This window comes from Tinamus guttatus, unplaced genomic scaffold (genome assembly GCF_059628265.1).
Source record: "Tinamus guttatus ecotype Peru unplaced genomic scaffold, ASM5962826v1 Tinamus_guttatus_pri_ptg000232l, whole genome shotgun sequence".
Taxonomy (NCBI): Eukaryota; Metazoa; Chordata; class Aves; order Tinamiformes; family Tinamidae; genus Tinamus; species Tinamus guttatus.
This window is the reverse complement of record NW_028288766.1, coordinates 537774-681952: the sequence shown is the minus strand read 5'-3', so window position 1 is coordinate 681952 and position 144179 is coordinate 537774. Positions and strand designations below refer to the sequence as shown.

The following is a 144179-nucleotide window of genomic DNA, read 5'->3' as shown; positions in this document are numbered from 1 at the left end:
CTTGACTTCAAGTAGCTGAAGTTCACAATGTTTTTGTTGAAGGCATTCATAGTGCTCATGGCTGGGGAGATGCATTTGAAAAAGTAATCAAGTATAAGTAAAATTTACTTAAGGGAAGGCACAAATAGCTTATCATTTTCCAATATTCTGCTTCTCACTTGCTCAAAAAGGATGACAGGACAGAAAAGGTCTATTATTTGTTCATAAAACTATTGATATAAAATACATTTATTATGGATTTCAATATCTGAACTGAGTGTAAGCCAAGTTCTATTCAGTTTTGGTTTTGTAATCCTTCAAAAATTCCTGGGGGAGTCAAAGAGTGAGGCCTTAAATTTATCCAAAATATGAATACTACTGGAAACCTAAACAAGAAAGTCACCAGATTGAAACTTTGGAATCATTTATAACAAAGTCTGTTGGCTATCTAGATCTTGGCCCTGGTTCTATTTTTACCAGCATTGGTGATATGTAATTGAACTGCCAGCAGTGTAAAATGAGTAAGTGAGACCACAGTCATGCTTTCTGAGTCCAGTATTAACCTCTTCACGATCTTGATTAAAAAAGAAAAGCCTTTTCCCTTGATGTTTATTACAATTTCCTTCCTAGAAAGAAAAAACACTCTCCTCTCTTTCTTTCTTTCTTTCTCTTTTCTCTGTTATACTCTTTTTCCTCAAGGCAAGTAGAAATTGCACAGCACTTGAAGCTGCCAAGGACAGTTCAACTATAACTGTTGCAACAGGCCTCACATTTCACATGTTTCTTAGCCAGCTTTGATGTAATGCAGGAAAGATCAGATGATTTTTGGCATGTGTGAATGGAGGGGAGAAGAATCTACCACATCTGAGCTACAGCAGAAGAAAGCTGGTGTGAATGCAAGCACTTCTACTTCCATGGAACATTCGAGTCTTGCGACTCATGAGAACAGCCTCAAAGTTTAGAAAACCAAGTAGGAAGCTGACTATTTACATCTCTTTCTTATTTCTTCTGAATCTGTGCGCATTTACCACCAAGCTTGTACTGACTGACTTACCAGGTGTCACGCTGTCTCCCCATCTCTCCCTCTCCTTTCTCGTGAAGGTACTGTGGACTGAAACATGAAACACAGGGACTCTAGAAATTGGTGGGCCTATGAAAAACACAAGCCTATTAAAGGCCAGACTGCTGGGGATTTGGGCAGAGACAGCAGAGAACCATAGTTTGTAACAAAAGGAAAACAGGGAAATGTCTCTGAGCTGCTCCAGCCTCCTTAATGCTATGTTACTAGCAGACAGTAGCTGAGGATCTGATGGAGTCATGCACACAGACCCTAGCACACTGCCCTGAAGGACCAACTGGTTTGAAACAAAACCTCCCACTGGTGTAAAAACTGAGCAACTCCATAGCAGGCTCAGGAAAGATTTACAGAATCCAACTCAGTGGCTCTTTAGGAAGTCTATTGTAGGAAGAAGATATGTTAGAAAGGATTTCATGTGTGATTATGACACCTCAGTTGAAAGAAAGAAATTATCTGAAATATAGTCTTTGAAACTCATCTTCCGGTAGTGTTCAGATTAAAAAATGCCCATAAACTCTCATAAAAAGGACAATTCTAAGTTTTGTCTTCAGAAAAATACATGTAGCATCAAGGCACACACTGATGAAACTGCAAAACAGCTGAGCCCAGTCTTATGACCACGGCAGGGGCTGGTCCAGATCCCTTACTCCATCACTTCTTTGTGCCAGTCATAAGGCTTATGCCCTGGGCAAGTACTTCTAGTGAACAAGTAGCAAACCAGTCCTACAGAACAGTGCATAGTTTTTGGTGAGATGAGCAGCAGTAGAAAGAGAAAAGAGATGGGCAATTACTCTTCTGGGCAGCAGCTAGTGTAGCTCCATCATCGACCCTGCAGTAAAAGTGGCCAAGTTCCACTTAATAAAAATAGTGCCAGTTCACATGGGTGAGATTTCGTTGCTTTAGGAGGTGGTAATTGCTACTACTGTGAGAATAAAGTCAGCAACTTTGCAGAAAACTTGGAGTGGGTGATAAAGAATGAGAGCGAGAAGATAAAATAAGAAAAGGCATTTGTAAACTTTGCTCACAAAGCCACCTGAAGACAGCAAAAAACCACGGTACGAGACCTCTACCCATGCAGCTATCTTGTTTCCACACCTCAGCTACTATCTGCTCCGCGTAGAGCACAGTAGCTCAGGAAAATAGTTTGAGATTGCTTCGTTGTTATCTGTGATATGGGCATCATTCGGAAACAAACACATGTGGACTCCAAGAAGGCATTTGTAGCATCACAGTCATGGTAAGCTGGCAAAAGCAATTGTTTCTTGGAAAATTTATGAGAATTCAGAGTAAAGTAGTAATGCCCCTACGTTGATCTCTATGCTTCACAAGTTCTACAGCTTTCTTATCATCACCTTCTGGTACAGCTCTTGATCATTCGCCTATCCAAGCTAGATCTCAGGCTCCCATACAGGCTTTTATGCTCTTCTCAACTCTTAAAATTTTAAAAACTTTTTCAAGGAAAAAAAGTTTTTCTCAGGGGCCTGCTACATGGAACAAGTTTTCAAAATACTACAAGTCCTGCACATCTTATTTAAATAAAAAGTTGAGTTGCTCACAATGAGTTAAGAGGCAACCAGTTTCTGTTGTTACTTACTCCTTAGCACAGCACTTGGAACAGACTGAGGCAGGAAGGACAAACTATTACCACGTCAGCTAAAGCAGAAGAGCAGGTCTGGGGCATGTGCAAGGCAGAGAGGGAAATGAGGAATGGGGAACACAGTACAAGACAAGAAGAGGTCAGTAATCTCATCGTCCTTAGCAGAGAAACACAGATACAGAAGGAAAACCATATGTCAATGTATTCAAGCATCCTGGTACGGCATTCCTTCCAACTCCAAGATTATTCTGCTCACAACTATTTTGTATCTATTTATTCTTAGCACAAGACCGGGAAAATTTACAGTTCTTTGTATCACATAAAAGGCACTGCTTGCTGGCTGATAATAAGGGCAAATACTACAGGATGTTTGTTTGTTCTTCTTTAAATAATCCTTTTATCTAATTAAATCCAATTATTGTATTTCTCTTCTTCTCCTGCCCTCTTCCACAATAACCTAAACACAAAGTAGTCAAGACCTTTTTTTCACCTTTACTTTTTTAAAAGAGTTGTTAAAAAAAAATCTAGATTTTTGTTTTCAAATGTCATAAAGCTAAAAATAGGAAGATACCAGGAAAGCCTTTTATAGTGCAGTCGTAGCAGTACAACATCCTTGTTGAGCACTACAATTAAAATGATACACTATGACAGTGATGTGATACATCTCTGCACTTGGTCTTTCAGGATACAGCAGAAAATTAGAACAATTTTTATTCTGGCTGTCGACCGGTATTTTTTTCCAAAACGGGGTACTCAGATACTACAAGATGGGGAAGTATTCCTTTATGAGCTGTGATACAGGTATTTTTCAAGCAAGTTTTTCAGGTATTAAGGTTACATTCTTGTATAGCCTCCGATCCTGCTAAGACAAAAAAAGGAAGACTAAACAAAACCGTGGAAAATGTTTTTTTGCTAGATCCAAAAGCCACCGTTTGGAAGACTGAGGCCTGGATAGTTATGTTGTCTTTTGCAAATTAGGTAAGAGCTGAAGGTCTGAAATTACTTTTGATATATAGATAATTAAATTAATTTAGGAGGCAAATTCTTGCTGACATTTGGGAGTGCAGATGCTGATACAGTTCAGATGGAAACTGAAATATGAAAAGCTTTTAAAGTTGAAGCCATTTGCAGATATATTGGTGACATGCAAATGCTACATTTTCTTTATGGTAAAGGACAGTCACAAAGAATGTTTTCTTCAGAAACCAATTCTGTTTTATAATGTATTTTAAATGTCAACAATGATTATAAGTGTCTATGGAATAATAAAAATATAAGTCAATCTTAATTTATAAGCAACCTTATTAAGATATCTGTGAATATTTTGTTCCTTTATACTATCTGTATTAAGATCAATTTTTAAGATCACTATTACAGTGAAATGAATATTTAGATACATTTATTGAAGTCGATAAAAGGCAAAAAATCTGCCATTGCACAAATTCAGAATACTCAGTGAATTATCATACTGATTACAAACCTAACTTGGAGCACTCCTATATATTTTCTGTTAACAATCAGTGATACTCCTGTAACCAGTCCTCTTCGGACCCATGCATTTAGACATGTTCCCCTCCAAGCTGATGTGGCATGGAATTACCTGTTTGTGATACAAATGCTATGTATTCTAGGATATTCTGTTGATAATTCCTTGGAGAGAGGACTTACCAAAACTTCAGGTGTTCTTAAGGAGCATTTCAGAGAAGAAAGGAAGAATAAAGCACTTTTTTTCTACTTGTTGTGCAGAGTATTTTAAGACACCATTGGATTTGCCATACTGATGTTACTTTCAGCAACAATAGGTAAAAATCCAACATTAACTACTCTTGGGGTGGAACCAGCTCTGACTTTTAAGAGCTGCTGAAAACAAGGCAGACTGTCAACAGCACAAAAAATAAATATACCAGTGGGTGAGAAAAAAGAGGTCACATCTGACCTAGCAAGGTTTTCTCAGACCCATGAAATAGCAACAGATTACTGTAAAAATAGATCTCTGATTAGGCATCCAGAAGGGGAAAGGTAGCAACATGGAAAACAAATTCAGACTGGTTTACCAGACAGTGAAAGCTAGAGGCTCTCCAATACAGCACATGAAACAAAAATTTAACCACTGACCATATTTCATCTATCTTTGATCTTTTCTCATTAACTAAACCTCCCTCAGATTTTTATATAAGTTTTGGATTTTTTTAAAAAAATCAGTTAGAATTCTGCACACTGGAGGGATCTTCAGAGCTGTCTAGTTCAACTCCCTGCTCACAATAGGATCAAACACTAACCTCAGACTGGGTTGTTCAGAGCCTTGTTCAGCTCTTGCAAACCCCCAGGAGGAGTGCTCTACAACCTCATTGGGCAACCTGTTCCACTACACAATCATCGTTCTGTTTTTTTTTTTTTCCCCTTTTATATATTCTGAACTTCCACTGCTTCACTTAGACCACTGTCTCTTACGCACTTCAATAAAAACCCAGCTCTGTCTTCTTGATAACCTCCTTGTAGGTATTGTTAGCTTGCTACTAGGTCTGCCCAAAGTCATCTGTTCTCCAGGCTGAACAAGCATCCAGCCATCCTGGAAGACTTGCTGGACTTGCTCCAGTTCATCCACATCCTTTTTGTTAGAGGAGCCCAAAACTGTACACAATTTTCAAGATGTGGTCTAGCAAGTACTGAGTAAGGAAACCATTTCCCTTTCTCAGCCCTGGATGCAGTTAGCCTTCATCTATGCCATGGTACACTGCTTGCTCACATTTAGCCTACTGTGCAACAGGATCATCAAGTTATTTTCAGCCAGTCCCCAGTCTGTACCATTGCAGAGGGTGTTGTCCATCTCAAGTGCAGGACTTCACCTTTGTTTTTGCTGAACTTCCTGATGTTGCTGCTGGTCCATTCCTCTGCCCTCTCAGTTCTCTAACTGGCAGTCATGTTCTTGAATGCACCAACAGCATGTCCAAATTAGATATCATATGAAGTCATGATGAGGATGTACTCCATCTCTTTCTCCAGGTCACTGACAGAAGTGTTAAACAGAATAGGTCCAAGGACGGACACCAAGGAACTCCAGTTATAACAGTCTTCATAGAGAGTATGAACCACTCACCACGACCCTTTAAATCCAATATTACAGACAGTGTTTCATCCATCCAGACTGTAACTTAGACAGAAGGATACTGTGGCAAACAACAACTCCCTTCTTATCCACATATCCAACCACTTAATCATAGATCAAACTGGACAAACATATTATCCTTGGCAAAACCATGATAGCTGTTCTCAGTGACCTTCTCCTTTATGTGCTGAAAAACGGCTTCAAAGAAGCCTCGCTCCACAAGTTTCCTAGAGACAGAACTGAGGTTGAACCATGAAATCGTATGGGTTGAGATTTCTCAAGGGATCCTTGATTTGATACTATTCCACCACAGGTTGTTGCTCTCCTATTTGAAGCTGTCTTTAGGCATAAAGTCCTGTGAGAACATGCTGCTAAAGACACAGGCAAAAAGCATCAAGTGCCTCAGCCTTATTTGTATCCATTGTCCTTAATTCAGTCAGCCCTTTCAGCACTGGGCCTACATTTTCATCATTGTTCTTTTACTGCTAAGGTGATAGTAGACGCTCCTCTTGCTATGCTTGAGGTTTATTGCCAATTTCAACATTAGTTGAGCTTTTACTTTCCTAATATCACCCCTTCATGTCTGGGCAACTTTTGTATTCCTTCTCTGTAGCCTGTCCCTTCTTCTGCCTCTTATATATGTTCTTTTACTGCCGACAGTTCAGTTATGAGCTCCAGTTAAGCCAAGCCAGTCTCCTGTACATGTACTCATTTCCTCGGTACTGGCATGGACTGCTCCTCAAAGCTGCCCTTCATAGATTCTGGGTCACCCGTTCCCTGAATAATCCAGAGTCTCCTCTCCTGCAGTCTAGGGTCTGTTCTGTGCCTTCCTCACTCCCCTTAGGATCTCGAGCTCCACTTTCTCATGGCCACTAAAGATAAGACTGCCATTGGTGCCATCAACACACCACACCACCTCAGAAGACACTTTTCTTTCTAAGGGCTGATATACTCCGTCCCACAACTCCCAAAGCAGAGATCACTGCTATGAATTTGAAGTCCAAGGGTTCAAACACTTAGTAACAGAAGGCTTGATGCCCCAGGAGAAAATAGGTTTATTTTCCATCTTAAAAAAAAATAAGAATTAGCAAAGGCTGTGCTACATGTAAATATCTATTTTATTATCTAGAAGAATTTACATTGGGTTTTAAAAGATACATTTATCAATCCCGATATGTCAAATGAATATAATTCTTCATAGAGTAGGGCTGAGGGGGATTTTGAAACAGTGATATCTCTTTTAAATGCTTAGCAATGAGAACTGTACCAGTCTCCTATGAGTTCGGAGGCAGCTGTTTATTTCTTTATGCTTCACTGTTTTTCTCCACCCGCTTGTCTCTTAAATTGTAAGCTCTCTGTGGCAGAAAAGTCTTTTGTTCATTGTTTCTTTTGGACAGCACACAGCACAATGGGGGAATTAAGTTCCTAAGCTTTACCATAACACTAAGCAACATATGTTCATCCATTTTTTATTCTTATGCCAATATAGATGACATTTTAGATTCCTTTCACCCAACAGAGCCAAACTCTAGGAACTGTCCCCTATCCATTTTCCCAAAGATAGTGGGTGCTGTTACTGTGAGCAGAATTTAGGTCCAAAATACTTTTGTTTGTGTGTTATCATAACAGGAAGCCAGAATTGCCTCCCCACTTTCCCTCCCATCTTCAAAATATGTATAATATAAACATTGTCCAATATGTAATCTACAGATTGGATCAGCTTTCTCAGCTTTCTGGGGAGAGACAGAGGAACAAAAAGGTGATTGAGATATGAACTGCTATTGTGAGAAGGAGCAAAACTATTTTCAGTTAAGTATTTTTGTCCAAAAATATTAGAAAGTCAATCTGGGAAGAATATGCTATTATTCTTGATGAGGGAGGCATGCGGTGGCACTTGGGTGGAACATGTTTTTATTAGAGCAGTGCCTCTCTATTCTGAGCAAGATTCGAATAAATTAGTCTCTCCTTTCAGCCATGTGAATCAATTTCCTAGCAATTTTAAGTTACTGCAAAGCAAAAAAAAAAATTTAAACCTTTCTTGCAGCCTGACTTATATGTACTATGCCATGTTTTGCACGTGTAGTTCTTCTTAAGAGGATCTTTCATGACTTCCACGCTGTGCAACCTGGGGTTGTGCCACATGGATTTGTTAAAATTTCAGTTATTCAGTATTAAACCCAAATATATTTTGTAACAAACCCTGAAGCAAAGTCATCACATTCATTTTAAATTATGCAGTACTATCAAAGACTGAAGAACTAAGGAACCATCATTAGGTTTGATGCGTAACTGTAAAGCTCTTCCAGCCTGCCCATGCAACACATTTAAGGTCTGCCTTTCAGAGCTTTTACCATTTAAGGTAAAAGGAAGCTTTTACCATTTAATAATTTGATCCACAGTCTGCTAGTTTTTCTGTGACACTTATCATAACTACTTTACCTTTAGACATGAGCTCCTTTTACTTACTGCATCTGAAAAGCTTGGGTTTGTGTGGGTTAACAGGCTTACACAGCAGCCTTTCCACAAAGCAGCTTTTCCAAGATGGTCACTGAAATAAACACCGAGTGCTGCAATCTCTGCATTGCTCCTGCACCTACTGCAGGATGACAGTGCTGAATATTGGCAAATAATTTATGCTGTCCCCAGTAATTCTGAATACATTTTTGAAGGATAAGTGCCCAACATATGGGAGTAAGTAGGGAAGATATGCCCTTCTAAATGAAAATACATAACAAAATTCACACAACTTCAGAAGATCCAAGTGTCCACCCAGTATCAACCATATTGTAAACCCACAATTTTTGTTGCCAAAATACTTGAACTAGACTGAAATACAACAGTCACTGTTGTGTCACTGGAAATGCTGCAACCTGTTCTCAGTGAAAAAGTGTTTGGATACTATTGTGTCAAGAGAATAAAGCAGCAATAATTCCAAACAGGAAGAAACTCCTGGAAGTGATAAACAAAATTCCAAGTAAAATAACACTACAGAGAGGGAATGTATCTTCTGTCAGAAGAGAAACAAATGCTTGCAGGGACAGAGGACTTGTGAAGGTTAATAACGCTGCTTATACTGCCCATTTGAAGCCAGCACCCCAGCCTATCAGCAGCTCTTGTGATGACATTTACTAAGGAAAGTTTAATATAATCTTTCAGAGATACTCATTTTCACAAATCATATATTCATTGAAGCATTCTTTGCTTACCAATGAGATGGCAGTAATGAAAACTTCATAACATTTTGGATGTTTTTCCTCAGTATAATGCCTGCCCTATCTATATGAGAAGGGGCATCTCATAAAGGGACCTTGATGCTACAACAGTTATTACTGACCCCTTGGTCAGGAATCACGGCACAGAGAGCCACACAAGCTCAACTATCCACAATACTCGTTTGCCTATTATGCATGTGCAACGCATTTGTCAATCAGCTGCATATTAAAATTGAAGATTTTTGTTTAGGTTATATTTAAAAACTCTTCTGATACTACTTCTATAAACCAGACAGCAAATAAGACCGCTCAGACTTGAGGGGGGTAAAAGCAGAAAGCTTTACTCAAGGGCTAGGTACTGCAGAACCATGAGCACCAATGTACTTGTATACAGACATTTGATAAACATGATGCAGGTGAATTGTTCACCTGAACTCATGCAGATGACTGGGGCCTGGGAGTCAAAGAGATCAAGCAGATGTTGAGTTCCTGCTCAAAAATTCTCAAGAAGAACTGGACACATCCAGCCAGCAGTGATCAGGCAAATGTCAATCTATGAAAATAGTCTTGCTATCTGCTGCCGAGGAGCAAAGAGAAGACAACTTCCAGAAAAACTGCGTTGGAAAAAGAAATGGCCTAGTCATATACCAACCAGGACTTCACGTGTTTTTGGATCTCATCTGAAAGAAAAGTATGTAGAGCTCTCAGGAAATGCCATCTAAAATAACACATAGGTGTTTATCCAGATCCATGTTTTAACTTCTCTAATGCCCAGTTCTCTGCCCCGAGTCCCCCGCACCACTCCACAGTAGGTTCAATTTCTATAGATCAAAAGAAAGAAAGGAAAAAGAAAGGGGAAAAAAAAGGCACAACAACAAAATAACTTAAGGACAAGAAGCAGCATAGAACACAAATCCCACTAAAATGAACCCCAGCCAGGGCAGTATTTTTGCTAGTGTATGTGTGAGCCAAAGAGTGAGCAATGCTAGTAGTGATTTGCTGTATTTGTGGAAACTGCCTGGTTCTTCACAATGCAAAAAAAAAGGTGCAAAACACTGGACTTGATGCTGTGATCCATACACAGAGGAGCACAGCAATAAAATATGCTGGTACATAATGGAGGTACAACAGAGACTTATAAAGATGTTTCAAGAACATAGCTGCAGGTCACAATATATGAGAGGAATACTTTATAGCATAGTTTCATCAATAAATTGCATTTTTTCAAATGGTTGGCCAAAGAACAGGAGAAAGGATATTACAAGTTATAAATAAGACAAAATTATCTCTAGTAGATGTCAAGTCCTCCATTACAAGCTAGCCAAAGAGCACTGTGAGGAAACCTAACTCCTCAAGTTATCTGTGGAGAGAGCTATTCCTGATATCTTCTCTCAATAGGCACAAACAAATCAGTAATTTCTGAAGCGACAGATATCCCTGTACCCCACCTAGAGTTCAGCAACAAAATCTCACACACAATACCAAAGGGGAGAGGTGAGGAAGACACCAAGCCAAAGGGTTACTTTGCTGCCTTGTGAGTGATGTATGCAAAGCAGCGACTGGCCTGTGCAGGATGCCCCTTACGACGGGCATCCAACGCATAAATGAAAACACTCAGACACCACAGCTTTTCCAAAGGCGTGAGTTGATCAATAGACCTCCTCGGGGTTTGAGTAAGCCTGGAGCTATCCCAGCTCTGTTTCAGAATCTGCAGGAATTCGTGTGCCATCTATATGTCTAAAAGTGCAGCAACCAACATTAGTGAAAGCCATTAGCAATTCTTCTGCTCCAGAAAGCTTCTGTTTTATTTCAGACAGCTCTTGCTGTGAAAAAAGGCTACCTACTGCAGCTTACACTCTATGCAAAAACGAAGGATTTTAGAGAAGATTTCTGCAGCGTTGACCTACTGCTATCAGTCTCAAACAACCCACCGGCTGGCTTGCTCCATATGACCCAGAGAATAGAGTTGGGTAACCTACAGACTCATGGTGTTCAAAAGAACAGTGAACTAAAGGGAGCTAAAGATCATTTTGATGAAAACTGGTGGGAGGAGAGCAAGTAGGCTGTCTCAAGTTTACATTTAGCTCCTTGTAATTAACTTACAGTACATCTAGCAGCTTTTCTTCAAGCAGACAGATACTGTGATTTCTGAAACAATGAGTACATGGTGTTTATCTTAGACTGCACATGAATCTCTTTTTAATCACTAAATAAGTAAGGCTTGAGCATTGCGATCCGTGTTTACCAGCAGGCTGGAGGGTAACGTCAGTAAGAATCGATGCTGCTATGTCAGAGCTTACCAAAGGTTAGCAAACCCTGAACACAGGCAGACGCTTTCTGAAAGCATCATTAGCAGTTATGCTTCAGATGCTACCAATTGATCTTATCTCACTTACTCGTTGAGGCTGAACTCAGCCCTGGTTTTTATACAAAAAAAATCTTTCTATTCTTTGCAGCTTGATATCTGGAAGCTGCCCTACTAGATGAAGAAAGACACATGAAACATTCATACTTCTCTACACTCAGCTGCTTTACGAATTTGATTGGTGATTCATCATTTGATTAACATTTCTATATTGCATTTGGTTAGCTGTGTTGCTCCAGTAAAGAGGATAGTGCTAAGTTTACAATGGTTTACCACCAGGAGGAGCTATCAGGTGCCTTCGAACAAGACAGAAAACTCAGATAATTTCTCTTCGAGTAAATACCTAAGAAGTATTTTTTTCTAGGTTCAGTCTCTACTGGAAATGAGTATTTTAGCCAACTGCTTACATCAACATTTATAATCAGGTATTTAACATCACTGTGTGTTTGTGCAGAGGTCCCTTCTGTGTGAGAGCTTTTTCTCCAACATGCAAGTTTAGCACAAGTGGCATCTATACTAAACTGGTTGAGTTGTCTCTAAAGGGGGATGGAAAATGGATTAGCATATATTACATTCTAATGTCTTCTAAAAGCTTAGGGTATGCATTACTTTAAAATCCTAGAGGAGAAATTAGTCGGGAATTCTGTCTGAAGCCTGTGGAATTTTATGTCATTTTCTGTTCTCTTTTACAGCAGCTTCACTACTTAGTTACAGAGATGTCACGTACCAATAGCATACTGTGAACACACTATTCAAAGCAAAAGTCATAACAAATATTTTATAAGCCAACCATACTTTGAAATATTCTAACCTTTTTTCCTAACTCACATGAATGACACATTTCTTGATGAATCAGGAAAGGATGAGAAACTTACCACAAATCTTTCAACAAGGAACAGGAAATACATATTTAAATGAATTAATATCACTGCATATTTTATTTTTCATGCTATGTTCTGTCTTTAAGGATCTAGCCTTCTCTATCCCGTATCATCTATATCACTCTTCTGTTGAAGTTTCCTCCTCCTTCTCTATCTCTTTCCCTGAGTGTAAAGGCAGTAGAAATTAGGTGTCCAAATCGTAACAGTTGCTAGCAGTAGTTGTCATACCTGTTGATGATGGCAGTAAAGTAACAAAAGGGTGAATATATATGAAGAATGACCTATTTGCTAGGAATTAGAAGAAAGCTTCATCTTGTTTCATCATTTGTCTCTATAGGACTGCATTTTACTTTGCAATATAAATCCATATTTCTAAACTTGACATGTTGTTCACATGCATTATCCTAGGTCATTCAGTCAATAATGAAGTTTGCTCTTAATTGCAGGAACTTTACAATTTTGCTTTCAGTGATAAATGGGATAATTGGAGCACTGAGATGTTTTACTAATAGCTTCCATCACTCATACTTAGAGTCTCTAGGCCCTCATATGAATTGGAGCTCTACATAAAAATGTTGCTGTCATGAACATAATTGCATATACCATATACTCCTTCAGTAAGCTAACATCCCATTGTCCATGTGTATTGCCAAAACCAAATTCTAGCTCCACAAGAAGATGTGTTTAGGCTCTCCAAAGATAAACCAACTTAAATCTTCTGAGAAAAATATTACACCTCTGCCCTTACAAACAAATAATGGTACACATTATTACGCATTATTAATGGTACGCAAGCAAATAGCTAAAATAATTTCTCCACGCATGCTCAAAAGGCGGGCGATGACAGGATATCCACTGTACACTGGAGAGGGCACGTTGTTGTATTTCCCTCAATAAAGCACTGCCACAATGACAAAGAGAGCACAATCCCATCGACCTAACAGAGCAGCACTAAATTCTTTTTCAGGCTTAGCTTGCCCCTCCAGGAGGGAGGCAACGCTTACAGTTCACAGCATTTACAGCCCTGTTGGGATGCACAGATTGAGTGCATATGTGCATGAAGAACGCGTTGTGTTTTCCAGACTTAACTCAGTGTATGAGAAAGACATACTTATTGGAACAAAACTAGTGGCATTAGGACTTGACTGGGTCTTAAGATGCAATTTAATCCAACATTTTGCATTTTTAAAGCTGCTCTCCCAGTCATTTGCCAACCGCCTTCTCTTGCCCACAGTGTAGCCCATACAGCACTGACAGAGTGGCTGATGTGTTCCACTCGCCGCTGTGTCATATCCATTTCGTGCAGCTTGGGTTTCTCCCCAAGCAGAAACGGTCTTGCCTTTCATTTCACCTGCGACTCTGCCATTTAGAAGAGATGCCTGTGTTCGTTCAGCGAGAAGGACTTCCAGTGCCCCAGGATTGCCCCAGTCCAGCCTGTAACCAACCGAGAGCCTGAGCTTTCACTTCATAGCTCTGCCATCCTTCTTAATTTCAATAGGGATGCATCTGGGCAGTGGAAAAGAAGGCAGCAACATGAAGGGTTAAATTATTGCCACATGCACATATAGAGGTATCAGCTTCTGTTTCCGCTACAACTACTTCACAACTTAAAGGTTTTCTACACAATCTTGGCTGGCAAAGATCTGCATTAAGTACAAATGTTTCTAAAACATAATTGGAGAAAGGCCTTTACATAAACACCGCCCCTAAGAAAGGCATCCCCAACATGTGGGACTTTTTAAAATGAAGACTAGGGGAACTAGTTTTTAAATATCCCAATTTGAATTTTTTGGCATAGCATGTTATGTTCTAACATATATTGATTTTTAAGTAAAATGACTCTGTCTGTGACAGGATGGGTGGCTTTGCCTAAGAAAGTGCTGCTATTATTTTTATGATTAATGGATCCCTTTATACAAGCTGTTTATCAGCCTAATTAAAAGCATTCATTAAAACATTATATCATTGAGATTAAATACAAGAACAGTGCACCAGTTCAATAATATATCCCCATTATCAAACTATTTAGGTAAAAACTATATTTCAGCTTAACCTCATAAGATGTATAAGATCTAGAGATATTTTTGTGTGCTTCACACATATATGGAACAAATATGCATAGAACCAGCTGTTTAAAAGTTGTCTAGGGACCTGAAGATGAATATCAGCATTGAGTCCTATATTCAAAATTAGTTGCATTTTATTTTGCAACTAAATACTTTTAAAATTCAGACTTAAACTTTGGCCAAGTTTGCAAAATCTGACCTCAGTATCTCCAAGCCCCAGACAGTGCTCTGGAATATAGTATTTTATGTTCCAATTGCTATTGAGCATAGACCTGCTGTTTCTATGAAACTCTTCATTATAACTTAGACTTTGGCTCCAAGAGGTAATAACCACTTTAGCACCTATATTCAAAATAAATACCCCACGTATGTCTCTTACCAATACCTGCACTGAATTAACCTGTCTTTTTGTCATCCAGTCACACAGTATCATGAAGTTCTTCTACCCAGCTTTGCTGCTGCCCCCCTCACACATCAGCAGCAGGTTCCTGTTGGCCTGCAGCCTGCCAGGTCAGCCAAGCCCAGTGCTATGAGAAGCAGTTAACAAGCAGGGGCCATCTCCAAACCACACAGGATCCTAGCTGAATGTTGTGCCCTACAGCATGCTGGTGATACCACTGTCATGTTCTCTCTGGGAATTACTGCTGAAATTCCTCCTTCCCCTAGCTTGCTTGTCTTCTAGCTCTTAGCTATGAGAAAGTTTCAACACATGGCTGAGGTCATAGGATGCCAAACCTTCCTGTACTGGAAGGTGATTCTGATACTGTTGGATATATATATATATGTATAGATATATATATATATATAAAGTAGATCCTAATACAGTGAGAGAACAGCAATTGCAAAACAGCACTAGATAAACCTACACCAAGGCTGCCAACACACATGTATTTTATTTTGTTCAGCCGAGCTGCCCCAATGAGATTAGCAAAAATAAAAAGCATATTACAGTTCCATACCTTGAATAATTGATGGCTTAGGAAAATTAACCAGTTGGAGATTATGAGCTATACAGCACAAATATAACCAAAAAGAAAAAATGATGCTTCCCAATAATAAAGGCTTAACTAAGATTTGTATCCTTTATTTATATTTTTATTTTTTTAATGAGTGCAGAAATCCTTACCGGGAAGGAAGGCAAGACAGAGCTGTCCTCTTCTGAGCATGCATGACGGCCCAGCCCGAACCAGCTCTTGCTGCCCGATGACCTGTTGTCACGGCCCCCAGCCAGCCCCGGCTGCGGCTGCTCCGATCTGTCCCCCGTGCAGCAGGACGAGCCGGCAGGAGCCACGGCTGTTGCCTCGGGCACCCTGCAGAAAGCAGCCCCTTACTGCAGGCAGGGAGCTCCAGAAAGTCAAGGCTGGAAGACGGCTCAAAACACATTGACAGATCCCAAAAGACATGAAGTCGCCCCGCTTTATTTTCCATCTTGCCGATGCTCACTTTATTGCCATTAAAATCAATACAGGAGGGCAGCCTATGCATGACTGAACTGCTGAGGAAGCTGCAGAAGTATATTAAAACAAGATTTATATAAATTCAAGGCAAGTTGTAGCAGTTATAGGCTTGAACCTAAGTCTCTCAGGGCCATCTGCATGCTTTCACCTTTAGGCAATATGTAAAAGAGTTGTTCTCCATCTCTTCCTCTTATCTTCTCCATTCCTGCGTTAAAATAAGAATTGGCTCTTTAAAGCTCTCTAAACAAATGAAGTTAGATACATATCCTTGGAAGAACCTTATGGACATCGTTCCCAACTGGAGGTTGCTCCTGTCTGGAGCCCAGTGTAAGCTCTGAAGAGGAATGGAACCAAGAGCATTCCCCTACACTCAGGATTTGATATGGGTGAGCTTAAGTTGCCTGACCAAACAGTGGATATTTTTTATGCCATCTTCTTGAAGTCCTTTTCTCAAGTACCAGTGCCTGGAATATCAGTAGTTGGGCAAAAGTAGGAAGCATCAATCATTCTTTAGGTCTGCATCTCTGACATAAAAGTAAGCAAGTTATATCCACTTCTGGAATGCTGAATCTAAGCAGGTATAAAGACTCCTATGCCAATGCGACTGTGGTTACAGATGCTTCTCCCTGAGAATGCTTTACAGGATTAGGCACTGGATTTTTTTTTCCCCACCTGGTTAAAAATCTGTGAGTTCATGCATATTTACTACCACCTCCTCAGAACCATTGTTTTACCAATCTTTCCTAGTAACTCCACTAGGATATCTCAGAATCAATCCACCTCTCAATGTTAAATAAATGGAAGACGCAAAACACAAGCATTTAATATAAGCATAAGAGACAATACAAGCATTTTAACACTCTTTTGTGTGGTGACACTTAAAAAATCTGACAAATATGAAGCACCTGATGTGCTGAGACCACTGCCTCCTATGTCGAGCAGGGTGGTCACTGCTGTGTTTCACCTCACACATATCTGTCTGTGGTCTCGTGATTTACAGTTTTACAGTACACTGCAAACGTTAAACAATGAAGAAACGAAACTTGGATTTAACAAGACTCTGCAGAACAGGTAGCCTCTGCGTGGTCCCCTGGAGAAATTCAGAACAGTTCTGTGTAAAATGCAGACTAAACCATGTTAACTGTACAGGGCTATCATTGAATAGTGCCCCGTATCAATTCCAATGTAAATAACAGAAGAAAAACAGGGGAATGAAACTCAGTGCGCTACCAGAAAAGAAATACCAATAAATCATAGAATTCTATACTAAATCTAAGAAGAGCCATATTGGCTGTAGCATAGATATACAAATACCATAATGTAATTTAAGCTTGTGACTGCTGGCATGGAAATTTGCCTTTGAATCAAGTAAGACTTATCTAACAGTCATGATGATTTTATAATATAAATTAAACTGATACAAAGCACTAAATAATTCAGTAATGTTTGATGTAACTAATTGTATTAAAGTTGTATGTCTCTCTTCTAATTATTACTTGGTCCAAGATAATTGGATTACAGCAGGACACAGGATTTTGCAGGAACTAACATGAAGACTGGAAAAGTTATGGAACTAGCGAATGAAGTCATAATATAATAACAATAAATCAAGGAGTAATTTTAAATCCTCTAAATCCAAAGGAATGAAAAAATTACGAGCACAACCATCTGAAAATGCCAGCTGGAATGCCAGCCCTCATTAAAAAAGTATTACTTCTTTAGCCAGAAATTCACTACTATTCAAGACCACTGCTAAGTAATAGCCTGGATAGCCAAATCGCCTGGATTCTTATAAGTTGCACTGCTGTGGGTGAACAGAAAAATTATTTCTGAAAAAAATTTAAAAAGTTTTTCACAGACATTGTCTGTGCTTTGGTTGCCTAATTTAACCAAAAACATTTCGTCAAAAAAAAAAAAAGCAGGGGAGATGCCATAAAAGGAAGAATAATGATAGATGATATCTGTCTAGATGATGTCTAGACAAAAGCAGAGAGACCTCTATGAGTCGTGGAGATGCAATCTAGCAATCAACAAATAAATCACAGGAAAACAACTGGAAACCTGTTTACTGAAGTGACATTATTTTAGAGGTTTTTTTTTTTAATTTTTATTTTTCAACGATAGACTCCCTGTCTGAATGTATTATCTTGGTCTTATGGCAGAAAAAAGTTAGAAACTGGTCTGGATGTGCCAAAATTCCTCAAGTTCTGGGGGCAAGTAGAGGATAGTGACAGAGATTTTGCTAGACTGCAAATGTACAGTTTGAAAGAACACCAAGAGTTAAACATTTTTAGGAAACTGATGTAATTATGTATGATTTACTAAAAAACAGAAGTTAATGCAGAGAGAGATTGAGAGATACCTTCCCCAAATGAAGGGCAGAAAGAGAGATTGTTATCTTAAAGTGATTTCCAAGTGGGAAATTCCAAGGTGAATTTTGCCTTTACTGGAACAGAACTGCCCCAGATAAAGAAGATAACTAACAAATCACACATCCTTCCTTAGCGAGAGATTATATTAAGTACATGCTGAAATATTTTGGGAACATGCAAACAAAAAGCACACTGATTTACTAGCCATATAATTGAGACCATCCTGAAAATCTTCTGCTCTTGATGAGTAAACCAGACCTGCACAACGGGCAGCCTGCAAAGCAAATTATGCACTGAAGCTGCCAAGAGGCAGCACATCCCATAGTGTGGGTGCTCAGCTGGCCAAACAAACTGGAACTGCTGAAATGCTGGAGTTGCACCAGGTACAGTCCAGCACCGGTAAATCCAAGTCTGGAATGGTTTAAATCCGTCTCTGAGCTCATGCTGTCCTAAATTCAGCAGCTTGCGAGGAGCCATTTCGTAACAGCTAACTTTGTCACAAATATTCATGTTAATAATCAGATCTCAAGTCGAGATCAAGTCCAGCTAGGCTGTGATCGCGATTATGGCAAGTGAGATATACTAACCTTGGAAGTTTTACTAGACATAGGGAGACAGCTCAAAGAGAAATGTTCCCACATCAGTGTCATCTTAAACAGTCACTGTCTTCCAAGCTATACGAGCTCCACTATTTTTGCAATCCCAGTGAATCAGTTTGGGAAATTGGTCTAGCTGATGGATTTTCTTGGGGAGGTTATTTTTTAACCGGATCAGTTCTGTGACCTGGTTCACTTCATGCCCACACAACGCTAGTGTCAGCACAGCAGCAGCGGCTGTGCCATGATGGACACAAATAAGCAGAGGCAGGAACTGCTGTCACTGAGATATATCAGGGCCAAGAGAATCCCACACACAAGGGAAATGTTCACTGGGATAATTGCTTGATGAGGACGAAACTCATGCTACAGTCTTACTTTCTTACAGAGAGAGTCAATAATTTCACTTCTTTCTGTCAGGCTAAAAAAATTGTAGGAACTTAGTATCTTTCCACCCCCAACCTCTCTGTCACCCTCAGCTGTAACTCCTTAAGAGATGCATATATAACGATGAGTTTAAAACTATCTTCCTAAAGGAGAAAGCTAACACTTATGCCCTTGCCTACTTTGAGGTACTTTCTGTGATACGAGAGTAAAACGTTTTATTAATTCAAACAGTCCAAGACAAAAAATAAAATAAAATAAAATAAAATAAAACAAAACAAAACAAAACAAAACAAAATAAAATCCCTCGGAGACTCTGCTTTGGTACTTCAGTTTCATGCTAGCATAGCTCAGCACTGCTGCTGAAAGAAGCAATCCCACTCCTTTTGGACTCCGGTGTGTCTCCCTCCCTTGCACCAACACAAGCGTGCACTCTGCTGTGTGATGAAACAACTCAAGGATTTGATCTGGGTTACAACTAACCTTTATAAAAGAGACAGGAAGCTACCAGAGCGAGCCCAGCAAAGGGTGACCATGGTGATCAAAGGGGTGAAGTGTCTCTCCTATGCAGAAGGGCTGAAAAAGCTGGGCCTCCTCAGCCTAGAGTAGAGAGGCCCGTGAGGAGATCTTATCCATGTGCAAGGACCTGAAGCGAGGACATAAAGAGTCTGGCCCCTCTTCTCAGCCGTGCCCAGTGGCAGGACAAGAGGCAACGGCACAGACTGAAACACAGGAAGCTCAGTCTGAACTTGAGGAAAAGCTTCTTAACTGCGAGTGTGACTGAGCCCCGGCACAGCCTGCCTAGAGAAGTGGTGGGGTCTCCTTCCTCGGAGATACTCAGAATCCGTGTGGACACACGCCTGGCCAATGTGCTGTAGATGACCATCCCTGTGCAGGGGGGGTTAGACTCGATGATCTCCAGAAGTCCCTTCCAAACTCAACTGTTTTGTGATTTATTTATTTACTTACTTGTTTTTGCCTGGTTAATTTTAACTCAGATCAATTCCATGAACGAGTTCACTGCTCGGCCATCAACATACCTGCAGAAGAGAAGGCATGAGAGGGAACAAGCGGGAACTGAAGAAAATACACAGATTGCTTCCCTCAGCAGCCATGTTTGCTTATATTGGCTTAAACTTTAAACTGAAATGGAGAAATGGAGGCCCAAATTACTTCTTTTTTAAAAAATAGAGGAAGAACAAAAAGCAGAAGCAGCCACTCTTTGACAACACCTGCATCGTTTAATGATTCAGGAAACTATAAAGAACTCCAGCTTAAGAAGATGTAAATTCCTTTAATGAACAACAATTCTGTTGTTAGCTGATTCATATGTAAAATAAGGCTCCTGTAACTGCATCTCCTGATTGAACTTCTGCCAACAATCTTTCTTTCCCAGGTGTTCATAGTGTGAAACACTGATACAGCATACTGTAACATTCTAGATGCATTCAAAAAGACTTTGCCATTTGCTGCATTTCACAGATTTTCTTTTTAAGGGAGTATCTTAACTGTCTTGGAAAAGAGGATATGGCAGCTACCTTTTACATATAACTGTAGTACTTCAAAAAAGCAAGCTGAGTACATACCAATTCCATAGATAATTAATAGAAGCTGCAGTTCCATAAATCATTTAAACACATACAAATCTTTTAAAAACTAAATGTATAGATTTACTGGTTATCAGCTGAACCTCTATAAAATCTCTCTGTGATTGTTTTGTATTGTATTTTCTCCCCAAAAAAACCCGAATTATTTGTAATTGCACTTTTGTTTTTACTCGGATTAAATATCTGAAGAAAAATAATATTTCTGTACAGTTTAATAGTTCATTTAATACTTTGAACTGCCTGTTGAGGGAGGTGTAGCAATTTTTCAACAGCAACTCACTAGCTACATAGAGAAGCCTCAAAAGAGGATTATGAAATAGTTTATTTAAAGATGTAGCAGTGACTTTTAAGAGCAGCTAAACGCTGGTGATAAGAAGCAGAAAAGTTATTATGACTAGAAAGCATAACTTTCTGCTGTGTTTGAATGCTAAAAGTTGGGGGGGAAGTAAATGGGAACCTGTCCATGTTCCAGTTAAGATAAATTTTGCTGATCTTATACCACATAAACCTCTTGTAGCTGTATTCTGAAGGGATTAGAAAGATATTTGGGGCTATCAGTGGATGCAAGAAAGCTTCCAGCTGAATTATTAAACTGTACATGGAAAATATCAAGAGAGACTACAGCACAGACAGGAGGAGTAAGTAATACAAATACAGTGTGCCAGAGCACACTTGTGGCAAATCCTTCAACAGGAGTGAAGTGACTAAATAACTACAGTATTTTCCAAAGATAAGACTTAACCTCTCAGATCCTTATTTGTGAGAATATTTTGGGTATTGAGGTAGGTCTAAACTTGTAGCCCGGCTTACATGATTTTCATAAAAATGATAGTATGTTGTCCAACATTATTGAATGCTGAGATTTTTTGAAAGATTCACAGTCCAAGATAGAACAGATGATATTTTTGCCAGGTGAGGCTAAGTAACCTCTTTTACAAGTATGCAAACAACTATATGGCTTAGATGGGGTAAATCAACCTATATTAATGGCAAAAGAACAGCAATGAGCTAGAGTAATATGGGTGCTGTTTTGTGGAACATTACTAAAGAGTGTGAGAAGGCAAAGACAGCTCGAGACATGTACCAGTTGGTCAGTGGAGGTTATTAATGAGAGAGATTAATGAGAGAGAAGAGATCAAGGAGAATTGTGAACTATGAACTTGGCATTTTAGTGTCCTCCATTCACTGAGGAGAATGCTGCAAAGAGAAAATTCCTCCAAAAACAGTCATTGGCTGAGAATAAACCAGAAATCCAGACAAGAAAAGTAGTAGACTACAGCACTGTAGGATTTACAGAATTACAGAATCACAGAATGACTGAGGCTGGAAGGGACCTCTAGAGATCATCTAGTCCAACCCCCCCTGCTTCAGCAGGGCCACCTAGAGCACGAGGCACAGGGTGGCATCCAGGCGGGTTTGGAAAATCTCCAGAGAAGGAGACTCCATGACCTCTCTGGGCAGCCTGTTCAGGGCTCTGTCACCCTCACAGGAAAGAAGTTCTTCCTCATATGCAGATGGAACTTCCTGTGTTTCAACATGTACCCATTACCCTTTGTCCTGTCACTGGCCACCACCGAGAAGAGTTTGGCCCCATCCTCTTCACATTCTCCCCTCTGGTACTTGTACATATTGATCAGATCCCATCTCAGTCTTCTCCAACTAGACTTGGTCCCATTTATCACAACCCTCTGAGCTCTGCCATCCAGCCAGTTCTCAGTCCAACAATTTAATTATCTGGTGATTCAGATCTTGTATTTATAATTCTCTGTCAATAAAAATCTCTGCTTAAATAAGTGGGTTGAAGCCCAATTTCTCCTTGGGAGCTGTAGAAGGAACATACCTTTCATTTTGAGGTAAGGAAAAGGATCGCATCTTGCAAAATTAGCCTTGAAATGACGGCAGTGATGTATGCCCTTTGCAAATACACTGCAGTTTCCTATACTATAGCAGTGAAACTGTGAAAATCCCCCTCCCTCATTTCTAAATTGGCTCATCATCATCAATGCAAAAAGCAGGATATTTTCGCCACACAACTAAATCATGCAGGATTTCTTAGATTGGTTTTCAAGGAGAAGATGAACAAATCAACAGGATAACATTCTGTTAAATATGTATCAAAATCCCCTGTAGTGATAATGCAAATCCATTTGCCACAGAAATCAAATTCTGAATAACAAAGTGCCCAGTGCATCTGCTTCCTGGATAAACAATTTCAGTCCAAGAGAAAACAGCTGCCTTGTCATGGTAAAAGATGATGAGTATTCAACTCCTTAATCTGAGTTCAGTTCAGAGACGTTACAGAAAGTGCATTTCAGAAAATCTATGGCAAGCACCCAATATAGAGACTGCAGAACTGACAGCAAAGATGCAGGACTTACCATTTTGGCAAGCATGATGCTTGTGCTAGGCAGAATGCAGGGTCTATTCTTCAATCCTGATGACACCAGCGATTCAGCTGATGATACAGCGATCACCTCTGTGTATGAGAAGCAGCTCACATGATGCCAGGAATCATGAAGTTACATGAAACACTTTTTGTTTAGGCTTGTATCAGCACGCCAAGAATCTGCAATTATTCTGAAACACAGAGTACACTGGTAGAGATTAGAGTAGAGATTAGAGCACCACTCCTGCAACCATAACATCAAGATCTAGGGGTCTGAAAATTTACTGAGTGATTTTGCCTTGTATCCAAGGATGTGTATCATGATAAGGGCAGGGTAGTTTCCCTAGCATACATATAGCTCATATATGCATTATGACACAGTGTATGTGACAAATTTCATTCATGAAGAAGGGCCAGCATGAAAGTGTGTAATATTAAGTGACATTTAAATCAATTCTGTAAAGTATGTGGCTTTTCTCTTCCCAAATCCCATTTCTACAGGAATAAGAATATACTGCAAACATGAAGCAGTTAAAAGCATGCTAAGAAAATAAATATTATCATGTTTTTAAGGAATATGTAGCAATACTAACAGAATACAAAGCTATCTATACAACACACTACTTGCAAGTCTTTTTTTTTTTTTTTACCTCCTCTGAGCAGATAGATGGAATTAAGCAGCTAAGTAGTTGCAGAAAGGAAGGCAAGAGAAGGAAAAAAGGTTGGGGGGAAGAGGAATGAGGATAACTAGAGATGCAGATCTCTAGAGAAAGACACAAACAGGAAGTCATAGTTTTTTAGACAAAACATATGGACTGTGGTATGTATTTTATACTGCTGAGAACGGCTGATAAGGAGAAGTCACTGGAGTTACTGTCTCTCCGTGCCCATCTCTGATGAGCACTGCGTAGTGCTGATGCCTTTATTTTCCACAGCACACCATCCATCTCAGACTGAACCTGAAGATGCCTTTTCCTTTCTTCAGGCTAAACTGGAAAATGTTTTCTTCATTCTTGTAAATTCCAGTGTGACTGTATTTGAAAAACAAGCCTACTTAGACTTGTATATGTTCAACAGAATGCAATTGAAAAAAATAAAATGCAAGATATTTAAACTCTCGTATTTAACAGCGAAAGCTTTCTTTAAGAACTGGGCGAGAAAGAACCTTCCAAAGAAAGCACAGCTGTTTTGTCTGTTGTGCTTTGTATAAAGCTGCATAAAGTTACTAGAAAACATATTGCAAGAGACAGTTTTGTCTTGGAATTGAAATGGGTGAGTCGATCTACTAAGGTCTCTTTCATCACTGATAGTTATCTCTGACTAAGCAAATGCATGAAGAGCTCCTATTTTAAAAGGGGTAGAAGCATTTAGAAGCAAAGAGAACTCAGGAAAATGCAAATTTCTATTTTTTTTTCTTGTGTAGCTTCCAGATAGTAGAACAATATGTTCTGATGTACCATTTCAAATTAAATGAAAGAATATCTTATGTAGGCATAAAAATGGAGCTAACAAAACACTTTAGTCTCCCCATGGACAACAAAATGCTGGAGAGGACACTGTCGTGAAGAACCTGATTGTCAAACAAGAAATCTGAAGCAAGTTATCAGATGAGTTCTCTAGGGAGTCCTCTCTAGATTTATTACATTAGGAATGTAGTGTGAAGGTAAACCTAACGGTACTATTACAGTAAACTTTGAATTGGTGTTATTTTATATTTCTATAATGATTCTTCTGTGCCTTTCAAGCTGTGCAAAACCAAAATCATCGTGTACACAAGTGTTTAATCAAAAAACAAGAAAAAAAGGCATTACTATTTGACGAGACAAATGCCGGTATTTTAGATCCAAATTTTCCTGTTTTTCATTCACTGAAATCCTCCTTCCCACATTTCAGGAAAAAAAAATAGCTTATAGTTTGGTTTTATGCTTTCAAAGTTCTATTTCAGTCTAGCAAGGTACATACCCAAAGCCATGAGTTTCGTGAGAAAAAGGGCTAAGTAGGGATACATACATATGTTACCATTTACTGCAATACTTTCTAGAGGATGCTCTTGAAGTATTTTATAAATGTGAATTAATTTCACCGCACACTCCTTTGTAGCAGACAGGAAACTGCTACTGAGAAGCTAAAACCCAAATACCTCTGTATTCCAGGTGCGTGAGCTTGAACTGCAGAGCAGCAGATATTGTGCCAGAATTAAGAACTGACAGGCCTCGTGGATCTGTAATCATAAGCAAAGTTCAAGGTGCTCCAAGTTCAGAAAAAACCCACACATATCTGAAATCTTTCGCTACTTTAGAAAAAGCTATGTGTGATTTGGCCAGCAACATACAAGGGGAAAAAATGTAATTAAACATTTAAGAGAAGAAAAAAACCATGATTCTCTAATGGCTTTGAAACATTTCTCCTTGAGGAGGATCTTCCCAGTCCTCTCATGAACTTTTTTTTGGGAAATAAAAAAAAAAAAAAGGAAGAAGAAGAAGACTAGCAGCTGATTTTATTGGATGTGTTTTGAAAGTAGATTGCCAAGAGTGGAATCTCCATTTTGTGAAGGTTTTGTAGAGCCTGACAAAACCCAGGGAAATCTTCCACAGAGCAGGGGACGTTAAACACGCCGCCGGGGGCTGAAGCTGATAGAAACTTAGCGTGAAGCCCCAACGTCCCTCGGCTCCTGGGAGCCGCACGGGCCGCCCCGGGCCCTGGCGGCGGCTCGGGGCTCCCGGCCCGGCCCGCGGGACGAGCCCCGCTCCCGCTCCCGCCCCGCGCGCGGGCGAGCGGGGGGCGGCGCCGCTCGCCCCGCCCCGCCCCGCGGTGGCCGCGCAGTTGTCATGGCGGCCGCGGCCCTGTCCTTCGTGCGCAGCCTGGGCGCCCGGCGGCTCCGCGGCGTCAGGTGAGCGCCCGGCCCCGCGCCGCGCGGGTCCCGCAGGGCTTTGGGCGCCGCGGGGAGAGGGAGGGAGGAGGAGGAGGAGGAGGAGGCGGCCGGGGCGTCTGCGGCCCCGTGCGGCGGCGCGGCGGGCTCCTGAGAGCGGCCTCGAGCAGCCGGGCCGGCAGGAACCGTCCTTGTGTCCCGCTCGTGGCTGCCAGAGACTGCGTGCTCCGTGCCCCGCTCCGTGCCCCGCTCCGTGCCCCGCTCCGGGCCCGCAGGGCGGCCAGGCCTCGAGCGGCCGGGCTGGAAGTAGAGCCCCTCTGCCAGCCTCGAAGGCATCCAGGAGCCTGAACGGTGTTGCCTTCCGAAACGCTTTGCGTCTCCTGTCCCCTCTTGAGGGTTTGCACCACTCTAATCGTTTTTATGGGCCTGACAGTTGATCGAGGAGTCCTGGGATGCTTCCTCCTTGTCATGTGAACGGCTCCCTTAAACGTTTATGTAAAAATCCAGCTGTGGTAGCTGTAGATACTCACTTTTTAAAAGAAAACACTGTTTAGTGCCAAGTTACAGCACTGTTGCCTTTGTGGGAGCCTGTAGCCTGGCAGCTTGTCGAGGATGCAAGGTTTGCTGTTTGTCACCTTTCACCCAGTCCGTGACAGTTGCAACACATCTTTGCTGGCTGGATACTAATGATGATGTTTTATTTTTAATTGGTAGCTTATACAAAGCTTGACAAACTAGACTAATAATTCTTCATTCTTCATTTTTTAAAAATAAATTCTCTGTTTGTTTTATCCTCAGATCTGTCATAAAGCCCTCTGAGATGAGGCAGTGTATCTTTTGAATTTCTTGGGATAGGAGGTATGGGAACGGGAACTTCGAGGGAACAAGTTCCTTGTTTCAGTGATTCTTTTCTTTTGCTTATTTCTTATATATACATATATATATCTATAAGCTGCTTTCTTTTCATAACTATCTGTGTGCATATCAAAATACTAAATAATCAAAAAAAAAAGATAACTTTTGCTGGGTTTTGCTGCCCCCCAGACAAATAGCTGGATATTTTTGATCCAGATTTGTATTGTACAAATGCTAGACTCGAGCACAAAAGCAACAACACATGTACTTGATTCATTGGAAAATAATTGAATCAACTTAGGATTCTTCATCAAAGCGTGCATCACGTTTGACTGTATGTCCAGTGTTCTGCTGGAGCAGTGATCTCTTTCTCTTCTGCTTTGTCCTTTCAGAAGTTACTTCTTGACAAGCTTGGTGCTGTCTTTTAAGTTATGTTAGTTATAAAATAAATAAATAAAGTGCCAAGTATTGAGCAGACTGCAAGTTTGGGCAGGCTTGTGCTTTCAGAGCAGAAGGGAGCGGAGACCCTGAGAACCTGCCAAGTCCCTGGTGCAGGCAGTGTCACTGAGCAGTGCCTTCCTAAGCCAACCGCAGTATTTGCATTAGTGGGGCTGAGAAAAACAGTCATGATGTTACTACAACCTAAGAAGAATTCTATTATTCTTTTAGTTATTAATGATCAAGGTGCAAATACCTTCAAACCGAAACAAAGCTTTATAGAAATAACCGTATAAAATACTTTGGACTGCTTCCTGGCAGATATAACATGGCAGTGCCAGAGAGGTTCTGGAACCCCCAGGCTCAGGAATGCCTAGAGCTGGACAAGACCCTGAGCAATCTCATCTAGTGTCAGAGCTGCCCCTGCTTTGAGCAGGAGGGATGGAGTAAGTAACCTCCCGAGGTCCTTTCCCACCTGCATTAACCTGTGGTTTTGTGCCAGTCTGGGCGCTGAGAGGCTGAGCTGCATCTTCACAAGAGCTGATCATTTTTATGAGAAGCAGCCAATATCATTTTAATGATGGCTTTGGTGCAAGTGTAAGTGCTTTATGTAGCCAAGTTGTAGAAGCAAGAAGAGGTCAAATAAAACCTCAGCTTAATGTGTGCGTGCTGAAGTCTTTTTCCGATTTAGTTGCCTACAAGTATGTGAGTATCTCAATCAGGAATCAATGCGTCCTGACTGGAAAACTTTAACGCAGCTACGCAATTTGGCCTCTAAATTGTAGTATTTTTCTCCTGCAGTTTTGGGAGAAAATTATCCAAGTAGGTACACAAACATTTTAAGAAGTGAGGAAAAACGAAGAGTGCAAACCATGAGATCAGTGTGACTTCTGCTTTTGTTATGAAAGAGAATGTTCTAGGCAACCTTTCTACAGATTAGCAACATTAACTTACTGTCATTAAATTGTTGAGAGGGAGGGTAGGTGACTAAATCGGAAAGCACATGAATGACTGTACTCCTGGGTAACATTAGGCTAGTGGAGTTAGATCTTGCAGTTTCAAACATACATTTCTGAAATAAAGTCATATCATTAAACATTAATAATGGACTAATATTTTAGTATGTAATTAGATATTCTACATCATTTATTTGTGTTATATCTGGTCTGAATTACCAGGCAAGTATCAGCAATAAATATTGTGCCTTTTCCGCTCAATAGAGCACATCCCAAACCTCGCTCAATGTGTATGTTCCCAGGTGTCATAAGTCATAAAGATGATTTTCTTTGCACCATATATTCTATGTTTATGCTTGTAGCAGTGTCTTATAACCTAAAACGCGCAGTATGGGCTTGAAAGCTGATCTTGGCAGATTCCAATAAGCGTCTGTAGGAGGTGCAGGAGGTGCTGAAACTCCTTTCTGGGGGCTGCTGCAGCCCCACTGCACACCCCCCACAGGGGTGTTGTTCCCACTTGATGCTATTACCAGTGACTCCAAAATTATGGGCTTCCTGGGGAGCGTGCTGCAAAGCTGGATTCCACCCAGAAGTTAGTCCTGGAGCTACAGAGCTTGGAAAGGTGGCGAGGCTAAGGCCTTACCTCCACTAGCCTGACTTATTTAGGGCTTCAGCTCTATCTTGAAACTGTCCATAGTACGAGGAAACTCTCCCTGAGGATGGAGGAAGACCTAATCTTGCTCTTCCTGCAAAGAAAGAGTCTCCTCTTGGGTTCTTCATCAAATGGGAATGCCCTGGAACCTGTCATTGGAAAGAGGCCTGGTAGGCCTCTTTGTAGGCACTTCTCTGTTACTGCTTATGTTTTACTGATTGCCTTACACTTTTTTTGTTTTTATTACCTGGGGAGAATGGAAACAGTCCTCCACTACTGCAGGCTGTGTAATTAAGTTTCCTACATTTTGGAGCTATTTGCAATCTCAGAGCATACCCAGAGTGCAGGTGAGCGCCACTTTGAGGAAAACCTCTCTGAAACTTTTATCTTCTTGGACAACACTGTGCATTTGGTTGCATCCCTTGTTCTGCTCTCTGTTTTGGCCACAGAGAGCTAATGGACCTCAGAGGGAGTCTGCCTTTATCACTGTAGTGAGAATGGGCAATTTCTGGTCCTTTCTGTCAATCCCATACAGATAGCTGTGCCTGGGGACATGCACCCAAAGTTTAACAGCTTTATTCTCATATTCTTATGTAGACGGAGCAAAAAGGATGCTATTGCCTATTCACTTCTCTCCCACTTCCCTGCTGCCAAGCCCTGCTTAAGTGCTGCAGCTGCTCCTTTTAAGTCTCTTTTCATCTCTGTCATCCCGTGATCCAACCTTCTTCTCCTTTACAAGGAGGAAGACTGGATTTTGGCAGCGTTGCTCTCAAGTAATACATCTGAAAGAATATATTCTCAAAAACCCTGTTTGCTAGCACCCCTGGCCCTTCTTTGAATTTATTCCAAAAATCTCTGCTGCTGGCAGTAAAAAGTTGCTTACATGCCTGAAACTTTTGGCCTGAGATGAGGCCTTGTCAGCGTTTGATGTGGTTTCCCTCTAGACTCTAACTCTTCTGAAAGGAGCATGGACAGCGGGTGTCCTGCACTCCCCTGGATGTCTGTCACTAACTTTCACACGTACCAGCAATTGGATGGGAATTTGCTGTGAGATATTGATATGGGAAATATGTGCGTGTGCAAGGTAGGCATTCATTCTGTGGAAAATAATGTGTTTGATCTTGATCCTAGAAACTCGCTGTGGAGTTGGCTTTCTGTGGCGTGTCCCCAATGGCTGTCTTACATGGGCTCTGTATTGTGGCTTCTCTCTAAAGCCATGGCTTTCAGTGCAGTGCTTTCGTAGCTTGCTCAGGTTCCTTCTATTTCCTGTCAGGCAGCCAACAACTTTTCTGTGACAAATTTCTGGTTTTTAGCGCTCCTGAGCCTATGCTGGATCCCAAAGGTCTCAAATGCCCTGCTGTGCTCCTCTTGTTCTAGACAGCTGTGTTCATCTTTTCACGCTGCCTTCAGGGAGATGAGGCTTCTGGTTTTTCTGCTTCATGCCAGTGAGCCAAGTGTCTTGCCCAGCCTTTGGCTGCCTCTTGACCACTGATCCTTGCCTGGTTATCTGAAGAGCAAGCAGATCAATTTTGTTTAACATCACATGTGACATTCGGGGGGCTCTATCCCTAGAGCTCGCTGTAAGGGAACCTGCAGAGTATTTCCGAAAGGGTCCTCGTGCTACTGATGGGTCAGGAACTTCTGTGTTTCTTGGAGGACCTGGATTCGGAAGCACGACTCTCAAGGAAGGGGCTTTTGAATGCTGAGCCTAGCGATCAGTGCACAAGCCCATCTCCCAGTGGGAAGCCTGATGTGCAAATACTAAGGGTAATTTTAAGAATTGCTACGTCCTGTTTGCATTTTCCTAAGCACTGTTTTCATGTGCTATGTACAGAAGTATGCCTAGCAGTTAAATCAACAGCACAAAAGCCAGAAGAGCAAGCTCACAGTGTGTAATTGAGCCAGATTTTGTAGTTCACAGCTAATACAGGTCATGGTGTCTCTTCCAGAAGGGGGCCTGGACTGGAACATAACTTTCTGTGGCAGCTACTTTGCTTTGAAGCAGCTGTGCATTGCAGTCAGTTTGGCCTTGTCAGCACTGCCTGTGGAGGCACTAAGCAGCACTGGTGATTCTGTAGCAGCTTTGCTGAGTTCAAAGGATTTCGGCAAAGTAATGTGATTTTAAATGGGGTTGTAGTTAACTACACGATTCCTGTGGTTGTATTTTTCTAGACTTGTGTGATCATTCCCTCCAAAGTGGGCTCAGGTAACCCCTGCCTGACAAGAAGAACCAACATTTCTTTCTTGCTTTTTAAGATTTCTATCCCTTTCACAGGATAGCTATGAGACTACTGGGGGGAATGTGTATTAAATTTCTTTTATAGGATGTTAGGCATTTGTTTTGAGCTGTCAGCAGAATAGCAAATGCTGCCTTTGAATAATACTATTTTGAGAAGCTACTTCTCTCTTTGCTTGCTCTTCTCCCTCCATGCAAATCATGTGCTGTCTTCACCTGCAGCCAGAGCCAGCAAGCAGTGCTTGGTGCTTGCGTAGCCAGCCTCATTAGCAGGGTAATTGGTCTGTTTATTTCTAACAAAATTGTTGGAACATTGAACCTATTACGTAATGAAAAATGCTTGAATGTCAAGAACTCAGAATGTCACAGTGCAAAATGTGACATTCTAACTGGGCTGAATATGTAGACGTCATGCATTGGAGCAAACCTTGTTTATAACTAACCTCCATTTGTAGCAGTGCAGGTGCTTCACTGGTAACTATCCTTGTTGTAGGGAACATGTACAGAAGATTGACCTGCTTGTGTCAGTCTGTCTATCTTTTTTTTTTCTTTTTTCTCTCTACTTTATGGTTGTATTCACCCTTTTTTCCCCCCTACTTCTATTTTAAAAGAAGCATTTAAACATTGATCATGCAAAGTAATTTCCCTAAAAGTATACTGATACTCAGTTCAGATTGGATATTTCTTCGTTATTCTAATGTAGCGAGTGATTGAGAGATGGATGATTTGGATGATTACCCTGATTACAGGGCACATTTTTTTTCAGGTTCCCTGTAAGATCGTTATAATAAGATTTATCCTATAATCAGTAAAATCCAGCAAAAACTGCAGGCTAAGATTTTAAGGGTGTTATTAAACCATCCTTTATTTCACAGAAAATACAAAGTTTTTCGGGCTATACCAGAAAGGACAAAGCAGAAGTTTTCTTGGAATGAGTCCTGGAAGAGTTGTGTTTTTTGTTTATTCTGCATTTGTGTTAAAATCCAAGGAGCATTTGCATACAGTTTTATCATATTGTTTTGCACTGCATATGGAAGTTAGCTTTTAACTGATAGAGCGGAGTATTGTAACTGGGAATTTCTGTGAGCCAGATAGTAATCAAAGCCTTTTTTAGCCAAAGTGCAAATTATCATGGTGTCGGTGCAGGAACAAGTAAAAACACATTTGTCCTAAGCACCTCTGGACCTGAATAGTTCACAGTAGCTTTCTAACCTTGTTAGCAGTGCCATCTGCTTTAAAAAAATCTACTTCTTCCTGAATATGGTAGGGTCCTTCAATCGCCTTGAGAGGGTGTCACCCTCCTGTAGCACCTGCCTCGCCTCTCCGCCCTTTTTCCTTTTTAATCTGGGATGACGTGTGGACAAACCTCCCTTCTTCCCGCAGAGAGCATCGTGCCTGCCTTCCCAGTCCTACCCTCCTTGCTGATCATCTGGAAGTGGCAGGCGAGAGAACTTTGCTTTCAGCACGAGTTATGATTCTGTGGAGTTTATAGGGTATTGTGCTCTGTAAAAAAAAATCTTTACTAATTTAGGCAGTCAGTTGTTTTGGAGATTGTTGCTGTTACGATCCTGCAAATTGATCCATGTGAATGGAACTTCTTAGCTGCAAAGATTGGTTATGTAGCACATACCACATACCTTCCACTACTGTTTTAATCCGTGAACATATATTGAGTTGCCCAGTGAGCTGGTTGAGAATTTAACGTAGCAGTGTTGGCTTCCTAATTACATCTCGATTCCTCCCAGAAGTGGAGCCTCGAGGCTTTCATAGGAAGGCTAGGAAAGCTGGCTTCAAAATACAGACTAGAGATGAGCTGTTAAAGTTAGTGGGTCAGGCTGTGTGCGGCTCACTGCATTAGCAGGTTAAATGTTTGTTTCCAGTTCTTAACTGGGAGTAGAAAGGATTTCTTAGGATTAGATTGATTGTGGGCCCTGGGTTCTTCACTGACGGTTTGAAACTCCAAAAATGTGGCAACGTTTTATACTACAGTGTCATGATAATTATTCTGAAATACACCACAAGAGATTTATAACTTGTGAAATGCACAGCCAAGCTTAAAAAATTTGAGCCTTAGAAGCTAGCCATTAAGAAGGAATAAAATTTTTATTTGCAAGGATGCTGTAATTTTCTACTCTGGTAAATGTGCTTGTAAAATGCTTACTGCTTCCAGCACATCAGTATAGCCACCCTGTCCCTGAAACAAGAATAGTGCTGGGTTTTTGTTTGTTTTCTAATTGATAGTGAGGTGAAACACTATGAGAGTGCTGCAAGGCCACTCTTACTCTCTTTTGGTGTCAGCCACTTCCTCATGCCAATAGCTTTCCATAAGCTCCATAATGATTTAAGCCAGTGTAATTGTGTCTGTCTTGCTTCTCCAGCGATCCCTGCCAAGTTCCAGCTTGGAGCTCTAACCTCTGTCTTGGGAACTGCTACTGTTGGCTCAGCCTGTTTAGTGCTATGCGTTTAGCTTCTTAAAGTGTTTGAGTGGAGCTTGTTTGGGATGTATGTAATTTTCATCTCTAAAAGCCACTCACATTTTCAGTGTTTTGTTCCATAGATGAGAATTATCAGTGTGCAACATGGACAAGCTCACCAGGTCCTCTGATAAAATAAAGAGCAAAGTCACTGTTAAAGAAGATATCTGAAGAGAAAAATATGAGTCAGAAGCTGGAAAGACTTTCAATAACACTGTTATTCACAGAATAGCTGTTAGTTTCTTCGTAACAAAAATATATATGCAAGTCTCTACGCTGCTAAGGTTTTGTAGAATTTCATAGTTGAGAGAATTTTATTTCTGATTCAAGATACCACTGAGTTTTTCTTGTGTAAATTGGTTCAAGTCTTTGCAGGGCCATCAGTTTGTCTGGTTTTGAAAAATTAATATGCTGACCGCTGGACGCAGTGCCAAAAACAAGAGCAAAACACTACTAGGTTTTCATTTGTTTACTTCAAATGATCTGCATTTGGGTAGGATCAGCTATTGGCAAGTACTGACCATTTTTGTTTTATACAGTTTGTCAAGTACATGTTCATTCCTGTTGCATTTAGGTGCTGTGGAGGTGCAAGCTGCAGACAAAGCATCATTCCTGCTTTCTTTTAGCTCAATGAGCAGCACTGTCAGTAGGTTTCCTAATGTGAATTGGGCTCCAGCTACACTGGCCAAGAGCCAGCAGCACCAGCAACACCCCATCTTGCTCTCCACAGGCAGCAAGAATTGTCCCTGGACGCTGATAAAAATGTCTTTTTCCTCCATCCGTTAGCAACAAAGCTATTTTGAGAAGCTGTTCGAGAGCGCTTCATTAGAAAGTCACCTTGGAGGAGGTTGCGTACAGAACCTATTTAAGTTTGTGCCTCTCCAGATGCACAGCGGAGCTTTGGTGAGTGACTCTCACCCATTATCCCATGTGTGAGGGTCACATAATTCTGTTTTACTGGCATTCAAGTTTATAACTTCAAAACGTGTTTCAGAGAATATCTGTCAGTAAATCTTTCTGTTTGCAGAGATGTCTTATATGCACTGAGGATGCACAAGAAATTCACTCACATTTTAATCATTCCTCACGTTCCAGTTAAGTTCAAGCCCTGATGGAGAGAGCTCTTGTAGAGACCTCGGGAGATGATTCCAATTTCCCTTCCAGCAGCTGTGATGAAAGAATATTAACTGTGCATGCAGAGAGCATAAGGAACAGCCCATTTCAGATCTCAGTGAATAGTAATCTAAATTTTTGATTCTTAGCTCTTCTTTAAAATTGAAAAAAAAAAACTGTCAAGCACAGCTGAGCCACTTATATTAAACAACAGTGAATCAGCACTTTGATTTGCCAATAGACACATCATTATCTTCTGTTCTTTATGTGTCAAAACAGTGTAGGAGTGTAAAATATTAAAAGCTGATAAGGATTTGTACACCAAACTTGTGTTTAGAACAACTATTAAAAATCATCTAATGTAAAGGAGGAAATAGTTTGACTTTCGTTTCTTTCTGTTTGTTAAAACAGAAGTAAATGAATTGGTTATACAGTATGTGCACTGATCTCTTTGCCAGCTAGATATATTAGAAATAAGAGAGCACCAGAAATATTTCCACTTTCTAATAGGTATATATTTAAATTATTCTACAGTAGCTACCGTACTGTGAATGTTATACTTGGGGGGGGGGGGGGCAGTTGTCAACACCTTGCTGCCTTTCCTAATAATCCTGTGGTTAAACATACTCCAAATATTTCATTGCCAAGTAAACCAAATGTATTGATTCCTAAAGAAAAAGCCATCTCTGCTGCATGCTGGCGACATACCTTGATGTTGATGATAAGACTTTCTCAGGCTGTGGGTTGCTGGTGTAAGAGGGGATGAGTTTGCCCCAGGAGCTGCCAGCAGGAGCCCCCTAACAGGCCTGTACGTGGGGTCTTGCTGCAGGACACGAGCTTGGGCTGCCGCCCGGCCTGGCTGCCGCCTTGCGGCAGTGCCACTCGTAGCCCGTCAGGGCAGTGCAGAGGCTCATGGGGAGGCCTGGGAACTCGCAGGGAAAAGCGCAGACTCTGCACGCGGTAGTTAGTGTGAGGCAGGTGTTTTTGGTTGGGAGCAAGATAAAAGAGGTCTTTGTCATGAAAAGGTGTTTGTTTTCAACTCAAAGTAGCAAACTCGGTTAACGGTGTTTCCTTCTTTTGTAGTTGCTAGACAGAAGAGGTGGCAGCTACTGAACTTTGAATGTGATCGTTACAGGCTTCTCTGTCTTCTGAAGACTTATTTGCATGGGTCTTGGTTGCAGGGTATGTACTGAAATGGTTTTGTTATTAATTAAAAGAAAAGCATGAAAGAAATGCACACAAATGAGAGGAAGTGGGAGTTTTCAGGTGAGATAGTTGGAAGCAGCTATAGGCTTTTTATGAATGGCAGGAGTTGCAAAGGAAGATATTTGTATGCCAGGTATGCTTACTCCACATTTCCTAGTAGAAGACAAGAAGCTTGAGAGGAGAAGACCAGAAACGAGCAGCTGAGGTAGTGTGACTTGGTTACTGTAAAAACTGTCAAGCTGAGGTTTCTTTGATGTGACACCATGGCAGTCTAGTACAGAACTCCTACTTATAGGGAAGTCTGTCTTGTACAGCTGAAAAAGGATACAGCTTTCGGCAATAACCCAGTCAGATAAGATTGTATAGCAGGCCTGGTATTCATTTGATAGATGCTCTTAACGTGAGATATATAAATTTATAAATAAAATAACTCTGCAGAATAAAAAAAAAAGAATATCTGACAAGAAATAGTGCGCCTAGTCAAATGATCTGAAGTTCTTTGAGAGAAGCCTGTAATGGGATGACATAAAGAAAAAGAGGGCTGTTTTGCTCCTACAGCTAGAAGAACCTCTGCCCAGAACTTGTGCATTTGTCACCCAACCATCCATCCTTGCACACCAGACCCTGCTTCTCTCCAGCAGGTTGCTCCAGCCGGGCCCCAGGCTCTCCTGGGGGTTTGGCACTGTCACAGCGCTCCTGCTTTTCCCACCTCAATTCTAGGCAGGTTGTGTTTAGAAAGTGACTGGGAAGTATAATAGAAATTTGGGCTTAGTCCTGCCCACCTTCAGCTGTGTGGGAAAGGAAACTCACTGCGGTGTATTAAAATTTATCAATCCCAAATGCCACATTCTTGCGTAGGTAAATATCTTCTTGGGTTATTTTCTAGTTAGGAAAAGAGCTACTAAACAGTGATGGGGTCAATGCTTTGCTTGTCATTATTTGGGTGTCGACCTTTTTTAGAGATGCAGATGAAACCCTCCGAGAAAAATACAAGAAAATTCAGTGTCTCAGGCTGAATGTCTGTGTGTTTCCGCACACTTTCTCCCGATCCACGCAGCGTTCGGCGGCTCCAGCTGGTGCTCGGGAGGCTGTGGTAGGCCCAGCCATTTCCTCTCCGCCAGGACATTTAAGTCATAGCTAGGGGATTGTGGGCCTTGACTCTTTGATTCGATCCTAACTAAAAAAAACGCTCAACCTTTCTACAGCAGCAGCAGCAAAGCTGTATTTTGTTTTATTTTCTCTTTGCACAAACTGGGCATTTTAAGATGATCTAGAACCAGGTGCCTGTGAAAATAAATTGCAAGGGGCAATTACTATAGTCTTAAGGGCAGATCTCTGCTCACTGCCCTGAATGAGGAATGTGCATGAAGAGGAATGTAAAAGATCACGGCGCTCTGCGATATTAATCATGGCAAAGCCGAGATAGCTCGTCATGTGCATTATCTGAAGTATTACACATAATGTGCTAAAGATAACTGTATCTTATATTAAACATTTGTTCTAGGACTCATCCAAGTGACAGCTTAATGTACTGCTTACTTCTGTGTGATAACACTTCCTATTCTTTTTGTTCCTTCACCCTCTAAAGCCAGTTATAATAATGCAAACTGAACGTTTCCAGTTCTGTCAAGAGTTTTAAATCTATATATTTCTACCACCACCCACCACTTTTAATCGTAATAGGATTTTTAACTTTTTGTCTGTGCTTTTTTTTTTTTTTTTTTTCTCCAGGAACTACTAAAGTTTAAAAGAAAATCTTTCTAAGGTAAATAGAAGATTTTGTTGAGGTATATTGATTCCTTTCTTTTGCTGAGCATACCTGATGTCTCCTGTGCCAAGAGATCTTTTCGCTTCTATTTAGTGTCGTAATGAGCAAGCTGCAAAGTTGCTTTAAAAGTTAGGAAGTGAGCAACCAGTATTTTACAAAAAGTTGACATTTCGAACTCTATAAAAGACCTTACAGAAGTGACAGAATTACACTGTAATGAGAGGCTCGCCTTTTGAAAAAGCTTTTGCAGTCTCTGATAGGCCTTTCATGCCAAAAATTATTTGCTAATCATTTAAGCAGTGAGAAACAGCTTTCAGTGGAATGGACTTTTAAAATCTTAATTAAGGGCTTTATGTTTGAATGTGTGTGAGGATAAGAGATAGTCGCATGAACAGGTGCAGTGAATAGGACAAATGGCAGCCCTGGAAGATGTCAGCAATGCCTGAATGGGAATGAACAGCTGTCCGGGGCAAGAAAAGAAATGGGAAGTGATTGTCAGCCTGGATGTTCCAGGTTCTAGCAGCCATGCCCCAGGATTTGTTTCTATTTTGGGGGGTATACAGCTGGCAAAGTACCAACTGAATCACAGAATCACAGAATGGTTGTGTTTGGAAGGGACCACTAGAGATCATCTAGTCCAACCCCCCTGCTCCAGCAGGGACACCTAGAGCACGTGGCACAGGGTGGCATCCAGGCGGGTTTTGAAGATCTCCAGAGAAGGAGACTCCACAACCTCTCTGGGCAGCCTGTTCCAGGGCTCTGTCACCCTCATAGTAAAGAAGTTCTTCCTCACATGGAGTTTGTGTTTCAACATGCACCCATTACTCCTTGTCCTGTCACTGGCCACCACCTAGAAGAGTTCAGCTCCAAAATGAATGATGTTGCAGGGGTGCACTGGCATTTGTAGTGGTCTCTGCAGCTGCTCTGGCGGGTTGAATCCCCTAGTTTCTTTCAAGCTCCTCTGCTCTCCTTGTGTGGTCAGTGGAACCACTAAGACGAGGGTGGATTTGCTCCCTGGGGAGTAAGAAGGGTTTAGTGCCACAGCTGGAGAGCAGATAGAGGGAGCAGGTTCTCCCTGCAGAAGTAGCTGAGCACAGCCTCTGCCAGCTCGCTGCCTTTGGGCCTGGGACAGGCCCGTGGGTGATGCCGGTTGGTGAGCGATCTCCTCTTAGCTCCTCAGGTCATCCCACACGGGGACAAGGAGCTCCGTCCCTGCTGCTCATGTGTCGCTCTGAAGAGGGAGGTCTTGCCCAACGTGAGCGAGTATGGTGCATAACAAGTTGATTTTACCTTTGCTTTTTCATCCTTATTATTTTATAGAGAGAAATAGTAATAGTCAGCTTAGCAACATGAGAGCTGGTTATCATCCCTGATGAGTCGTAAAAGTCCTCTGAGAAGGGAAGGCTTGGAGGAGTGGCACACAGATTTCCCACAAAGCCCCGAGATACAGTCAGTGACAAAGAACTGAAAAAGAGGGGGCTCTGTTATAACCAGACTTTAATAAACCACTAAGTTTGCAATTACTGTAGCAAACAGTCCTGTACAGAGAAAAAGAAAGAAAAAGGAAAATGGAAGATGGGCTAGTTGTAGATAGGAAATAGGTCATCTATCCAGCTCAAGTCTTTATTTACTGCAAAGTTCATTCAACTTCTCTCAGCCAGATATTTTTATTGACCTAATTGATTCCTCCTCCTCCTCCTCCAACTTGTCCTGTTGTGCTCTTAGTAAGAAGGAGAACTCTTAACCTGCTAATCTGAAATTCCCCCGGCCTTGAACGTGTAAGTGCACCTGCCTTTACAATGGCTCTTGTGCTTTTCCCCCTCTCCCATCTTCTAGTTTTATTCATTTATGGTCACGACTATCAAACTGCATAAAAAGCAGACCTGTAATCCTAAAGCCTATTTATCAATATTTAAAGCATTATGTGACCATAGTCAAGCTGTAGTCAGGTTAGATTCTCAAACATAGTGTAAACCTAAATCTCCTTTGCAAACCCTTTTCTAAATCCTTTGAATCCACTTTAGTCACTGCATAGTCTTGGCGTTCTTTTTTTTTTCTTTTTTTTTTTTTAAGGCACCAGATACACTGATCATCCTGGGACTAATGGCATTCCACTTCTGTAAAGAGGGATAGGAAAATGGTAAAAATCAAGTGTTCACTCTCATTTTCCTGAAAATAGCACTTTAAAAGTATGCTGGGGAAAAAGGCTCTGAAGGTAAACATCATATTCTGGGAGTCCAGGGAAACTGAGCTAAGAAACTCAGTAAAAAAAACCCAATTGTATCTGTACCTGTTTAGGCCACTTTTTTTTTTTTCTGTTGAAATGTTACTGATGCTGGGCATGAAGTCCTGAGCCTTAACAATTAGTTAAGTGATGAGCTAAGTGACTTGTTGAACTCTGACTTAGTCTTCTGGTGGCAGCTGGCTGCCTGATGTCCACCTGGCAGATGATTAACCTGCATTTTTCAAAGCTCACTGCTACGTTAGGAATGGCTTACAGCTGATCCATTTATTAAAAAAGACTTTAAACTGCCTCAGTGTAGGACAAGTAAGGTTTGTGTTGTGCAAGGAGAGCGTTGTCTAATAACCACAGATTTTAAAGTGTATTCTGAGGATTCTTTTAATCACTAATGGCATCTTTTTGTGTTGTTGTTTTCTATATATAACAAAATACTCTTTTACTCTTTTTTTTTTTTTAAACCCTTTTTCCTAATTCAAATTCAGTAGACTCAGTAGTCCCCCCCACACACACACACACACCAGGTAAGTGCCAGGAACTTAGATTTTGTTAATGCAGAAGGGCCATAATAAGACGTAAACTGTATTTTTAAGGCTACTAACACCTCGTATTTGAATGGTCTTTAAAAGTAATAAAATTCTTTGTATGCTGTTGTCATTCTGTCTTTCTTCACACCTCTTGCCTCTATTTTTTAGGCTTAAATTAGAAAAATTTTATTCGAGAAGTAAGAGAGATGAAGATGTTTTGAAATAGGCAGCATTTTCTTATTCTTCCAAAATACTGGCTAGGTGTGTAAAAAGACAGAATTTTCATGATAAATGTGAGTTATAATTTGCAGTTCTGAAACTAAAATTTTAACATTAACTGAGTAAATTGGTGATTAAACATTCTGTTAATCTGCATTTCAGATAATTGTTAATTTTTAAGATATGACTAGTGATGAACTATATCTAGCATGGTATTGCAACATGGCAGCCATGTGTCTGTGGAAATTAAAATGGGGAAAAGTCTTTTATTTATTTATTTATTTTCCAAAAGTCCGGAAGGAACAAATTGAAACATAGAGTGTTAGCATTTTAAAAATAGTAAATGTTTTTAAATATACTGGAATTTAAATGAAGAAAATTGAAACAGTATACTTTTGCCCCATTGAAGAAAGTCAAAATGACCAGGCTTCTGGATTCCAAAATTGTTGAAATAGCTCTGCTTTTACAGCGTGCTGTTGAGACTGGTTTGGTTGGTTACTTGATGTGTTTATTTGTTTTGATAGAATTCTTTTTTCTTCTAGAGGAAAGTTATTTTCCCAGAATATTCTGACCAACTGTTATTTCAAGTATCTACAGGTTGTTTCACAATCTTGTGACTACCTTGAAGTGGATTTTGAAATTAGTCTTGATTTAGGCTCCTCTGCTAGCAGAATCAGCCTTTTAGATTAAGATGCTCTGAGTTAAAAGCACAGAAACTTTGCAAAGATTATGGAAACCAGAGAGGCTACTACTCTATTTAATGCATAGACATATAAAGATATTGTCTACAGAGATAAAAAAAAATTAAAAAATGTGTCTATGTGGTTGTCGTGGATGGAACCTGTAGGACTATGATTTATTTTAGAAACAGAAAAAAACATTAGTTTACCACTACTGCCATTTAGTGGTGTGTGGATGATCAGCTGGTGCGTTACTGTTTAGTCTTTCCTCTGTCATTTGGCAGCATTCTAGTTAATGCTTGGTTCCTGCATGAAATCCAGCATTGTGCATGCTGGAGAGAGATGTATATGTCTTGTACTCTTATGTCTTATAGAATCTCATACTATCTTGTTCTCCAAAGGTTAATTATGTTACAGTTGAACCCAACTTCTAAAGCAACTTTCTTGTATTGTTTTTAATTTTGCGTTGTTGTTGTTGTTTTATGCAGTGCAGGTGCAAACATTTAATGTTCTGCATTTACTAAAGTAACTTAAAATAAACATACATGTTTTCTAGTCTTTTTTTTAAAGAAAACAATTAATGAGTTTTTTTTTTCTCCACTTACTAATAGGCAAGTGCAAGCTCTTTCCATTCCAGCCATTCACCTACACATGACTGCAGCCACCATGCAAGTCAGTCAGCAAGATTTTGAAAAGGCTCAAGAGCAGCTGAAGCTTTTGAAAAAGGACCCTGGGAATGAAGTTAAGTTGAAGCTCTACGCTTTGTTTAAACAGGTGGGCTTGACTACTCTTGTTTTTTAAGGGGTAATAATAACCTGAGGGGATGGAGCCATGAATATATATATCAAAAGTATGTATTTAGAATATGAGCTGTCCCAACATACTGTATTTTAACAAGCTTTTCATTTCAGGTGGTCTGGTTTTGAAATGCCAGCCCCTCAAACTCTGCCTGCATTCAGAGAGCAGAGTTTGCTCGGACTGCTTCATCCTGTGAACTGTCCTCTGAACAGAAACATTTATTCGAAAGGCTAGAGCCCAATTACCACCACTGTGTGTGATGCCTTCCATGTACTATGCCCTGTATTGAGGCAGCACAGGAAAATTACTGGTACTCAGGAAGAAGAAGAGAGTCAGCTGGTCCTGGAATCCAGCAGTATTGACATGTGAGGGTTGCCTTCATCCGTGTGTGGTTGGTTGATTGGTTTTAATTCAAGGAACTCCTCCTCCACACTTAATGTGAGTGAAAGCTGTTTACAACAGCGTGGAAAGAGACTATATAAATTCTGGTGCAAGTCCTTAGGAGGGTTCGTACTGGTATTTAGGGAGGTATTTGTGGATCAGGATTGGCAAGAGGGTCTTCACATGCCATGACTTGCTTTATTGAAGAAGGCAATCATTCCTTTAAATAGAAACTTCTTAAAGACAATAGAATATGCCATATAATTTCAGTAGCTAACAATAATGAGCTCATAAATTTATCTTTTCATTTTTAATCCACCAACTCCAAATGCTTGTCTCTGATAGTGTACCTTTCTTCAGGAAAAGTGATTGCAGAGTACCAGCCACCTTACTCACAGCAGGGCCAGCTTTGAAGTTAGTTCCAGCTTACTAGATCTAACACAATGATATATTTGATTGAACAATCTATACTTCTAAAACTTTCTTTTATAATGCATGGCTTTCACAATTCTGAGATAGGTTGCTGAGAATGTATATGCATATTTTGCATTTCATGTCCTTCGTTGGTTAAAAACTCAGCCCCAGCTGTTTGGAAGTGGAAGTCAAACAAGTTTTGTGGTATGTGGACTGTCTGAATGTAGCTCAACAATTAGATTTTTCTTCCCTCAGAAGGAAATGTTTATTTTGTATTCTGATCACACAAATCTTCCTAAAGGTTGTTTTCTTTTCTGCCAAGACATCTGAGCTTTAATCAAAGATTTGCATAAGTTTATTTTACTTTCTTCCCAGGCTACTGAGGGTCCCTGCAATTCTCCAAAACCAGGTATGCTGGACTTTGTCAAGAAGGCCAAGTGGGATGCATGGAAATCTCTTGGCAATTTGCCTCAGGTGACCACATACATAGTTTCTCTTAACTTCTTTGTAATTTACTGTAGCTCCAAGTGCCTGTTTGGTAAATGAATAGGGTCTAAACATACTATGTGCTAGCCGAGGACCTCTGCTTCAGACACTAAAATGTTTTGCACTATATTCTCATAATCATTTCAATACTGTAATATTTGGATTTTTTTAACTATCAGTCTGTCTCAGTGTGAGAAATCGTGAGAAATAAAATAGAGTTTTTAACATTATGTTATATTCTATTCTTTTCTTAAAGAGATAGACAGACTGACCTCACTCTTCTTAGATGTGCTCCTTGACTTGTGATCTTTGAGAACAACAGAGAGAAGGATCTTACTATTTTATGGAGGTAGATTAAACCTCTGGGTCAGGAGGAGGAGAAAACCTTCCACCCATATCAAGTCCTAACAGTCATTAAGGAAAGGAAAATTAGTCTTATTCATTCTTTCTGTCAAATACAGAAGTACAGGAATTAGATGCCCTTAGAAGGAGGCTAAATGGTGAAGGTTCAAACACAGTTTTGCCTTAGCCAAAATGAAAATACTACCCTTAGAGCAGAATTTGGCCTCATTCATGATTTCACATACTATTAAACCTTGTCTATCTGTCTCTTTCTCATCCTGTTTAGATAAAGAACAAATCCATGAATCCAGCATGATATTGATAACTTTGGCACTTTAGAATATTGATCCCTAACTAAAAGACTAGCAAGAGAGGGATATAAAAATGTTGTGTTGAGAGCCTCTTTTCACACTTGCTCACTTGATCTTGGCATCTTTATTACCTTTTACAACTTTTTGAGAAGTCTTTACCTCAAGTGAAATGAGCAGGCAGAATATAGAGTCAAAGGTACAGAAGTATACTGTTTTCATGCAGATTTTCTTAAGTCTGATACTGCACATAGCTATTATGCATAGCACAGTTTCTTCAGATGGTAATAAATGAGGGAAACAAGCTTTACAGGTAAGCTCTGTCACAAATTCATTAGACCTGCTGTCAGGAATAGTTTTGGAAGTTAGTCGTAGATGCTACCTAGCACTTTTTTTTAATATCCTTTGGGATATTTCATGTATCTGAGATACGCGTGCTGAAAGAAGCTCAGTGGGGTCAGGATATCACTCTGGGGGAGCTGGGGAAGGGATAGGAACTAGAAAAGCTTTTGTGGTTGAGTATTTTTTATTTGTTTTCAGATGCACTGTGTGTCTTAGAAGTAGCTAAGATGCGCTCCAGGGAGAGAATCTACTCTTGAAGTTATAGTGGAGAGGGAATAAATATTTTAATGTACTGGAGATTACAGAAATTCTTGAAGGGTAACATGATTTCAAGGAAATAGATTGTAACAGCTAAGCATTTAGAATGCTTTTTCATCACTACTTACTGTAGACATGGGGGGAAGGGCTTTTTAGGCCTTTGTTATGTCATGTTTATGCTAAACACTGACAAAAAATGTCTGTAAACAATTTTTAAATGCCACAAACGCATTTCAGTGTTCTTATTTCCATCAAAACATAATGTTCTAAAAGAAAAATACATTTTTTTTTGTGGGAGAAATGCCCAGCTAGAAAGCAGCAATGAGGGGTTCATGAATTTAAGAGTATAAATGCTGTGGTTATGACAGAGGGCTTTCAGGCATCCCTGGACATGGATGGGGGCATTTCTGAATTAAAAAAGTCATTATCATCCCAGCATTTATGTACTTTATCTTGCAGATCCTTTGTTGCTCTTCTCCAGATGGATTTAATCAGAATCCACTGTGTTTAAATACAGTATCTTCCTATATTCACCTTAATTAGCACACTTTCTAAATGAGAGACTTCTTCTGTTTATCCTGAGGTCACGCTCCCCCCCCCCTTTTTTTTTTTTTTTTTTTTGTGTGTGTGTGATTTCCCATTTAAAGAATAGCAGAACAACCTGACTTGGCTTTCAGCATTTGGTAATCCTGTGAGATTTTTCTCTTTGCAGGATAATGCCAGAGAGAAATACACTGAGCTGGTTTCAGGTCTCGTCTCTGCAGAATCCTCTAGCCAGGTGACAGATGCTGCTCCAGAAGAGGGCAGACATGATGGCTATGAAACTATAATCGTTACTACCCAAAACAACATCACAAAGATAACGTTTAACCGACCTGAGAGGAAAAACGCCCTTAGCCATCAGGTAAAGAAACTGACTTGGGAGTTTAACTGCTTTTTCTTTGGTAGGTAGGTTACTTAAGCTTTTAAAGGATCACTGCTGCTGATTTAGCAACACTGGCTGAAGAATAGTAGTCTGAATCTTACAAAGGCTGAGGGTCTTGACTCGTAAGACAGTCTAAGGCACAGAGATTGTCCTTCCCGCAACTCCTATTTTGTTAATATATTATTTTGCCCCCTTCTCAACCTACTCACATTTTAAAATAAGCTATTTCCAGTTAATATTTATTTCCCAAAAGACCTAAATCTCCTATTTAGATTTGCATTGGGAGCTTGTATCTGTGGTGAAAAATACCTTGTGCAATACTCAACTTCGTGTGGATGCCTGTTTTCTACGTATTTAGAAGAATCATACTTAAACTATCTCTGAAGTTCCTTGTTGCCTGTGTGGATCTCTTTTTTATGATCTCTTACAGTACCCTAAGTGTTCTTTGTTGATTTTCCTCTTATGCAGATGTACAGAGAAATTATGAAAGCCCTTGAAGAAGCTGCCAAAGATGATTCTACCATAACAGTTATTACCGGTACCAATTTTTTAATTCAGTTTATTTTATGCCAAAGTTCAGTCTTGACATGAGCTATCTACCTGTATTTAGGCTAAGATATTGTGAGAAAATTGCTTCCTTTAGTAGAACAAAGGTTTTCCAAAGTGTTTTGACAAAATTCTGATATGATTCTGGTACGATGATATTTCATATTCTTCATCAGGCTTGCCACTCTATCAAAATATCTTTCTGGCAGGCAAGGTGAACATAAGCAATATAGCCTTTAGTATATCTTTTATAGCATTTCCACGGCTGCTTCACTGTAGCTTTTGGAATTCATTTGGACAGCTTTAGTCAATTTTGTCTACTTCTGTCATACATCAAAACATATTAAAAACAAACAAACCCCTCAAACACTGCACTGTTATGTTCAACGAAAGTTTACAGTGCAGCTTTTCTTATGATCATATGAAAAAATGATACTTTGATTTTTCTGTGGCTGTCATGGAAAAGAGTTGTCCAGAGAAGCTGCAGTCTGGCCCGCTTGCACGCATCCCAGGCACCAACGCACACGTGCCCAGCTGGGCAAGTGCAGAGATGGTGTAAAAGGGCAGCCCAAAGTCATGCTAAGCAGAGAAAAGCCTGATCCTGTAATGTCCTCATGGCACAGAGGATGCTTTAGGGAATTAAAATGTGCAGTTATAATTTAGCTTTTAAGTACTTCTTGCTTTTTTTCACTGTATCTCAATCTATCTCATAAATTTGCCAACAGGTAGTCTACTTGCTACTGAAAAATACCTTATTCAGTACATTGATTTCAATGCAGTGCTATCATTCTTCTCCTTAAAGTGCTATGCCATTTTTCCCAATGGGACCTAATAAAAGTGAAACTTGCACTACATTTTAACTAGGTTATTCTGTCTACTTCTGATTCCTGTATCATTTTGAAGGGGACATGGATAAACTTATACATGTCTATGTAGGTGTATTTTATATATATAATATATTTTATATATATATAAAATATGTATTATATAATATATATTATATTATATGTATATTATATAATATATATAATAGGTATATACACACATGCATTATAACATATATATCCAATTTTAAAAGTTTTTTTTTTCCTTGCTGTGTGAATGACTGAACTGACAGAAGAAAAGTAAGCAACTCAGGGAAATAAAAGGCACATTTCTCATCTGACAGTAATTTTTAAACTGTAGGTGTCCTTTAAGATACTGTTTATACGTCAAGACAATTCCTCTAATTACTTAATATTGTTAGAATGAAATTGTTTTGTAAATGTAAGGCATGAAAGCTCTGTTATTTGTCTCTTCACAAAACATTGGTGCATTGATATGTTCTCTGCAGGAAATGGAGAGTACTACTGTAGCGGAAACGATCTGAAAAATTTTGCAGATGTCCAACCTAGTGAAGTTGAGAAGGCAGCAAAGGATGGAGCAGTACTGTTCAAGTAGATCATCTTGGTTTCATATGTGCATAAATTACTGTAATGTGTAAAATCCTTTGGGTGGTGAGGTAGCTGTCAAATAAAACACTCTTTCTCAAACCTGCACAGAAGAGCTCTAGGGAAATCTGTGCTGTGGCAGCATCACAGTTCTGGTGTCTGCTGGGGTTTCACTGCAGAACAGACTCTGTGCAGAGAAAGAGCTTCCCAAGAATGGAACTGGGATGGCTGGCTAGACAGGCAGCTAGGTAGACAGACAAGGCAGAAGACTGGTCTTTTTGTTAGCTAGCTGTAGTCAGTAACTAGCTGGAGAGAGCACTCATGACGGTGTCAGCATCTGAGAACACTGGGCTCACACACACGCACATTTGGTTCCTGGTCAGTAAATATTCAGGTAGCGCTTATTTTCTTTGGCAGTGTTCATTTGAGAAACGGTCCAAAGATAGACTACCTCGGGTATAGCCCAAGCTTTTTTGTTTTGCAGTGTGTAATCATGTCTGCTTGGAAGTAGTTTATATTTGATAAAAGATTAGGGTACATCCTACTTTTATGTGGTTTTCCTTCTCTCCAGAAACTTTGTGGCTCATTTTATCGATTTCCCCAAGCCCTTGATTGCAGTAGTGAACGGCCCTGCCATTGGCATCTCTGTAACCCTCCTTGCCTTGTTTGACATTGTCTACGCTTCTGACGTGGTAAGAACATTGCATAGCTGATCCAAAGACAGTACTTAAAGGTCTTTCTGCAGCAAGTATTACTTGGTCCAGAGTAGTCTGGCAGAAGAGCACACTGCAGTGTTAGAACTCCTCACGTCGCATAGAGAAATGCCAGTATTAACTAGCAGTGTAGGGTCAGGCATCAGGTGATGCTTAACATGCAGGGGGTTTCTTGGCTGTAGTTATATTATCGAGGTACTGAGCTGCAGTTTAGAAACCCCTTACTGCACCAAAACAGCACAGCAGTTGATGTGGGATGATAACTACAGAGCTACTTAGGGCAAGCGGGGGTTGTGGAGAGGGAAAGGAAGGGAAAAAAGATTATCCTGGAATGGGAGTGCAGTAATTAGCATTTTATCAAATATATGTTTAAAACCACATTGAAAAGCTTTGGTTTATCCAGCTCAAGAATGCTTTTAAGGAAACTTGCCAAACATGCAGTCAAGCTATGTTAGGGCATAGCACAGAATCCTATTGTATTGCTTATTTTTTGTTCCCTCTGTTGTTTTTTTGTATAAGGTTAGTAAACAAACACAGAACTTAACACTATGTGTTAATTCATTTTAGGCAAGGTATTGCTTCCTGAGCTGAAAATGTCTATGATGGACGGTACTTTCAGATTCCTTTTTCAGCAGTTGTGTTGCACTTTTCACCAAAGTCCCTGCTGAGTTGGTGATTTAACACTAGGGGACTTAGGAAAAATTTTCCCTCCGCCGTCTGATCTTTCTGGCTGCAGGCTGAACCTGTTGTTTCCTTGCTTGCATATTAAAAGAACAGAGTTGTAATTCTCCCTTTCAAGAGCCTCCAATGTACTTAAAGACTATTAGATACCTCTCAAGTTTACCTCCACTCTGTCTTTAGGCATAATGATACAAACTGGACACATCACTCCAGCTCGTTTCTGACTGATGCAGAATAGAACAGAAGAATTTTTCCGTGTTTTGCAGGCTATGTTCCTGTTTAAACATCCCAGAATGTCACTTGATTTGCATACAACTTGTGAACTGCTATAACCCGTGGATCCCTTACTGCAGATTTACCAGTTTAACACTTGTTCCTATATTACTTTTGTAACACTTATTCCTGCCAAACTTTACACTTGTCCATATTAAATGCTTTCTTTTTATTGATACTTATCCAATTTATTGAGACCATATTGAATTTTAATCATTTCTCCCTTGGCAGGGTATCCCCTGCAGCCATAACTTAGCATAGGCTTAACTAAGGATTAATCCCTCAAAAATAAGAAAGCCACACATTAAATGTTATATTGGCACCCTGTCAGTAGCATCCTTCTCACTTGAGTAGCAGGCTCATATTTGGATTTCCTTTCACTGTTCATGTACCTAATCACTGGTAGTTGAATCTTACTTTGTGCCTCATAATCCTTTTTTTAAAATCTCTGCATGTTCCTACTGCTCTCATCCTTAGTCACCTGGCCTAGTTTTCACTTCCTGTGTGCTTGTGTCAGTCAGTGAAGAGCTTATGGTTCAGCTGAGACAATCCACTAGGGTCTGTCTACCTGCACTAGGACAGGCTTTTGCCTGTGTTTTGACCAGTTATTGGAGGAATTCCCCAGGGCCTAACTGAGCCCTACAGCTAGTTTTTAATGAGAGCTTTCCCATTATCTTTGAGTTTACTGAAGGCTTCTTAAAGGCAATTGTTCCCTTTCCTTCTCTCCCCACGGCTGTCCCCGCTCAGGCAGTAATGTCATTCTCATCCAAGGTCGCATTTACTTTGGCTTTCTCCCTGAGCTTGGTTGTAGCACCTTGGGCACTGGCTATGTATTCCAGAAGTAGCCAACTACAGTATGTTCAGGATCGATTGTTATCCCCACCTAGGTATTCACACAGCGGATCATTGCCAGCTGTATTTATGAGCAACTGCTCAGACCAGTTTATGAGCAACAAATTATTTGGCTAGCTACTTAGTAACTTTCAAGGCAGATGTGTATGAACATCCTTTCTGTAAAGATTTTGCACATGCAAGTTAGTTTTTCTAAGTAAGTACTTCATTCATAAGGCAACTTCATCAATGGGATTATTAAGGAAATTGCATTGTACAAAAAGAGTCAGTTTTTGTGTGCACTGGGAGGATGAAGTAGTTACCAAATAATGTTAAAGCCTGTTATCACAAAGGTTCAAACAAATCTTTGGTGAACTCTATTACAGCAGAAGCTTTAAAGTAAAAACTAAATTCTAGTACTATATTGTTATATTGTCCTGTGAACTGGTTCTGAGGTTTGCTTTTTTTTTTTTTTTTCCAAATCAGGCTACATTTCACACTCCATTTAGTCAACTTGGACAGAGTCCAGAAGGGTGTTCCTCTTACCTCTTCCCAAAAATCATGGGTGCAGCCAAGGTAAGAACATTTGTACAACACATGGGATCTTTTGACCTTCCTACATTGGTATCCTCCAAGTAGGGTCATAACAAGAATCCTCAGAGAAAGTTTTTGTTGGCATCTCTTGAACCCAGATCAAGAAATGTAATCACAGTGTCAGCATAGGCACCGTAGCAGAGTACTGAACACTTCTAAATCCAAACTGGGTTGTTAATGAAAGTTTTCTGTCTTGTGGCATCTTCCGCCAGAAAAGAGAAAGATTGAAATCTGTAGGCACTAAACCAAGTACTTTCTAAACACTAAAATATCAAGAATAGTCTGTTCAGTGAGGTGCAGCCTACCAATCCCAGTTCTGGAAATCTTGGAATCACTGTAGAAGGTAAACAGAAAAAGTTATGATGCAGTAACTCCAGGTGACATCCTTGGAGCTCTGCTCGAAGAAGCATGTAGATACCAGTAGGAGTTTTTTTTCGGAAAGCCAACATTAACAGTCAAGAGGTTAAAACAATGTGAATTGGTTGCTCGCGACTGTCCTGTCAGACTGCCCAAGCCTTGTGTCTCACCTAACCACACTCTCTGCTTTTCTTCATTTAGGCAAATGAGATGTTGCTTTTCAACAAAAAGCTGACTGCAGCAGAAGCCTGTACCTATGGACTCGTGACCGAAGTCTTCCCCAGCAGAACTTTTCAGAAGGAAGTTTGGACAAGGCTAAAAGCTTACGCGAACCTTCCTAAAAATGTTAGTACTTCAAATTTTCTTCAATTCATGAGTCAGTGGTGTTCTTCTGCTGGACTTAACCTGTTCTTTGGTTTCACTTCATTCGTAATTAACTAACAAAATTCAATACTTTTTCCAACACAATCCTGTCTCCATTCCTCTGCTGCTGAGACACAGATATCTGTCGTCTTCCTTGCATGAATGTGCACTTCTCTCTCTGACATAATGGCAGAAATGCCTTAAAAAATAGCTATTTAATCTCCTTACAGTCTAGATGCACTTGTCTTGGGTCTTCTTAGATTTTTATTTTGGCAGTAATTTAGTTTTAAGAGTCTTGTGGCTGATTCTACAGTATTAATTAAACTAACTGTGGGGGTTTTGGGGTGCTCAAGATGAGGCTGGATGGGTTATTTTTTCATGAATTGACTCATCGTGCTCACTTCTAATAGTTCAGGTTTTGCAAAACTACTGTGATTCTTTGGGCAAGAAGAGACAGTCGTATCAACTGTCGATAATGTGAATTACACTTGGCACTGCAGACAGTTGAACAGGTCTCACACCCATCTACTTTGATTATGAGCATTGAGTAGACTGATGTTTTACTCCTAAAGAGTCGTCATCTTATTAGCACTTGGAGTAATTAAATGCAATAGCTGGCATGTAGGTAAAAGATTGGTTTAAAATACATTAATGCAACTTAGTTTGAGCACAGCTAAGTGTTTATTGTGCTATTTCCATAATGTTAAATTAAGATACAGAGAAACAGAACTTCCTCATTCATGTTTCTCATTGGATGCAAGTATTTTTTCTCTCTTTCTCTTCCAGTCCTTGGCAATATCAAAGCAACTGTTAAGAGATGTGGAAAAGGAGAAGCTCCATGCGATTAACATTCGAGAGTCTGAAGTCCTCATGGAGAGGTGGTTGTCTGATGAATGTCTAAATGCTATTGCCAACTTCTTTCAGAGTAAATCAAAGCTCTAACATTTACCAGAATAATCTGCCATCTGAAAACAGCTTTGTAGATCCTTATCATTAATGAACTTCCTCTTCAAACAGTAATTCTTACCCATTTTGATGTGGTATATTTCTAAGTACTGTGTTAAAACAGCTTCATATATTTAAAACAATGTTGTGTGCCTTGCATCCATTGTGGATATTTAGGAGAAACCTCTCTATGCATTTTGGTGCCGACTACATTGGGTTCTTCCATATGTGGGGTTGATATATTAAAAAATTCACTACTTTGTAGGCAGCAATAACCAATACTAAATAATTATTGGAGCTGATTGTCTTCTAAAAGAAGCAACGGATTAACCATATTTTTCTAGTTCTTCAATAAGTGAATTATGGATGATTCTTTCACTGTTGGGCAGGAAATATTGTGTTAATGTAAAATAAATATAACTAATTAATGTTTTGCTGGGCTTTTATTACTTCCATAAAGCATCCTCAGTGAGCAGGGAGAAATCTTTTAAAAATAATTCCCGCTGTTGTATTAATGTTGCTTTTATAAAAAGTATTCACTTCAGAGGTCATGAAATTAACTGTTTACCTGTCAGTGATTCTGGGTATCTTCGTAAGTTCTTCATTTGTAAAACTAAAAATAATTCCTTGCCTTAGACAAGGGCAGTATTTCCTCCTCCTTGATAGTACGATGAAGGAAAGGGGTCAAAGCAGTTAAACTAGCAAATTTAAATATTAAAAGTACTATAATAGTAAGTTTATAAGGCTTCTCAGTATCCCCACAGCCAAATTAGGATCTCACCGTGATAGCCTCTAAAGTAAGTACTAAGTGCTCTTTCACCAGAAGAACAGCTGCTCTTCTGCTAAGGTAAATTCATGCTAAGGTAAATTCATTCCTATATAAGCTTGTCAAAATTATTTTTATGCATATATATGCACACACACACACACACATATGCATATGTAAACAACTGTATATATAAAAGAAAGGCCAACTACTGGAGGACTTACAATAAGTCCGACTGAACAAATAGGATACCGTCTGTAACCTCAGTTGCTAATGAAATATTTCTACAACATATTTTATTTGGAGTATTAGTGATAAAAAGATGTGAACTGATAGCTAATGGTCATCTTCAAGTCATGGCTTAATGACTTTGCGTCCTTGATTGCTTTCCTAGCTGACTAGGGATGAAATGCACATATATTACATTTATGTTTTAAGTTCAGCACTTGCAAATAATCTGATTTCCTCTGTATGTTCACAACTTATGATAAATTTTCATCCATTCTTCTTGCTTTGCAAACAAATTCCTCTCCTTCCAAACATCCTGACACACAAGCTGTTAGTAATGGGTTATTGTCTCCTACTTATCCAATACTTTGCTGTAGATCCCATCAGTCTGCTAGTTGAGAGGCTTGATGTATATAAGCACATTTGTCAAACTATTGACGTGTTCAGAATGGTTTGATGTGCTACACTTTGGAGTAATATAAAGCTAGAGTGCTCGTATAGCACTCTGCCTTCTTAGATCACTATTGTCTTTTCAGTTTCCTTGCACTCCTGGACACAAGGAAATAAAGGCTAAAAATTCTCTTCTCCATGACAACAGGTACATACTTACTAAGTCTCAGAGTTTATCCTTTTACTCATGGCAAGAACTTGTCTTGCTTCGGGATCGTATCTTCATGACGGATGGCATGTTAAATTCTGAAAGCTAAGAACCAATAAGGAGTAGCAACTTAGATGCACTTAGTGAAGCACTGTTGGCTTTTTGGGGGAGTATAATTTTAAATTTGCTATTTCATCAGAAAGAAAATGCTTTTAAAAATTAATGCTAGTAAAATTTTACTAGTAACCATGTAAATCTATTTACTGATTCCAACCAAAGGCTTTTCACTTATGGAGGCGCTCTATAACGGTAGTTAGACTTTCGGCTGACAAAACTCATCAGTATGCAAAGAAAGAAGATGGTTTATAAAATGTCTTTTAAGCACTGCCAACTAGTGGCACTTCAATTTAAGGTGACAGAACTGGCTAAACTTCACTGACTTGGCCATTGCCAGTATGTAGTACCACAGCAAAATGTTTCAGGTGTGCTAAGACCATGGATTTAAAAATAAAAGCAAGAATTGAGAAACAATTTTTGAAAATACCCAATACAGTACCTGGTATCTGAAGTAGTATGTTTTCGTGTGTCTTTATGGCTTTGCATGTTCCCTTTTTTCTGAAGCCCTAAGGAGATGAGCAATGAGTAGTGAAGAATACTGAACAAAGTAAAGTGAAACAAATAGTCCCAGAGAAAGCACATCTTCCAAGATTAGCTAGCGGACCAAGTTTTTGTTACTTACTGAGAATATACTTAACATACTTGCATGAAAACAACCTTCAGAGTCTAGAAATTTAATCATAAAAGGAAATGTAAACAAAGCTCTAAAAGTATTTGGGAAAAAAAAAAACAGGAGAAAAGAATGAGAAGTAATGCTGTGAAGTGTGGGCTCTGCTGCAACAGTTAAACTGGATGCTAGGAAGCATTACATGGATTTGGTGTCTGCTGTCACCTTCACTTGCAGTCCCGCTCGCCAAGTGGAAGGTGGGACCAAGGGGAGCAGGAGCAGGACAAGGAGGTGGAGAGGTGCAGTGCCAGCTGCTGCCACCCAAGCCAATGCCGGGCCTTGGGCAAGCAAAATGTGAAGAAAACCCAAACTATTCCCTGCTGTTCAGAAATAATTTAGAGCCAGCCCGAGGAGGCCACATCTAATGCGGATGTGAAACCGCAAGAGGCTCCGCCGAGTTTTCCAAGTGCCGGTTAATCGCTCCCCCACCGCTGCAGGGGGCCTGGCATGGCGGCGGCTCCGCAGCGCTGAGCGGCGGGGCAGCTGAGGCGGCAGCAGGAGGAGGGCGCACAACAAGAAGAGGGAGCAGAAGGGGAGAGGCCGAGGCAGGGAGGCTGCCCTGATGCTCCCCTTCCTTCCCGCTGCCGAGGCCGCCACAGGGGCAGCTGTTGGCCATGAGGCACTGGGGCTGCCGCACAAAATGGCGCCGTGCCCAAGGGCGGCGTGAGCGGCTGTGACAGTGGCTGTGTGGCCACAGAGCGAAACTCATGTGTGCTGAGAAGGATGTCAAAGCGCAAGGTGGCCTCCCCACAGCTGGGGTGTGTTCTGGTGCTAGTTTTGCTTCTGTGAAAACTTGGAAGCTTTACTGTGCCTGACGTTGCTTTTCTTTTCATAGATCTGCTGCGGTAATTGCTGCAAGTAATACCGGTTGATTACTTGGCTAATTACAGCCTGCCGCACTGGCGTCACACACTGCTTTCTGTACCTGGGACTGCAGGGGCAGTATATGCAAGTGTGCTTTTGCCAACAGAGCCAACAGTAAATAACCTTTTTTTTTTTTCCAGTCTTGGAAAGCTGTTATCAGCGGCACAGTGTATTAGGTTTAGTAGTGCATGAGTTGTGTCACCAAATGGACTTTGTATGTTTATCATACATGTGTTTGCGCAGGAGAAGGATAAAACCGTAATAAATGGTTAATGGATGAAATAATAGCAGGAACAGGGTTTCCTTGATCAGTGAATGCCACTATATCATTTACAGCAGTGGAAAATTAAATTAGATCTGGTGTTTCCTTTTGTGACTAGCAATGAATGAGAAAAAATCAACATTGCTTTTAGAGAGTACTTCGGTGTTTTTAGTTAACTCTCTGGGAAATCGGAATCATAGAATCATAGAGTCATTATGGTTAGAAAAGACCTTCAAGAGCATTGAGTCCAACCATAAGCCCATCACCACCAAGCCTGCTAAACCATGTCCCTAAGTGCCTCATCTACACATTTCTTGAACGCTGCCAGGGACGGTGACTCCACCACTTCCCTGGGCCGCCTGTTCCAATGCTTGACTACGCTTTCCGTGTAGAATTTTTTTCCTAGTATCTAACCTGAACCTTCCCTGGCATAGCTTGAGACCATTTCCTCTTGTTGTATTGGTAGTTATTCTGGAAAAGCGACTGACCCTCGCCTCACTATTAATTATTTGGTAATTATTTAATACAATATTGGTAATTATTTAATAGAAGAATCCCCATCTTGTTCACATGTAGACATAGCTTTTTAAGTACACTATTAAAAGTCAAACTCAGCTCACTGAAACTAGCAGAGATTGTAACAGGTAAAAGAACTTCCAGAAAAAACTGTGAGAAGTGTTTTCATATGTACTTAATCCTGAAATTGCTTTGGTCTTTTACAGAGTTTTTACAGACTTCCAGTGGAGGTCAGAGTCATCCAGAAATAAGCAGCACTACACAACAGATGGGCTTTGTTGCCCAAGGAGATACTCTTACTCTTGCTCACTCTGAATAGTGCATCACTGGTATTTAAACAAAATTGTTAGATATCCAATGTAATTAATTAACTCCATTATTAACGTAATCTCTTCCACAGATTCCCTGTGTTCTCTGTCTGCCTTTGGTTTTCATTATTAAAGAAGCAGTGCAGATAGATACATACAGAGAAAAGGAGGGTTTTGATTGGTTATTATATTTTTAAAACACCGGTCTTTCAGTGTAGCTAAGATCTGAGAGTGTCAGAAGTTCCTTTGTGCCTGTCTGCAACTTCAGGTTACAACTAACATTTCTTAACTGCACGTCACGTGTTATAATGTACAGTCTGTGCAGATTGAAAACTTGAACTTTGACTAATGCACAGTGTTTTCCCCAAGTGTACAGGTAAATAAATTGATGGTATTCTTGGTTGTTTCCTTCCCAGTATTATATGTTCACCCTAAATTAAGCTTTTATGACATGACTCTTATGATTTCCAGCCATTATTGATTCTAAATGTATATTTTTAACCTGGTATATTAGACAAAAATAAATATAATTAATCTTAGAGATATGAAATTCACAGTTCCTTACCTGCTAATTTGAAGATTAATGAGAAAACTGAAAATGATTTGCGTATTTTAAAAATCAGAAATTAAACTACTTCTTTAAAAAAATTACATGTCATTTGTAACAATATATCTCAAAAAAATGATAATGAAATCTGTAAGTTGTGGCAATTTGTGCTGATGAAAGGGACATTTTTGCTGTCCCATAGCATTGCCAAGTATTGTTCTATTTGAATAATGTTTTTTTAAAAACATTGTTTGAGTAGAACTTTTTAAAATCATGGATATTTGCGCAGCAAAAGGGCAGAAACTGCAGTGTGATCATCTTGTTGCATTAGCCCTGATCCTCTAGCTGTGTGCAGTTTTACCTTACTGATGTGGTACAAAGACAGGATCTTACTCAAGGTTTTGTATCAAAGCCTACTATTGTACAAGGCAATGTAGCAGAAGGTACATTACTACGTCAAGTACATCAAGTTAGTGGGGAGTTTCTTGGAACTTTCCTTCCTATTCTGTAATAACAAAACAGAACAAAACAAAACAGTCTGTGATTGTCAAGGACGAACAATATCAAACTGAACTTATTTCTCTCAGCAATGTGACTGAGCAAACAGTGTAAGCAAACAGTGGCAAGTTTAAAATTTAGTGTGTAAGCAAACAGTGGTAAATTTAAAATTTCAAAGGGCCTTATGCAGCCCTGCTATACAGCCACCATAACCAAATTCAGGAACTGTTAGCTAAACTAAACCACAACAGCAAAATGTAGATTTGGTGGAAAAGCTCCACTAACTGCTAGTCATGAGGTTATTGAATTGGGAGGTCACAGTTTGGGATCTGTGAGTCGGTGATGCTGCTATGGTCAATGTTTTCTTGAATGAGTGGGGTAGCAGAAAAATACTTGCTCTTATAAAATACGTGATCAACACCAAGTCTTCAAATCATCTCAGGGAGCTGGATTATTCAAAACTAGCGGCATGAATTGTAATATGGGGACACCCCTTTGCACTCGTACTACTACTACTACTAGATTTTCTTCTGGTGCTTCTGTTCATGATTAGATTAGGAAATGCCCTGAATTGTGCTACTCTGTGCTCTAGCTAGCAGCCAGGGCACAAATGTCAGACTTTAGGAAGGCTTTTAAAAGCTTTTTGTGAGCTTCACATTTCAAAACATTGAGGAAGAAGCTCCTTGAGATTGCATCTCCCGCTACAGGACATTCCTGTAGCAGCTGTTTCTTCAGAATTTTCCTCTATAGCAAATGAGGAAACCAGTTAAAATATGCCAAACTGTCTCTGGTGGAAGGAGCCTGCAAAGCAGGGGAACCGCAATGAGTGCTCCTTGTCCACCTCTGTTTCCCTACCCAGCAAAGCATCGTGGAAGCCAGGTGGCTTAAGCAGCACTCAATAAAGGCAGATAACATGGTATTTTCATGATGGATGGTAGACCAAGAAGCAGTGTAAACTTTTGTTAACTCCTTCACCTGCATTTGGTGCTAAACCAGCTTAAAATCATCCATGGTTTTCTTTGTGGCTTTCAGAATTGCTTTGCTTTTCCCTTTTGTGCTATAGCTAAGAGCTGGCAACCACTGTCGCTTCTGCCACGGGTGTTCAGTGCAGGTGGTGGGACAAAGGTTATTGGGACAAAGGAGATTGGGCGCCCTAAAAATAAAATGAGACTTCTGTGTGTTTTGTTATTTTGCCCAGCATCTTGCTCTATTAGGGCACATGACAGTTTTTAGTGTAAAACTTTGCAATACATATTTTGAACAGCAGTAACATTTCTTTCATGCAGTGTCAGCTGCAGAGGAGCAGGGAAGCCCGGGGACAATACACAGTTGCAGTAGTTTGTTAGCTGTGTTTTGATCTCCAGGTGTGTGCTAGTGTTTGCTTTGGTTTATGATCTATTAGAAAAGCAAAACTAAACACTGTGTTGTGATTCCTGCAGGAACAGCGCAGCAACAAACCCTTCCCTCCTACCACTTTGTGGCATTGTTGCATAGTGACATAGTTGCACGAGAAACTAAACGATAGAAGTCTTCTGTGGGAGTCTTGAAATAACTTGAAATAACTTGAAAATCTCTCACGTGATCTTGGTTCGGTCTTTTGGAGCTGAACATGACTCACGTAGACTAAGAGAACAAACACTCCTTTTGGGAACACCCCTTTTCATGTGGAAGATGCGATTTCTTTTAAAATAAAACTTACTTTTTTATTACAATAGAATGGATGAGTCACAAATTGAATATGTAAAACACTGAAAAGAAAATCAGAAGAAAGGTAATGCAATGGGACACCTAACTTCTGATATTCAAATAAAAATCAGCAATCTTGCTTTTATATGTGAGAGAAGCAGAGTTGGCTTTTGGTCGCACACAGGCATTGAAAACAAGTCTGAGCAAGTAGTTCACAGCTGCTGTTTGATTAAACAAAATAGCGGCAAATTCCAAGTAAATGGAGTACTGCTTTCCTCCTTATGCCATGAAATACTAACAAACAGCTGCACCCTCAGCTTACCTAATACAATCAAGATCCTCACTTAAGTCAGCATGGCCCCATCTCACCTTGAATACATTTTATTCCTCTCAATGGGAGGTCTGCTTTATTTTTCTCTATTTCTTTCCTCAGATACATTAGGACCCCTCCTTCCAAGGAGGGGAAATTCCTTCCAACATGCACAGGTTTTTGAACTTCTTTGCTGTTAATCATGCTGTGGGAGGTCATGTGAATCAGTGTTAAACAGCTCCTTACCCAGATATTCAGCAGACACCATTACTAATCTACTGGCCAAAAGGAGAGTTTTCTTTCAATACTAGAGCTGAAACGTTTTTTTTTTTCTTTTTTTTTTCTTTTTTCTGATTTTGTCTCTACCACTGAACATCACATTGACGATAGCTTCTCAGATTTCCAGATAAGTTTGGGGTTACAAATGCTAACACAGAGAACAGTCTTTTAAACGATGAAAACAATGCACCTGAGAATGAAAAGGTAAGTGATGGTTTACTATCAAAATTATTAATAAACCATGTTAACTGACATTAATATTAGTTAAGAAACTATCTCTATATATACATATATATAAAGATTGGAAATTTAAATCAGAAGCCCTTCAACTGGCCCTCCAGGCCCACACATACCTACGTGATGGGAAGACAGAAGAGCCCAAGGAGCACTTAATTTTGACTCCCTAATCATCTACTCTTTGAAATGAACCTAAAAATACTTGCTCTCCACCTCAGCCTAGTGGGCAAATGTAACAACCTACATGGAAGTAACAAATCTCCCTTTCACTTTGTTGACACGTAATTGCCCCCAGCACACCAAGCACCAGTGTTATCCCCAATAATCAGACAGTGCCATGAAAATAAATGCTTTGATAGAAAGTCACAGCTGCAAAATGCAATTTGAAAGTGGAATTTAGATATGTTTTATGCATCTCCAAGATCTGAAATTGAATATTTGAATACTGGATATCAGCACAGATGTTTCTGTGCTGTAATAGCTCAAAATCAGACTAGAGGATGTACTCTAAGGAAAAAAAAGGCAGACTCATCATGTGTATGGGACTACAGCATCCCAGCCATTCTCACACGGTCCCCAAACAGAAGTCAGTATATATGCCTGCATTCAAATACAGCAGGGTGTCTGTATCCTATGCAAACAAAACGCTAAAAATTTCAGTGGCAGACGTGAGAGGTGCAAAATAAAATACTAACTTAGAGAACACCAAATGAGAAAAAAAAAAAAAAAAAAAAGGGAAAAAAAAAGTCATAGTGCTTGCTTTCCCACTTGGAAAGCAGCACTGCAAAGAAAGACAACAGTTGGAATGTAACTATAGCTGTTGTCAACGATCACCTGGACTCCTACTGCATTTCTGGAGTATCAGTTTTCTATTGACTTACAAAATCTAGAGCAATTAAAGGCTTTCAATATATCCTGCTATGCTAACAAAAGAACAGGAAAGCTGCCTTGAATAGACAAGGACTTTTGTAAGCAATCTTTCTCAGAAACCTGAAAAAAAAACCCTCCTGCTCCAGCAGGGACACCTAAAGCACGTGGCACAGGGTGGCATCCTGGCAGGTTTGGAAGATCTTCAGAGAAGGAGACTCCACAGCTTCTCTGGGCAGCCTGTTCCAGGGCTCTGTCATCCTCAGAGGAAAGAAGTTCTTCCTCATCTGGAGATGGAACTGCCTGTGTTTCAGCTTGTACCCCTTGTCCTATCGCTGGCCACCACTGAGAAGAGTTTGGGCCCATCTCCCCTACATTCTCCTGTCAAGTATTTGTACATATTGATCAAATCCCCTCTTAATCTCCTCCAGGCTAAACAGGCCCAGCTCACTTAGTCTTTCCTCACATGATAGATGCTCCAGTCCCTTAATCATCTTTGTGGCGCCTCGCTGGACCCTCTCTAGAAGCAAAATGTCCCTCTTGTCCTGGGGACCGCAGACCGCAGACAGCGCTCTAGGTGCGGCCTCACCAGAGCTGAGGAGAGGGGCAGGATCCCCTCCCTCAACCTGCTGGCAACGCTCCTCCTCATGCAGGCCAGGATCCCATTGGCCTTCTTGGCCATAGGGCACATTGCTGCCTCATGGTTGACCTGTCGTCAACCAGGACTCCCAAATCCCTCTCCACGTAGCTGCTTTCCGGCAGGTCAACCCCTAATCTGTACTGGTGCCCGGGGTTATTCCTCCCCAGGTGTAGGACCCTGCACTTGTCCTTGTTGAACCTCGTGAGGTTCCTCCTTGCCCAATTCTCCAACCTGTCTAAGGTCCCTCTGAAGGGCAGCACAGCCCTCGGTGGTGTCAGTCACTCCTCCCAGTTTGGTATCATCTGCAAACTTGCTACAAAGAACTGTTTTAGCTGTAATCACAGCTGATGAGAGCTCTAATTGAAGGAAAAAAAAAAAAAGAGAGAGAGAGAGAGAGAGAGAGAAAGGCAAATAGAAAAATTAAAAGATTATTTGTTCTACTAGAATTAGATTTTGTTACTGACATACTTTTGCTTATGCGCAGTTGTATGGTCAGGAATAAATAGTACAGAGACACTAGTTATTTTGATGCACACTGATCATTTTTTGCTGTCTTCCAAGAATTTACTTCTAGTTGTACTTATATGGCTTTAAAATATTCTTTTTAAGTTAATGAGAGAAAAGAAAGTGCGCTTGCAGCACTGTCTCCACACCTTTTCATTCCCTTATGAACACCCAGCTCACACCTACTTCACAGAAAAATCAGGGCCACAATCACCATCAGTATTTGCAATGTAGTCAAGGCAAGGAAGAACTCAAAACGTGCATTATGCAAAGAGGTATCAAATTCACCAATTTAGAGAAAGTAACCATTGGTCACAAGGTTACATTTTATTTATTCAAATTTTTACATGCACAAAATAACCAGGTATGAAAGCCTAGGAGAAAGCTGCGACTGGAATTCATCTACACAGAAAACAGCTTGAGTGGGACACTTACAGTATTGCCTGACCAAAGACATGGATTTGAGAGTTCAGATTTGCATGAAACAAAGTATGTGGAAGTCGTTACAGAACTTCTAGACCTTAACATTTTCTGTCTGGGCAATTTTTAGGCATTGCTTCTTTAAAACTACCATCCTTTCTGCATGCTTTTGTTATTTTAGGGTATGTAACACAGCGGTACCCCAAAGAATCAAATGCTGACCACATACTCATTTAGAGGTTACAAGCAGTACTCGATCTTGTATTGCATGGAAGCTGCAGCATTTCAACTATCACACCTGCGTGTGATATTTCTTACTACTCCCAAGTACAACAAGCATTCTCAGTGCAACGATTTAAAGGATAATTTATGTTATAGCTTTGAAAATACACATAGCCCATGCCACTTCTACAAGCCGACTATTTCACCAACCTCACTTCCTTCTTATCCAGATCACCAGGATGCAGGAAGGCAGCACGTACAAGGTTTCCCTCACTGTGATACAGTGTAACTTGTGCAATTCTAGAAGCCACTTAGGCAAGTATTTTTCAGAAAGAAAGGGGGCAAGTGCTGGGGGAGGCTAGGGGAAAGAAGAGGGCAGGGAGGCAACGGGAGAGCAACCAAGGGGAATTTCAAACCAAACACACTCATTTTTTTGTTGCTGACAGGACTTAAACAAATCAGCAGGTAAACAAATGTTAGGAAATAAAAGTTCCATTTAACACACACATGTATGAAGGTTATATATAGAATTTATTCCATACATATAAAAACTTATTTTAGGTTATCTATGTGGTTCCTATAAATGTAGTTATACAGGAAGACACTTTCATACACATGGGATCTTTTCAAGAAAGAGATCATTGGAACAGTCCAAGATGTAGGCGTTTTGGGGTTGCCTGGAAATTTATTCCTGTATCCTTGGTCATTTTAGCTTTTTCAGGCCTGCAGAGGGAGGCTCTGGAAGAAGCTTCCCATCTTCCTTAATAAACTAAAGGCCACATGAAAGCCTTTGTCAGAGAGGCCAACCTAAGGCCCCTCATCACCTGAGGAGTTACCTGGTGACCTCCACCAAACAGCGCATTCCAATCTCCCCTAAATTAAGAGCTGTATCAATATATCTCCAAGATCTTTAACACTTCCTATACCTAAGCAAGCAACTCAAAAGAGCTAAGCTTCATTTTTAGTGCATTTCAATTTTTTTCAAATATTTACAAGCTTTGTAAGCAGAACAAAAGACAAGATACAAATAAGTTTTAAGCTTCTTTATTAACTTCAAGCAATTGCTGCTTCCCAACACCATCCACTCCAAGTTACAATTTGACACATACTGTAGAAGATTGTTCTTTTTCCAGCAGCCTCACAAACGGGTTTGCCTTCTGTGCAGGGATCAATATATATAAAGTTCTTCAGAGGTATAATGCCACTTACCCTATGTATGGAGATAAAGTATTATTAAGCAGGATTTAAAAGAATTATCATATTCTATTATCAAATGCTCTTGAACAGTTTTTAAAGTAGCATACACTATAGTTATACATATTAATATATAAAGAGATTCTAACTGCCTATGGATCTCATTCTGCATTTAAAAAAAAAAAAAGGGGAAAAAAAAGCAGAGCCTTTCATTTCTGTCCTTGGGGGTTTGCATTAGGAAGAGCAAAGAGCATGGGCAGGGCTTGTCTAGATGCTTGGCTAACCTGACAGGTTAAACATGAAGCCGCTTTGCACCACTGGAGAAAAGGCGACAGAAGACAGCGTAGTAGATGTAATCCAAGTTTATGTATGCAGGATCAGCTACGTTTTTATGTATAGGAGGAACAGAGTAATTATCCTCCTTCACAGGTTAATTATCGCTGAAGAATAATTTAATGAGAAAAAAATCTCTTGCATAGTTGTTTGACTTGTACCAAGCTGCAAGCCCCACAATTCAATTTACTGCAGTTTCACTAAGGGCTATGAGGGACAGGTACTGCCTAAACTGCACAGGTTCTCTGGCAGTGACAAGAAGACTTCTATTCCAGTGGCTTCTGAAGCCAGAATTCAAGATTCTCCATTGTTGCCAAAAGAAAACGGCAAAAGAAACAGGGCAGAGGACTCAAATCCCCTATTTATGAAAAATCCCATATCAGCAAGTCTCCGGTTTATGAACAAAAAAAGCTGGACAGAATTAGAACAAGAAATGAACCTGCTTAAGCTGAAGAAAAAGACTGCATCAGCTGCTCAAATACCTTCTAGTTTAAAAAAAACGTATTTTAATAAAAATGCTACACGCTTTCCTGAATGACAGGTTTTGTAATGGCCATTTTATCTTTTTAAGAAAATTGCAGTGAATGGTAATGCTTATTTACCTACATTCAATCACAATAAAAAAAATCTTCAATCAGAAAATAAACAACCACCTCTATGTAACAGACACTAACACAGTAAGTATATTCTAAGAAGTAAGAATACAGCAGCAGTGTTAATCAATTACAAATTGCAATGCTGGAAACCAAAAGATTAGATAGAACTACATGAAGAATATTTTTCATATCTTTAATAGGACAGAAACCTTTGTTCATGTCTTCTGGTAGTCATCATCTTCCTTTGAGCTGCACCTACAACACAAAGAACAGGTAAACGAGCAACTTTATGCTTCTTCAGATTAGCTTAAGACAGTTCTGTAGGTATTAAGGTGCACTCTTTTCTATTGTATGTTTTTCTGCATCACCAACTCATTCCATTGCTCTGTATCTCTATGTTAAGAATAAAATACAAAGCAACAGAGAAAACAGGCTCTTACTACACCTGTGTAAAACTGCCATCAATCAGAAGGGCTGCCTAGGTTGTGCCAGGGCAAGTTGCTTTCTATATTTAACCAGCAAGCAACTAGTATTTCACTAAATGTGAAAGCTGCATTTCCTATTTCCTGCATGAGAAAGTACCTCAGTATTTGGAAATAAGAGCAGATTACTTTTTAAATAAAAATATTAGAATATAAACTGAGAAGAGACAGGTTGAAAGTTCCAAGGAGCAAATAAAACCACCCATCTCCTGCCTGCTTAGGTAGTTAGCTCATCACATCTCCTGGGTGGGGTATCTCCCACCAGCAGCATGACTGCTTTGTCTCATTTTTCCATTCTTGAGTGCACTAAGAGTGCATGACTGTTGCCATTATGTACCTAGATGGACACAAAAACCCTCCTTAGTTTAAAGCAGTATTATAAAATATATGAAACCAGTGGGTTCTGCACACTTTTTCAGACTACATTAATAAAAATGAAAAGATGGACTTCTTAATATTGTAAAATAGAATTATTAAACAGCAGTATGGAGCTGAAGTTTCATTTTTGGTCTCCTCATGTTGCATAACCAACTCACAAATGTTTCAAGCTGTTTTTAACTGGTTGCTAAATGTTTATCTACACATGCTGTCAGAAATAACCTTGTTAGGAAGGTGAAGTTGGTGTCTCAGCAAACCAGACCCATGGAGTAGGCGTTGGGTGGCCTGGGCCTCGCTTTCCTTTTTCTCTTTCAGCACCATCAAAAGGAAAAGTGAGAAAAACAGCACAAACATTAGTTAAATCCTGAATTTAATCCCATGTCCTACAGGAATAATTTCATTACAATGAAAGCAGACAGACAGTATCTGTAGAGTTTTTTGCTTTCTTTAAGCAGTGATAATTAGATACGTAATTAACATAGCTTATAGCACTCCCCCAAATCATAATTTTAATAAACCCTTTAATTAAAAGATTAATAGAAAAATGCAGGGGTGGTTCTTATAAATTACCTGATTTACCATCACTGAAGACAGATTCTTTTAAAAATGGCTACAAATGCCTTGTTCACAAAAGACTTTATTATCTAATGATGCATACTGAAAACATACAGAAATCTGCATGGTCCACTTTACATGCAGCAGAACAATCTTCACTTTACAATAAGTAAGTGTCAACTGTTTTATGCAAGAGACAACACTTTAAAGTCACATTTCTTAAAGAAAAGCTTCATTTACAAAAGAAATAAAAGGTAAAGAAGCAATTACCGCTTTTAAAAAGCAGCTGCTTTGTTCAAGAGTGGAAGGTTTATGCCTGTATTGAAAGACAACATGATCACAAATAATGAAAACAATGAACAAATGAAACACTTTTAGCATAAAGCAGTACACTTTCAAAATGACATACAAATAGTTAAAAACTTCATTATGTTGTCTATCTATCCTTTAGATATAAGGTCTTTCGAATGAGATCCCAACATAGGTAATTACTAAATGAAAACTCTTCTGTAAGTATCGGTTCTATGTCATAGTGAACTGTATTTAACAAAACGTATACAAAGTCTATAGCAAGTTGATTAAAAAAACTAAAGTAATAAGAAACAGTACACTGAAGGCGCTCTATCCATCAAGTGCGCGCTCTCAAAATTTTAAGTGTGATGAACAGAACAGAAGTTGTAACTATGCCACAGTCGTAATGCCAGAAAATAAAACAAGATCATTTCTCAAACATGCAGGGAATTCTGCCACAATGCTATTGCCTCTCATTTGTCAGTTGTTCCAGTAAAATAACAGCTTAAACACCGGTGATGCTGATGGGTTAGCTTACCTTCAGTGTACTGAAAGTTGTACACAACCTGCTTTAAAAGAGGAGACCATCCCTGCGGGCAGGCTCAAGAAGGAACAGGCCCCCTTCGGCACTGACTACACCAAGGGCATGCTGCTGTGGCCTGCACACACACACCTAGGAAAACGTGAATATAAACAGCATTTATGCTGGCCATTTTTTAAAGACAAAAAATGAAGCCAAGTCTGCTAAAAACAAATCAACCACCCAGTACTACTGCTCTTCTTTTTATAACAGATGCTTTCTTTTTATAATATATACGAACTGCATCAATATACATTAGCATTGTACTTCTGTGCAGTCTTGGCAATTAAAACAGTTCTACAGTGAAAATTTTCACATAAGACACAAAACAGAATTACTCTAACATTTCTAAAAGAAATATCAGCCTTGATGTTAATTCAAATGTATCATTTCTTCCTCAACTTTGCAGGGGAAATATTTATGTTTATATACATTAATAACTGCTGTGAAATTTCTTCAGTCTTTGTATCTTAATTACTCAAACCCTTTGAACTTCTTCATCTGGTTTATATTTTTTCCTGGATGAAGGCGTGTTGAAGAGCCTGGTTGATGCTAATCCGTTTAGCCGGGTCTAACATTAGAATCTGGTCCAACAAGTCCTTGAGCTGGTGCACTTTTTTGCGCTGATCTTCAGGGAGTCGTTGGCACCCAATCAAGTCTGCTAACAGGTCCTTGGTTGGATTAATGGTGCTCATAACAGTAACTTTCTCCTATGGATACAAAAATGGTAACTTTGTAGAGCAGAAGTAGTGCACGAAACCCCCGTGGTTTTACAGGGCTTAAGGAGCAACTTTTCTGCTGGTTTTGTCTGATCAGCTCCCCAGCCTGGTTCATCCTATGGCCTCACAAATCCTCATACAGGCAAAGGGAAAGTGCGGAAAAAAAGCAGCTGAAAAAGGCCAGACTATTTTTCCTATCAACAGTAGGTGTAGATGACCCTAAAGCCTCAGTTAACCGAGAACATAATCAAGACTGCAGAGAAAGCATCCCACATTGGATCAGTAACTCTAGGATGGCTGACATGTTTCCAATGTTAAAACTGCATGGAAAGTAAGAACGATCTCCTACAGCAAGCAGGTTGCACTTAAGTTGGGCTTTCTTCGCAAACAGGAGGACAGAATATTTTTATCAGTAATTTCAGGACAGCTTATATGAAGACATGTTCATACCTAAAAAGATGAAAATCTGATTTTTCTTAAACACCAAATTACTTAATTATAGAAAAAAATGTTTATTGCCGGATTATACCTATGTACCCTGTACACACCGCTTCCACAAGGCATGTTAATACCTTCCAAAAATCTTATTTTTAAGAAGGTTGAAAGCACCCCTGCAACAGAAAAACTCTGAAAAAGTAATAATTTAGTTGAATATTAAAGGACTTACCCTTTCTGTCACTTTATCTACTTCTATGTACATAAAGTTGAGATTTTGATCAAAGTGCTGATCTTTGAACACACCTTTTCGAATCATCTGGAAAATAAGGGAGGCAAAAGTTTGAGCTAAGTCGCTAAGTCCCCAAGTCCTACAAATTCCACAATTAACATCAACATCTGCTGACTGCAACATGAATAATTTAATACTTCTAAAAATATATTAAAAGGACAGCGAGAAATGTCTAGAGATTGAATGAAAAATAATACAGTTCAAACCAGTTGAAAAAGGACACAGTATCTTCCATTGACTTACGTATTTTTTTCAGGTCAGTGCTTAGAAGGTTTCTGCTTTCACTTTCTACTTAGTCTATGAAAAAGAAGCTGTACACTTTCACTTCATAAGATTTTAAATCAATATAAATTATACAGTCAGAGGGATGTCTGATATTTACTGGCTGTTAAGAGAAGATGTATATGATAAGAAACAGAATTAAAGGAGAAAAAAAAAAGAAAGTATGTTCAAGTCAGTGAAAATTATAAACTTGCTTTCTTACCTTGTTTGGCATCTTTCCTTTGAGATCCATGGCTAATTTCAGCATATGGTTATTGGTTTTGCCAGGAAAGAGTATTTTTCCTGTATAAAGCTCATATAACGTGCAGCCTACAGACCACATATCTATACCATAGTCATACATCTTTCCTATAACTGAAACAGAGCAAATCAAGTTAATCCCCATAAAGGCAGCTATAAAGGTACATATCACAATAGTAAAGAGATGGAAAAATATTCTGATTTGGAAACTATGTTGGTGCTCCTGCTCTTAGGAACATCAAAGCACCATAAAAGAAGGAAGCAACTCTTCTCATTTTACAGGATACCTGTCTCAGAAAGGTGTTTTTTTTTTAAAAAAAAACAAAAAACAAAAAACTTAACACGTCATCTAGTCGCCACAAATTAAGTTGTTAAAAAACAAAGTCAGGGCAATACCTCTGCTTAAAACAAAACTATCACCAAGTACAATGATTTCGCCCTGTCCTCATTGGGCTGACCACCAACATACATCAGAGTCGAACAAACATGCTTAAAAGGTTTGAACTTCTGACTAGCATAGATTGCCAAAGGGCTGTTATTCTGTGACCTGGCAGGGATAAACTCCAGGCAAATTCTCATTTGCTCATAGTGGTACATCCTGCGACTGCTTACGATGAATGTGGCCAATCTGAATTTACTTACTGATTTCAGGAGCGCGATAAAATCTACTAACAAGATACGGTGTGATATCATTATCTGCAACATGTGAAGCTGATCCAAAATCACAAAGCTTTAATATAGTTTTTGATTCATTCACCTGCAAGTTAGAAATAAATATAGATTAGCACTGTTTGAAGAGAGCACTGCCAACAGCCCTGTGAAATTAACAATGCATTCATGTCAGAGGGAAGACAAACATCCAGCCTTCAACTTTAAAATTCTTCCCAGGTTTCACTCCTTCTTCTCTCTATTCTAAAGAAACAGTAAAGCCTTCTTCAAATGAGGAGACAGTTAATGTCTTCATATCACACGAAATACCAAAAAAGATGACTTGTGTACTTCTGCCTTAGTTACTATTTTGCGTTGGGTTATTTCATTATTTCTACCCGAATCAAGTGTATTTTAGGGTAGGCAAAAAAGAAAACTATGAATTTTATTTAACGGCATTTAACTGCATCTGTAAAGATGGCAAAAATTAAACACAAAAGGTGCGTGTTTTTTTTTTTTTTTTCAGTTTAACAGTTCTAACGTACACAGTACAGGTGACACCTGCTGAGAAAGTCAGCAACCCTCTTCCAGAGCTTTCTGACACAGTGGCGTGACAGTCAAAGACGTGCACAGGGTCACTAAACAGAGAGACTGTGTGCAAGTGCATGTGCACAGGAGCAGGCAGCGCTCAAGACAACTCCTCCTTGGCATTAGCTGGGGAAAGAAGACTTAGCTTTGCTTCATCTAGGTTGATACAAAGTTAGTTGAAAAGGTTTAGTCCCTTACTCACCCCCTAAATATTGCCTGCATCTCTGGTGAAATAAAGTTAGCAACTTCCAAAAGGGATAAAGTGCCATAATTAAAGATCAGTGCAGAGCGTGAACCAAGGTGGTATCAAACACCCCTTGGGAAACAAATGAGTCACCTTTGCTGCAATGATGCTACCTTATCACTAGAAACAGGTGTCTAATGTGCACAGGAAATAAATTACACAGAAAAAAAAGGCATCTGACAAAGCCACTAGAGCAAATTACTTCATTTGAAATTACATTTCTTTAAGGAGTTTTTCTGGGCATCTCCATGTTAAGGTCTTAAATAAAAATAAACATATAGGTCAATTATTGGGGTTATCTAAAAAATAGTATTACTGTATTCAGCTGCACAAACTGGTTATATTCCTAACACGAAACAACACAGTTTCATAATCTACATTTAAATTAATACAGGCATGCTGGGTGTCACAGCAGTTCAAAGTTTAGGCTTGAGAAGGAAGTGTAAGAAATGGAACCTCTTCTCCCCACAGATTCTTGTATTTTTTTAAACACTATAAAAATCAATATCAGAACTTCCTAATATAAATTACAGAAATCCAATAAAATGAAAGAAATATTTTTGAAAGCTTTAGAAGATAATACAAAAAAAAGACATGGAGAGAACCCTGAATAAATCAACCACTTCACAGTAGGAAACACAACAATCTAAAACTCTTAAAACTGTCAAAGACCAAAACGTACACAGGTAGGTAAAACTGTTTTGAGTAATATCGGTTAAATGATAGACTTTGTTAGCAGAACTACCCTTTTATAATTCTGCATAATCATTTTTAAACATCTAATGAGTAAAGAATACTCCTGTATACTTGTTATTTTATCGGTTACAGGCGATCTCGCCCAGTTCAGGGTATAAAAAGCCTTCTGGAAAAGGCTACAGTGATGGCAAAGGAAATTACAAATGATTTCTAATTCTCTAGAAACTATAAAAGAATATCCTTATTGGACCTTCATTCTAGATACTGAAATTTTATCTGCTCCAGAGCTCCACTATCCAGCATACCCCTCATAAAATAGCATATTGTTCACATATCTCACGTTTAGAAGGTAAATTTTAGAACTGGAATGGCAAGAAGTGAACATTTTGAGTAAAATAAAAATCTGAATGCATGCAGGGATGACCACCAGTAAAATCAAAGTCAACCCATATTCGATTTCAAAAGTGTTAACTGCTTCCCCCCAACATCTCATCCAAATAAACAAAATCTCCATCCAAACTCAACCAACTTAACTAAATTTTGCTGAAAAAAGAGCATTTTTCAATTGCTGATGGAAAGCATGCTGAGACTATAGATCTATTTATAAAAAGATGCAAGTGGATAAACAGTTGCAGGTTAATTTGAGAAAGACTCTACTAAATAAAATCTTTAATTTGGAAGCTTGGTTGCAATTCAAGTATGTGATTGTACTATATTTGTTTACTATTGATACCACAATAGCATTTTATTTCAAAACATGAAATTAAAAAATTTTCAGGAAAAGGAAACAAATCATTTATTACTTACCAAAATATTATCTGGTTTAATATCTGCATGTAGGATATTGCATCTTTTAAGAAGTTTTAATGCCAGGAACAGCTGTTGGCTGTAGGAACGCACAGCTTTAATATGGAGACCAACATCTTTCCCATACTTTTTCAACACTTCTCGTAAGTTCATACTAAGAAAGAGAGAGAAAGAAGACAGCTTAGCAAACAAGTGTTTCAGCCTTCTGCACTATAAGACAAGCATGTCTAGAGACAACTAGTTAGCTTTAGACATTTTTAGGAAAAGCAACATTCACCTCAGAAACAATATTGCTGGTCAGCCAGATCTACTACACACTAGATAGTTACTGGCTAAACTAGACTGACCTATCAGCTCAGAACATGTTTTTAAAATCAAGATTAATTTGTGCATGAACTGCATTTTCTTAACAATGATATTGTCTTTATACCCCCTCCCTTTTTTTTTTTTTGGCCAAAGAGGCTGAGGGGGCTGCATTTTGATGACCTGAAAAGTAGACAGGTAAAAAAAGGAATGATACAGGATATAAATAATGTACAAGTGTGTTTTTTTTTAAAAAAAGTGCTGCTCAAGAATGTAATAGATCATATTGCTTATTAATGAAAATATAACAGCATTTTTTTAAAAACTTGCATTGCTTCAGAAAGAACATTTAGGATATGAACAACAGTTCATCTCCATCTATGTAGAAATTGGAGAGAGTGCAGCACAGGGCCACAAGGATGATCAGGGGCCTGGAACATCTGCCCTGTGAGGAGAGGCTGAGGGAGCTGGGCCTGTTCAGCCTGGAGAAGAGAAGGCTGAGAGGGGATCTAATCAGTGTCTATAAGTACCTCAAGAGAGGGAGTGAAGAGGACGGTGCTGGCCTCTTTTCAGTGGTGGCCACGAACAGAACTAGAGGTAATGGCCACAAACTGAAGCATCAAAAGTTCCACAGGAACTTAAGGAAAAATTTTTTAACAGTGAGGGTGACAGAGCACTGGAACAGAGAGGTTGTGGAGTCTCCTTCTCCGGAGATCTTCCAAACCCGCTTGGACGCAGTCCTGTGCCACGTGCTCTAGGTGACCCTGCGTGTGCAGGGGGGTTGGACTAGATGATCTCTAGAGGTCCCTTCCAACCTTAAGCATTCTATGATTCTATGAAACAGAAACTAAGGCACTGATTCCAGATCTATCATAAAAAACACTACCTGCAATTAACCTGTCAAAGAAACCCAACTATTTAAAGAAAAAGCAAGTATGCAAAGCACTTGAACAATTCTCTTCCTTAGAGCACTGCTACAGATGCAGTCTTCAAATAACATCCAGAGAGATTCAACAAATGCTGTAAATGCATTCTGAATCTAAACGCATAAAATAACGAATTATAAAAGCCAAGAACAGCATGGTGACCAAAGCAATGATTAAGAACATCAGTGAGACTATCTTTAACAATATATAGCTTTGTTTCAGGCAGCAAGTTTATAAAGATGCTTTAGGTAAATTTGAAACAATTCAGTAGTTGGTAGACTTGTGCTTTCAGGTATTTCACTGAAGCTTGGCAATGAAACAAAAAAAGATACTAAAATGAAAATAAAAACAGTTAAGAATACAACGTTCAAGATCACTTAATTAGCTTTATTTTTATTCACAGCCCCATACATTTGTCATCTTACCTGAGTGGTTCAAATACAAGACAGAGATGCTGTTTGTGGTAGAAATGCCTGAATAATCGTAGACAATGAAACTTGTCATCTGGATCTGCATCATTGAGCTTTTTCAAAAATTCCAGTTCTTTTAGGCCAGTTTTTTGCCTGAAAACAAAGAAATATGTTTAGAAAAAAAAAGTTTTAAACTCTAGCATCTTTATTTTAATCTAGACATTCACTTTGGGGTTATAATTATCAAGGAAAAAAAAAGATGCGTTTTCTGGTTTCTTAAAATAATCCTTCTTAAAAGCACAATTTGTGATTTAGTCAGTGTCTACACCGTGGGTAAGTTTATTCCATTCTTTGAGCATAATCTATAACTTTGTAGTCTACTTATACTTTCTTCCTCCCCACTGGCTGCATTTAAAGCCAAATTGGATTTTTTCCTGTAATACAGTACAGTTGTGTTTTAAAGAACAGTTATTTTCACTAGCTCACAATGTATATTTTCAATTAAATTTCAGGTCAAACTGACTAGAGGCCAAATTGACTAGAGAGTGAAGTACACTGCGAAGCTGAACTATAAATACAAATACCAAACTGAAATAATTTATTGGCAGTTTATTTTTATCATTTCTTAGTACCTATTCACATAAACCAAAATAACCAAATTAAATATGCAACAATGAGTTTTAAAATTTCCAAGCTGAAATGCATGGAAAAGATTTTCTTGGAAGTTTGCTTTACTGGTAGAGGACACAGTAGATACTGGCAGCAACTCTGCAGTGGATGCTGAAAACATGCATTACAGATGAGTCCTCACACAGCGTAACGAGGTCTAACGCAACAATTCACTAATTATCTTCACTTAATCTCAAAGACCTTCAGTAATCTTTTCTCATTAGGCACCGTTCCATCCCTTTCCTATATGCACAGGCATGTGCACATGCACATACACTCGCACAGAAAACATGTTAAAAAAATAAAATAAAGCAGCTGCAGATGACGGATTACGAGCCTGCCAAAGAGATCTGGTCCATGAAAAAGTTACATGGAGCTAGAGCTCTTCTGCTCTCTCATCTCAAAAATCTTAGACTTTATGTGGACAGGCCACATAATCATCTTCAGTTTGTTCTTTACAGTTTTGCAAATGAGAAAGTGTCTGACAAAAATGCAAGTACCCTTCCTCTGTGAAAGTTGTAAAGAAGCGTGGATAAGTGTCCTCAAGCGCTTCCAATTATATGGCTCATATTAGCAGAAAAGCCAGAGTCACAGCTGTAATCTTGCTTGAGATAAAGATTCAAATCACAAAATGAAAAACTTCCAAAGGTTACATTTGCTCTATTATTATTATACAAAAATATTACTTACATAAGTTCGTTGTTCCTGATGATTTTAACAGCTACTTCTTGGTTTGCTCTTGCCATATCCCTGGCTCGCACTACGTTACTAAAGACTCCCTGGCCCGTATAACCATAGACATTGTAACGTTTATCTAGCACTTCGCCTATGTTTACACCTGAAGGATAAAAATCAAGCAATGTATAGTAAAAATCGAGTGGCATACATAAGAAAGTATTTTACAAAAAAATACAAAATTCTGTATAATAGATAAATGGAGGAAAAATGGGGGGAAAGGGCAGGCATCTAAAAACTTCTTGGCATACATTTTATACCCAACTGTGGGAAAATTTTGTGGAATTGAAATTGTGATTCTTTAAGTCTGGAGTCTCTTTATAACTGAGGTTAAAAGCTGCATGCCCATTTCATCCATCACAGGAGCTTTTCTTCTGACCTTCACTACTGCAAATAAATTTAACACTGAGTAGTGAAGTACTGGATAACAACTGGATGCTATTTTGGTTTCAGATCCTGGCCAGTACCCCTTTGTTTGGCGAGGATGATCTCATGGATGTAAATGACTTTGGACAGCTTTTAGTTTTACCCTGACTGAAATTCTGTGATGTATTTGGCAGCAGCTTGAGACTGCACAAATGTGTCAGACTAAATGAGGGCCCTGTAGTGCGGTTACTGCAGAGCAGCATTTGAATGCTTTCAAATAAGGATTTTTTCCCATTTAGCATACCCTTCTCCTATTTAAGTGCATATCAACACATGGAACTTACGATAATAGCCTTCTGCATCAGTCCAGTTATCCCTGAGATTGGGGTTTTCCTTAAAATCTTTTCCAATCCCTGCAGCCCTTAGACGAGCACTCTGAAATGGAAAGTACAAAAACAACAGCTTAACTTTTGTGTTCTAAATAACAGTTTTTTGCATGTTTACTTATGAAACCCAAAAGCCCACAGGATTAGGCAGTTTTTTTTTTTTTTTTCCACCAAAACACTGTTCCCCTTCACATTACAAACACACTTATCTTTTAGGAGATAAAGTACTGAACACAAGATGCTCTTTAAATACCAGTATTTGCAGACTGTTGCAGAGGAAGCAAGTATGAGCAAACAATAAAACCATTACTAAATGTTAGAAGCAGGCAGTTACAGTTGCTACCCACAAGAAATGGGAACAAGTTAAAATAGAATGCATATTCTAGACTATATGAATAATACTTTACCTACACTACATTTGTAGAAATAAAGCAATTTGAGGGTTAAATACAGTTGCTCAAGGCTTGCATTTTTTTTCCATTATGTGTTACTACATAATTTAATGATCATAGGTATAAGAGTATAATTTTTTATTACAATTGCTGCTGATAACTCTTATCAGATTAGGCAAAATATCATTCAAATTTAAATCTAAGTAGTTAAGAGTATCTTCAGTAGAACATAATTCCTTAAAGGGAGGACTGTTCACTCACAATCCATTTAAGTCCGTATCTATCATTTTCAAACTTTGAAAAGCACAAATAAAAAGCTAGTATTACTCAAATACTATTTTTCCATGTCAAAGGATTTTTTTCGTTTTTTATGGTGTTTGCAGAGTAACACTGTGATAGCCTTTTATCACCAATACTTTCATCATAACTAATGAATTCCATCTGCCATAAAACAAAAATAACTGCAGAATTTCTCAGTTAAGAAAACCGTTGCATTAACCTCTCTCTCAACGGTTGAGTAGCAGCAGTAACTACGGTGGTGTACAGAGAATTACAAGTAAAGTCTCAAAACAGTGAATTTGATGGCAAGGCTTGCAGACCAAGGCAACATTTAGAGAAAAGCTGCCGGAACAGTACAGAAGTAATAGCAGGAAAGGCATCATCAGAAACACAGCACCATCAGTAAATTAAACCACATCACACACGCACTCCTTTAGTTCACCATGCACGGCCTTCTGAAGAGGGTGTGCAGGCACAGAAGTGCACATGGCAATACCAGCACAAGAGCTTAATCCTGCCACCACACACCCTATTCAAACAGCAGGTGAAAGCTCCAAGCAGTCAGTCAGGCAAAATTCTCACTAATTTCAGGAAGTTTTACTTTGGTGAAATATTAAGAACTACTTGGTCTGCCTCAGCTGATCTAAAGATTAAGACTTCACTGCCCACCCTGCTATGCACACTCCTATAATTCAAATTCCTACAAATCTCCAGTAACACTAACTCCTTAAGAAAAAGGCAAGCAGAAATCCATATATTCCATCTCTAAGAGTTACCTACATCAAAGTATGCAGCAAACATATCATCTGATTCTGTGAACATATCAGGAGCTAGCAGCTTCTTCTGAGCTGAACCTTAAAAGGAAATTTAGATTATTCGACATGAAAATAGGGTCAAACTAATAATAACTATCACACTAGTATAATTTGTGTCTTGTTATCTTTAATATAATCTGAGATTAATATTGTGGTAAAGAAGTGGCTCTACCACTGCTTCTGGCAAAGGCCACTCTACATAACTAAAAATTCTACAAAAAGAAAAGCTCAGATTCATTATTTTTTCCAGTGCACTCAAAATATGAATACTGCTTCAAAAAATAAGCATAGTAGATTTCAAGCAAGTCTTATAGAAATAAAAAACATCCCGTATTTGACATGATCTTTAGTGATGGTGAATTCATGTACTCAATATACAAATTTAGGGTTTTCTGCTAAACACAAGATATTTTAGAAGAAAAACATTCTTAATACAGGCAAGATTATCCCTTTCTCACCTTTTAATCATCTTTAAAGTCCCAAAGACATTTTATTTGGTTGATAAGATGAAAACAAAGAAATATAAATTAAGTACATATGTTAGTGAAAGCAAGTAAACTTCAGACTATTTCATAACACATTATGGTAGCATTCCATCATGACCATGATAAATTACAAACATTGCCTTAATGATATTAACCAATGAAGAAAATAAATGGTTAGCCTCAGAATTGTCTGGTGTTCACAATGCACACAGCCAACCGCTTTCATACAAAAAGACAACTGAACTGAAATCTTCTCAAAACATTTAAACAGTCATGCTTCAAATCACGGTTTAAAACACAGACCTTTCCGGCATCCTCCAAAAAACTTTTTTTAGTTCAAGTTACTTCCATTTTCACTGGGCTACAATGAGTACAACTTAGTACCATCGCCTCTGTGAGAGGTCTGGCTATAAATAAAAAAAGGTGTTTTCTCCTCCCAAAAAAGATAATTCTGCCACTGTTTTCCATCTTTTGCTACAGCCATACCAGACCAAGAATTCTACCAATACAGGAAAATTCCAGGACTTGATAGCAGTAACTGATATGTGTGTATATATATATATATATATATATACACACACACACACACATTTTAAACTTTTTAGTAGCTAAAGAATGCCTTTTTAAGTTTTAGATTTTTCCCCATATACATCAGTAGACGAAATTTGAAATCAGTGCATATCTCTGACCAAAAAAAAAAAAAAAAAAAAAAAGTCTTTGTCTTTGTGGTATGCAAATACAGAAAAATAGGTAAAAATAAAAGCTCTTTTCACCTGCATTGCAGGAGAACAATCTGTAAATACATAGGAAAGAGAGCACAAGGACAGATTCTAGTGCAACACAGCAGTCTCAAAGAGAATTATTTCCAAGGGAAGCACCCAGTGCAGTATACCATAATTAGTCCCCAGGAGAATGACACTAAATGCAAGTTAATCATCCAGTTGGGGGTAGGAAAACTTCACAGCCCTAGCTTCACAGTTGCTGTTGCAATAAAATTGTAAAGAGTAACTGTGTCTGCACATGGACTCAAATGGACATATGTTCCACTGCTGGGAAGATATAGTAACCTATTTCCAGTAATCCAAAAGTGAGTTTTCAATCCTACAAGAAGAGATTGTTTAAGCTCCTTTTGTTGCACCAGGCACAATGCAGGTTTTATGTGACAACATATTTCATTGTTGTCCAATAATTATGCATGGGGAGAAAAAAGTCTTTTCCTTGTTTACAGTTCCTCTGATTAGTATGGCTCTCAAAAATGCCATGACTACAGATCCTGTACACTCCTCATTAACAGTAGAAAAAAATTGTAAAGTTGAAAAGAGTGATGCTTAATTAAAGATAGGCATCAATATCAATTTCTCCAAATTTGTAGCATTAACTGAATTAAGAGTTATTAGAAATATAGAAAACAGTATTTTAACAGTATGTTTTAAGTACTGTAATATTCAGGTAAACTCTCAATATCTCCCTGAAAAGTGGCTGTAGAGAAAGCATACTGGGAAAAAGTGTCTTTTTTACAATGAACTGCTTCCAAGTTAAACTTTGATACATGACAATGCACATCAAGATTTCCAATCCTTACCGTTGTTCTGTTCAACTGTCATAAGGTTGTGCTTGGCTTTTACTGATGCCTCAAATGTGTCGACATTTTCCCGCTCATACTCCTTAACATCAGCAGCTACTCTTTCTAGGATGTCATCTGGGGAATTGGAGCGACTACGCGTACTACTCTGAGGACTGCTTGGTTCAGATGGCACAGACATGTTACTATCTTCTGTCTGGCCTTTGTATTTCTACAAAAAAAGAGAAGTTATAGCATTAATCTCAGCAATGCACCTTCAGTATTGGGAACAATGCTGCTGCAATGGCAGCATAGACTTTAGCCAGAACTTACTGAATCACAGTTGTGCCCATTAAATTATTGTAAATGTAATAGTCTAACAGCCTTGTCTTAGAAATCAAAGTAGAGATCACAGCTTTTTGCCCTAAGAGCATTTGACTTAATCCTGTGAACCCACAAGAAATAGTGTAACCATGTACCTGAACAATTGCTTGCCGCTGTAACCTTCTTTGTCTTATTTCTGCTTCTTCATCCTCTTCTTCCAAATCAAAGTCTTCAAGACTACAAAGAGATTATTACTTTCTAAGTACCACCATAAACACATGGTTATGTGCTAAATTTTAGCCAATGCAGTTTCTTGGTTTAGAATACAAGCTAATACTAAACAGTAACTGCTCAGCTGACTCAAAAAGCAAAGGCATATTAAATCGCAGTGTATATTAAATCTTCTAGTGTGTATATCTTCTCAAAGAGGAGGAAAAAAGTGTTGTTAGATATATTCTTTGGATTTTGAGTACTTTATTTTAAGTGTAAACAGTTATCAATGAATTATTCTAAAAGGGAGGAAAAAAACCCAACAAACAAACAAGAAAACCCCATAATTGTTAATTTTCATCCCAGTACCAATTTTCCTTGGAAATGTGATTGTTAAGAATGGATAGCACTGTGCAGTTGGATTAAGCAGCTATTCAGCAAATAAAACCCTGCCAACAACATAGAGGCAGCAATTCACCCTTTCAGGTATTACAGTTTTTCAAGGGAATACTCTGACACATGCGCAGACTACACAATTTTTACATGCTATGAATCAAGTTGCATTTAGGATCCAAACCACCTCCCAAGCCCACCTACTAGGCAAGAGGTCTTGATTGTCTTGCATACTCCAAAGTTTCTCAGGACAGACCATACCAACAGCAGTCGGGCAGTATTACCAGCACTGAAACATGCTACAGTTTTAGACCACAACCCCGAAAGCTATCTACCACGTGAAGACAAGTGTCAGCTAATTTTCCATTCACTGCATCTATATTTTTAGATAATAAACAGAAGTCAGAAGTTAATACTTACTTTTCATCCGATGAGGACTCCTGCTCAGCCTTCATACCCTCAGAAAGACTACCTTTAAATTTGTCTTCTTTAACTTTGCTTCTACTCCTTCGTCTATGGGCACCTCGTGATCTGGATCTCCTTCGAAGACGGGATCTACTTCTTCTGCCTCTATCTCTGATGAACACAAGAGTATTATAAGAAAAGAAGGAAAATCTGTTCATAAAAAAATATACTCAGTGATTCAATGCATTAAAACAAACGAATTCATGGATGACAAAATTAAATTGTGCTAGCATATACAATTCTAGACTAAAACAGAAATGCACCATCATTTAAAACTTAAATTGATAGTTATGTATATTCTGTTTGTATTTTATAAAACAAACAAACAAAAAATGCAGCATGTCTTTACCTCCTCCGAGGAGACCTACTCCTTCTTCTTGGAGATCTGCTCCGTCGAAGGGGCGAACGAGACCTCCTTCTAATAGGGGTCCTAGATCTTCTTCTGATTGGGGACCATCTACTAGGTGGGCTCACATCTTTTGATCTCTCACGTCTAGACAGAATATCATCTCTTGTCCGTGCTCTTAAAATAAAGAAAGAAAACAGCAGGGAAGCAAGAGTAAGCTGATAACAAAAAAAAAAAACAAACCAAAACAACAACAACAAAAAAAACCCCACACAATTCCCTCTAAAAGCTCACTTTAAAATCTTACTGCTAGAGAAGGTCCACCAGATGGGCTTCTGAGGCAGTGATGGATAAGCGCAGAGCTGTCTGCCCTCCTTGCATGTCTCCCCACCCTGGGAAACATGTGCCCATATATAGGTCTAGCTCAGGACAACTCTGGAAACAGAGCTTGATAAGTACTATCATAAAGCTAAGAGAAGTTTAAAACAAAGCTTGTGCTTGCATCTTATGTAAATAGTGGCCAGTTTTCAGATCCATCTGAAACACTATTAACAATAAGTAAAATATGAAAAAATTATTGATAATTTTCTCCATAACCTTACAAAAGAGTTCAAATTTGGGACTGAGCTATTGCATAACAATTTCATTTTGGAGACTAAAATTGGGCAGCCGCAATATAGAAAACATTCTAATAAAACAAAAAAAAAATACTATTCTTAATTAACATGGAAATTAGCCTTTAGCAAATAAAAGAAAAAAATGGAGTTTGACACTGTGTAGACTCACATTTATGTAAGAAAAAAAAAATCCTTAATGGGCCACCAACTGCATTAAAAAGTGTAACTGCACTCCATAACAGAATACTTCAATCCAACATAGTAAAGCATAAAAGTTAAAAATATTGGGCAACTATTCTAATGGGCCTGCAGCAGAAACTCTTGAAAAATATTTCTACAGCACTATTCAAAATAAGTGAGGAAAGTTGCTACAGTATTTAAAAAACAAGAAACAAGTTATTTCAGGTGCTGAATCTCAGCAATATTCCAAATCTCTTGGATCTGAAAGATAAACTCCAGCCAGTCTCTAACGATACTTTTTATGACTGTTAAATCAGCTTCAACTATCCATCTTATGCATCATGAACACACATACAAAACTGCTACATAATAAACAAGGAGAAGGAAGGAAAACTTATGTACAGGCAGGAGTAGTGCCAGTTTCTGTAGATATGACTGTAGACTCAAAAGTCGGAGGAGACTGATCTCTAATTTAGTATAGATTATGCTCTCTTCGATAACAAAAAAAATCAAAAGGCACAGGCCAAAGTAACAGTTACATGTTTCTTGGTTAAGAAAGTGGTTGCTAAAAGCCAACTGAAACACCTGTAAAAAATCAGTTCAGCAATCAGCATGCTATAAGACATAGAAGTTGATTAGGTTGAAATTCATAGCAATGTTTTATAATAATTAGCTTATAATAATTAGTTAAAGAATTTAGAAGCATCTAACAATTTGAACTCTGGAAGTGTAAATAGGAAAAATAACTTTTTGTGATTAAAAATGTTCATTAAAGCTCTTGAAACCTTCTGAAGCAGTTACAGTAGTTAAGACTCCAACTAAGAAAATAATTTCAAACTTTCCCAAAAGGAAAGATTATTCCTACTGTCTCACTAGCACTTCCAGCAGAAAGTAATTCTTAACAGTTCCCCACTCACAGGCTGCTCATCCCACTATAACAGCACATTGCATTGCTACGGTTACTCTAGGATGGATTTGATAGCAGAATTCTAGATTACATGCACTCACTCGAAATGATGCTAAGATAACTAATTCAAACTGTCTGTAATGCAAGCTGTCATGAGCAGTGAAAGCTGAAAGATGCGAAATGCTAAGGGAAAAGTCAAACACATCATAAAGGAAACTTTTAATGGTGCACCGTTACGTTCCTGATTCACCAGGAAGCAGCTAGATAAACTGCTATCATTTACAATACTTGGTTAACCTGGTTGTTCACTACTGGGAGCAACTTCCAAAGCACCTGCACTACTGCTAAAATGTAATGCAGAGAATTAAAGCTCCTAATTGTGCCTACTGATTCTACTCTGTACTTGGAACAGCAGTAACCGTCTGTGGTGCTGGCAGGAAGACTTTTACATTTTTAGGCACCGATGTACCAAGTTAGATCTTAGTGGTTCCAAAGGAAAGTTTTAAATTCATACTTCTGATCTCAGTTCTTGAAACATGCAAAGCTAACCCCCATGATTAAAAGTTATTACAAAGTTTAAAATATTAATTTAAATAAATTAACATTTTTTAAAAAAGAGAATACACTTATACTGTGCTCTGACTGGGAACTTACTAACCAGGGTAAGGTTAGTACTTTACTTTCTCTTCTTCAGAGAAAGAGATGCTGGCAATTATTTTTTGATGATTAATACTCCAGTCTGTAGCTAACTCTTCTCATTGGCTAAATTGCCTCTAAAAATGCTAAGACTGAAAATACATTCAACGCATTAAATAAAAGATTTCACTCTCTCCTTTCTTATTGAGGTGTATGCACAATATGGTAATCAGTATACAAGGTTAACCAAGAGGGACCTCTAAAAGCAGTAATAAAACAGTAATACTCTTGGAAATGGAAACAGAGACTAAAAAAAAAGAAAGACTGAGAAGTGCAACTTAACATTAGAGATTTGAATACACTTCCACATGCTGATCGTACCATAAAGCATTTTGGGGCTTTAATTATCCAGTTAGCCAACAGTGACATGCAAGAGGGACTCCAGCTTCTCAAGAATTCTTGAGAACTACAAAACTTTTAACTAAGAAAAAAAAGACCAAAATCTGAATCAAAAAGCTTGAGACCTATAGTACAAACCTTGCTCCTATTAATGGTGTAAGCACCAAAAATAACCCAGCCCAACCTTAACAGCCCCAGCCAAGTCTGCAGATCTGGCAGCTGGCGGAGCGTCTCTGAAAACTGAGTACATACAAAGGAAGCTCATAACCATGCACAATTTGACTGCCCGTTTTAATAGTTACTTTCTGAACAAAGCAAAGAGATACACACTAAACTAGAAGACGGTTCATCCCATAATGCATTTTTTGATGGTTCTTGAAATCTTTGAGTTACCTGGGTGAAGACAGACGCCTCCTTTCCGATTCTCTTCTTTTCCTTTCTGCAGATCTACTCCTTGCTCTTCTGCCTGGAGACTGGGTTCGAGAGGGGGATTTACTCTGTTTAGATCTACGGTCATTAAAGAAAGGCGATCTGCTTCTTCTAGACCTTTCACGTTGTTTTGGAGATAAGCTTCTTCCTTTTGGGCTCCGGCCAGGTCTCCGAGGGGACCTGTTTTCTTTCCCTGAAGAAGCATCTTTAGAAGGAGATTTAATTGGCTTTTTTTCTTTGTCAGTGTCTGTTCTCCTAGATTTTCTATCTTTGGACCGTGACCGTCTATCTTTGGATTTGCTTCTTAACTCTACAGGAGATTTGGATTTTCTGCCACGATCTCGACTCTTGCTTTCATTTACAACGGGAGACTTTCTGCGATCTCTTGATTTACTTTTGTCATCTGCTTTATTCTTATCCTCTGGAGGAGATTTAGACTTTCTATTTTTCTCCTGAGATCGCCTTTTAAGCGTTGGAGATCTTGATTTCCTTGTCTGATCTTCAGACTTGCTTCTTTTATAAGGACTTTTGGATTTTCTCCTCTCTTTTGACTTGCTTCTTGCTGTTTTCTCTTTGATTCCATCAATTCCCGTTTTGTTTTTCTTTTTGTCAGATCTGTGTCTAGTCCTTTCTTTTGATTCACTCTTGCTTCCTTTCTTGGAACTAGTTTTATTGTCCACAGGTTCTAATTTCCCCTTAGTGTTGGACTTGGGTGTAGGTCTATTTCCATTTCGCGCTTTTTCATTAATCTCCCCCTCTTCTTCAGAGCCTGACTCATAACCTTGCAATATTAATCCCATTCCAGATTGGACTTTTCCTTCCATTAATTCATTTTCAAGTTCAGCTTTCAATAATGCTCTTTGTTTCTCCAAGTCTTCCAGAGGAGCTAAAAAATCAATTTTAGTTCTTTTAGCTGGTCCATCTTCTTTATCGGAGGTTTCAACTACCTCTTTCCGTTTATGCTTCTTATGTTTGTGTCTGTGTTTATGCTTTTTGTCTTTATCTTCTTCTGAAGAATGTTTATGTTTCTTGTGTTTACTTCGATGTTTGTGTTTCTTTTTTTTGTGTCGGCTGTGCTTGTTCTGAGGCTGGTCTCCCTCTGATACTTCCCCATTTTCTTCATTTACACTTTTCTCAGATGCATCAGCCTCCTCAACTCTGCAAAAACAAAAACTACAGATCAGCACCACCAAATCACTGCAGTGATTACAGCTGTTTTAGGTTGACAGCCCTTGTCATTTTGATTTGGGAAACTAATCAGTATAGTTTTGGCAAAACTAAAGCTGTACAGTTCGCATAATTAAGTTATAATACCAGATAAAATGCGTCTTCAACAGACACTTTTGACGGGGCGGGGGGAAGGAACAGAGAGAGGGGAGAGGGAGACAATAAAATGTTGCAGAACAAAAAGTGAACAAACAGACAAGACAAAATACATAGGTAAAACCAATGTTATGCATTTAGGTTCAATATTGATAATATCTTTTAATATAAAAGAACAGTGTTGCATACTTCTGTATCCTGTTACTTTATCATCTTGCTTGTAGTTCTATTCCTAGGCCTAACTGAAACTGATCCTTTTAAAAAAGGCAGAACACACAGTTGTATTCCAAAGAGCAAAATATTTATATCAGAGGATGAGTCTGATCACCTAATCACACCACCTTGCACAGTACTAAAGAGTAGACCAATAAAGTTTTTCTTCTTCAAATGTACACATCTGTTGGCAGAAAATTAGTTATAGAGGATTCTTTTTTTTTTTGCATTTATGTCATATAAATGCAAAGGTAACAGTATTGAAGAATAAATTAGAAAGAAAGTCTGCAATTTCAGAGAGCTTTCTGATTATATGTAATAGACTGTCAGCTTCCCAAGAAAAAAAAGGCAGTAATCTTGGACCTGTAGAAAAACACTGGGCAAAACAGCAGAAAGTATAAAAAGGATTATTAAAATAAACATCTAGATATTTCTCTATTTTATCTTCCTAGAAGCTGAACTGACTTGCCAATAGATGTTTAAAACTCACATTATAGGGGTCACCATTAACATTTCTACAAACTGGTCTGACCTACATGGTAACTTCAGGATTTATTACTCAACACTTCAGTAACTTAAAGCTCCTTCTGTACCCCAGGCCTCACTTATAGTAACAAAATTGCTTCAACACAGAGGTCAGGAGTGGTGGTAGGAAAGTGTACAGAACTGTTGAAATTTTATACCAAATATAAGAGAAAACAAATCTGGAAAAGGCACCAAAAAGAAGCAAAAAGTATTAAATCTTTCTCAAACTGCACTTGCAATCCACAGCAAATAGCTGTTGTGCAATAACCTCACCTCACACTCTCTAAAAGCACACTGGTAGCAAAGGCTCCAGATAAGATGCACCACCACTTTCTTTAAAGCTTTCTTTATATTCCTATCCCAAACATAAAAATCACAATTCACTTCTGTTAGAATTAAATGTTTCAGATTACTGAAGCAGCACTGAGTACTTCAGAGTTTCTTGATGCACTAGAATCTAGAAATTCAATCTGTTTATTTCAGGTAGTCCCACCAAAATATCAGCAAGCTTTTTTAATTTAAATGCTTCACAGCCTATTTAGATAGGTAGCAGGTTTCAGAAAATTATGAGGCAGATACCTGTATATTTAGGAAGCTAATGACTTTACAGAGGGAAAATTGTGACATACTCCTGTTATACTTTTCCTTCTTTCTAAAACTTGCAAAGACCTGCAAAGAGATCCCACCTTTTTTTTTTCTTGCATCCAGACTTTCTATTGCCGGTTTCTACCTCATTACTCCCAGTTACATTTCTCTGCACAACACTAAGCCCTCTTATTCTCGTGCTCACTTTTTATGCGTTTTGATGTCTACACTGATTTTCCTCCTCTCTTTTTATTCCCACGATTAAGGAGGGGAAAATAACCCTCAAATGACTACTTGCTAATAAAGGGAAAAGGAAAAAAGAAAAAAAAAAAAAAGGCGGCGGGGGGGGTGGGGGGGAGGCGGGCACACAGAGCGCAGTTCACACGGCCACAAACACCCACGCAGCGCGGAGGAGCCGTTAGGCTGCCCGCTCGCTCGGGCCGTTACTTCCCCACGCGGCGTTCGCGCCCCTGATTTGCGGCCAACGTCAGCGCTGGCGGCACCGAAGCCGCTGCGGGGAAGGCGCCGCTCGGCGGCGCAGGGACGGCGGCTCCGTCTGCACCCGCCGGCGGGAGCCCGGAGGCGCCCGTCGCTCCGCGAGCAGGAAGGAGGGGCTGGCGGCAGCAAATCCCTGTCTGCTTCCCCCGGCAGAGGCCCCCTCCGCAGCTGCGCTCGCCGCGGGGCGGGCAGCGGCCTCACGGCCTCCCGAGGCGGCGGCCGAGGCGGGAGCAGAAACGCCGCGGTCGCCGCTGCCCTCGGGGCGGGGAGGCCTCGCGCGGGCCGGAGCGGCGGCCGCGGGGGAGCCCGCGGAGCGCCCAGCGATGCCGGGGCCGCAGCCACGCGGCGCGCGGAGCACGCGGCGCCGCTTCCCCTCCCCCGCCCTGCCCCGGGGCTCCCGCGCGCCCAACACGCGGCCCCCCGCGCTCCCCGCCCCCGCTGCGGCCCGCGGGAGGAGCCGGGCCTGACCGGGCCGGGCCGCGGGGCGAGCAGCCTCGCGCCGCGCTCTGCCCGTGCGGCCGCCTCCCCCGCGCCCATCCCCGTGCAGCCCGGCCAGTTCCCTCCTTCCCGCCCGCTCTTTCCCCGCCCGCCCTGCCGCCCCCGGCGCCGCGACCGGGGGCCTCCCTGCGCGCCGCTTACACGGGCGCTCGCGGCTCGGGCTCCGCCGCGGCGGCCATTTTGAACTTCCAAACTCCTTCGCTACCGCGGGGGCCGCCGCGCACGCGCAATGCGGGACCGCGCCGGGGCGGCCAGGGCTGCGCGCGCCGGAAGTGAACCCCGTGCGCGGGGCCGGAACGGGGGCGGGGCCTCCGCTCCCGGGGGGCGGTACCGTTAGGGGCGGGGCCTGCGCGGGGGCGGGGCCTGCGCGGGGAGCGCCCGGGTGCCGCCTCCGCCAGCGCCGCCTGAAAGGGGCCCGGGGCGGCAGCGGCGGCGTCGGTGCTGTGGGGAGGAGGTGGCTGCCCGGGCGGCTCCCGCTTAGGGGCGGTTTGGGGGCGGCTCTTTCGCTGGGTAGGTGGGTTTGTTTGTTTGTTTGTTTTTTGTTTTTTTTGGGGGCGGGTAAAATATTGGTCCCTTTTGATTGCGAGCAGGGTCGCTGTGTCACTGGTAATGTACTACTGTGCTGTATTTGTGGTGTGCTTGTGCTGCATGGTGTGTGAGGGCTTCAGTGTATCAGTGATGTGGGTTTTTTCTAACCTTTTTTAACCATGAGTCTTGTAATGTGCATTTCTTAATAGGTAATGTTATGAGCTTTCACAGAGTTATTGTAATGCTGTTTATTCTTCACTGTAGCAGGGGATTTAGATAATCTTTTTATGTTATTGTTTTCCTTGTAGAAAGATCTACTTTTCCTTCAGTTGATTGAAGATCTGCAGGTGCTTCTGAGCTGAGGATATGAGCCTTGGCTTACTCGGGAGGGTTACAGCTTTCATAAAAGGTGCTTAAAATCATCATATAGGCATTAACTGTTCTGTTTACACTTTGTTTTGTAGATTTACTGTCTGAAGTTACTGTGGGTGAATGAACACAAAGACCTACACGGCCCATCAACCAACCTGCATCTTGCTGAGGAGATGACAACGTCCTAGTGCCGTGCTGCTGTCCCTGAGGTTTCAGAGCCCGAACTGCTTCCTGCGTGGAAATATGGCCTAAATGTACAGGCTCTTCTCAGTTGACAAGCAACATGGAAAGTAAGATTGGGACTCACCTTGCTAGCATGTTTGAGATAGATACAGCATGTTCAGTTTCAGATTGCCTTAAAATAGGGCCAGACCAAAGTGAAAGTGAGTTGTATAGCATAGGGGATGAAGTTAGCCAAGGGAAGAGAAGAAAATGAAGAAAACTTTGCAAAGATGCACCTTTTTGTTGCTCGGGTATTGGATGCCTCAAAATGAGCTCTCTGTTGTGATAAGAACCTAGGGAGTGGAGTGGTAATTCCCATGCCATTCACTCCTGTGAAGCAAACACCTGGTTTGGAGAAGAAAGGGGTCCCTTTTCAGATCAGGGAGCACTGCTTTGTCTAAGTATCTTCCATGGCCTCCACAGAATCCAGCAAGAGTAAAGATGAAGCACCCTGTTCCTGGCATCTGTCTCTTGGCCTGTGTTGCATTTCCAAAGTTAAAACTGATATCTTATTTAGGGAAGTAAAAGTGTTTAATGATGACACTTAAAAAATCAAAAGGCTAGGCTTGACAATAAAGGATTATCATCCTTTGAAAGATGCTCACACCTTGAATCCAAGTTCACCTTTATGGATTAAGGTGACAGCGTAAAGGAGTGCTCTGGTGTTGGTGGCTGTGGTCAGATAATGGAGTAATTAACATTAGGAACAGGAGGGTTATGGTAATGTACAATAACAGTGGTTTCCTATTACCACTGCTGGGCTGGGTGTTTCATATGTGTAGCGATATAGATCTGGGGAGGGTTTGGTAATAACTGATGAGATCATCAGTGTGGTCTAAGCCACATCTTTCTGTCCTCTTGAAATAGATAGGGTTGATCTGAGACCGTTTCACTATTTAAGGTGTCTAGAAGTAGAACTTCATAGGAGATGCTTGCAGAATTTCTGCAGGAGAAGTAATTTCAAGATATTTTCAGAACTAAAAGCAAGGCTTGAGACTTTTTCTTACTTTCTTTACAACAGTGTACCGAGTCTCCATTTAAAACAAAGTCTGCTGTCCTTTTCATCTAAAAGCTTGGGAAGGAGAGTATATAGAAAGAGAGAAAATGTTTAAGCTCTCTCAACTGTAGTAAGAAAAAAAATCCTCAAATTTGTTTTCACGGGATACTTTCATGCAACTTCTGTTGCATTCTGTGAGCCAATGAATTTTGAAAGTTATAATTCATCCTTAACTGTTAAGAAAACTTTCTGCATATTCTGCACAATTTTTCCTTCCCATGGAAAACTTGGTATATAACCTATTCAAATTTTAAATCTTCCATAGTGTTACTGAATTGACTTGATTGTTACTTTATAAATATTTTAAATGCTTGTTTTATATATTGGCATTTTTTGTGATAAATGTTAACAAAGCCCTTTTAAGTATATATTTAGTACTGTGCATATTTCTGTATATACTGAGATATAGAAATATTAAAGAAATTGTGATAGTTTTCAGATTACTAATATTTTTTCAGTCATTTAATTCCATTAAAGATATGGGATTTTATTATAACAATGCAAGGATTGTGGGTTGTTTTTTTTTGTTTTGTTTTGTTCTACTTTTTCCCTGCTATTTTATTGTGCTTGTGTAGCTGATACTGTAGCAAGCAGCTAGACTTGTGTGCTTATTGAAGTCTTTGCGGTGAGTTTTAACTTTATTGAAGTTGCTTTGTATTAAACTAGTGTTTGATTTTTGGCTATTGGCATCAAGTTTTAGATAGAATTGTTAGCCTTGTTCAGTGCAGTTTGTATTCTAACTCTTAATCTACATGAAAGCTTATTTAATTAATGGAAAAATGTCCAAATTGATAAAATATTTCAGTGGCATATACCCTAGTTTCTTAAATATTTATTTAGGTCAAACTTACCAGTTTGCTAAGCTGAAGGCTTCTTGTATGCAGCCTGGGTGATAGTGTTTGTATAAGTTTAATTGTTATTACTTTTACAAACTCTCTAGAGAGAGTTTACCCTCTCCATCAATGATAGAGGTGTGATAATGAGAGGTTACTGATTCACTTGTTTTTTGGTCTCTGAACCTTAATCTTGGGTGAGGCAGGGAGTGAAAATTTTGCTAAAAAGTTTGGGGACTTTAATATTAAAACTTCTGTGTGCAAGTTAGGGGTCTTGATTGTGTTTCTCATTAAGCAGAAGTTTTCTAGACAAAACCCATTATAAAAACAAAGACTTACATCAGCCCGAACTTGGACTGTTGGTCTATGTGCTTAGACCGAAAGGGACATGGAATGGGTGGTGTAGCTCCCTGCTAAAATGGTCCCTTGAAACTTAGCTTTTATGCTAGCTTTCTAAGCATCCTAACTACCTTTAGGCTTTTTAATAAGAATCACTAATCACATTTATTCCACTGTAAGTATGTATGTATTTTTGCTAACTGACTCTAAACTGTGTCTTGACATCTTTAAGAACTGGTTGTTAACTTTTCATTTTGACAACTGCAGAGAGGAGTAGAATTTGGAACCAGTTCTTAACATCTTTTTGGAAAGAGTAGTAAGTGTCCCTAGTGCTGAGCTAACCTTGCTGTAGCCACCAGGGTCACACGTGATCAAATTGTATTTTCCTTATGAACGATTGCCCCTTTTTCTTCAAGAACACTATATTTAAGCCAAATTCAGTTTCATATAGCTTAAAAGACTTTGTAAAACTACACAGCAGTTAAATTTGAACTTTAAAGTTGGTGGTGGTTTAGGAGAAGTATATTCTAAGTTAATGCATTTAATCTGGTCAAAATGCTTTAACAAACTGTAGCTTTTAATGCAGAAAAGCAATAGATCAAGGTCTACAAGCACCTTTGCAACTATCATTGCAAGTGCAAACTGCATCCATGTACTGAATGAAAGAGGTGCTTCTTATGAATGTAGTGTTTTTGTAAATATTAACTATTTAGTTTGCAAAGTGCAACAAATTCTTTATAAATATTACATTAAAATGTACTAGACTTATTGTAATGTTTCACTTCTACTTGCTTTGGAGGTGAGTTTTGTATTTTTATTTTATTTTATTTTTTTTTACTAACTATATATGTAAAGCAAGTATGTGTAAAAATAAACTTGCTTTAGTTAGTTGAGGAAGGCTTTACATGTCACTGAAACTCATCTGCTGCAGGATGAAAATGTAGATGGAAACTGTTGATTTGGGGATGTGGAAGGAACGATCAGGGACTTTGTACAAATCTCTTGAACTAAAAAAAGGATCCCCATCTTTGAATGCAGTGGTTTGCAGTGGTTTGCAGTCCCTAACACTAATATGAGGTTTCAGAGATGCCGGTAGCCTGTACATAGTTTTTCAGTATGGTTTTTCACTTCCAAGTGAAACTTGGAATTTTTAAATTTTCTAACTTCTGTGGTTTTGTTTCAAATAATAAAGCTCCAAACATGTTACACATGTCAAATAAAGAAAAGCTGTGGTGAAACACCATCATCTGTGTGGATGGATACTCTTGTGTAATCTTCAATCAGTACAATGGAAGTACTATACCTTTCCCCTTACATTGCCACCCAAATTCAGTGTATATGCTGGATAGTGCATTGTTAATCTTGGTTTGTTGTTTAGTGAGCACATTATCTATCTATCTATCTATCTATCTATACACTGCCTCCCTTGAGGTACTTATAGACACTGATCAGGTCCCCTCTCAGCCTTCTCTTCTCCAGGCTGAACAGGCTCAGCTCCCTCAGCCTCTCCTCATAGGGCAGATGTTCCAGGCCCCTGATCATCCTTGTGGCCCTGCGCTGGACTCTCTCCAGCAGCTCCACATCCCTCTTGTACTGTGGGGCCTAGAACTGGACACAGTGCTCCAAATGCAGCTTCACCAGGGCTGAGTAGAGGGGCAGGATCACCTCCCTTGACCTGCTGGATCCCATTGGCCTTCTTGGCCACAAGAGCACACTGCTGCCTCATGGTCAGCTTTTCATCCACCATGACACCCAGGTCCCTCTCTGCAGAGCTGCTCTCCAGAAGGTCAGTCCCCAGCCTGTACTGGTGTCTGGGGTTATTCCTCCCTGGGTGCAGAACCTTGCACTTGGCCTTGTTGAATTGCATGAGGTTTTTTACCGCCCAGTTGTCCAGTCTGTCCAGGTCCCCCTGGATGGCAGCGCAGCCCTCTGGGGTATCGGTTACTCCTCTCAGTTTGGTATCATCAGCAAACTTGCTGAGGGAGCACTCTGTGCCTTCATCCAGGTCATTGATGAATAAATTGAACAGGACTGGACCAAGGACTGACCCCTGGGGGACCCCGCTAGCTACAGGCCTCCAACTAGACTCTGCACCGCTGATCACCACTCTCTGGGCCCTGCCATCCAGCCAGTTCCTAATCCACCTCACTGTCCACTCATCTATCCCACACTTCCGGAGCTTGCCCAGGAGGATGTTGTGAGGGACGGTGTCAAAAGCCTTGGTGAAGTCGAGATAGACGACATCCACCGCTCTCCCCTCGTCTATCCAGCCGGTCATTTCATCATAGAAGGCTATCAGGTTAGTCAAGCAGGATTTCCCCTTGGTGAATCCATGCTGACTACTCTTGAGCACCTTCTAGTCCTCCATATGCCTGGAGACAATGGCCAGTATGAGCCGTTCCATCACTTTCCCGGGGACGGAGGTGAGGCTGACTGGCCTGTAGTTGCTTGGGTCCTCCTTCTTGCCTTTTTTGAAGGCTGGTGTGACATTGGCCTTCTTCCAGTCCTCCGGCACCTCCCCCGTTCTCCAGGATCTTTCAAAGATGATGGAGGGTGGTTTAGCTATGACCTCTGCCAGCTCCCGCAGCACTCTGGGGTGCATCTGATCAGGGCCCATGGATTTGTGGGTATCGAGTTTCCTTAGGTGCTCTCTGACCCAATCTTCCTCTACCCAGGGCGAGTCTTCCTCTCTCCAGGCTTCTTGTCTTGTCCCTAGGGCCTGGGACTCTAAAGGGCTGCCCTTGGTAAACACCGAAGCAAAGAAGGCATTCAGCAACTCTGCTTTTTCTGTGTTGTTCGTAACCAGGGTGCCCACCCCATTCACCAGTGACCCACATTTTCCCTGATCTTCCTTTGCTGTTAATATATTTGAAGAAGTTTTTCTTGGTATTTTTAACGTCTCTTGCCAGATTGCGTTCCAAGCGTACCTTAGCTTTCCTTGTCGCATCTCTGCATTCCCTGACCACGTTCCTGTATTTCTCTCAGGGGGCCTGTCCTTTTTTCCACATTCTGTATACCGCCGCCTTCTGCTTGAGCATTGCCACAAGCTCCCGGCTCATCCACGCAGGTCTCCTGCCCTGTCTGCCTGACTTCTTACATACACGGATGCACTGTGTATGTACTGAATATTCTTTCTTACCGGATTGCTAAACTATTTAACACATTATTTAAAAAAAAATCATATTTCTTCCTTAGGTCCTGGGTCATCTAGGCCGTGTTCAGCTCCATCCTGACATCCCAACATGCTCAGCATGCTCAATGTTGATGATGTTGTATTGATCATTGACCCTGCTGGATCATGGAGCAGCTGTGCACTAAATGATGTATCAGGTAGGCATCTACCTATCCTGGCATCTTGAGTATCCTATCTCAAAGCATTATATATATATATATATATGTAATCTGTGAATAAGCATAAAACTGGCAACTTCTCCCCCCTTCTCCTGTCATCGTATAGGTTCCATAGTCCAGCAGGATTTGTAATGTGGTTGCTTGCTGTCCCATCACTTTAAAAGGAATTGGTAATACTAACAAAGGTTGGGTTGCATTGAGGGAGGGAAAACTCCTTGTTTCTCCATCTGTGAAGAGCAGTGTGCTGAGATGTGTTTCATCACCAAGCCCTGGGGGGTGTTGATACATGCTGCTAAAAATGATGGATTTTTTTTACAGCTTCCGGAGGTGGGGCAACTATTCTGGGGACATTCAATTCATACAACTAAATCACTTTTTCTGTTTTGTCTTGTTTGTATACTGTTGGGAATAGAGAGTGTTTCTGATCCGTTGTTGCAAAATTACCAGCTTATCTAAAAGCAATAAAACACAAACTATGAAGTGTGATTCTGTGTCAATTATATTTTCCATGGGTGAAAGTATTTTTTGTCAGAGATACAGTGCTTCTTTTCAGTGACATGAGTACATCAGCTTCCCTTTCTTCTGAAACCAATGCTGGTCATCTTCTCAATTATATAACAGGCATATTATGTTTTCCAGTGCTTAAAATATGTTGTGTATTTAAATGCGTATGAAATATGTTGTGTATTTAAATGTGTATGCAGCACAGTTTTAAGCTCATGTTTTGTATTGTAAATGGCTGTGATGCCATCTGATCTTGATATTTGCTAGTTTTTGCAATGTAATTGGAGCTTAGTGTTAAAACAATATAAAAAAGGAAATTTAATATTTGGATATTCCGGTACAATTTATCATGACCAGTTTATTTTTAATGCCTTACAGTTTAATTATGTAAATATATTGCTTTTTACCTTTGTGTATGATGACTTTTGAAAAATTAAATTGGGGCAAGTTAGAAAAGTCTATTGAAACTGTGCATTGTTTCAGGCTTTTGATGGTAAAAACACTTAATTATGGTAAATTCACTGGATTTAGGTCAAATGAGAATCCTGAAAACCATGATTCTTCTCCTTTGTCTTTCTTAAAAGTCTAGGGGTATTTATTTTGGTTGCAAGGTTGCCATCCGCAGCAGTGACTTTCCAAATGTTACTTATCACTTGTGCTTACTTCACTTTCATTTCTGTCTGTATTGAGCAGTATTATAACAATTTTAAAATGAAAGTGTGCATCCCAGAAGGGTATTGCTGTTAATCTACTTCATTGTGTCTATAATACATGCAAAAGTACAATAAAGCAGTTATTTTTGCAATGTTATCTACAGTTAATAACTTTACTCTGATTCTGTTCTATAGCTAAATATTTAAATTTAGCTTGTCTAACTGTTTTCAGGAGCTCTTTTGTCTGTGTTTTTTGACTGTAAAGAATTACTACCACTTTTTTTTTTCTTTTAGTGTAGTCATTTGAGGGTTACAATTTGCAAAAGTATCTTAAATTTTCAGGTAAAAGTTTATCCCAAATTATGTATTTTCAGTCATTGATAATGTAAAAGTGATTGATACTGTGTTTTTTGTTGTTTTTGTTTTGAATTAGTTTATATATTACATCCTCAGTTATTCAACCAAAGGTGAAAGTATTTGGGAAAATTACAACTTCTAGACACTTCATTCGTTATGTGATTGGGCATTCAAAATCAGACATCAGATGAAAGGGGTTGGATATCATAAGTATATCTATCAGAAAAAGAGAAGCAAGCAATCAAGATAAGTCCTGTGTACTCCAATATAAATGCCATTAAAACAAAAAGGGTTCAAGTGAATTTGCTTGCAGCACCTGCAGTAAATATGGCCTATATCATAGCAAAACTATTTTATGCCCAATCCAGTTCTATAGATCTTGATTGCAGAACAATTAACATTGGACAAATGTAGCCACGGGTGTGTTTTCTCTCCTTTTTTCCCTCTCGCCTTTTAAAAGATGACCACGAATAGCTGAAACAGCTAGGTACGTTGTTCAAGTAGCTCTGTTTTCTGTAGGTCTGTGATAATACAGTTCTTTTCAAGACAGAAAGAGGGCGGATGGAATGATTTTCTTTAGTTTTACTCTGAGCAACAGCAAAAAAAGAGCCAAAGGTGTTCTTTAAAGACATGTGCTGTGTCTATAACACTATGAGACTGCTTGGAATTTTGCCCATAAACTAGATGAAAAAAATAATGTGGCAATGTTCAGCTTCCTTTGCAGTCATGGTTGGATTTTTAAGATGCGCCTTTACTGCAGTATTATCTGCTAATGCAAAATTCAATTTCTATTTCCAGGAGGCATCTGGTGTTTTCCTCTAATAACGTTAAACTAATGTTTTCTTTTTCTGAAAAGTTGATAATGAAAACTTTGATCTTTGGTAGCCACCTGAGTTGACATGACACAATATTTCAAAGAGAGCTAGTCCAGTGTTCTTTTTTGTGGTATGTTGCCATACATATATCTGTCAAAGTATTGCACACAATCACTTTCACAATGGACATCTTCTGTTGAACTAGACAACTTTAAATTCCAAACAACTTTAACGTATTTTAAGCCAAATGATTCACATTATCCAAGTTCCTTCCCAAATAGTGTATTTTTGGACTCCACCTTTTCTTTGGACTGAAGTCATTGTTGGTCTGTAGCAAATATGGATTTGCTCATTTGAAGTTATTGCTTGTGTGGAAATAAATAGTGTTTTAAAACATTAGTGCTTGGATAGTCAATGACTTGATTACTTGTAGTGAATTAGTAGCTTTGATAACAGATGCAGAGTAGGCTGGCATATGAATGGTATCTTTGACTTAGACATGTGTGTTTTTAGTTAAGTGGAAGGCTATAAAACCTTGTCATATAGCACACCAGTCATGTCAAATTGACAAAACGAAGTCAAGCTGCTGTGATGTTTCCAATGAGTTTCTTTTTTTTTCAATTACTTGTCTCAATTTTAAACTGTGAGGTGTAAATATATCATTAAAACTTATTTTAGACCTGGAGTGTATGGCAGCATGGGTTTTATTCTGGGGTGATGTGATGTGTTGCGTAACCTCTGTCTTAGAAGCAGAAGGAGCGCTTGCTGAATGAGGTCTGGGAGCTCTCCCTCAAAGTGAAGCTCACAATGTGAGGATGAATCACTTGGTTGCTAGGTATGAAAAACTCTCCGCTCTGCTCAATGCGCCTCTGGATGCAGAACCCCACTGCTGTGGGGCTCCAGAGTCCCACCGCTGTGGCCTTGTTTCTTCCTCTTCCCAGAAGCATCTTTGGTTATACCTAGCTCAACAGAATCATTTGGGAAAACTATACTTTAAAATCTACTTAAAGCTTTTTAAATTCCTTTACCTGAGTTATCATGTGTCTGACAATTGAACACTGGGCCGACAGTTTAACTCTATGCAGGGAACACACACGTTCCTGGCTTTTCTCCTTTCTTCCCCAGAAGAGGGCAGCAAAAGAACAGCTTTATACTGGGCTTTACTTCTAAAACATTTTCTCAGTGTTCCTCTCTGCCTTTAAAACTCAGTACGGACTACCTACTGGTGTCAGAGTTAGTTTTATATGATATTTTCTCCCTAAGGATATCTAGAATGTGTGAATTGCTATTACTTATTATTTTCAGTTTTAAACATTAGAATTTACTAAACAAAGTCTATCTAATGTTTGTAGTAAAAGGTAGTCCCATACTGAGATTTTTTTTTATTACGATGACATTGGATCTGTGTATTTTTTAAAAGAAAAAAGGCTGGGAAAAAACAACTCAGTAATATTATTGTTTAATAATGTTTGTGTTTTGAAATCACCCAAGGCTTGCTCATTTTTCAAATATTTATTTTATATATTTCAAGTGGTTATAACATTTTTTTTTAAAAAAAAGTTCATATAGCCAATTTTTTCTCCTGGAAAGCTGGGAATCCATTCAGCATAGTTATGTTTTTAATTCATACATGTCTTTTACAAGGATGTCTCTTTTGCTGACAGTGCCTGTGATTTTTAAAGGCTTCAGTTCAAAGGGAATACTGGGGGTAATAAGAGGCATCAACTGCGAAAAGTCAACTTTTAAACATTTTTCAATTATAATTAGCTCTTTTTCAAATGTGAACAAAGGACACTTAAGCATTACCAGCATGTAAAAATTAGTCAGACAGTTGTTATAATACTTGTTGGTACCCAGCTGATATCTCCTGTGATTGTTCAGAATATGAGAAACTTCCTTCCTGGAAGGGAGTGTGTAAATACAGGGGGAAGAGGGCCTAAATCTTAAAGTCAGAATTTCTCCGGTTCGCCTTTTTGCCATTTTCTCATAACTCTAAGAAAGTTCTTCCTATCCTGTAGTAGTTCAGAATTGAAGGTGTTTCAGATTTTTATTTCCCTTGAATGATTGCAAAGAAGGGGAGAAATAATTCAAAAGTTGTTTAGAATGGCATAACTTCCAACAGAGATGGCTTTCATCTTGAAATCCACTGTTTATATTCCAGATTTTTCCCTGAAGGCTCTTGGTTCTCTGTTTAAGTTCTTATCTTTTAAATCTCCTAAAAAGAGAACACTTTTGACCTCCCCTAGTTATTTTAGTTCCCTCATGCAAATATATTTGGTGACCAGTCTAATCTTTATTTCTCTGGGGTAAGAAAGTGTTAAGCCATACATAGTTGAAGGTAAAGGGCCTTTTTGCATCTTTCCTGTTTTAAATACTGCTACAGTAAAACAGTAGCTGAATGATTCACTCTAATTCTAAAATTAAACATGAATACATTAAGTCCAAAGTACAGTATAAACTAATGTTTTTTGAAATTACATCATTTTTCAGGTAGCAGGACTTAAAGTGCTTTCACAACTGTGTCATGAAAATAGCTGTAGAGATACTTTAAGAAATGAGTAACAGTGTTTATTACCTAGAGCATGTGAATGCAGTGCATGTATTTGCAATTAGTGTTTACCTAGTAATTAATGATTTGCAGCTATGATTCAAAAGGGCATTGTTAACTTTTGAGTGTTGCTTAAGAATCTGGATAGAAACATAAGCCCCCTTTTAACCTACCACAGTAGACTTCAGTATGACAAGATTTGTAAGGTTGCTCCTCATTTATACTTGCCTTTTTCCCTTTAAAGTTGCTATTTGTTAAAGTTATTTGTGCGTTAGACTTGTTTATAAATTTGTAAAGATCTAGCTCTTCCAGTTGCTGAGGTTTGAGGAACTTCAGGTGCTTGAGAGCTGGACGTATTACAGTTACTATAAGCATTTTATTGGGAAGAATTGGGCAAATGGGGATTTTGGAACAGAATATCTATAGCCTGTGTAGGCCTTTTCAAATGTTTTACAACTTTTTTTTTCCTAGAAATATTCTCTCTGCTTATAAGTGCATATGCAATTATGATGGTTAATTTTCCATTAAATTCTATTTGGAGACCTGAAAGAGTTGAGTCATGCAGTGGCAAATGTCCTTTTCTTGACCAAGAAGGTCTTAAAGTGTCCAGTTAAGCTTTCTTAGACAAAATGCAACAACTTAGTATGATTAGGTTGCATTATCCTCCACTTGTTGCTAGTAAATTCCTTCACCACAGGAAAGTGAATATCCTGGGAATATAAATAAATAGCTGAAAGATAGCAAAATAACTGAAGCATGTGATTGCAGTAAGGTCTGATGGGAATTCCTGTGCTGTCATCCTTCCCCTGTTGACATCCATCTTTCCTATTTAACTTACAGGCTTAAATAGGCATGATGAAAGTTAAACACAGTAAATTGACACAGTAGCTGAGAAAGACCATCCCTTCAGACCATGTATACTAGAAAAATAGATGATGATTTTCCAGCTGTGTCACGGCTTATTTCCCTTCTGACAGGAAACTTTCTTCAAAACTAGTGTTGCCAAGACACATGGGGAGCCATGCTAGCATCAAACCCTTTAATTGCCAGCACTGCAAGTAAAAAACAAGGCTTCAAGCCTTCCCTGATGTAGCATATGCGATAGCATATAGCATATGGGTGAGGTCTATGTCTGTCCTTATGTTACCGCTTACAACTAACTGCTTCAAAGAAGAGCAGGGGAGAAGAGCAGTACAGTTGAATATTGAATGTTGTTTAGGAGTACTACTTTTGTGCTATAAAAAGCCTTTCTAGAGGAAAGGGTGCGTATGTGTGTGTCTTGTTTAACCTGCTGCTAGTTTGATCTCTTACTCTTAGTATGTGAAACCCGAACGCTCTGTTCTGATTTAGAACAGGCAATTTATGTATTTTTGTGGCATTTGGGAATCTTGATCTTTAAGGGTATACTTGAGTTACTTTCTTGAATGTGAATCTATTTACTAAAATCCTAATTTAGCATTTATATCATAAAAAAGCTATGACAAAGTATAGATAATTCCAAAAAAACCCACCCTCTAGTCCTTTACCTGTCGCAAAGAAAGTCTTTGCCTTTACCACTGTCAGAGGGGCATCATCTTTCAGGCAATTCAGAAGGTTTTTCTTGGACTGATATACTGTGGCCAAGAAAGAATAAGAATTTAATCTCAAAATGTTTTTAAATCAATTTGCTCATATTTGAATTTTTTAATATAATGGGCTCTTGGTTTTCCAGCTCTAAGTTCAATTCATTTTCAGTTTCTAGAAAGCTTTCTCTTTTGTTTTTCTGTTTCCAAGTTTGATGCCAAACTTCTATTGGAAGGCTTAGCCTCTCTGACGGATGCTCTGGGGTTCTTTGTATTGTTCAAGAAACTTGTTTACACTGACTTCATGTTACCATAGTTATATGAAGTCTATCATCCTGCCAAAAAAGTCACTTGTATTAGAATTTTTGAATTTTCCACATAGAGCATTCTTTGCACTATCCTCTGTCTGGAACTTCTGGATCTGTTCCATCTTCTAGGCATTTAAAAAGTAAAGCCTTTTTTTGAGCTAAGCATGCATGCCATGGGGTTTAATGAGAGGTTTAATTGAGTGAATAGCATAGGAACATGCTCTGTTTCATTTATGGCCTCCTGAAATCTGCTCTGTAATGTGCCCAGTGAGTGGGTGGATAGGGCAGTGGGGAGCCAATTAGCTCCTTGTGACAATATTTACATAAATCAGCATGTGGAGAACCTGTCCTAAAAGACCTGGCAATGCAGCGAGGAGGCACTGGCAAAACTTGCCAGCTTCAGGAGGGAGTTTGGCTTGCAGTAGTTTGGCAGTAGTGGGTGTCACATGGAGGAGGCCGATCCCTGGCAGAAGGCACCGCTGTGGAGAGGCCTGGCAGACATCTTGCACCGCCAGGATGGATGGCTACCGGTTTTTGTGGTAGCAGCTGTGCAGTGGCCTCACAGACGGACGTTTGCCCTATTCGGTGTCCTTAGCTTTGCGGAAGGCAGCTGACTAACCTGCTTCAAAACACACAGGAAAGATGGTCGTGCCCAGAGAAGAAGAGATTTGGCCCTGAGAAGCTAGCTAGAGAATGTGGCCAGCCATTGCTGGTGGAGTTCAGGTACAAAGGCGCATGGCCAAATACATGCTAAAATGGATTCAACTTTTGCAGAAAATAACCAAAATAATTCTGAATTTGCAGTCCCTATTCTAGACAATGATTTATCGTCTATTTTAATTTCTGACTTGCTCTGCAACCTTCATCAGGCATACAACAAGTTGCTTATTACCTCTGAAAATATAGTCTATTATCGAGTTGTCAAACCACTGACAACTGCTTCTGAAAATGTCATTAACCTCCCGGTGTTTGGTTCCCCATTGGCAATTGGAGGTAAACGTAAATGCTTTGATCTCCACATCATGCTGACTATGCCGTCAGCACATAATGTGATGTTCACTACACTAATTCTTAAAAGATAACACTTTTATTATTTTATAAACTCAAATTTATTTGATTTGTGTTTGATTTTGGTTTAAAAATGAAAATAGATCTATTTCTTTTTTGTCTGTTTTTTTTTGTTGTTAGGTTTATTGCAAAAGTTCCACTGATGCTGTTACTTCAGAATTTTAGTACTTGAGAAAAATATGCAGATTAAAAATTGTAATTAGAAATTTACTGGGAATGTACACAAAAAGAAAACCTAGTCCTTTAAGCACATAGCTCTCAATGTTTTTCATATTATTTTTTCTATGTATTTGTTACCTAAATGGCATGGTATCTTTAGAATCTTTACAGAAAATTCCTTCTTTTTCTTCATTAAGTTAAAATTACTTTCCCTTAATGTCATTTCCTTTTGTTTCTTGGAGATTTCCTGTTCTGCCACACTTCCCCTTTCTGTGTGTGCATGTGTTTTTGTTCTGTTATTTATTTATTTATTTATATATTTAAATTGGTGACGCAGTCAGCTGACTTTCAGCCTACCCCGAACTTCGATTCAAAGAAAAGGTCAAAACTAAATTTGGACATGGCTTTTGGCCACTTTTTCTTGATTATGTCTATGGTTGAAGTCAAATTTAAATGCAGTAGGTCTCCTGCTGATAAAATGGACCATAATCCCTTGACTGCTTAGACCATTATGTAAGACTGCTTCATTAGCAATGAGATCACTTGAAAGATGAGGGGTGGTTTCAGGATATATTTTAAATGTTTTTTTTTTTCTATTTTTTCCCTCTGCATTCACATAAAAGATGTTCTGTCCTTCATATTTACTTTCTTGGTAGGTGAGAAGCCTTTCAAATGTAAAATCTGCTCTAATGCCTCCATTGATGCGAGCTCTTTGAGGTGGCACTTCCAAACACAGGCCCATGAGAGGCTGGTCTGTTCAATTACTTGGTAAGTGTAAATAATCCTTCTCAGGCAAACTTGGCATACCAAAACATTCATTTTAAAAAAAGAAAAAGCAAAACAAAACACTGAGGTATGCACTCCTACTCATTAATAAAAGAAAGTCATGCACTGAAATAGATCCCCTTAGGCAACTGTGGGCTTCATGGCGGATTTGTGTTTTAAAGAGTTGCTTTCTATCCCTCCTTTTCATCTCTTTCTAGGTAACTGCTGTCTAGGATGTCCTAGATGCATGGAACAGCAATATGATAAATACTAAAATACTTGAGAGAGCTGGTAATATCAGTGCGTGAAGAGACACTGGTATGAATGACAGTGACTTGCACTTTTATGTATTCATTTACTGTGTATCTTACTCTGCTCTACCATGCTGCTCTTCCACTGATCTTGCCTGTTGCTTTCCTTGTAGGGTTTTGATCTCCCTCTCTCCTCTGTGCGGTTGAGGAAATGATCACATTTTGGTTAGTGCTAACACATTTCCTGTTGTGAAACCATACATCACACTTCTGCAGAGTTGGCAGAGTAATCATGTGATGAGTGTGAGCATTAGTCTTAGTAAAGCTCAGGTGTGTGTTGAAAGCATGTACTTAGCGACCTTAAAGTGCTTAAATGTTAAATTCTTGTGTATTTAATCTCTGTACACTAAATTATGTACTACTAGCTTTTTTAAACTCCAAAAGTTTAAAGTAAGATAGTGCCCAAAAGTTGTTTAGTGGAGAGATGGACTGATTTTTTTACTTAAAAGGGGAAAAAAATCACTTTGTTTCTTTATCCTTCGTACTAAAAATAATTAGGCTTGCAAAATGAATGCTCCTTTCACAGAGTCCTTTGATGTTAGAATTCAAATCTAGAAACATACCTATCAAAGGTGATAACGGAAATCTTGAAGTAAATTCCCTCTTTACTGAAGACTTTTTGGCAATAAGTAATAGAATAACAGGAATTACTATTTTGTGTCAGCTATGTTAAAAATAAAAAAAAATCCTATTTGTAAACATTATTTAGATAAATTTGGATAACGTAAACATTATCCAATTTTTGTAGTGAAAAATGAAGGAAATTCAAATAATGGAATAGTCACTTCCTGGCTCTGTTACAAAAGCCAGAGACATTTGCTTATAGATGTTTGCTTTCTAGGAAGTGTTGCGTATACCCTATCATATGAGCAGGTGAAAAGAGGAGTTGGAGAACTTGCAGGGTAGTTATTGTAAACTCTAGAGACAATGAGGTGGAACAGTGGTAACTTTCTTATGTGCATTATAGGAAGCACAGGAAATATATTTGCTCTCCTGTCAGATTAGTTTTAGTTATAAGCTACAGTTAGGCATGATGGGGACTGTCTTGTGTTGCTAAAAATCTAGTTTTTTAAATAAACCATGCTGTAATAGTTATCGTAGTATTTTGTCTCTTGCAACGTAGCTTTACAAGCATATACTCTTTCACTTATTTCAATGTCAGCCTGAATTGTTTAGATCAAAGTTTGCTGCTTGTGAATTAACAAAGCACCTGCTCTCCCCACACCTCCTTCACCAGCCTTCTTTGCCTGCCTAAATGCACCTTAGCCATTGAAATGCAAACAATTGTATGCCTAGACTTTGTGGTGAAAAACTTCTGCTGAAGTTCATAGAAAGTTTCTTCAGTTAAAAACTTCCTCTAGGTAAGATATCTGTATTTTCCTATCTGTAGGATCATGATGTAAATGTTTATGAATAAACCATCTGTAAGAGTAAATGTTATCACTTGTATGTTAAGTTTATACCTACAAAATATTTGATTGGTATCTAAATAACTGTAAGTGCTAACACCTATTTTGTGTTTCAGACCTAAATAGTTTGGATGTTTGAAACAGCCACTTGTGAAACAGTTTGCTTGAACTGTGTAAATAAAGTGAAGGACTTCCTTTTCTAAGCAATATTTTTCAGGTCCTTTAATAGTAAAAATTTGCAAGTACAATGGAATATAACATCCTCTAGTTTTGAAATTGTATCGGGAATAGAAGAAAATCTGGAAAGGATGAAAACAAAAATGCAAAAACCCTTGACTTTCCTAGTCCTCCAGCATGTATTTTACACCCACATTGAACCTATTAGGCTGATCTCAGTGGGTTGTGTTTAAGCTGAAGTGTGAAGGGCTGGCTATCAATTGTGAGCAAGCAGATCTGAGTACAATCAAGACTATGATAGCCTAATACACTAATCAAAATGTCAGCTCTAAACTTGTACATATTCTAATTTAGTTTGAGAATAAAAAGGTATTATATCTGATTAGAAAAAAGTTCCATTATTCAGGCTGTCACCTGTTAAGATGATATTTGCTTGGCAGAGATGTTGGCATCACAGTCATACTAGTGAAAAATGAGTAAAATCTGGGGTGGCAACTGTCCATCAAAATGCAGGAATACATTGAAAATTTAGTTGTGAAGCGTCACTATATGCCTTGCTTTATACACATCTGTATATATAAGGATCTTGAGACATAAAATTCTTCTAAACTGCCTTGTTTACTACATGTGGAGTGCTTTTATTTTAAGCTTTCAGTCATACCAAGAACTCAAAGGAGAGATGTAAATTTGTTTGCCTTGTTTATTAACTGAAGAACAATTACTGCCTCTGGTGAAACAGAATCTGCTGGGTTCTTATTTTCAATGATTTTGTTGTAAAAGACTGCAACAGGATTTTATGAAAGCTGCATGTTTCTGATGATAATACAAACAGGGATTTAGAATTCCATGCTGCTTTAGTAAAAATGTGTGGGAAAATATATCATCTTTTGTGTAAATCTCAACTTTGAAGCCCAAGGTTTTCTGTGCCTTCATAGTAAAATATTTTCCCACATGCCGGATCAGGTGATGTTTTTTGTTGGGTGATGAGGGAAAAGGAGGGTTAGATATATTTACTCAATTAGGTGTACCTTAAAGTTTAGTTTTTCCACTTGTTTTATTAGTATAAATAACACCACTGCTTAAATAGCACAACTCTGAATATAGCAAAGCTATAAATACTTACAGCACAACCACAAGGCTTTTGAACTGTTTTGGTGTATTCATTACTATGACTGAGAATTAATCTTTGTCAGCTTCCAGTTGGGTGTTTAGTCTAAGCTCTCTGCAGTTCTCCTTCTATAGTCAGTGGAGGGAGATGGACATTCCCATTAGATGTTTCTTAAACATGTGCCTGATTCTCCTCCTGGAGGTTACTTACTGCTTCCAGGTCACTAGATGAAGAGAACCTAGAAGATAATGTGCTTAACTACTAAATTGGCTAACATTTTGTGGGCTGGATCCTACTGTGAGTGAGTTTTTGGGTTTGTTTCATAGGACTGTTAGTTGTTGCCAAAGAAAGCAAATCCTCAGAATTGGGGTAAGGTGAAGAGCCTTTAAATCCAGAGAAACTGGCATTGCATCTTAGTAAGTTTTGAGTCTAGTTGATGTTGGGTTGCACACCTTGAAGTCTCAATCCCAATTCTCTTACAGATTCTAGACAGTTGTCTTCGGTGTTGGCATAATATAGGGAAAGTACTAAAACAAAGGTCTGAACCCCACAGTCTGGCATTCCCTCCAATCTGAGACAACTGAAGTCTTGCTTATGGCCAAGTGATAATTCCATTGACTCAAGCAGAGCATGATTTGTGTGGCATGAGTATGTGGCAGACCTCACATTTTTAATATAAATCCTTAACAGTAATTGTGTCATAATTGGATTCCTGATTTTGAGATGTCCTTTTATTATAATGCAAAGTAGGTAAGAATGGAACTACAGATGTTAAGCCAATTTTTCAGTACATTCAGACCAATTTGCAGCTTTTGCTATTTTGAGCTAGAATTATGAGCAGACACACGTACACATGCAGATGTTTGCATTTGTGATGTGCGTGCCTGCATGGGGAATATTTTTTCCTAAATACATAAATGTGTACAAGTCACTGAAGCAAAAGAGCAACCTGCAGGACTTGCACTTGTAGGAATTTATATTTTTAATGCCTCTATAGGTGGATTTATCATCAAAGAATAGATACATCCACATGTACATGACTGAACATAAAATAGAAATCCTGCTGAAAATGCAGTGCAAACACCATTGCCTTATTTCAGGGAAGAGATCTGTTGAAAGGTGTAGTCTTCTGTGTGCAAAATGAGACATTTTTAATCTAAAAGTTTCCCTTGGGAAGGCTGCATGCTGTAGCTGCAAGCCCTGGGCTAGATGTCAGGAGAGCTGTCATCTTGTCTAGCTCTGTCTCTGGACAGAGCCGTGTCATCTTGCTGGGAAGGACTCACCCCAACCTGCTCTCTTGCTATTTTTGGATTTGTAGATGCTCCAGCTAAAGACTGTTTGTGTCTGTGTGGTACTCAGGGCTGCTGCTTGTACTGGTGACTTGTTTCCTGCTCCAAGAAGTTCTGATACTTTTTAAATTTCTTAAAGCATTCAGAAGAAGAGCTTGGACCTTCTCCAATGCCAACATCTTAATGTGAAGTTTGGTTGTAGTTTTTGCTACTACTTCCCGCCCCCCCCGACAAACAATTTCTCTGAAAACATGCCAAGAAATACATCTGGGTTTAGAAACCTCATTAACCACTTCCCAGCCCACCTCGGCTATCAGTTCCCTTCCTGTGGAGCATTAAGCTCTTCATGCTCAAAATTCCACCAGAGCATCTCAGTGAATAAAGTGTTAAAGACTCCGATTATCCAGAGAAAGAAAAGACAAAATCCTTATGGGTGTTGAAATCACTAGTAAATCATAATCAAATTAGATGCTTAGGATATTTTTCCGAAAAGCTATGTGTTATCCTATGAGTTGTAATTCTAGCTTGCTGAGAGGAACTTGGAGGTTTGTGTTGCAAAGACTATGAACGTGCTGCTGTTGTGTGGGCTGTTTTTTGTTTGTTTGTTAGTTTTTATTAGTTTTTATTTGGATTACAAGTTGCTGCTATGCTGCACTTGCTTACAAATGAGGGAGTTTCATGTTTGAAGGCAGAATCTGTTGAAATGTATCTAAGCTAACATTGAACCCTGCAAGTGGTTTCTGTGCTCTTGTTTTTAAATATAGCTCTCTATAGAAAATAGTAGATGATTAAAGAAGATCTGATGCAGATGCAAGAAAATTTACATACTGCTAGAAACTAATGAACATCTTGGACCCTATTTTCCTGTCCTACAGCTTGAACAGAAAAGGTTGGAAAACTATATTAGGGATAGCACTAGATTCCTTTTCACGAAGCATGATAGTTGGACATCTACATGTAAGTACATAATTACTAATGAGAAATTTTCTTAGTATTTTTTACTTGGTTGCATTTTGACTAGTTTGCACATGGTTCTTAAACTTGAAATTGCCTGAATGATAGTCACTCATGACAACAGCAGTAATTTACCCCAAGGTTTCCAACAGTATTTCATGAATTCTGTATTTGGGAAATATTTTGGTCTCCCCTCCTCCCTCCTTTCCTCCCTCTCCCTCTCCCTCTCTCCATTCCCTCCCTGGCGTTTGACTTAAAAGTACTTTAATAGCACTAGTAAAAAGCGTGAACTGCAGAAAGGAATTGGCTACATGAAATCTAATTAATCAAACTGGAATTCAGCCAAAATTGTGATCAAGAGTCTCTATTTTGCAAACAGCAAAAAGGAGCCTCCAATAGTAGTAAGTGGACTCAACTGTTTTGATGTCACCTTGACAACTGTGGTGTAAGCAGTTTAGTACCTACTTTTCTGGGACACTTACTTGGCAATATCTTAAAGAGAGGTCTGCATCACTTAATAAATTGCTAGAGATTTCTGCTGGCAGCCTCCTCTCCTGTTCTGCCCTTCATCTAAGTGTTAATCTTGGCTCTTGCTGCTGGGAACCCCAAGAGCACAGCTCCGAGTAGCAGAGCTGCAGACATGCAGGAGTAGCAGGGTACAGTTGCATGCCCCCTAGAATTTGTAATGTACTGGCTTGTTTCTGTTTTATTTTTTTTCTCACTGTTGTACAGGCTGTGCAGCAAGTTTGTTTAATTAAGAATTGTGTCTTGACTGTAAAAGAAGTGTTACTTCATTTTAATGTATTAGTATATTGTAAATGTGCAGAAATATTCATCATTAGATAATTTATTAAAAAGACTGCTGGTAAGAGTTTTTGTACACCGAAGATACAATTTTTAGAGCCAAATTCTAATACGTTCTTTGTACCAGCCTCGGGCAGTGCAGGTATTTTGCAGTAAAATTAAATGTTTTTGCAAGTTCTTACAAGATCTTTCAGTTAGAATGCGACTATCTAGCTAGGTATAGAAAATTATGTATAAGACTCATCAGAATTCTAGCCTTTTGTCTCAAGTCCATATACATACCTCATCATTCAAGAATAGCTATTAATGAAAGATCGAAGTGGCAACTGTATAAAACTATTATTTTATTGTTGTTTAAATAATACTATATCCATAAAAAAAGTAGTTCCCAGTTTTATCTGTCGCATATATTACGAATCTGTTTCTAGGAGCATATGAGTTTCCCGCTTCGTTTTTCTCTCTTCCTCCTTTCTGTGTAGACCAATAAACCTTTCCTTCTACTTCCCTTTAATGTCAGAAGATGTTTCATAGAGTATTAGTTCCAGAAATTGTCATTTCAGCATAGGCTGGAGCTGTAACAGAGCTCACAAAGGGCTCTGTCATCTTATTCATGTAAAGGTTCTACCACTATAAATAATGCATAGTTTAACTGGAAACGGTGCATGGAAATATCTGTCTGTAGAGGCTTGTTGATATCAGTATGATCTGTTGGGGCAGATTTGGATTACATGCTGAGTGTACAAGGCCTTCCTAGAACTTGTAGTTGCTTTTTTTTTTTCAGTGCTACCTACACGAATGAGTTCCTGTAAATTAAATGTCATATCTAGTTAATCTGGGTATTTCTATCACTGTGTATTGTGAAAGTAGTCATGTCTACAACACTACTGTAAAGCAGTCAGAAGACTGGCTACCCACTGAGGTTAAGAGATCTCTAGGTTCCATTTTTCTTGGTCGCTGTTAGTAGGATTGTGCGCTATATCTATTGAAAATAAACTTAGCAGGGGACGATTTTAAAAAGATAGTAGACATGCTCATTTCTTGCCAGACTTCTATGGGATTAATCACTTGTGCCTGATGTTTGCCACCAGTCTAGGCTTGCATGCACAATTACTGTGCCTAAGCTGATACCCCCATAATTCATGGAGCTGGAATAGTAATCACCTCTCAAAGGAGGAACACAGCTTTTTATACCACTTTAATTAAACCGATTTAAAACCACACCCTTAAGGCCTGTTCTAAACATAACAGGCTACGAACTTCAGCGAAGATGACTAACAGTTACCTAAATGTCACACACATGCGTGAATGTAAATCTGTGAATGCTGTTAGCTTTCTTTGGACTAGATTAATTTGACTTTAATTTGGATCCTCTGTGTTTACAGATGCTCACTAATCTTGCTTTAAACTGGCTTAATGGTGAAAGGTAGAGGTTTGCACTTTTTTCCTATTTGATATATATTAGGATAGTGAATGAGTCTGCCTTCTACAACCCCAACTTGCAGAACAGTAGGCAAAAAAAGTGGGGAACAAATTAGGATGGTCCATGTTATCAAATCAGTGCCAATGTTGTTTTGCCAGTTAGGGCACCCCAATCTCCTGTCAATCTCCTGTCAAGCCAAGCAACAGTGCACTTCTATGAAAAATAATTCATGATTAAAATAGCAGCTTAAATGTTTACAGAGCTCCTAGGTGATGTGGGATGCTTCTGGAAGTGACTAGGGACAAGTTCCCCAAAATGATGCAGGGGCATCAGATCCCAACCTTTGAGTGTCTTCAGTGACCATGTGCCCAGGTGTAGGAATGTGTGGAGCTACAGGTGAGCTGGGTGCCTCAGATCCTCTCCAGAAGATGTTGACGCTCTGAACCTCCCAAGGCAAGACCGAGTGCAGGAGCGTGTTTTGACCCAAATCTTCCAACCTATGCACCTTTGTGGCTGGATTCACACAGCAGCTCTTCCTTGTTTGATGCTTAGGGTTTGCTCTGATGGAGCACAGGCAGAGGAGTCCTAGTGCCCCTGCTCTTAATGGACTGCCTGCATGTAGGCGCCATGTGTCGGATCAGGTCCCTTCTTTGGACAAGAGGGTTGCCAAGGGAATTGAAGAAGGGAAAAGTCACTAGCAGAAGACTTGCCAAGTCTTTCCGTAACAATGATATTTATGTGTGAGAAGACCAAGGCTTTTTTATTATTTATTTTTTTATTCCAGAGAATATTTAAATCCTTTGTAGTTAGTGAAACAGGGATTAGATGTCATAGAGCACATTCTAAATAGTATGTTGTATAGAGAGTTTTCTTTCTTATTTCTTTAGATAATTATTGAATTGGTCCATGTGTCACTGCTATGACTTGAGAAAGGAGTTCTCTTTGCTTTGTGGTCGGGCTAATTTTTTTAGGGGTGACAAAAGTATCCTCAGACAGAAGAGGATTTTCTTTCTTTCTTTCTTTCTTTCTTTTTTTTTTCCTGTGAGTAAGTGAGCTTGCTTTTCTCTGCAAAGCAAGTGAGGGAGAGAAGGTAGGGAGGGAAAATCTAATTGTCTTGTGCATCAATCTTTTGAAATATCTGTGCTAGTTTTTTTTAGCATAAAAAGGAGAAGGGGATAAAAGAAAAACTTCCTTACCTCCTCTCTTCCCTGCTAGAAGGTACTTCTTGAAAACAAATTCACGACAGCTTATAAAACTAAAAGGTAACTGGGAGAAGTCTGAGTTGGATGGAATTGCTCAAATCGGATTTTCACCTGCATATTGGCATTAGCTTTGTCCTCTGCAAGGTAATGTATTGTATTAGTATACTATTTCCTTTCTTGGTCATAGATAAGCAGGTTTAATCGTATATATGATGCATATTCTTGCATTTCATTGCTTGAAAACTTCTTGGATAGATTTTCAATAAAGCTGAACTAAGTGGTGCATTTTTTTTACTTGACTATTTTCTTTGGAAGGTCATTCTGCACATAACTGGGTCTGTGAAAAGCCAACAGATATAAATTTGCTACAGACACAGCAGTAGCATCTGCAAAAAGTATCTCCAAAACATCCATGGGTTATTTTTCCTCATTTGCAGCGTATTGATTATTTTCCACAATAAATGACTGCTTGTAGAGCCTGACACGTAGAAGGCATAAACCAAGAGATGACAAGTGACCAAGAGCCCACAGACCTTCTGTAGGTTAAAGCTCTCTGTAAATCGGCATTGATCATTCTCGTGTGTCACTGCCTTGCTACCCCCACACCCAGTGAGTAACAGGGCAGTGTAACATGGGTGACAAGGTGAAAAGCCCGCGGAGCCCAGGGAGGAGGGAGCTGCTGCTGGGTTCCTGACCAGGCAGGGTCCAAGGGCTGCCCCTAATCTATGCATGAATGTGGTGGCTGCATCTACTTGGTGTTAACATGTCCTGTTCTGACGGGTGCTGGTTACAGCTGTTAGCCGCAGCAGAGGAATTTTGCCCTTTATGGGGGAACTCAGAGTGTGGCTGAACAAAGTCTTGCTGGAGAACTGCATGTGTTGCTATAATTGCTACTAATTCTGTCCCTGGGGAGAGGAATCTGTAGCTTTCCTTCGGCTAGAATTTCCCTGCTCCTTGCCAGGGTGGGTGGCAGAGAAGCTGTGGCTGCTTGTCCTCTCTGTCCCTCCCATTGACACTGCTACCGTGGTTCTGTGTATTGGCAAGTGTTGTCCAGAATGGGATTGCTTAGGGGACTGTTCCCAAACTTTTGCTGTTAACTCCCTTGCTATGAGGTGATGTCTCTCTTTGTCTCCTGACTTAGGGGTGGGTGGGTCCAGGGTTAGTGTTACTAAAAAGTTTGGATTAGAAAATTCCATGTAATGGTGAATAGCTGCATTACAGTTTATAGATGTATTTGTGTACAGAAGCAAACACCTAGTATAAGCATTTTACATATCCAGAAACCATAATTTCCTCAGTGCTGGCTGGCGCAACTGTCTCAGGATGTTTGATTGTTGTCTGAATTTCGGAAATGATGTCTTGATGATTGGAATGCCGTTTCTTCGCATGCCAGCCGCGTAAGTGAAGTTGTAGCAGGTCCATTTTCATGTCACAACTTTAACTTCTGCTTTCCTTAACAGAAAGTGAGCAACTCAGTTAAACCTGCCTGAGTCACTTCTTGAGGGAACAGGCAGAAACAAGTCATTTAATAAAAGCTGTCTCCTAATAAGGCTGAAACCAGCATTTGCTCTTGAGGATTTGGGGCAATCTCTTCAGGCAAAAGCTTGAAGTCCTCCCAGGGACGGATTGTGCATGGCCTTCCTTCCATGCCACCCTTTGTGTGGGTGGCAGATATGGGGATGAGCTGGTGCCAGTCGTGTTGTTGCGAGTGGAGGCAGGACTTCATGTGCCATGTCTACAGTCTGGCTTGACTTCTTTTAGCAGGGTGGGACTAAGGGCTGCTGCTGCTGAACCTTCCTGGTCTGGTCTTGTATTAGCTTCAAATTCCTCTGAAGTGTGGCATGAGATTAATCTTCCCAAACTTTTGGAGCCTAAAAAAAATCATGCATTCTGTCCAAAATTTGGTATTTGGGTTTCTTCTAGAACCAATGGAGAAGCATGCATACGTTCTGGGGGTAACTAATGCTACCTTCACAGGAAGGTTGGTTTAGCAAGGTGGTCGCCTCCTATCGTAGCCACAGCATGACGTGCTCTAACAGCTCATGAGTGCATCAGTTCTCTGCAAACCCAGCACTGCAAATGAGCTGCTAAGGGGGCTTCTTTTTTATATTTTTTCAGGTTAGATTTTCTGTTAAGTGTAAGCTGTCAACAGGCAAACTATTTATTACAACTCTTAGGATGTTTCTGATTTCAAAAAACAAACAAACAAAAAAACCCAGACCCTATAGCCTAATGCTGAATGTGGAATTCAAAGTAAGAAAAGCAGTGTTTTCCTTAGTGCTTTTCTCTATCCGTTAGAGAGTTCCTCAGCCTAAGATTGGTGCAAAATCTATACTATATGACTGATTTGAAGAAAAAGTAACATGTCCTTATTATAGACTTAAGGCCAGAAGAGGTCATTAAATCAATGTTTTTCAGACAGCCTATACACCACTATCATCTCGGAAAACAAATGTTCAGTAGCTATGTAACATTATTGCTCTCACTTAACAAGTAGTTACATGAGCTGCAGAACTAACGAAGCCTTTCCCCCTCCACCACCCAGGTGTGTGTTTGAGTGTGTGTTTTGCCTCCTCCCATGGGGATTCTGAGATACCTACTAACAGTTGAACACATGCTGCGGCTTGTTCCTCTGCTGGAAATACTAGGTATCTCTTTTGTCTGTTTTCACAAATTATTTATGGATAAAGTATTTTAGTAGCTCTCACCTTTCTGTGACAGCTGGTTAAAATTTGCAACAGGGTTTCAGAATTAAGAGGCTGTGGACAGGCTGATGCGCAGGTATAGCGCAATGGCATGTGCTTTATTTTCATAGGGACCTTGGCTAAAAATTGAGAGTAAGAGGGTTGTTTATGTGCTAGAATATTGAAAAAAAATGACTGCTCTCAAGGTGTGCTTGGTTAGGAAAACTCAAAGCCTGTGTTCACCTCCACCTTGCCTGTTCTCTGTAGTCCATCCTGCAGAATTTGTGTGTCAACTCCTATAACACAAGAGAGAGCTTTTGTTCTATGAAAATACTATTTTCCCCAAAACCGTAAGAGAGAGAATCTACAACTTCTGTTCATCATCTACCTCATCAATGTGCCACAGTTAAAATGTTGCTTATTTAATTTCTAATTTTTTATTATCACTCTGGCTTTACTTTCTCGCTGTTGATTCTTTCAGTGCATTTTTCTGCTAGGCTAGCCAAGCCTTTGAGACCAACTATTTTTTCTCCGTGAAGGTATGTATGCGCCATAATAAAATCATCTTGGATTTTCTTTTTGATAAACCGAACCCATTGAACTCTTTATTCTACTCATTGGTAGGATGTTTTCTCTGCCATTCAAATTTCTCTGCTGCTCACTGTGTAATTGCAGTCAATGTGGGCAAAGAAACAGTTTATGAATTACTCCTCCGAATCAGTCTATAGTATGTTTTCTGGCTGACACAGAACCTGCAGAAAGAGGATAATATCCTGTTTCCTGTCTGCTTTGCACAATAAAAACATGTGATAACATAAGAATGACAACGTCAGCTTGGTTTTCCAATGTGGCTGTGAAGATGTTAGCACAGTACGAGCTGTAAAACAGCTGATTTCTGAAGCTGAGTTTTTATAATATTTATCTTCAGTTTTCCTTTTACAGCTCTTGCATTCATTAGCAAGCACTTGTCAAAATCATGCTGTTCCTTTGAGTTCCTCAAATGCCCTGCTTGAAGTCAAGCAGTGCATGCATTTATTAAGATGTTGGCCTATCACAACACGATTCCATTTTTCTCCATGAAGATCAATTTAAATTTATTATTGCCAGCTGTTTCTCTCTGCAGTGTAATTTTTCTCCTGTGATTAGTGATCCTGACTGATTCAGCTCTTTACCCTCCACTGAAGAAACGACAGGGCGCTTCCATAATGTAAATTTGTCTGGCAAACCTGGTTCACCGACGATTTAAAGCCATGAACAGAAAGAACATTTATTTCATTTATTTGACCAGTTTTTTTCTTTTTAAATGCCCTTTAGAGTGGCTTTTCTGTTGTTTTTATTGTTTTGTTTTGTTTTAAATATTATAATAATGAACAAATTTGGTCGAGTTTACAGGTTGTGAGGTTGTGCCCGTTTTATACGGAGTGGTCATTCTATTATGTTTTCTCGTGTAAATATTTGTACCCGTTTTGTTTGCATGTCCCTGTCTGACTCATAAGAGTGCGATCTCCTTCCCTTCTGAACCTCCTCGCTGGCTTGTGGAACAGCGGCAGTTCCACGTAGGCACAGGGACGTGTAGCCCCTGGACTCCGAGATGATCAGTAGAATTGGGTTAACATTTCACTTTATGGCGAAACATTAATTATGCAATGTGTACTGCTGTCTTCTTTTTTGAAACATTTTAACCTTAAGTGATATGTGCTGTCAGGTCAGTTTTTCTTCTGCACTGCAGCAAAGTTAAGCTCGACTGGCTGCAAGCTTGCCTCAAGCTGGGCGACGAGTTGTGTGGGTTTCAGAAGATGCTACCAGTAAAACGGATGGTTTGAAAGTCCAGTTCTATTGTTGCTACAAAACAGCCAGGCTAGAGTGAAATGGCAGTGGTTCAAGTGCGTGCGAGACGGGCCATATGCTCCTTGGAGTGAAGTCGTGGTGTATATGTGCACGGCTAAGCATAAGGACAACTCCTCCAGCTTCCAGAACTGCTGGCAAGAGTCCTATACTGAAAAAAATACACTTTTTCTCTGTCGTTTAGCTTCAGTCTGAAATGATTTTTAATGCCTGTTCTTGCCTGTCTCATGATTGAGCAAGGCGTATTAGGAAAAGGTGTCTGATGGACAAGATGAACATTGTAAATACAGTTAAACTAGGTATCCGACCCAAAGTGGTCAGCTAACGTTGTCACACAGCTGTCACTTTAGAAATACAGGACTGCAACATGGTGTCAATCTCCTGTTCTTCAGGTGGCAAAAGACTAGTGAATAAAAAAGGGAGGGACTGAGCACTGAGAACAAATTCTGCAAGACTCTAGGCTTCTATAGGAGTCTTACTTGAATAGAAACATGGAGATTGGGCCTGAGACAACTGCTGGTATTTCTAACTCTATATATGTTTAGATGTCAGCAGTAGACAACTCATTTGTCACTTTTTTACTACTCTGCAGTCTGTGTTAGAATATTGCTGATGGTGGTACAGAGGTGCAGTGACATAAATATTCATACAACTATTAAGTCAGTGTTTAGATGCAACATGATTTTTTTGAAAAAAGCTTGTCGGTAGGTGTGTTAGCTGTTTCCCAAACTTGAATCATCAGAGTGTTGTGTGCTTGTATACTTGGACAATGAAAACTTTCTCTAAAAAGTCAGAATCTGGCTCTGGTATTTTATTGGAATGTTAATATCAAAATTAATGGAACCTTAATTTTGGCCTAGCCTTAAAGCTGGATTTTACTACTTTGCAAAGTCACTTGAAATTTAACTCCATTTGGAGTTTGATCTGGGGATTTGACCTGGGAGTACAAATATCTCATATCTTGTCCAGATTGGGTAAGGAGAGTAAAGTCAGGTAATGTGACATTGGCAGTTCAAAGTGAAAAACAAACACAAACCAAAACATCCCCTGTATGTTCTGTAGGCAGAGGTTTCTTTAGCATATTAACCTAGCCTGATATATCTTGAATATTTCTTCTTACTGTAGGCAAATAATAAGTGAATAGCAAATATCCTGCTCTGAGATGAGATCCATTTGTGTATTTCACTGCTTGGGGATGCTTTTAACAGCATTTGAGGTTTCTGAGAGAGATAGCCAGTTGCTTTGTGGCTGAGCGAGGAGTCAGAAGCAAAGGGTGGAGGTTGAGTAAAGTTCTGCTTGGAGATGAGCAGCTGTTGGCACTTCAGCGCTGGGAAGCAGGAATGATAGTTGTTCCAGCATGAGTAAGCCAAGCCATCTCCAAGTAGACTTTCCAAAAGTCTTTTATTTTCACATTGAGAAGAAAACATCTTTTAAAGGCGTATTGTTCCATGTCTACAATTTGCCTTGGACCTTGATGAGTGGCAGTATACAAATGAATTGGTAAATCTCCATATGATAGTATAATCATATTCTTTTCACAAGCTCCACCGTGTTTTATGTGATGCACCAAATAAATCAGATCAAGGATAAAGGCAAACAAAACTTAGCGAGGGCTTAGAAAAACTGAACTTGTAGATCGTGCCAGCAAAAGCCTGGAGAGCTCTGCAGGACTCAGCCATGGTGAGACCGTGGCAGCAGAGCCAGTGCGGAGGCAGAGGGCTCTGGCTCTGCGAAGTGCCGCTCTGCGCCCTTCATCAGCTCCCCCTCATCCTCAGGATCTTTTTCTGCTCTAGTCCTAGCTCTGACTTTCTGCGTAGTGAAGTGCGCGTTCACTTTAGGGAGAAGGTAAATCTCACAGGTTCCCTTTGGCTTTGGCTTTTTACTTATGAACTGCTGGGTTTGCTTAGGATGTCATTTGCTGAAAAGCAGAAGGGATGAAACTATTAGTAATAAATCATCTCATTCTTTTTTGTTTTCTTTCCATAAAAAGTTTTTATACTGTTTGGCACTGAGTCAAATCTGCCTGAAATTGTGGGTTGTGTTGGCTGCCATCCAGTGAGAGAACAACTCAAGCACCTCTGTCCAGTGGCAGCTTTAATAAAAAAAATATATATACAAAAAATATAATAAAAAAGAAGGCTTGTGACTGTGAGAAATGGCATTATCTTGTAGTGTGTGATCTGCTGTGTCACCGTGGCTTTTGAGGTTGTGTCTGCAGGTGGTACGAACCACGGTAGCTAAAATATTTTGATGCAAGTTTCTCTCATATTCTTTAATACATCTTTCTAAATCCAGTGAAACTACAAAGCAATTTGTCTTCATTAGCATGAGGCAAAAACCCTAGACACATAATTTAAGGAAAAAATGTATCTTCTGGTAAAGATGGGACTTGGAGCCAGCTGTAAACAACTCAACAATCTTTAAAAGAAAACAGCCCAGAATTCACCATCACCACCACCAAACACTGCAGCTACATCAGATTAAAAAAAAAAGTCGGCCTTTCCTTTTGCACTGGTGTAAATCTGGGTCATAGTCAGAGAAATTAGAGAGCCTGCACTGGTTCGTACCGATATCAATGAAGAAATTGAAGGTCTCCACTGGAGTGGCTAGGCCTCTTCTACAGAATCTGCTATTCCCTTTCTAATAAGGGATGGTACTGGGTTAGAATAGTTCATAAATCCTTCTGCATGCTGTGGATTTAGCTGTGCTGTTTGACAGCAACAGCATCCCTTGGGAGTACAGCACAGTAGGAAGATCTATGGCCAGATCTATGCTGCAGACTTCAGCTGGCACAGCAATATCAGCCAAGGATATGCAGAGGTGTGATCTCTGGCCGAGGGAGCCAGGCCAGGAAAATCTCCTGCTGGGCGTGCAGTAGGGCTATTGCTTTATCTGAGTGACTTTCAGAAGGGTTGGCGATTACAGCAGTTTTGCTGCTGCAAGCAGCATCCATGCAAGGGCTGCTCTGATGCCCAAATAAGCTGAAACAGTTACTGCTAGCAAAAGGTCCTGTTAGTATAGATCAGATATATGTCTTTGGAGAGCTACTTGCTTTGTTGTAATGGTTAATAATTAGCTGGCTTTGGGCAAATGGGGAATCTGAGTTTCTCAACAAACTGTAGAAGGCAGGTTAGAGCTGCCAAAAACAACCTGTGCTGCGTGGCACTTGCAAAGCAGTAACTACAGTGTCTCCCTGTAACTGCAACATGGAAGAAAAATGCATGAAAAAAGTATATGTGTTCTCCTTGTAAGCCAGTAGTGCTTTTTTTTTTTTTTTTTTTTTTTCAGAAGTTACTTTAATACATGCTGTGTGATGACAGGGGAAGCTGGAACAGTTTGCAAGGATTTAGAGGCATGATGCAGTGTTTGGGTTTGAGCAATGCTACAAAATAGAAGAGAAAGGAACGCTGCATCTCATCTGAATATAGATGATGGCAGTCATCTATATTATGCAGCCTGACTCTGAATGTCTCAGGAGTCCATCCATGAGTCCTATCTCAGAGTCACTTATTTCTCTGGAAAGAGGCTCATATCTCAGAGCTCTTTTTTCTCTCCTTCCTTTGTGTGAGGCCTTTCCCCCAGTCAAGAAAAAATGCTTGTGATCTTTGCTTTGTAAAATAGGGTTCCAAAAAGTGATAATAAACAGAGCTAATAACAACCTAATAATAAATGACCAAACTGCTTTCCCAAAGAAAAGAGAAAGAAAAGCTAACTTTTTCTAGCTTCATTTTAGCAATATACTTTGCAGCTAATGCATCTAATACAGAGATTCTTGGAGCAGAGATTCTTAACTCTTCTGTATTGTAATTTGGTGAGGTTTTTACAATCTAGGCACTGATACTGATGCCAGAATGGGGAAAATGGGACGCATTTGTTCTGATATGTACATTAGCACTTGCATTAATCTCTGGTTTAGAGATGTCTGGAAAGATTCATATCCCTCCTCTACAAGTACTTGCATGTGTCTGGAATTTGTTACATTCCAATCAATGCAGAGTAAATCCCTATTAGAGAGGTCAAAATAATTCTTATTGTTCTGCTAAGACCTTATAGCTGGCCATTTATTAGTAGAATTTGAAACAGCCCTTTGCTGAAACATGTGTTTAATCAAGCAGTCTTTCAGTTTTTAATATCTTATTCCATAAGCTGTTTTTATTAATTCTGTCCCTTCATTTGACTTGCAACAGCATCTCCCTGTATATTTTGTCTAATTAAGTAAGATATTGCAAAGAAAATAACAGAGCTCATGAGAGCTTTGGCTTGCTCTCTCATGAGCCAAAAGCCAAGAGAAAGAAGTTTGTGTATGTGCGATCTGAAATGAGGTTAAGGACTAGCAAAGCTAAGGGGTGCAAGGAAAACTGCGGCAGCGCTACTGGGAAGAGCTGCTGTGCGAACAGCACCGGGTTGATGCACAAATTCAGAAACCTTGAGGCTCTGTTGCTGTGCAACACATCTGGGTCTCTGCAGTCCTTTCTAGTGCCATGAATGCAGAAGGACGGGAAAGGAGGCTGCTCTGTGCTGTTGTGCTGGAAGTGATCCCAGGGCCTGATCCTGTGCCGTGCTGAGCGCTGTCTGAAGGACTTCGTGAGGAACTCCCACGGATCATCCACCGGCATTCAGATGGCTCCTGGGAGAGAGCACCGAGGAAGAGCTTGGCTGGTCAATGTCGAAAACTGCATCCTGTCCCCTCCCTGATCCAAAACCATCATTGCTGCTATGTTTGAAACAAATGTTGGCTGAAATTTCCGCTGAACGTCTCATAAGGACATGATCTTTGGGTAATTAATATCTTTTTTTCTTTTTTCCCCTTAAGTTTTCTTTTTGCTGATACAGTGTCACTTGTGAGGGCCAATGCAAATAGTTTTGAACTAGTTTGACATGGGGCACCACTACAGTCTGGCTTCTGCTATGTTACTGATCAGGTTAACATCACTGAGCTCTTTTGCACTCTTAGCATAAGAGATGTCCAAACAGACTTCTAGTTTGTGAGGATGCTCTTTATGTTTTTATAGTAATAATAAAATGTATGTCATCACATAGGCTTTGTAGAGCTCCACACTCTTGTTGTGGTAAGAGCTTTAGTATATGAAACCTCCAGGCCTTTAATCTAAGCATTTCCATTAGGGCAATGTGGTTATGGTGTTGTGTTTAATAAGTTTTGGAGAAAAGAATGTTACTTTAATAGATTTCATGCTATTTGGCTTGCACCACAAATATGGCTTTAACTCAGCTTATTGTAAAAACAGCTAAAATATCAAAATATTTCAGGCTCAATTGCTCCCCTTGCCCACAGATGTCACTGATATCTTGGGAACCTAATTGTTCAGAGAGAGGAGCTTTTTGACATCTAAGTAAGTTCATAAATTGAATACTATGCAAATAACAGGTCTATTTTGTTATTATTGAAATCACAAAAACTGATTTCCATATGGAGGAAATCCATAAGTCCTCTTCTCTCCAAACTTATTCTCTCCCTTGTTATTGATGGAGGAACTTGCAAATAGACTCATTCTGAAAATATGCAGTACAGCACAGGATTAACTAACTATCTGGAACAGAAAGGGAGTTATGTGAGGATGGGAAATTTGACAGTATCAAACAAAAGAAAAGGCAAAATTTAAAACTAGAGGTTGGAAAAGCTTTAAAAAAGAACTGCTATAGCTTACGCTGATATGAAGTGATGAAAAAAAGCCTACCCACCCACTTGAATCTGGAAAGGACCCCTAAAGAAGGTTGAAGAGGGTTGCTGTAGTTTTGTAACTTTCGATGTAGACTATCTGCGTGGGCACTTGAACTGTTCTTACAGTGTTTGGAAGTATTTGTTTTCTTAAGTCATAACGTAATCCTGAGCAACTTTGGCTGGATGGACTCGAGCATCCTCCTTAGCAAGGAGTAGATAATGCAGGCTGGAGGCAGGTGTGACACAGCCAGCAGTCTGAGAAACCCCAGTGGTTCCTCCATAGCCTTGGGCAGTGCTGTTTTAATTGCTCTACTGTGTTTCTCCTTGGAGGGCTGCTCCTGATGCATCGTAATTCACCTAAGCTGCTGCAGTTGTTTGAGAGTATCCGCCGTGGCTAATATCCAGCAGAGATGATAGCTGGCATCATGACCTTGCTGCAGTTGATTGCAGTTTTCTCCTTGATTTTGGGAAGGTTGGGATTTCAACTAAATTAACATTTGACCTAAATCCATGCAGTGTTTCCAAAGGGGGAAAGCACTTTAAACTAACATAGTTAATTATCCTGCAAGCACAAATAGTGACTGAGGTGGAAAAAAAAATAGTTAAGAAGGTCAATTCTTACTAGAGGAGGAAACTTTGCCAGAGGTTTCTTCTCCTTTATGTAAAGAATGGTCGTAGAGATCATAGCCATACATTGCCCATGATTGGGCAGTTCACCGCCATAGAAATGAAAGAATTTTCTTGTAATTAAGGCAGGAAAGGGGAGGTTCAGGATGAGAGAGAAAAAAAAATGTATCTTGGAGTTTTTTGTTGGCTTTTGCATATTCTTAGTAGCATGAAACTAACTTGCTTCGTGTATATGGTAACTCTTTAACTTGCTTCATGTATATGGTAACTCTTTAGCCCTCCCTCTGCAGCCCTCCCTCTGCCCGATCCCTCAAAGTGTGAGGGGCAGGGAGCCAAGGTCATGGCTGCAGGTGATGGCTGCAGGATGCGCTCCACCAGAGCACAGCAGCCTGCATGCCACGTGTGTGAGGCAGATACACTGGGATAGTTATGGTGTAGAGAGACACCCCAGGTTTCTCAGATGAGATGAAATCTCAGTGAACTGCAGCTGCAGCCATGTACACAGGGTGATGTTCCATCAAGATAAAGTAGTGCAAAAGACTCTACAGTACATAGGAGAACAGCAATCTGGTCTCAACTCTTTTAGTATTTCCTGCTCTCACCCTTGTCCTGTGAACTCTGGGTACCCAGAATAGAAGGTTGTGTGAAAATCTCCATTTCACTCTCCCTCTCTTGATCTTAAAGAGAAATTTTAACTAGTGCTCAAAGATCAAGTTGCTTCCTTGCTAGAGAAGCAGTATGAATTCTCACTCTGGAGTGATGGAATTTAAAGTAGATCTGATTCAAACTCATCTTCTCTGATCCAAAGCTTTGGGAGTGATACACACTTGTACAGACAGCAAAGTCTAGAGAGACCTAAAACAGTTGTGCCTTCCTTTATCAGAATTGTGATCTACGACAAACTTATTGCTGTTGTAGCTTTGCTCCTATTCTTTCTTATTCTTGGTTGCACATCTGTGTTGAAGATCACAGAATCATTAAGGTTGGAAGGGACTCCTAGAGATCATCTAGTCCAACCCCCCTGCTCCAGCAGGGACACATAGAGCACGTGGTACAGGGGGGCATCCAGGCAGGTTTGGAATTTCCAGAGAAGGAGACTCTACAACCTCTCTGGGCAGCCTGTTCCAGGGCTCTGTCACCCTCACTGTCAAGAAATTTTTCTTTCCCGTGGAAAGTTCCTGTGGAACTTTTGGTGCTTCAGTTTGTGGCTGTTTCCCCTAGTTCTGTTGGTGGCCACCACGGAAAAGAGGCCAGCACCACCCTCCTCACTGCCTCCCTTGAGGTACTTATAGACACTGATTAGATCCCCTCTCAGCCTTCTCTTCTCCAGGCTGAACAGGCCCAGCTCCCTCAGCCTCTCCTCATAGGACAGATGTTCCAGGCCCCTGATGATCCTTGTAGCCCTGTGCTGGACTCTCTCCAGCAGCTCCACATCCCTCTTGTCCTGTGGAGCCCAGAACTGGACACAGTGCTCCAGATGTGGCCTCACCAAGGCTGAGCAGAGGGATCACCTCCCTCGACCTGCTGGAGATGTTCTTATAGCAACTACCAAAAGCACTACATTTATAAATACATTACCCATCACCACTCTGCTGCTATTGGATATCTCGGCTGTCAGACCACCTACAGCTCTGGGGGGCTTGTGCCCCTTCAGTACTGCACATAGCACAGTTTAGGGACCCCATGGCAGGTAATATGTTCATTAGGAGAAAAGTTGATTTACAGTTTACAGTGGTTAAAACTGAGGTGTAAGAGAGTTAATCACAAACTCTGAAGTGACAAGCATCTCATCAAAATCTCCAAGTCCTCCAATTCTTGTCAAAGCCATTTGTGTTGTGCAGAGATAGGCCCAATACTTAATGCCACAGACCAGAGCGACAGAATTGTGCTAAAAATCAAATTCCTCAAGATACTTAGCACTACACATTATTTTTTTTCTAGCTTTAATACAGGCTTTCTGCAATGTTTTTGTTCTTTGCTGTTATTTATTTGTTTAAAACTATGCAAGGGGGAGGGAATGTGGAATTTCCATTTGAAAATGAGGAGTGGTAAAAGTGTCATTTGATGAAATGTGGGAAATTGATATTCTGTTCTGGACCAGTTTGTTTTGGCATCTAGGGGAACGCAAGCCCTTAGCTAGTTGCAACACATTATTTCGCACTCTTCAGTTAGTGTAATCCAGCATTCTTATTTTGGCTGATAGTTGTCCCTCTTGTTCTTGGTATAACAGTTTTTTTTTTCTTTGTGTCTGGAAGTTTAGCAGTTTTAAAAGAAGAAAAACAAACAAAAGTTCTGTTTTTCCTCTTTAAAAAAAGAAAAAAAAAGCATCCCTCTGTAGCATTTTCTTATACTGATTTCAGCATCAACAGGAGGGTTCAGAAATGTGTTTGACAGAAACCAAGACCCCAGTTAAGGAATAAAATTCTTAAGTGTGATCTGAACTTCAAACTTCTAATCATAATTGGAAATAGAGCGTATTGGTATAAGCCTGGTATCGAGCACAGGCTTAATATTTTTCCTAAACTGGTATCTTGAGGCATCTGGCAGATCCCTTAGTTCTGTGAGGAAACAAGTTATGCAGAGGCTGAATAGCAGTCTCCTAAAAACCTGTTTAGTTTGTATCTGCTGTTATTGGTCATACAATAAGCCAAGTTGTGTCTGTGTTTCATTAGCCCTGCCCATGCATGCGTGCGTAAATCGTGGGGCAGCGCGCGCTGAATCCCTCAGTCTCTCAGTATTCCATTGTGTTTGCACATGCACGCATAAAAATGTTGCGTTTTAATATATAAAGGCCCTTGTTAGGCAGTTTGTGATGATGTTTGGGGAAGAAAGCAATGTTCCTAGAGAGTTCTGGTTTATCTTGCCAAAGACTTTGTCTCACTGTTTATCTGCATTGAGCAAAGGAGTATGAATAACTGGACCCAATGCTGTCATTTTAAATGATGGAATTTCTGTATTAATAATGACCTGCCCTCTTTCCAGAAGTCTTTTTTTTTTAAGTTACCAAAAGGGCATTACAGTCACAAAGTTTTTAAATGGCTGGAAATGCTTCAAAGCATGTCACCTGTGCAGGTTTAATTTTGTTCCCTTTGGGGGTATGTGTTTTGTTCGGTCTCCAGTTAGAGCAACCATTTTTTAATCCTTTCTGCAGAAAGCCTTGTTCAGAGTGGATAAAATGATGCTGAATTGTGCAGTAAACAGTGCTACTGAGAGAGAGTTTGCAAGATGGGTTTTGTGTCAAGCAAGCAATTGTACCCAGAACCACAAAGATATTAAAATATTACTGCATTTCCAGGCACCAGCTTTGCAGTTGCAGTGCTTCCTCTGGCCAGCAGGAAAGTGTTAGCTCTTGATCTGGCTGGTTTTGGGAACCATCTGCCCAGCCAGGCTGTCCAAAAGTGCCAGTCAACCTCAGCCGCTATCACTTGCCCGTGTAGCCTGCCTGGCTGTGAGCCCAGCATGGGGGTGGCTCCTCCAAACCCCGTGCTGGCTTGGAAGTAGCCTTTCAGAGGGCTTCCAGCTGACACGGAAAGTTTTAGAAGCCAGAGTAATACACTGGAGGATGGTGACTCTCCACACTTCCTCTGGTCTGCCCCACCACTCTCCTGAGGACATGGTTGCCAGCGGGAAGCACACAGGTAAATCCTGGCCTTTGCTGGTGATGGCCCAAGAAAGTCCTGGGTACTGCCAGGAACAGATGTGTAGGTCATGACGTAGTGCTTGACTGCTCCACCAGACCTGCTCTGGTGACCTAGAAGTGAAAGCCACAGTGACCTTATCTCTGTTCCCCCTGCCCAAAACAGAACCCTTAAACCTGCTTGGGTTTCAAGTGTTCGGAAAGTAAGATTTCTATCTGCCTGAAACTAAGACCCACTGTTTTGATTATTTCTCTGCTTTTATTTCCACAATTCTGTGTTATGCATTATTCATGGCACCAGTGTATCGCACAGCTGACATTTGTCACTGCTGGTTTCATTCTATGCAAATCTGCAAGCTCCTTCTGTAGACACTACATGAGATTTTTTTTTATTATGAGAGGGAATATGTAATTACCAGCATATCAGTAAAACCAGTGCTTACTCAGCCTATCATAACAGGAATCTGTTCTTCTCTAATACCGTTCGCATTTCATCACACACACACACAGACTATCTCCTTGGGATATGGGTAATAATATTGCCTTTCTTGAGTGAGATTCATAAGTTTTCTTTTCTTGTTGCTGTAAAAGGAGCTTGAAGGGTGTTGTACACAGTGATTTAAGCAACCCTTGCTCAGACATCTGTGGCCTCCCCTGGTATGGGAACCTCTGCAGCATCAGGCTTTCATTAGCGAGGAGCATGAGAACCCGGCTCCGGCCGTGGTTATCGTGATGTATCTCTGGCCTGCGTCCACCCAGGCTGGCTCCACGTGCTGGGCTGGACCTGGGGCAGCCCAGGAGAGAGCAGGCCTCAGGAATGGAGTCAAAGGGAACCGGTACCCTGCAAAGAAGGCCCCCAGATTTATGTGTAAATAAGAGCGAATTTTGGCTTAGGAGTAACAAATACTACTCTAGGGACTGGTGCTTTCATTGCATTTATTTTAAGAAAAATCTACTGTTGTCAGTAGGAGCAGTTTAACTCTTATTATGCCTCTTTCTAGGTGGCTCACTGAAATGTTCTCTGCTAGAATATAATTCAGAAACTTACCATCTCTTTATAAAACTCTGTGTTAAAGTTTCTCAGGTTAAAACCTCATGTGCTGAAGAAATAATTTTAACAAGTACTCTGTATATTGCAGAGTCTGCCCAACCTTTCAAACCAAAATGTTGTCCTTTGTCCTGGCCTTTCTTTTTAAGATCTATGTTAACCCTTCCAACATAATGTTTGTATAACCTGGCTCTTTTTGTAGGTCTTTGCAGGAGCAGTGGGGAAAGAGAGGGGAAATGGTAGGTAGAAATTATTGTTGATTCCATGTGGAGGGGAAAAAAAAACGCAGTGCTCTGTGGGAGAATTCTTTGGAAGCTGCTGCAGTGCCCTGGGGGCTGCATGGGGAGAAGCTAAATGTGCCAGCTCACAGGGAGCACCGCAGGGCCTCGCAGGACTCCTGCCCTCTTGCTGTTTCTCACTGGTAAAGTGAGAAAGAGGGAAATTTAAATATATGCTTGGAAAAATAGTAAGGGTATATTGCCTTCTAGTGTACTATGACTCTGCCAGAAGACGAACCTAAATGCAAGGGTATTTGCAGAGTTGTTCAACTCCCTCCCTGCCACCTTTTTTTTCTTCTTCTCTCAATTGGATTTTTTTTTGGCCAAAAAGGATTTTTCAGTAAAAATGGAAATGTTTCATTCAGAAGTTTTCATAGCAGAAAATGCTTTGGGTTTTGTTTTGTTTTGTTTTGTTTTGTTTTTTGGTTTTTTTTTCGCTTGGTAAATTAAAAACAGAAAACACATTCCTTTATAAATGCCTTTCTTGTCTGTTAAAAAGTCTCCATGGAAAATAATATGACTTTTTTCACCAGTTCAAGTAACAGAATAAACTAGACTCTTAGGAATTTATTGTATGGCTTTTAAAATAATATGTTAGTAAATGAAGCCTTCTCTGATCTGTGATTTCATTTCATTGCCCCTGCATACACTGTAACCTAACTAGTACTCAAAATTGCTTCACTCTCCTGAAGCCAACCTGAACCTTGTAGCTCCTGAAACTCAGAGGATGAATTTGACCTCTGAAACCTTCAAGGCAACTAAGCCTTGAAGGCAACCCTCATTTGAAGCTTGGATCATGGATTCTTTATAATCTCCTTCATTTAACTGGATGAGAAGGAACTGTGTTGATCCTCCTGTTTTGTAGTGGGATTTTCAGTGTGCTGGGAAGACTGAGCACATGAAGGTCACACACTTTGTGTCTCAATTGTGTATTTTTTACCTCTGGAGACAAAAATGTTTTGGAAAAGGTACAATTGTAGTTATTGCTACTTATGCTTCTTCCTTGAGAGAGCTGCCATTATGTACTGAATTACAGTGTTTATATATGTGTTTGGGGCCTTGAACAAAAATAGATAGTTCTCTTAATCCTGTATGTCAGAGGCTAAGATTTAGTGTAGATGATCCACCAAAAGAAAAATCAAAAGAGTATCTGGATTTGATCTTGGCCTGACAGAAATGCTAACCTAAGGGTGAAGCTATTTGCTCTTACAGCTTTGCCTGGGATTTTCCTGGAAACCATTAGGGCTAATGATAGATTCTATAGGAATCCTTAATGTATGAAAATACAGTATGTACAATGTCTATAGAGATATAAATGAAGCCAAACAGAATTCCTAGGTTTTTCTGGCATGTTGCACAGAGGAGACTTTGTGTTGTGTGAATAAAAAGTTTTTAACCTCTGGCAAAAAGCAGCTTGCGAGTACCCTGCAGTTCAGAGTAGACCATGGCTCTTCACAGTGTGGCAAAGGGAGAAAGTGAAATTCCGCACACTGTAATCCCAAATATTCTCTGGGGCTGTGTAGTGCATCTGGGGCTCCTGGAGTATCTTTTCCATAGTAGATGATGCTGTTACTGAGAAGGACTTCCTCCGAGACGTAACGCCTTAGAGAGTGCAGTTAGAAGAGTGAGTGCAGCTATTTTCAATCCATATGTTAAAGGGGATGCTGAAAGCAGGACTCTGACTAGACTACATCAGTTTAGATGTAACCCATCTGAAAATTCTGGATCAGATAACTGTCATTAGTAATAAAGGTCTGGAATGGTTTGTAAAATAAAGAAACCCTAAGAAAAATAAGGCATGAGTACTGATTCTTTTTGCCTCATGTAAGCAGGAGTTCTATACTGGGATTCCATTCCTTTAATATGGCATATCAGGAGGGACTCATGAGTCAGGAGGCTAAGCTCATTTATTCCAAGGAGGAAAATGAAGGATGGAATTCAGTAAGATTTTTGTAAAAGTTTCTTCGTGTAGAAATGAAAAAACAAACCAAACCAAAAAAGAGCACTGCTTAGAAGTCCCTGAGCTACTGCAAGCTTCCTAGGCAGAAAAGGAGGAAGGTTCATAAGACTAGTTTTAGTGTAGGGCATTTTGTGCCACATTGAGCGAAAGTGGAACTCCAGAACTTTACGATGACTGTCTTGGGATTCAAATCTCTGCTTAACACATAGAAAGGGCTTGTAGAGTTAGACGAGGCTTAAAAGGTTACAAGAGTAATCGCATACTTTAAAACTGAAAACAGTTTGGATTTGGGTCAGTTGTAGATGTACGGAAATAAAGGTTCCTCTCAACCGTATGAGAAAAATAACAGGAAAATATAAACAAAAGAAATTATTAAGAGTTTACAACTGAACTTTGCACCTCCATGAAATAATTGTTTTCAACTGTTAAAGCCTTATGGTCAGCAAATGCTGATATAGACTATAGTTCCCTTTATTGTCCCTGGAAGTGATCGCTGCGAGAAGTCACTGTGATCAGCAATATGTAGCCTTACTCCCAGCAGGAGAGGGAAATGCTTTTTGTGCTTTGAAAAATTCAAGAGTTCAAAAACATGTTGTTGTACATCTATCATTGGGAAGGAGTCAGAGTTTGGCTATAGCAAGCTATGTAAAGAGCCCCAGGTGAATTTTCTGTGATACTGTAAAAATATCTCTCTTTCCAGAAAAAAAATCTAGGCATGAACAGAACAAAAGTAAAACCAATACAGACAGACTAGCACTAGACCTCCTTCATGAGATGCCCTTGCAAGCACAGTCCTTATCCCCAAAACACTGTTGTCATTCCTCAGTGGGCACCAACAAGATTTGAGTGGCTCTGAATTGCACTTTTCTAGTTAACTCTCTTTGGCTGCTGCTGGGCTCTTTCATTATCTGTAGCCCTGGTTTTGCTCATCTGCATTCAATTTAGTTTGTGGTTTTGCGAGCTGCAGTAGTTAATGATGAACTATAAATCCTCTCTGTAAGAACTGCTGGTGTGCGCACGCCGCTTGAGGAAGGTCGCGAGCGGGCAGGCTTCGAACCCGCGTCCTCCCTCTGCCCTCCTTGCTGGGCAGCCCCCCAAGGGCAGCGTTCCCCGTGTTTGGGCAAGCTGCTCCCTGGCGTGTGGTGGCTCCACAGGAGGTGACCCTGGGCTCGAGGGGGCTCCGTGCTGTGCTCGGCTCTGCCTGTGACCTGCGGGCCAGCTGCCCTGCCTGCCCCTGCCTCATCTTCCTCAGCGTCTTCCTCAACAGCAGCAGCCACCAGCCGTAACAGCGCGGCTCTGAAAAGCACGGGGAGAGGCTGGCTCGTTGCTCCGCGTCCCCTGGCAGGGCGACGTCTGTGCGTGTGGGCACTGCTGTCTCGTCGGCACTGCTCAGCCGTCACCTGGGCCATCCGCAGCACCGAGAAAGCCTCTCTGGCCACGCTGTATAATTCATGCAATATTCTATGTCACCATGCTCATACATGTATTTATATGTTTTAGCATGGATACACCTGAACATACTGGACTCTGTAAGAGGTTCTTGTGGTTACCCTATAAAATAACTCTCAAATGATGATATGATGTTTAAATTCAACTTCGAGCATTCTTTAGTGTAAAACTACACTAGCGAGTAGCCAGGCTAGTAAAAGGCAGAGTTGCTTCTTAGTATTGTGATTAATTATGTATTATCACTTGTCAATAATTGATAATGCTTTGTTAGATAGGCACAGAGGCTCACAGCTAGTTAAATGTGATCCCTATAACAGGGTGCTGAAATTGGAGGGAATTGCACTTGGGAATCGCAAGGAATGTGGTCCTGCGCTTTGTTGTTGTTTCCAACAGTGAAGCTGTTCTGGGGGCAGGATGAGAGGGAAGGGGAACCACAGCCATGCCTGGACTTCTCCCTTGCATCCTCTGCCGTCTCCCCGGCATTGTCTCACAAAACTGCAAAGCACTTTAGACTTGGCAAAGTCACTGTGAAAGTGGTGGGGGCAGCAGCACAGGCACATCCCAAAGGCAGCTCTGTGGGGTCAACGACACAGCCTGACACCACGAAGCCAGACGTGCCTGCAAGAGCCACGGGGAGCAGTTGGGCAGGGAAGGGAGCAGCGGGGCAGGGAGCCCCAGCTGGTCAGGGCAGCGCTGGACAGGGCAGCTCTTTAGTTAACAGCCAGTCACCATCCCAGCTTTCTCACTTGCATTCCTGTGAGCCTTGATTTCGTTTTGCCTGACCCTTTCAGATTGGAGGAGAGTCCAAGCCAAAATCCCACCCAGGAGCACGGTCCACTCTTATTTTGTTGGGATCTGAATAAAAAGAGTCTGCATTGCAGCTGTCTTGGATATGCTGCCTTTAGAGCTGGTTGTGTCGCAGGTCCATTTCTTCATCATGTCTTTTAAGCAGGTATCAGATTTGCTAAGGAACTGAGCCAGAGGGAAAAAAGGGTAATTTAAAATGTTAACACTAAGAATAAAGTAGAAGCCCAGTGGAGCTTCTGTTGCCGCTTTCTCACAAACTTGTCTTCTGGAATAATACCCAGGGAATCCCTATCAGGCACAAAATTCAAACCTTGGAGCAATTTTTTTGACTCTGCTTTTCCCATGTTTTCAGTTCCCTAACAATTTAAGTAAGTGAGCTGTTTCCTTCAAGGATCTTAATGATTTTGTGAAACTGTCTTTAATGAAAGGCAACTCTTAAAGCCCCTGTTCCTTCCTCTTCCTTGCGTAAGGTTCAATGATTTTTAACAATAAACAATACTATAAATGTCACTCTGGACTTCAGTAGTCACATGCATCAAGTGTTCAACATCCTTCCTGGAAGGAAGGAACTGGCTGGAGCATCCTTCAAGTTAGACAAGATAACTAATGAGGGTATTGCTTTTATTTTTCACGAGTCAGTAAGTGTCAAAAGGTAAATACACTCTATATAAGAAGCTTTTGTTGTTTTTGTGTGGGGGGTTTATTACTTCTATTACTAGTATTTAGCATGGAATGCTAAATTTGGAAATAAAGAGTGCTTATTTGGAAAATATGCCATTTTATAATTGCATTGCAGTACAATAAATTGGCAGTGCAGTGAAGAACGTATGACATCATAAAAACTATCTCATAAGACACCAGTTAATGCATGTACCAGTATCAGGGGATATCTGGAGGCAGGAAGCATGTTTTACGTAGTATGAAAATAGTCATTATGGTAAACCAAGCAGTATGTTGTCTTCTCTTCTTCAGTCTAAGTTTCAGGTAGAACAGTCTAAAAGTCTAAAACAGATACAGAAGTGTTATTTTTGCATATAAGTTTTCATGGGACTGTGGATTGTTTTAATGAATTATCACAGGGTCTTGTTATTTGAATAAAAGCTTCCACTATATGTAAAAGCACTTTATAATGCCCCAGAAGGTGGTCCTTATGGTTTTCACTGTTGCTACATCAGTATGTCTGCAGCCCTTCCCCTCTGAGGACAATTCTGCCACCTCTTGAGGAAAAGCATTGTGGATATCTGGTGGTTCAGAAACGCCAGACTGAGAATTGCTGCAATAGGTGCTGGTATTTCTCATGCTTGCTCATTGTAGATAAATATTTTTGGGTGTAGCCAAGACGGAGGGCAAAAATCCAAATGAACAAAAAGAAAATAGGATGTATTTTGAAATAATTGTATCTTTCCAAATTTGGTTTCAACACTGAGATGAAGTCTTTTTTTTTCTTTTTTTTCCTTTTTTTCCTTTTTTTCTTTTTTTTCCCTTCTTTTTCTTTTTTTTTTCCTTTTTTTCCTTTATTTCCTTTTTTTCTTTTTTTATTGTTAAGAGCCCTGCAGACATTTTGCACTAATTGGAAGTTGTAAATAGCTGAGCAAGAAAGGAATTAAACAGAATACAGAGCTACAGCAGGGAGCCATAGTTGTGGGTAGGCCTTCTGTACAGCTAAAGAAATTAAGGAAAAAATGTGAAAGTAGACTATTGCTGAGGAATTTCCCTCCAAAAGCTTTTGTGAGATGGGAATTTAGCTACCAGCAGTTCAGGAGGCAATAATCTCAATGACAAACATACTCTATTGTTATTTCTTTGTCTTTTAGCTTCTCCAGAGCTGGAATTCTGTCTCTCTTTTTTTTTTTCTTTTTTTTTTTCCCAGTTGATATCCCAGAACTTACACAACCTTGAGTGGTGATCTGTGGTGTCATGCAATGACTGCTAGTCTCAGCTGTTAAGGATGTTAATACAGTGATATTGCTGCCAAAAAACAAACCAAAGGGATCAGTAGAAACCGACCAAATTAGGAAGCCCTTCAAAAATGCTCTTTATTAGTAGTTGAATTATTGGATTGTGATTGCTCTCAGTTATTACTATGGTTTTACTGTATTACTTTCCTGTCTCAAAGAGCCATGTTTTTAAAAGCAGATGTCAAGAACCATTTTTAGATGTCAGGATAAATGTGTGATATTATAGGACATTAAAAATGTAATTTTATTATTTAAGCACTGAGCTGGAGAATTGATCAGATTACACTTAGCTTAGGCCTGCCTTTTTAAAATACTGTCAAATACAGTTACATTACCATATACCACAACTGGGCTGTGTTCCAGGGATCGGATGCATCGCCTGGTGTTTTCAGGGCATAAATTAGATTTGTCTTAGAAGTGGCCAAATGCTGGAATAGCTTCTTCTATGTAACATTTTTATATATAGGTCTCTGATACAGACACAGATAAAGAACAGCCTTTTCTGGCTATTGCTGAACTTCTAAGTAAGTGTTTGAAAGGTGTTGAATTACTTAGGGATCCCTTGCACTTACTGTGAGCTGGTGGTCTTAGCTGAATTGCAGTTAGCACTGGGGGAGTTTTAAGCATGTTTATATGAGTTTTCTGAGTGCTGACCATTTCTAACACATCCAAGTTCTAAAATCTTGACTCATATTTATTTGCTAATCTCCAAGAATTAATTGCTTCCTTGTGGAAATCCCAGAACAAGATGTCCTGCATGCACTGTACTTGAAGAGACATAGCATAAATGTTTTTTTGATGTATATTTTGTTTTCTAAGACTTTATTTCTGCTGGTATTGTTTGTTTTTTTTTCTTATTTTTTCACTTCTATTTGATAGAGATGAATGAGGAAGGTCTAATGATCCCTCCTCAAACTTTCTGCAGAAAATACAGCCACTTCATAAAGCTGTGATGTGGGAATCAGAAGAAGCCTTTGTGAAGTGGCCTCTATGGCCACTTCTGCACTGGTCAGTGGAGTGTGCCAGGGAAGAGCCTCTGTCCCCTGTGGATTACAACCTACTTTTGGGCCTCTCCAAATAGGGTTGCCATGGGAAAAACACCTTTTGAAAAGAGTCCATTGGTCATCCTAACTGCAAAACTGTATTAGAGGAAAGAGCTGTCTGGAACAGATGACATTTGTGACATTTGGATAATTAGCTGGTCAAGAGAATCCTCTTCTTGTGCTTGCTTGGGGATTCTCTTAAATCTGCTTGGTAGATGTGGCCTAAATGGACTGTATCTGGTGCTCCTTTCACTTGGAAGCCATATTTTATATCAAAATCACACTGGAGCGGGAGTCAGAAATGCTCATTTCTAATTGTGTCTCAAAAGTGGTTCTGTTGCTTGATCTTTATCAAGTCACCTATCACTGTGCTTCGTGAGAATGAGGAAAATAACATTTCTTAAATGACTTCTTATTGTCGCAGTTTTTATTGCTATCATTATTTAGGAGCAGTTTGTAGGTCCACCCACTCTGGCATCTGGCTGTAACCACTACCTGCTCCTTCAGAGACAGTTATTTAAATGTCACTGTATAAGCAGGGAGCCCATCAATGACAATGTTAGTTCTATGCAGTTTGAGTACACTTGCCATTATATCAGCACACAAATGACAGTAGCAACTGTAAAGTTGTGCTGCCTTAAAAAAAAATCCAGACCCATGCCAGTTCTGTTACAGACTCCATTTTTGCATCTATTGGTTCAAAATGGAAAAAACTAAAAATCCTTGCTTAGCATGTTGATCAGTTATTATAAATTATATCTCCCAGTAACATCCTGTTTCAATAGTATACAACTGTTGGTCTCTGTGTCTTTATCCTTTTCATATCTTTTTCCATGCTTCCTCCTCAGTACTTTGTATCTAATTCAAAAAATTGATGAAGTATTTAAAACATTGGACCTGAAGTCTGGACCCAAAGCAATGAACTCAGTGATAGTCTCTCAAAAGAATTCAGTGAACTTTAGATCAGCATCTAAAAGAAGATGTTACATCTGCTTTCTAAGCAGATATAGCTGTTACAGATGTTATATCTGCTTTCTAAAGCCCACAGGAGGGTTAAAATTGATCCTCAGTCCTCCCCTCCGCTCCCAGCTCAGCAGCAAAACTAGCTTAAAGAGCTCCTGTCCTTGTGTTGCAGAGCACTGCCCACTCATGTCCCAGTTTGATGTGCCATTGTCCTCAGCAGCAAGACTGGCTCCATTTCTGCCTACCCTTGGTCACCAGTCTCGCTTCCATGCTGCCCAGTCTGTTGGATTAACACAAGAGTGTGAGGGATCCCCCTGTCAATGGGAAAATGGAACATTTGCTCCATTGTGTGACTCCGCATTCTCCTCTACTCCCCCAGAAATCACAGAGTGGTTGAGGTTGGAAGGGACCTCTAGAGATCATCTAGTCCAACCCTCCTGCTCCAGCAGGGACACCTAGAGCACGTGGCACAGGGTGGCATCCAGGCGGGTTTGGAAGATCTCCAGAGAAGGAGACTCCACAGCCTCTCTGGGCAGCCTGTTCCAGGGCTCTGTCACCCTCACAGGAAAGAAGTTCTTCTTCCACAGAGAAGAGCCTGACCCCATCCTCCCTAGGATACTCCTCAGGTACTTGAACACGTTGACCAAATCTCCTCTCAGTCTTCTCTTCTCCAAGCTAAACAGGCCCTGCTCGCTTAGTCTTTCCTCATACGGTAGATGCTCCAGTCCCTTAATCATCTTTGTCGCTCCACGCTGGACCCTCTCTAGAAGTTCCACATCCCTCTTGTACTGGGGAGCCCAGAACTGCACCCAATACTCCAGGTGCAGCCTCACCAGAGCTGAGTAGAGGGGCACGATCCCCTTCCTCGACCTGGTGGCAACGCTCCTTGTCATGCAGGCCAGGATCCCATTGGCCTTCTTGGCCACGAGGGCACCTTGCTGCCTCATGGTTATCCTGTTGCCAACAAATCCATCCTTCTTTTAAAATGGAGCTGTTCCCTGGTCAGTTTTGCAGTTTGGACCTGTAAACAGACATTGCAACATAGTTGTAGATGGAGTGTAGATGGCATGGAGTGAGGAGTAAGGGGAATGAGAGAATAAGCAGCAGCTGTAGCAAGTCTTCAAAGGCTGTTTCTTCTTGACCAGTTAGTGCAGAACCCAAGTAAGAGATGTTAAGCCAAAATACTAAATTCAGAGGCTTTCCTGTTCAGGGTTCATCTTTTACTCTGTGAACATTTTTCACTGAACTGATGCTGTTGCTTGCAGGAGAGAAGTGTCCAAATGCATCAGTCCTTGGCTCAAAAGCAGGCTCATCTGGTGATGGATCTCTTTCAAACATGACGTGCATTTAGACTGGTTTCTATTTTACCTAAAAATCATGCAGGACTTCCAGAACTGAATATACAGTTGGCTCTAAACGAGGCAGTGTTATAATTATCTTTGTTTTAGTAGTGTTTTTGCAAATCAGCTCAGCCTGAAGGCAGACTAAGATTTGCATGAATGCTTGCAAACAAAAAATCACCGACTTCCCAAACTCTAGGTAATTGACCGTTCCCCAACTTCAGGAAAAACACATGTAAGCTGTGGCCAGGAAAATAAGAATTTAAAAAAAAAATCCCTGAAAGAGCAGCGAAGACCCTGAAGTACAAGATTACAGCAACTGCAGTGTTTTGAAGATTGTAGTTTTCATTCACAATAGGCAGCAGAGCAGGGCATCTGTGACCCTTGGACCTTCTTATTGTTGGCTAAGAGCCACTCAATTGTTTTGTATTGTAAACATCATCTCCTCTTCCTTTCCACTGACAGGTTTTCCCATGGAAGTCAATGCCAGCAGCACCAGAGGCCTTCTGAGGGCTTTTAAAAGAAGAGGTTGTGCCTGAAAACAGGAGTCCACATAGCAAGTTAAAAAAAGCCACTGCAACAGGTAATTGAGAAAAGATGAAAAATGCTTTGCCTGGAGAGCAAGTTATTTGTCCTGAGTTTCCAGGAAGATCCTTTGGGAAATGCCTGGAGAAGCATGAGAACCCAGGGAACTACAGACCAGTCAACCTCACCTCCATCCCTGGAAAGATAATGGAAAAATTCATCCTGGATGCCCTCTCTGAGCATGTGAAGAAGGTGGCGAACAGTAGTTAGCATGGATTCATAAAGGAAGAATAGTGCTTAACCAACCTGATAGCCTTCCCTGATGGGATGACTGTCTGAGTAGATGATGGGAGAGCAGTGGATGTTGTCTGCCTTGACTTCAGTGAGGCTTCTGACACTGTCTCCCATAACATCTTCATAGGCAAGCGACTATAGTTGGGCGCGTAGACCACATGATGCCAAGAGCTTCCTAGACTCCATGGAAAAGGTCTGTCTAGCAATTCCTTTCCACAACAGGCAGAGTTTAGAAATTAGGAAGCTCATTTCTCAGCCGTGAGGGAACTGACTCACTGTGAGTGGGAAAGCCAGAGACACAATATGCTGCACAAAGCCCACTGGCCACCCAGCAGAGCTCAGGAAACACAACCCCTTGTTTCACTTGGGTTTACTCTTCCTTCTGCTTTTTTTCCACCTCAAGGCTTTACTGCTGTCACTCACCACATGTTTCTTAATCCTCCCAGGTCGCTGTGTGAATCATGCCTTGGCTCTTGAATGAAGATGCGGTTTCACAGTGCTGAAGCCAGGCCAAATCCATCCGTCCAGCAGACCATGCTCCTTCCCGCACAGGTACTTCTGCAGTGGAGTGGTTGATATTGCCAAAAAAAAAAAAAAAAAAGCAGCTTAGCAAAAAAGTAAAGCTTTTTTTTATCTCCTTGAGCTGGCTCATTTTTTGGTTGTCATAGCACTTAATGTTAGCACAATTAATATTACATCTCCAAAAGGCAGAAAATCTGGACAAGACAGTGTGCTGCAAGCTGGTTAGACATAGCCATACTTGCCACTGGATAGGGATTTTCTAAGAGTTATGAGGGATGATTTGTTTCCAAAAGATGGTAAAAAGCCTGAAGTCTACTGGGAAGTAAAATTGATTTTTTTTTTTCAAATTTTTGTCTCTATTGATGAGATCTCTTCGTCTTGGAGGGCCTGGAAAGGATGAAATTCCAGTGAAGTTCTGCCTTGCCAAGAGCAGAGAAGAAACAGCTTATAGCTATAAACTCAGATACTTTGTCCTGCTTTTGGAGAATGGAGGCCATTCAAATGCACTTTTCTAACACACTGAGCAAGTGTGGGATAATGGTCTTTCTGCACAGACTGCTAAAAGATAAACTGGTACAAAAGTGGCTGGGGCTTGCTGACTCAGCTATAGTGATTCTTAAGTTCCCCCCGTCTTGCTGCTTTATATCCTTGGTGCTGATGTCACTGCTTTCAGTCGCAGGCATTCACTGACTTGGCACCTTGTGCAGTCAGGACCCACAGCCAGGAGGCACAAACCCCTCTTGCACGCTCGTCCACCAGCAGCAGTGAGGAGATGCTGGCAGGGCTGTGGCAGCAGTGCTCCTACAGCTTCACAGCTGCAGTGGGTCTGGGCAGGAATGTCCCCTTCACAGCTGGGGCAGATGTCAGACACGGTACGTTAGGGTGCCGGATGCCATCGCAGTGCAGCCAGGAGAGCATGAAAGAAAGTGGACAAAGGAAGGACGCATCTGTTCTGGAACAAAGAACATCTGTCCCCAGCCCTAGCAGCTTTAGACATGGTTTCACAAGGACAAAGGCTCAGGTTGACTGATACAAGGCTAGTACTCCATAAAACAAGCCCAAGGGTTTAGCTTTCCAAATGTGGACTGACAGTGAGTCCAGGCACTGGCAGGGGCAGGGTTTTATTCTTCCGTCTAACAAGAGAGTGGAGAACAGGATGGGTGCCATCCTGTGCAAAGCTTTTAAATACACATCTGCTTGGGTTTTTTGTTCTCTTTGTGCACCACAGAAACTAAACTACTATCAGATTATACACAACAGATGTTCTGTTCAAATGTACTTGCATGTTACATCCTTCACAGTGGGACAATTCCTTTTGTTTTCTTAGAAACTGTGTTCTTGTCTGTTGCTTTCTGCATGTTGCCGCTTTTAGCTTTAGTGGCCAGGTACTTATTGAAAGGTTGCATTCTGCAGGAATCTATGTCTTACAGAAAAAAATTACTTTAGAAAGGTCAGACTTCTAATATGTCTTCTATAAAATTTTAGGGTTCTGGAATGAAGCTGATCATAATAAATTCTAATTAATAATTTGACATCGCTGTTAAAAAGTAGGCTGTACTGCCTTCCCCTCTCTGCCAGTATCAATGGTGGCTCTAATGCTTTTTAGCATTAGTATATGCATGAAAGTACAATGTGTTGAAGGTTTAGAATAATAGAGTACAAACCAAAAGCAGTCTAGGTTATTCGTTACTGAGATTGTACTAACAAGATGAGCTACACATTGGAAAAAAAGGAGAAAACGACCATTAACATTTAAGGACCTTATAACTCTCTTCTATGTGGTCTTTTTTCTGCTCCTCCCACGTTGCCATGGGCCTGTCTGTGGGGATACCCAGCAAATTCCTTACTAAGGGCTGCTGCCCAGGTACAGAAAGCATGGCCTCTGCAGTGCATTAAAGCATTTATATAGAACAAAAATCTGTGGAAGCATGTTACATATGCCCTCCCTGTGTTAAGCTATTCCTCCTTGATTCTGTTAAAATGGAATGTCCAAGAAAGATTTTAGTGAAGTTTATAAAGCTCTGGTGGGGGCGAACCCTATTACCCCACAGGTAAGAACTTCTGACTGTCGCATTTCATAGTCATGGTTGCTGAAATATTGGCCATCCTCAGCTGTTTGAGAAGCTAGTTTTCCTCCTGCATCTTTGAAGAAGAGCAAAATAAAGAGCAACCCCCAGCCTAAATTTATATCCGACACCCCAAAGACAGAAATTTGTCACTGAACTACTAATGTTTTCATAAGAAGAAAGGAATGCTTTGCAATCACTAGAATAAAAGCTTCCAAAATTAACTTGGCGATAGAGTCATAAACAAAATCAGTCTGAAAAGGATGGATAAATGCAATACTGAGGCCACAGTAGATCTTCTGTATTTGTGACTGTTAATTCTCTAAACCAGACTCCGGTTCTGTTGTAGAAGTGGAGGAGAATGGATGTGCCAGATCTGAAGCATGGGCATGATGAATCCTGAAGATATCCAGGTTTAGTCTTGGTTCGTGTCCTTGTGGCTATCTCATCTCTCTACAATTAGCCAGATGTAAACTCCAGAGCTGTTTAGCTCGAACTGACATTGAGACCTGACTGACACAGTTGGCTCCTGTGCCAGATGCTGCCACTTCTGTCTCTACAATGAACTGAAGGTGAGTCATGAACTGCAAATGTGGTTGTAGTTTGAGTGCCTGCAGAAATTCAGATCTTGATGTAAACTTTGCAGGTCTCTTGCTTATTTCCAGGCAGTTTTTGGAGTTAGAGTGAGCCATTTCTCTGCCCCGTACTCCTCATCACCTCCAATTGCAGATGCATGGTAGCCAAAAACATGCTCTTTTCATGATTATTATTATTGTTTTGTTCTTAGCGATTTCTTCTCTCTACATTTTACTCTGAGATTTTCCTCATGGATGGTACAAAAAATCTGAAAGCTATAGTTTTATTTATTTACTTACTTATTTTTCTGTTAAGTTCCAGGAAAGATCATCTGCTTTACTCTGAGGAGTCATTAACAGTGTAGCCTGAATTATGCATGGATGTAGAGACTGCTAACAGTCTACCAGCACAATGGTCCCTATGGTAAAGAATACAGAAACCTTATGATGGTATCTGTTAGCACCATTTTAGCTAAGAACTTGTTGTTCTCCATTAAAACACCCATTATTTAGGATTTCCACGCAACCTATAAATGTATAAATATTTGCTGGGGTACAAAAGAACTCAGCTGAAGAGCTTATATTTTTGGCTAGAAGTTTCATTGTTGTTTTTTGTTTTTCATCTTTTCAAAAGATGTTCTCAAGGTTAATGGAATCATAATTGACCTTCCTTTTTAATACTGTGCCAGTTTGTCCTATGCATGTATTTCCGTATGTATGAGTATTCCCATGACAAATGTCTCACTAAATCAGTCACTGCTAAAGATGCAGACCAAATAAGAAAGTGCATTAGCAGTCTGTACAGAACTAAATTCAATGGTAGTCAAGGTACAGTATTTCTTCTATCACAAGGTTTTGAATCTTTATTAGAAAAAAGAAGTCTTGCTATTAATCCTTGTCACTCTTAGGGTCCACTCATGTGATGGAACGTGCCCACACTGGCCTGAATGATCAATGAACGGTGTAATCATCTCCTGCCCTGACCCAGCAAAGTGTTTCAATGGAGGCAGTAGACACGTCGGATGAGTTTGTGTTTTACTACATGGTATACGGTATGTCCAAATGAAAGTAGGAGTTTTTTTGTTTGTTTGTTTTGTTCATAGTGTAGCTAGCTTGTTAGTGGAAGCAATCACCATTATCTTTCATTCATAGTGAACTGGGCAGAGCTGTCCTTATTGTGAAAGGCTGGGGCCAAATGTTTTAAAAGCCAAGCTATATCTCACAAAGCTTTTCTGGTAAAGAATACTTCACATTTTCCTTAGTATTTATTGATGTTCACCTAAACAAATAGCATCATGTATGTAGATGTAAACACAAAGAGGAAGAAGATTAATTTACCCTTGGTTGTGTGTTTCTGTAATTTGTGAAATAAGCTTTTAGCTTTCTATCTTTGGGTATTCAATCCTGATTTCTATAATTTACAAATACATACTACATTCTGACTGACAAAGTCTAGCCTTTGGAAGCTGAGAAAAACAAGAATTATGGTTGCTGTGCAATTTGAATTTTGCCTGTTCAGATAGAAACTACAATAAAGGCTTTCTTGACATGACTATGTACAATTCTTCCACAGAAGTCTTAAATTCTCAGTCCACATGTCAGATCAGGTCTATATTTAAAAGGTAAGAGAAATCAAGCCCATCTAATTTTATTCTTCCTATTTCCTGGAGCCCTGTGTATAAGAGTTTATGGAAATGTGCAGATGTTGCTACTCTCTGTAGAGGAAGATACAATCCTAAAGCAATCAGACATATAGAAGTCCATGTGCCCAGGGAAATAGGGTGTGGGGAGAGGTGACCAATATCATTGTGGGGCTGCTCTCTACCATCCTTGAAAGGTCATAGTGGTTGGGGTAGGATCCTGGTGACTGGGAATGGCAAACACCATATCCCCCTTCAAGAAGGGGAAGAAAGACAAACCTGGGTGCTATGGGTTGGTCAGGCTATCTGAGTCCATGGAAAGGTCAGGCCAACTTGTGAGACTGCCCCTGGAGTATTTGGTTCCCCCTTACAAGGTAGATAGTGACACACTGACATGACTTCAGTGGAGGGCCACCAGGATGATGAGAGGTCTAGACCATTAGCTTTATGAGCACAAACTGAGAGACCTCAATTTGTCCCACCTGGTGAAGAGAAAGCTCAAGTGAAATCTTACTGCTGTCTGAAACTACCTAATGAGATGATATAGAGAAATTTGGACTCTGCTTGGGAGTACATTATGGCAGGATGAGAGGCAATGAACACCTACTGGAACATTGGAAGTTCTGACTTCATATCCATAAAAATCTTTTGTCATGAGCATGCTCAAAAACTGGAACAGGTTCCCAGAGAAACTGTGGACTCTCCACCCTTGGGGATGCTCAAAGCACAGCTGGACAAGACCCCAAGCAACCTTATTTAACTGTATCTGCTTTGAACAGGAGCTTGGACTAAAGATTTCTGGAGATCCTTTATAAACTGAATGACTATATGTTGTATTTGAAGAAAATATTATCATTATTTCAGAAATTTAATGGGACACCCCAAATCTTGTGATCGGATTTAAAATTTATGCACTTCAAACTTTGTCCAACCTCAGTCACTTTGGTGTTTCCAACTCTGCTGTCTCACAACAGGAGAGCAGTTGCCTTCTTGGAATTTTTTTCATGTGGTACCTAGTTGTTGGAGCCTGCGGGAGACAATTGTAAG

The 144179-nt window shown here is 39.9% G+C and overlaps 2 protein-coding genes and 1 long non-coding RNA gene across 8 annotated transcripts; 1 reads left to right on the top strand and 2 right to left on the bottom strand.

The window, feature by feature from the left end:
* The first annotated feature begins 25887 nt into the window (after positions 1-25887).
* ECI2 (enoyl-CoA delta isomerase 2) lies at positions 25888-52479 on the top strand. Of its 3 annotated transcripts, XM_088525653.1 has the most exons (11): positions 25893-25976; positions 37617-37650; positions 41930-42092; positions 43287-43385; positions 45360-45551; positions 46041-46110; positions 47452-47554; positions 48120-48240; positions 50533-50622; positions 51199-51342; positions 52147-52479. In XM_088525653.1, exons 3-11 carry the CDS (start codon positions 41970-41972, stop codon positions 52300-52302), a joined length of 1098 nt encoding a protein of 365 aa, XP_088381779.1. In that variant the 5' UTR covers positions 25893-25976; positions 37617-37650; positions 41930-41969; the 3' UTR covers positions 52303-52479. The 3 variants fall into 3 exon arrangements, with proteins under 3 accessions (XP_088381778.1, XP_088381779.1, XP_088381780.1); XM_088525652.1 differs by lacking the exon at positions 37617-37650 and having other exon boundaries at positions 25888-25976; XM_088525654.1 differs by lacking the exon at positions 37617-37650 and having other exon boundaries at positions 25917-25976; positions 41956-42092.
* An 11390-nt stretch (positions 52480-63869) lies between these two features.
* On the bottom strand, positions 63870-66040 carry LOC104567847 (uncharacterized). Of its 2 annotated transcripts, XR_015913427.1 has the most exons (3): positions 65841-66040; positions 65174-65805; positions 63870-64051 (listed from the first exon to the last, which is right to left on the bottom strand). It is a non-coding gene; the product is annotated as an uncharacterized LOC104567847 (long non-coding RNA). The 2 variants fall into 2 exon arrangements; XR_728531.2 differs by having other exon boundaries at positions 65174-66040.
* A 403-nt stretch (positions 66041-66443) lies between these two features.
* Positions 66444-88353, bottom strand: PRP4K (pre-mRNA processing factor kinase PRP4K). 3 transcript variants are annotated; one of them, XR_015913426.1, is made up of 16 exons: positions 88218-88353; positions 84399-85592; positions 81270-81443; positions 80876-81031; positions 80008-80089; positions 79550-79760; positions 77448-77521; positions 75955-76045; positions 75200-75347; positions 73856-73993; positions 72202-72355; positions 69861-69975; positions 69181-69332; positions 68637-68723; positions 67209-67960; positions 66444-66695 (listed from the first exon to the last, which is right to left on the bottom strand). XR_015913426.1 is itself a non-coding variant. In XM_088525646.1 (15 exons), the coding sequence occupies exons 1-15, from the start codon at positions 88253-88255 to the stop codon at positions 67757-67759; spliced, it is 3018 nt and encodes a 1005-aa protein (XP_088381772.1). In that variant the 5' UTR covers positions 88256-88353; the 3' UTR covers positions 66444-67756. The 3 variants fall into 3 exon arrangements, 1 of the variants encoding a protein (XP_088381772.1); XR_015913425.1 differs by having other exon boundaries at positions 66650-67343; positions 67683-67960; XM_088525646.1 differs by having other exon boundaries at positions 66444-67960.
* Between the last annotated feature and the right edge of the window lie 55826 nt (positions 88354-144179).

What these genes read in the sequence shown, in the direction of transcription:
- ECI2 (XM_088525652.1), top strand. Translation starts at nt 25,915, where the DNA reads ATGGCGGCCGCGGCCCTGTCCTTCGTGCGCAGCCTGGGCGCCCGGCGG. An exon ending in TACCATAACAGTTATTACCG is followed by an intron (nt 46,111 to 47,451) that starts GTACCAATTTTT and finishes TGTTCTCTGCAG; the next exon opens with GAAATGGAGAGTACTACTGT. An exon ending in AAATCATGGGTGCAGCCAAG is followed by an intron (nt 50,623 to 51,198) that starts GTAAGAACATTT and finishes TTCTTCATTTAG; the next exon opens with GCAAATGAGATGTTGCTTTT.
- PRP4K (XM_088525646.1), bottom strand. Translation starts at nt 88,255, where the DNA reads ATGGCCGCCGCGGCGGAGCCCGAGCCGCGAGCGCCCGT. An exon ending in CCCGAGCCGCGAGCGCCCGT is followed by an intron (nt 85,593 to 88,217) that starts GTAAGCGGCGCG and finishes TTGTTTTTGCAG; the next exon opens with AGTTGAGGAGGCTGATGCAT. An exon ending in TTATCGCGCTCCTGAAATCA is followed by an intron (nt 69,333 to 69,860) that starts GTAAGTAAATTC and finishes GCTCTGTTTCAG; the next exon opens with TTATAGGAAAGATGTATGAC.